Genomic DNA, 103,686 nt, shown 5'->3' with positions numbered 1-103,686 from the left:
ATTGCATGAATGTCATAATCAGATCAATATTCAATAGTAGACTTGAGATTTTAACAGCGATACTAAACGTTTGCAATATTATCGACAAAAACGTAAGCAATAACTGAATAATAAATCAGCTATCTTGAACACTTCTATGGAATGCCATATATACTTATATATAAAGCTGTATAAAGTAAAATTAAATCTGACCAGCCATTTCCAAGAACTTTAGCTTCAGACAGATATAACTACTATGCTATGTTTTAGAAAACATATGGATCCACCCCAAATGGGGGGGGGGGGGGGTGAGTAAAAAAACCCAAACTTGAAATTTGCTTCATTTAAATTTTTTTAAAACACAAATCTTTAACCTTTGTTATAAGCAGAGTTTAATAAGCAGTTAGCGAGATCTTAAGCTTTATTCTGATAGACAGACAAACATCATTCTACTTTGTATTAAAAATATATCTATATATTTATTTAAATACAAAGAGCAGGGACGACCAACGGGGGATAAAGAGATGATTACCCCTCACCCCCCCCCCCATTGAATTTGGGTGATGCATTCCCAAAATTTTAATTTTTACCCCCCCCCCCCTAAAAAAGCTTGGACGTCCTTGAATATAGCTCGTCTAATTCTAGAAAGAAAAGTACAAACAGTTTGTGAAGTGTTAAGCACACAGTTAGCCCAAGTACATTTATATAGCAAGTATAGTTATTTGATATATTTCTTATATATAATTTCAGATATAGGTTCTCAGAGATAGAGATGAGTATATTGAAATATGTCAACTTACATTTAAGCCTAATGTAGGTTTTAAAAATTTCGGGAATAGTACTAGACACTCTAAAGGGATAAGACGATGGTCGATAAATTAATGTGCATCCCAAATGATGACACACAAAATTACCCCTAATGTAGATTACTATTATTGGCTGGAACGTTTGAACACTCAACTTGACGAAACAACTAAACAAATTCAATTGAAGTCCCCAAAATAATTGACCCAACGAAGAAGAAAACGATATTTAAAATTTGTGGAATATTTTGGGAAAACAATGCTCACACTTCTAAAAATTTGTTCTTTACGTTGACTATTTTGATGTGGAATTTACACTAAAGTTTTACTGAAGCTTTTTTTCAGATGATTTGTCACTGATCACAAATAAATGTACATTTTGTACACTGGAAATATCATATATATGATATACATTAAGTAAAACATCTAGAAATGTAGGACAATAAATAAATGGAAAGTACATACAGATGTTATTTGAACAATTATTTTTTTTATAAAGTTGTAATGAAATATCTAATTGAGGAAAACAAACAATATCTTTCACTTTGAATTAAATATTGTTTTAAAATAGATATACATTATACATATATTTTTGTGGGGGGGGGGGCATTGGTTTTTTCTTTTCAAATATAAACGGTTACCGAGATCTTAAGCTTTAGACAGACATAGATAGTTTGCTTGTAAGAATAATCTTAATTAATTATAACAAGAACACCCATATCTTTTAAAGAAAATATGTTTTAAAAATATATTTTTTTGTAATTAATGTCAGTTAGACATTAGAGTAACATTTGACATTATACTTGTACACAAAGTTATATCATCATGCTTTGTTGTTGTATGGCTGTAATACCTTGGGAACTTTTATTACATCTTGTGAGGATACATTTGACATTATTCTGGTACCCAAAGTTATATTATCATGCTTTGTTATTACTTGGCTTTAATACCTTGGGTACTTTTATTAGATTTTGGAAGGATATATTGGACATTATACTGGTACCAATACTTATATCATCATGCTTTGCTATTCCATGGCTGTAATACCTTGGGAACTTTTATTAGGTCTTGGAATGAAACATCTGCTTTATACTAGTACACAGAGATATATCATCATGCTTTGCTTTTCCTTGGCTGTAATACCTTGGGTAATTTTATTAGATCTCGATTGGTTGGTTCAAACTTGCATTGTCCAAACGTGCTACCAACAATTTCAATGTACACAAGGAGTCATTTCGTTAATATCGTATCTTATGTAGATTGTCTAATCTCTTAAAATCCCTGCTCAGATATAGCCGTTAATTAAACCTTTAAATATGCTGTAAAGAAAAGTAAAGAAAGAAAAAAATCTAAAGCTGCTTTCTAAATTAAATTTGCTCATTGCTCAGGTTTGATTTGTTTCTGAAAACAAATTTATAAGATTTCAATATACATACATTTAGATTTTAGTAACATTAAAAATTTGCATCGGAATAAAATGGTCATTTATACTTTGTTAAGAAGATAATGTATTTAAAAAAGAAAACATATTGCATCCAAATGGATTGTATAATCAAACCATTTCAAAGTTTTATATCAAGGATATCACAACATCCATATACGTGAATCTTGTAAACATAATGTTAAGAAAATCCTACAAATTGTTGATATGGAACTGGATATTATACTATACCTAAAGGTAAATTAAAGATTACTTAGTCCGCTACTTAGATATTGGTTTCGAGTCTACCAAGCACCAGAGACAAGAATAATCTCTCTATAACAGAAGCAACTCTTTATTATTAACATTTTCTATAATTAAAGAATTAAAATACGTTGCGATTTGAAGTTTAAGAACAAAAACAGTCATAAAAATTTAGAAAATTACACTTGTGAACGGACCTTAATTGTATAAAAGTTACGCCTACGAGAAGAAATCAAATTTGATCTCCACACATTTCCAAACCAATTTCCTTCCCAAAGAAATTTTAAATCTCAGAGTTTTTTGACTGACTAAACTGTCCGCATCAAAGATTTGGACAAATTTTATATAAAAATTGCTAAATTTGAAACATCTGATAAAAGTATCGCTTACTAATAAACAGTTTGCGTGAAATCTTTAGTTCAGAATATACTCTGAATATGCCCTTTGTCTGTCTGTCTGACCGTACGTCAGTCAGTTTGTCAATTATTGAGAAAAAAAAATTTTCTCTGGTCTATTTAAGATAGAAAGCTGAAATTTTTGGTGATAATTCCTATAACTTTTGCGCATTTATAATGTTTTGTTCGTCTGTCTGTCGTTTATGCTCCAAAAGATAAAATTACTTATTGTACTTTTGTCAGTTTCTCCATCCACAGCTTTTTTTATGATTCGCTACTTATGTATGCTGTCTTACTTGTTTTTATTATGGTAACCGAGAGGTGGTATCCCAGACCTTTAGTAAATAGCTTAAAACCATCTTAAGACCTGTAGGAACATATTTCCTGAATAGCACAACGTAATAGGTTCAACCGTTAGGAAGATATTAAGGGACAAACGAACGAACATGTGGACTAAACATCTTTGAACATTGTACTATGTGGTTTATATAAAACTTTGTTAAATATTCTGAGATATGATGTTATGAAACCCAAGATCTATATTATTCTGGGAAACGGAAATTATTAGCTGGATCAAACTCAGCTGAGCTCAACTATTCACTGGAATCTTGAAACCACTTCCTTGCATAATATAAAGGGTTCCTAAAGCCATTTTCTAAAACCTCTATCACATAACAGTATGTGGCTTATTTAAACCGTATTAAAACAATATTATAAATATTTTCTTTAATCTCAAAAGTACGAGTACAAAACATTTATTATGAGTTTAAGAATTTGATTTTTAAAAACTTTTTAAAGATTAAATTTAGGGATATTTCTTAGATAATAACTATTTTCAAATTCGTCCAATCGTACCTAATTGTTACAGGAATCATCACCCAAAGTTTGAAAGGAAAATTCTAAATTAACGATAATAGCCAACAGTTACGTACTGAAAGACCGACGAGGTTTTTAAAAACGTGGTGAGGGCATTGGAAATTAGCCTAAATCCACAATATTAATTTGATAAATAGATTAAGGTGTTGATTGCAATATTTGAGTTTAGTAAATTTTAATATTAAAACATAAGCTTGCAGAAGAGGGGTATCACCCCCCCCCCCCCCTTAAAAATAATACTGGGAACTATACCTTCCCTTTTTCTTCCCCTAAAGGCTTCGAAGTTGTCACCTCCCTGTGCCCTCCACTGAATTTGGAACCTTTAACTCATGACGTCAGTTAAATCGCTTTAATAATAATTGTTTTTATATAAAATTTATTTAAAATAATTTTAAAAATTTTCACACTGAAGGTTTTTTTTTAGTTTGATGAATTCTTCTTTAATTTCCCCAACCTTGAATTTGTTTATCTTGCATAAAAGCGAAGCTTCTAATTTTTTGGGTTGGGCTTAAAAGATCTTAATGATTTAAGATGTCTGAATTAACAAACAATGTTCATTCACATTTTTTATTAAAAAATTATTGGCTTTTTTAGTTTTAATTTTTGTAAGTAGAAAACAAGAAATTTACAGATTAGCGAAGTATAGAATTACAGAGAGCATTTACATTGATTCTTTAAAGCCTTCAATCATTGGTAAACTTAAAATCAAACGCCTGATGGTGAAATTAAAACATTATAAAATATAATTATAGTGCAGCCTTCATTAAGAAAAAACACTCACAATAATTGTAGCTATTTAATATTATTTCTATGCATTTTTAAAAAACTTAAAATTCGCATCTTGTTTTTGCTACATCATTTTAAGTTTATATTCTTCTTCATGCTAGATTTATATGAATAGTTTATATTTGTACTTTCACGATGTCTGAGAGGTTATTGGTTCAAACCCAGGCTACAATTTATTTTGAAATACAGGAGATGTTCTAAATTTTCATACCAGCTTTCCGTAACAGCCGCCTAACTTAGTTCGCATTGAAGATAAAATCCAATTAAAATTTTGCTGTCAAATTTTGCATAACCTACAAAATATTGGTTCAATTTTACAAAAAAAAAGTTGAGTTAAAAGTCATTACATACTTTCTTACATTTCCTATTTAAAAATGAAAAAAAAAACCATTTTTCGAGGTCTCAGTTTTCCTTGACTTTTATCTTGAAGTGCATCCGGTCGTTGGGTTGGAATTTCGGTCTACATCCTCATCACCGAAGGCATTAAAGATGGTCCATACTGCTGTTACTTAATCGACTTACTTCCTAGCGTTTAGTACATCTAATCAAAGGTGATGCTATCCTATCTACGGGGTTGGTTATTAGTCGGAAGTTTAATGATGCACTTCATATAGCAAGATTTGGTTCATATATAAGCCAACAAAAGATCTTGTGATATGTTTTATATATATTTATTTAATAATAGGATGAAAACAGTACACAAAAAGAAACACAGACACTCACACACACACACAGACTGACACAAAAGAGAAGACACTTTGTGTATAATACAAGGATCAGTGCACCAATTCAAACTTTGGGCACAAAATAGCTTTTATAATTTCCCACTTTTCAAGAAAGAACCACCTGTCCTTGCTCTTTATACTTAAAGAAAACATGAATATAAGAACTATTATTTATGATATAACTTAATGGCTTTGCGGTTAGCATAACCATAATAGCGTCAAACATAGGTCATTATATTTTATAATAATAAAGATTAAGTCTGCTAAAATGTATCCAAAAAATATTTTTCTATTATTTATAATTTTTTCACCCTCATAACATGCGAAAAAAATAACCTGATCCCAAAATACAAATTTAATTTCTTTTACACTTTCATGGCCTGTGTGAAAGATATTAGATTTGTTCCTGACAGTATAATTACAAATTTGCAGCTCATAATTTGAAACTTATCATTACAGGAATATAATCGATATGACGATTATAAATATCTTAATTTTAGGATAAATTCTCTATGTCATTAACATAGAACCAAAGTAGCTTATAGTGTCTAATAAAAAATTCGTCATACAATACAAATGACCATTGATAGGACAGTATAGATTTTAACATTGGTCAATTACAATGTATACTTGCATATCATTGGTCATTTGTATTGTATGACGTCATTTTTTATTAGGCAATGTAAGCTGCTTCCATAGAAACGGCATATCTTGAAAAAAAGATATGATGAAATTGGTTGGTACAAGTTGGGGTCAATATTGAACTTATAGAATATTTAAAGGTATGATCAAGTTTGGAAAAGTAAAACTTTTTTTCTTCCTCTGGGAAGCAATAACATTGATCCAAGCCAGGGCTCGGCAACAGCACCTCAGCTGTGCATAAGCCTCAAATTTAAACCCTCTCGAAAACTGGATTGTCCGTTAAAGAACAGATTTAGACATTCAGCTGAATTTAAAACTTTTAATATTAACAATTTCACTGAGGCTTAAACGCAGTTGACGCATAACTGCCGAGCCCTGATAAAAACTTTGTAACAAAATAAGACTACGGCAAAGTATAAGAAGTAAGGGTAGAGTCTATGCATTGGTCAGTGGAATCACAACAATAAATTCTAGATGGACATACGACAGACATTAGAAATTAAAAATAAATATCGATGCTACTAAACAAAAAAATCCTTCGTAGCGGATTTGGGTTTTAGACCAACCAAAAACTGTTTTTTTAAAGCTTATTTAAGGGTTAGAAGAGTTTCGCCAATATGGCACTCAGGAATAAAGCTCTTCATAATTAGTAACCTCCCCCCCCCCCCTTGTGGATAAGAAGCTTCTTACTTCTTCAGAGTTTAATGTCATATAAGTATAAGTGAAAATTGTCAAATTATCTACTAACTAGGAGTAACTTCAAATTATGTTTAGGGGACGAAAGTCTTTTTTAAATTATGAAATACACTTAATGTATTTAAATATATGCAGAAAGAACCTAAAAAGAAAACAGGTCATCTAGAAATTATCTCTCTACATAAATATATTGTTTTATAACCTCATTTCAGAATTTTCAAACCGGGTTATGCAGCTGTAAACTTTACTCTTTTTTCTAAAGGAAGTTCACTAAAACAAATCAGAGAGTTAGACAATCAATAACATACATAGAGTGATATGTGATCTATAAATCTGAACAAAATTCAAGTAGGTATCAGTTACAGACGGTCAAACGTATAAGCAACCACAAATGAGTAACCACATACAATAAAAATAAGTTTTCATTATTAATTGAAAGGAAAGTGAATTTAATTTAAGTTAAACTGTAAAGTCTATGATTACACCTCCCTTCAGCGTGGATTTAAATTGAAAAGACTAGAATACCACTACCAGTACAATTCTACATAAATTTCGTGTATTTTAAATATTGCAATCTCTATTATATTGCAGATATATAGGGAAGGGCAAGTAAAGATTTTTTTAAAAATATTAAATAATAAATTACCCTGGCTTATAATTCTGTCAATAATCTAAAATTGATTAAGTAAGATGACCTAAATACTTAAAACAACACCAAAATGAGTTTGGTTAGAGCTAGAACAAAGGACTAATTAGAATATTTGGGTATAGTCCCTTTAATTGCAAGGCCTCTTAAGGTGCGTTTCGTCGTATTTTCACAGTAGCCTTTCCCCCATTTCTAGCCCTGCGGGGCAATCACCTAACCCAGCTTAACCTAACCTAACTTAAAATAACCCATAAAAAGCTTCTGTGAAAATACGACGAGACGCTCATTAAGAGGCGTTGCCACGAAAGGGACTATACCCGAATATTTAACTAGCGAAGTATCACATTAGAGTTGCTGGTTTATTCCACACATACTAAAAAAGTAAGATTTTTTAGAAACGAACAAATTTAACATGTCCAGGTTCTGAATTTTGTTCACAATTTATTGCCTTCTAGCATTTGTGTTGGTAATGTGGTAATGTTCAGTGAGCATCGTCTACATGGAGAATCACTTTTTAGTGGCATTCTAGTCTTTAAAGTATCCAAAATTTGAAAAAAAATACATCGGTTTTAGCTCCCATTTGTCCCATCTATATATCCCTCATTTTATTGGCTTAATGTATTAAGGGTGTTGGATTATCAAATTTATTTAGTCCTTTTTAAAGTTAAATAATGATTATGTTTAAAATAAAATGAAATAATAAAAAAATAATTTTTATTTGCAGCTAAATTTGATTTAAAATGTTTTTAATATACTGCAATACTGATTGCAGTCATCATCGATTAGGATATTTAGCGACGCATGTATTTATCTTTGATACGCAACTATCCCGTCATTCTAAAAATTTGACACATTGTGCCTTTGTTTAGCATTTGTTTCAAATTCCATACAAAATTGTACAACGTTCAACATTTCATTTGAAAATTTCATTAAAATTTCAAATTGAAATAAGTATGCTGTAATTCTATTTACTAAAGTAGGTGGATGTTCGTGTGACTGATTTTCTAAGATTTCTGGATTAAGTTGGAAAATAAAAATTTTAAAAAAAGGACACATTGATTTTGATATTTTAATGCTTGTCTGTAATTTTAATATATAAAATTAAAAATGTAATTACAAATACAATCAGCTAGCCTCTTCACTTTTTGGAGGTGTGTGTTGTCAGGCCAGAGGAGGACGCAGTTTGTAGGAAATATATACTATTACTATCATCTCTTCTGTCCATATGTTAATTCTGTCCCACAGAGCAGTGTAACTAGAAATACTAAATTGGTATACCTATCATTCACATAAAATAAACTACATTATCTAACGAAATAACACTGAATATATTATTATATATCAGACTTTATATAATTTTGTTTTAGATTTGACACATTTTTCTTTATAATAACACATTTTCTGATATGTTATAGAAATATAATATGAATCATATAATATACTGTAATGTATATTATTTTTATATAACTATAATACACAATATTTTTGTGAAAAATAATATTTTCATAAAATTTTTGTTATAGTATCTTGTTAGAATATCAAAAAATTTTAACTGAACCAAAAAAATATATGAAAAAGAGTTCTAAATGGGTCAACTTTATGTATTGAAATAAATTTAAAAATTGAAATCCCCGGGATAAACCTGACATTTATTCAATTTATGACCTTCACACTCAGGGATTAAGGGCTATGTATTGTATTATTAAATTGAATACCTGAATTCTAAACTGAATATTAACTTTTCTTTGAGAACTAGCGGTTGCGCCTCTAGCTGACTTAAAATTAAAATAAAAAGCATCAAATCATCCCAGGACCAAGGATTTCTATAAAGAGTCCGAAGAAAATAGCCGCGTGACGTCATAAAAGGGAGATATGAGAGGAGAAGTGGAAAAGGAAACCTCTTACAAAGAAATTGATCTATTGACATCACACCGCTCATTTTTTCGGACACTTTGTAAAGTCTCACGTCTAAGCTGGTTTTTATATTTCAGAGTGGAAGGGATACTGGTGAAATTGCTAGCGAGAACAGTTTGTTAACACACTCGAAAAGTTTTGCCCTTAAAGTAAATTTTGAATGGGGGAGGTGTTTATATTAAAGTCTTCCTGATTTTTTTTTGTTATTTTATAACTAGCCACAAAGAAAAAGAAAAGCAAAAGTATTTTTTTATTTAACAAGTTGGAAAATACAAGAAAAAAATCCTTGGTGTGGCATTACTTCTGCATATTGTCAGAAAAACAAATTTTTTTAAATCACAAATTAAGGCCTCAATATCATAATTTGAATAATGGCAAGTCGATATTTTGTTAGTCACTTAAAAAAAAACAAAACAATATGGTCGATACAACCATTGAAATTGCATATAGGCAAAATGTGGATGGTTTGGATAGTGCAATATGCTGTATTTTACGTAATTGATGGCATTCTAGTCCAAACTGGGTTAAAGTTTATTGTTTTCTGGGTTTTCAAAGACATAAAACTATTTTTGTGTTTTGTAATTTATTTTGTTGGTAGCAATTTCATTTCTAGAAATTATCGGTCTACCTTAAAAATGTTCTTTATAACTTTACTTTTGAAAAAAAATTCTTCTAACTCATGTAATATACATATATTTTATTTCATTTAATAAATTCCTCTGACAAATAACTCAACCTAACCGTGTATTTGTTCGATCCACTTAAGGGGAAATGTGATTGTCTTCGATTTATAAAATTTTCACATGTACATAATTTCTCCCAATTGATTTATAACTCATTTTGTAATCATACTCTTCAATTCTGCTGTATTAAATAGAGCTTAAGGATAAAATTGATCTACTTGGCTGCTAGATGAGGTATATGCTTCACAGAAATTGCAATTATTTTCCTGGCTATAAAGAATCTTACTATAATTTTATATTCATATAATATTTTTATGAGGTTGATTTTCTGTGCTACGCACGCTACTTAAAAATTTTCTTGTTAAATATTTCTAAATATTATTTTACTAAAAAGGGAATGTTAAGAAAAGTCCTCCAAAATATTTTATACATGCTTAAAGTCTGTAAGTTTTTTATTTGTTCGATCATGTATTTGGCCATAGCTCTGTCAAAATTGCTTTCCAAACAGACCTTTTTCGACATATGATATTGAAACAGTTCCTGTATAAGCCCAAGTAATCAGTTTTGTAGTATCTTTCTATTTCATGGAAAATTAATGAAAATACTAAAAGTATACAAATTTGGGTGTAAATTTTTATCTGTAAAAACAATAGAAAATTTTTTTCCCTAGACTTTTATCTAATTTTTTAAGTTTGATTCTGTTCAATTAACATTTTTAAAAGGGATTTGTGCATTATTTATAACATAACATCATTTTAGGTAGATATTAATGCCTTTTCACTTCACTTCAGAGAACAGCTGCCAACCTCTAGTTTTCAGGATGTAGTTAAATACTTGTGAGAGATAATAATAAGCCCAAAAAGTAAAACCAAAAAGTGGTAAAAAAATGATTGCATAAATCTTAATTCAATTTTGACAGAGCTATGGCCAAATACATGATCGACCATATAAAAAACTTACAGAAAAAAATGTAACAGCTTTATAAATCTCAAGTATATGTCCACGTAAGGTTGAAATGGCTTTTATAGCCATTACCACTAGATTTACAAGGATAAGAGTACATGCAAACAAATATTCGTTCTATATTTTTGGATCTACTGCATTTCAAGGCAAAATATTGCTGGAAACGAACTTTTTTCTAACGCCAAACCATTAATGACTGCTGTCAGCTAAAAGGTAGTATGTACCAGGTTATATTCGGCCAACGCTAGGCCTAAAAATAATCAAAAAGCATAGGTTGCGCATGCTAAAAGAAAAACGCTGCCATATAACTATGAATTATTGAATATAAAGCCTGACAAAGGCCCTGCTTATTGTTCCTTTAACATAAGAATCTTGAGTAACCCTCTTAAATCTAACATTTAATGGTTAATATGTCCAATCTAATCCCGTATGAAGAACAAACAAATTTATAAAGCGTGCTTGTAACAAATCAAGAAAGAGAGAGAGAGAGAGAGAGAGAGAGAGAGAGAAAGAGAGAGAAAATGGAAAAGAAGGATTGTGAGGAATAAAAAATGAGCAAGTATGGTCAAGGATTTTTTTCGAAAAGCACAAAAAAAGATTATATTTACAAACAATATTCGTATAAAATGTTTATTTGCTTACATATCATCAGCTATCTACTGTTAAAAGTACTAATTAGACTGCTATTTACGTTAAAATCATGTCAAACACGAGTGGTACACTGCATCCATACGATTATTTGACCATAGCTCAAACAAGTATCAAAATAGCGGTGTAGCTGTCCCAAATTATATACAATTATACAGTCAAACTTAAAGAAAAATAAGAAATACAGACATATAGAGAAACACAAACAAATATAAAGTAGCTTCGCTTCTAATGCATTTTTAAAATAAAGATATTTTCTAACCTTTTAATATATTTGTTGTATTCCTTGAACTGTAGTTGGTATATAAAGGTGTGTATGATTGATATCCGCCTATAGCCTAAAAGGATATGTGCTCAATCAAATACACACACCCATTCGCACACACACACACATTCACACACACTCAAAATTAGGGCAGACTGCAGTTCTACAAACTATTCTAAATTAAAGTTGGTATATAAATATTTATCAACGAAATGATTAAGTTTAGAGTAGTTTTGCGAATAAAATAAATTTTAAAAGGATAATCATAAATAAATCAAACCCGTCAAACCAATTTTTATACAAAATGCTCACATCTCGATTCTCCCAACGGGCGTGTCTACCTCCAAACTTTGATACATTGGAGATTTTATTCTTGTCTTCAAAAGATTATTTATCCAACAGTTTACAAGGTTGGCGGCAGTTTCCCTCACATTGCTTAGTCGAGCACAAAACCCCCTCCTTTAAAAATATAGGAGTGGGGGGGGGGGGGGGGGGGTTCTTTTGTTTGTATATTACTCTAGGTCAGCTTTGGATAGTTTATATTGGATACTGGGAAGCCCCGATGGGTTATGGTACCGCAGGTTTAGGACTCATAGGAAAAAAACTAACCATCTCCCCCCCCCCCCCCATCTTACTAATATCTCTTTTATTATAATACACATGGTGACATGATTAACCTTCAAAGTTTATTCAGCCTTTAACCTTGTAAATATATCAAATTAATTCCTAAAATACTTTTAGCAAACTATAGTGTTTTTTTTAATGAAACAAAAGTATTGCCTTCTTTTACTCACTTACCATTGCCAGAAAATAAAAACCAATATCTTATTTTCTTTTTTAGAATTTTGTATAAGAATTTTTTAGCAGTCTTCAACAAATTATGACTCAAACCCTGTTTTTCCACAGCATATGATTTTTTGAGATATGATTAAATCGACACCAACTTCCAAGGTGATTATTGTGACTAAATAACTATAGATGCAGCTAGCTCACAAACGGCTGACAGCACTGTCTATTTACACATATCCTTAAAACCCGACCTAAAAATTCACAGGAATACAATAATCCTATTCACTTGTTTAGTGAAATTTTAATTCCTAGGATGATTAGATGATAAGACGTTACTTAAGTCTTAAAATGTAAGTTTGTCCATTTTAAACATCTTGTCTCTATGTAATGAGATATACACGGAATTTTCAATTTACTTAAAAATGATTTTGAGCATAAAAAGAGATGTTACTCTATGGTTGTTAATGACGGTTTGTCTGGTCATCTAATCATTTAATCTTTCCTTTCATGGATGTTATCATCCTAATTCTTATGTAAATATATGTGTTCTTGTAAAATACATAAAAAGCATATGTAGCACAAATGCACATCTCTAGTGTAAAGAGAAGAAAATTGTCAACAATTTAAGATCTTATTCTTTAGCCAGAATAAAATATTTTCAAGGATTTTGCATTTAAATTGCAGATTTTACAAGTTCAGGCATAGGTAAACATGCTTAAAAATACGTTCAACAAAATTTCATTTTAAAACCATCAACTTAATGCATAATGAAATGCATTAATTTATTTTTTTTGTGAATAATTGTTACTGTCCCCTTAGTCTTGCAGGTCTTTTCAAAAATAGTTTTAAAAAATTTTCAGAGGAAAAAATAAGAGTTCAGTACTGTTTCAGAAGATCTTTTAAGTGGTTCTCTGAGTAGGAGTCCACTGTGATGATTTGGGCTGTTTATTTTACTAGCAACAAAAATTTATAATAACGATTTCTTATTTTGCGAACTTTTATCAAATTTTGATTGGTTTGTTCATTATTAAGTTGAGTGTCCAAACGTTTCGACTACTTAATGTAATCTAGAGAAGTAATTTTGAGTATCTTTATTTTAGATGTTTATCAAACTATCGTACATTGCAATTAAATTATTTGGGGAAGATCAAAATTTTTACGCTAAATAAACTCATTTAGATTAATTTACCTAATCTATTTCTCCATGAAATAATTTGACTGCATAATATTTGTGTCCATAACACACACAAGTGTAAAAATTCATGCATATGCGTATAAAGGCTTGAAACAAATGCAGGGATTAGACAATGGACCATTAATCAATGTGCATCCGCAGACCAATGATGATAACCTTTATAATGTAAGGTTACTGCTAGTTTGAACCAGCCAATTAAGATGTAACAAAGGTTAGTTGTAACCAAGATCTAAATTAATTTTATTTACAAAGTTCTTAATTTCAGCTTAATTTGTGATTGTTCTAGTAAATGTGGAAGTAACTTATTTCATGTATATTAGCTAAGATTGTCACTAATTACGTCTATTTTCATTTTTTTTATGAGATTTCGCCCATTATTTTAATGCTTCCTCTCGTTAAATTGTCCAATAAAAAGACTAATTTTTCCAGTAGTCAAATTTTTCTTTCCTAATTAGCCTGTTTTATTCTTGAGAATTAGACCGTAGAATCATTGGCTTTTTAACAATTGTAGTGTGTCAGTAAGTTTCTAACGTATAGCTCTGATCGCAAATTTTGGAATCATCAACTGAATCAAAAATATTTCCTGGTTTGAGCCGTTTTTGGTCTACCTTAGTTAGGCATTCATTGCTTAATAAAAAGTTAGATTAGTTAGGCAAAAACAGGCGCAACTCATTACCATGCACAGCTTTAAGACTTCCAGACAAAGGTCGTGCAATGACAAAGTTAGTTGCCGTTGGGTGTTACTTACACCATTACCCCAGTTTAATAGACAGAAAAGTAGACTTACCCGTATGAAGTCTTTGACGAGGTAAAGTATTGTACTAAATGAATGGATGTTTTACAAAGTAAATCTTATAGTTTTCACTATTTGGTCTAGGAATTTCCACACAAAAATCATTTATTTACTTAACAATACGTGAATGGTACCTTGTCCAAATTATACCTATTTTAACAGACGAACAAAACATAATATTGTAGAGCAGTTTTGCTAATAAATATTACAAGTTTTCTGTATCACATTTATTATAATAAAATATTAACAATACATTAATAGTCATAAATTATGTTTTAGAACATTCTTTTTTTTATTTACATACGTTTTTAATTTAATGACATTACAGTAAACTCCTAAAGAGCTTAAAGTGCCTTTAAAAATTTCATTTAACATATTTTAGAAAAATATTCACTATTTAAACAATATATAGGTTTTTTTTGACAATGATTATAAGCTCTATAATTTCTATAATATATGAGTTTATTTATAAATATACAAATTTATGACAAATAAGTTGATTAATTTCAGATTATTATAAGCGTTATAGGTTGTGTATTTTAAATTTCAACAAATTAGATTATTTTAATTGCGTATATAGATCAACCTTATTTTTGATGGATGTACAAAGGGGGGGGGGGGGCGCGGAAGTGACACTTTTTGAAACCAATCACAAACACAAAGGAACTCGGCCAAAAAATGAGTTACAGCCTTATTTTTTTCGCACAACAATTTCTTTTAGTTTGCTTGTTTTGGAACTAAGAAAAAAAAACGTTGGAATCGCCGTTAAACGCCGTTAAATTTTTTAATATGCTATCAAATGCTACTATACACATTGCTAAAGTCAAAGTTACATTAATTAAGATATTTCTCGCCTAACAAAAAAACCTGTTTCGTAACAAATAACGTTTTTTTTTTATGTTCCATTAATAAAGTATGAAATTACTTTATATGTTTCTGAAGGGTAAATATGAGGGGAAATTTTTATGAAAAAAAGTTTATCTCAGATGATTGAAAATTGTCTAATTTGGCGAGAAAAGGCAAAAAAAAATTTAGGCGGGAAACGGCGGTTTTCGGCGGTTGCGCCGCCGTTTCTTCACAGTTCCATATTGTACACCTATAAAGCAAATGCCATGCAAAATCTCAGACATGTAAATCTTTTTTTAGTTGAGTTCCTTTATTTTGGTTTCAAAAAGTGTCACTTTGCCCCCCCCCCCTTTAGACATGATTATCATAAAATTGAACACTAACATTTTACATTTCTTAAAACTGTAAAATTAGTGATTAATGCCTCTTTATTTTAGATATTGTAAGCTTGATATCATAGCACTGTTTATGGGCAAATCTAGCCTTGCTAATCAGTATCTGCATGCCAACTTTAAATATACAATAATCCATACATTTGTTTAATAATAATAAACTTAACTACACAAAACATTAAGAAACAAGGATGAAAACATACATAAAAGGTAGGCTCCAAAATCAGAAGGAAGGACAAACGAACAATAACTTTTCTAGGGTGTCAAAAATTAATAAGCATAACATTAATTTCAAAGTTATCGCGCTTATATTACTTTCATATCTTAGAAATTATTATTCCAAAAATCAGCATGTTTAATTTTGTCTGCTAATAATTTAAAAAAGAAATATAATATAAATGTATGAAAATATTTCAAACATCTGCTGTACACAGTACAAAAATAATAAATAAATATACACAATGACGCACAAAATATATCATTTTTCCAATTTTGAATTACCTCCTTATAGTAAAAAACTCCAACTGTTTCATCCACAGTTTATCTATCGCTTTATCTAAATAATATTTTTATACTTAAACCCCTGTAAAATTGATTAGGCCCACTTTTAAGAGTGTTTTTTTAATGATTTACAAATAATTAAACTTTATAATGTACACAAATCTTTGCACTCTTAATTCTTCTATATCTTAAGTGCTACTTAATTCTCTAGAAGTAAAAATAAAAGGGTACATTATGTTTAAGCTCTTTAATATATACTCTTAAAATCTAAAAAAAACCTAATAAATTATTTTTAAAAATTTTAACTTAAAATAAAATTGGTCATTTATACTAAAACATTAAACAACATTATACAACATAAAGATACACTTATTTATAACACATTTAATTTTTCTCTAATTGTATGATATTAGCATATTGCTTTTGATTAAATGAGATTATTTGGTTGTACAAAATGAAAGTTTCCAAACTTTTTCACCAAAAACTTTAATCTAAGTTTAGGATAAATTAAGGGGGGGGGGGGATAATATATCGTCCAGAAGACCTTTTAAGGTTTGATTAATTTATTAATTGATTGTTCAAACAATAGGATTATTTGTATTATCATATTGACCGCTGTACCTAACATCCTTATCTGTTTCCTCAGCCTCTGTTGTTGAGGTTGTTGTTGTGCTGGTTGTATTGATGGTTGTAGTTGTTACATCACCATTACCTAAATAATATATATATAAATATATATATTAACTAGAATATTAGAAACCATGTCTCTAGCGGAGGTCAGGGAAATTGCATAGAACCACCCTTATTACTTTATATTATAAGTTAGGAGCGCATGTCTTGTTTTTTACATTTTAAAAAAATTAAGACTAGGACAGTTGTGTTCATATGAAATTTAATTTCAGCAGGAAACTTTTAGTCATTTTAGGTTTAAAATAGTAAGAATTGCAGATTTGTTTTGTGAGGAAGAGACTGTTGAACTGATTCATATACCCTGTAACTATTTACAATTATGGAGAGTTGGGACATTGATAAGGATCTTGAGGGGCAAGCGATTTTAATGTGCAAGACATTGGACAATAGGTTAATGAATATCCAAAATAATAATGCAAATAAATCTTGATTGGGTAGTACAAACTAAAAATATCTAAACTTTTCCTTCAATAATTTTAATCTACAGTAGGGTAAGGGGGGTTTTTTAATGCAACCATCTCGTAATCAATGTATAAATGGCACTTAGACTTCGAATTTTGATCTGAAATTTTGCATGAGTAATCCTTGGTAGGTCTATTTTCCCTAAATCGAACAAAAAGTTGGAAAAGTAGCGGCTAACGGCTGGCGGCTCATCCGTTTAGCCATTTGTTGGGTATTTTCAAGCGAAATCCATCACGAAACCTCTCTCCACATAATGCTCTTTTCAGATCCAAAACGTTTTCAAACGGTTCTAGCCGGTAGTTGCTGGTACTAGAAATCTAAAAAATGTTTTTTTTGTATCATTTCACATGATTTAAAGCAAAAATATGTTTCAAAAAGTTGATTTCTACGTAATTTATGACAGATTTACCCTAAAAATAGCCAAAAAACGGCTAAACGGCTGAGCCGTTAGCCGTTACTTTTTCAACTTTTTTTCGATTTAGGGAAAATAGACCTACCAAGGATTACTCATCCAAACTTTCAGATCAAAATTCGAATTCTAAGTGCCATTTATACATTGATTACGAGATGGTTGCATTAACCCCCCCCCCCCCCTTTGTTTTAAAATATTTTGGTTGTTTATCTTTTTGTCCATTAGATTTTCCCTTAAAACTACTGGTTCTATTTGAACATAACATAGGTTGTTGTTTTTGTAGCCCTGATTCTCTGAAATTAGGACTCAGATGCACACGGAGACTGAAAGTGAGAATCCTTTGGCCAATCTTAGATAGGTAAGCTTCGCGCGCAGCTGATTGTATTCTATGTTACATTACAAGCTGACCCGCATTTCTCGTGAAAGCTACTCAAGCCACCCTAATTAATGGCACTCTCTTACGAGGAGCATGAACGAGGGAATGCATGATTTAAGCTGCTTGATTGGTAGAATCCTAACTTCCTACAAATCTCCCTCCCTACAACCCAAGGGGATCTCAGGGAAGGTTGCGTGATCATAACCTGACAAATTGCGACAGCATTTGTCAACCAAGTGCAAAGTCTTTGTGGGGACTTGAACTCGGTTTCTCCCAACCACAGCGTAGTGCGCTAACCACTACGCTATGGGACACCCTCATAATATAGGTCTACCTTGTGTTTGAAGATTATTAGCGGCTGTAACAGTAAGTACAGCATCGATATACGTAGGAAATATCTCCGCCTCTATCCCATCACCAAGGCGTGACTTTTGAAGCGGCGTTGCAACAAGGACAAGGTTCAATCCAGGAAGCTTGGCCTCCAGCCAGCTGATCAGACTTCCGCCCTTGGTGTCCAGGTAGCTGACTGAGCTGATGTCGAGAATAAGAGTGTTGTACTTGTATTTTGCTGCTTGACTGGGGTCAGGTAGTTTGTTCGGGTGCACTCCTAGTTCATCAAGTATGCGCAGTCTAAAAACAAATTAAGTTAACAGTTACTATTTCAGTTTTGAAATAAATCATTAAAATATTATAGACTTAAGTTTCCCTAAAAGTACCTAGTTGAACACAAAATATTTCATCCCATAATTTGAAATAAGTTGAAAATAAAGAGGGGATAGTTTTTCGAGGGTTAGTGTTTTAACCTATGTTAGGTTAGGTTATATTGGGTACATGATAACTAAACAGGGTTGTGGCCCCCAAGGGGTTAGGCTTAAAGAAAAAATCCCTCTCCCCCGTTTTTTCATGGCGTTCCCGACGTTTATCACTTGAGAGAAAGAACACTTGGGAGAACGTTTTTGCTAAAACAGTCATAAATGAAATCTTGAGACAATAACTGGCAGGTATAGTCAATAAATAACGGAATATATTAAATAACAACTCTACTGTTGAAATATTTTGTTTACTATTTTTGTTCTTCATAATCAATGAGCCTTAAATTGAAATAAAATATTTTAAATAACTTCATTTAAATTCTTTTATCTTTTTAATATCAGAAACTTAGAAGTAAGAAACAAACAACAACGTAATAATAGTTGTAATGGAAAACTTTTTTTAAATATCAAAAAACATGAAAAAAACAAAGAGAAAAAATGAATATAATTTTTCCATTTCCTTCAATAACAATTCTGTTTAGTTCTTCCAGGGAAAAATATAAAAAGAAAATGAAAGATTTAATGAACAGAAAGATAAAAAAGAAACATTATGATTGTATCGATCACCCATACAGAAATAAAGTTCTTAGAATGAGAAACTATCTTGTTATAGAATGACTAGAATGCGAAGAAAATAGCTTGAAATCACAGTAGAGCCAATATTTTTATTCTCTGACAATCACAGTCTTGATGGTTTAGTGGTTACCGAGATCTTATGCTTAGGAGTCTGGACGGACAAACATGTTTCAACATTTTATAATAGATTACATCACCCTAGGCAGGGAAGGACAGGTGTCCTATATAAGTCCATTCTAATGAATGGAGTTTGACATTTAAACGTAAGAGAAAATTTAAATTAGCACTTTTTATACGTAATTAGACTTCAAGTTTTATCCTAAAAATCTTCTTACATAAATTATTCTATGATTCTATTATTTTTATTATTATAAAAATCTCGGTGTCAAATAAATAAAAATCAGAAAAAAAACAAGTATGGTCTGGATAATAAAAAAAAGGTGTTTTTTGACTTTAGCATTATACATCACTTGTAATATTTATTACATATACAGAAGCATAATCCCAATGTATTAGAATAGTTGGATGTATTTTTGTCCGTCTATTTTTTTTTGAGAAGTAACAACTTGAGGCTTGAAGAATGCCACTAGTTTTTAAACAAACAAAAAAGTTGCATGAAGTGAATTTAAAAGGTTTGACTGCAAGCATAAGTTACAAGAATACTATCTAACTATATGTATAATTTTTTTGTATTACACCACCAAAATAGTTATTATGTTGTTTATGTTGCATATAGCCAAAAAATATGATTTTCAAGTCTTGATATTTTTAAAACTACTTGGTGGAAAATTTAAATTCTTTCAAATATATGTCCTATAGATATAGTTTAAACTAATGAACAGAAAAATATGCAGTTAACTAAATTCCAGTTTAAATGCACTTCGTGCGACTACCCCTTTGAATTTACCTGACAGATTCATAAACCATGAAGTACAGAGGTCCTGAAACCTGGATAACCCTTACTCCAGTGTCTTCAGTGCTATACGTAGATACGTCCAACCAAACATTCTCTTTTGTACGGCCCAGCACTCTAAAATAATGATATTCTATTTGAAAAGCGTTTTTAATTGTGTACCTGGATTAATACTACTAATATAACTAGAAAGCACGCCTTCCATTGGCCACGAAATTCAATTTAAAAGTTTTCACGTATTGGCAGATTTTTTAAAGATTTACAATTTATTTGAACACACTGAAAATTCATATTTAGCACGCTAGAAACAGATGGTAATACGAACTGTTTACATAAAAATCGTAAATGTTATACAGTGTCGGTTTATTACTTTGACAAAGCATTTGACGTTGAAAAACAAAAAAAAAGAAATGGCGACCATTTATAGTATTCTATAAGGGTCAAAAATAAGATGTTTATTCTAATTTTGCCTCCTAACACCTCTTACTAGGAAGTTATATATGAATTTTTAGCTTTATATTATTGTAGCTTTAGAATATCTGCAAATCAAAATTATATTAAAAAATACAATACATCTATAGATATTTATAAGAATGTGAACAACAAAATGTGCAACGACAAACTTGAGAGAAAATGTTCCAAAATTAGAAAGATTATATTGAAAATAGTTTTCACAAACTTGATAAATTAACTTTTTCAATGAAAAGCTTTTTTACGTTTGGGGATTGGCCGTACATTCCATGCAGATAGTTTAAAAGCAAATTAATACATGTTAGGATCGTAATTTCGACTTCCAGTAGTAGCACTAGCCTTGATTGATTGATATAACATAATTCTCCACTAAATCTATAAAGTAAATGGCGATTCCCTTGACAATTATGAATAATGTCATGGACGTCTGTTTCAAGATGAAATAATACCCATATTAAGCATCCTACATTTAACCGATTTTGGAAGACTATGTATAGCATCGAGTTTTTATTCAAACTTTTAATTAATGTTCTATTTCGTAGATTTGAAAATCGATGTAACCCCAGATTTGTAGATGTTATAGGTTTGCTTAGGTTCGCTTTTATGGATTTTGTCACCCCTTAATGGATTATGTATATACTTTCTGCAATAACATAATGCTAAAATCTTTTGAAAAAAGTACACATCTTTACAATTTAATAATTGAAAAGTAACTAAAAATATTTTATTGCAGAAATCTATTTCTAGCTATTAATGCAACCGCAATGAAAAAAAAATGAATGAAAACCCGTAGAAAATACGATCTAAGTCATATTTTTGGCAAACGTAAGAACTATAATCATATGTATATTATTATATTTTACCTGATTTGAGGAGCCGCAGCTTTGTATAAAGTCGCCAAAACGCTGCTCATTATTCCAACAACTAAACCTAAAGTAATTTTATCCTGTTATATAAAGTATTAACGATTTTTTGCCTTATAAGATCTATTAATTATATGGAAGCTTCAAATAGGCCCCGGTTGAGGTAAAGAATATGATACTGCAATTTAATCTCTGTGTGCTGGTGGCGCAGCCGCTTATTATAAGAAAAACAAAGTAATAAGAACAAAAGTAACGGCAAATCTATTTTAGGATTGTTTTTGAAAAAGAAATGACACATAGGAGACAGTCCGCATCACAACATCACAAATAAACCGACAGACCTGTGGAGTAGCTTAGCAACTTCAAATATTCAAAAGTTTTGATACTTAGAACGTGATTATCCAGGAACACATCCCTCTATCTTTGAATACATTTACCTGTATTAACCAGGGATAGACGAGACAATGGGCTCTTTATTATACTAGTCCCATGCAAAGTCTTAAATCAACGTTTTCTTATTCGTTAGCTCAACTTTGGGGACATTAAGTCAAATTAGATTTGTTGGGTAATTAGGTTATAACTTTTCAATGACTAATTGTAATTTACAGATGTTATAATTTTGTGTAGAACCAATGGGGATATACATCAATTTATCGGCCATAGTCCTACCCCTTTAGATCCCTGTGTATTAACAGATTTGTTCATTTATATGATATTATTAGTATTTACCTATATCAACAGACAGAAGAACTATGGACAAGAACGTGAGTATCCAAACACATCCCTCTATACGAGATTGTTCCCAATATTTGCTCACATCTGCAACCTAAAAAAGATAAAATAAAATAGTAATTTAAAAAATAGATAAGGGGGTAATCTTTTTCGCGTATTTGCCGTAAAATTAGATGTTGGTATGTCGCCAAATGCTCTTCTTAAGTCAAACTGTTCTTAAATTGTAATTGCCAAATGTAATTATATATGAAATGGTCATAAATGTAGAACAGTTTGACATAATAACAGCATTTGACCAAACCCCAACACCAAAAAAGGTCTTTAACATTTTCTACATTTTCCTTTATGTTAGACTATAGTAGACTTTTTGTTTTAAAAAAAGAAAATTATCTTTCATTTTTTAGGAGGGGAGGGGTTGTAATCAATTAATACACACATACACATCACGCTACTATACTCATTAGGATTGTTGATTGTATTTCTCTTATCTATTACCTTTTTTAAAATATTGACAAGTGAAGCCAGAATGATAGCTGCCAGGACACAGACAGGCAAGGGTTGGAACAAGGGTCCCAGGGCCAGCATAACAACAAGCAGACACAGTGCTGATACCAGGCTTGTAAACATACTCCTAAAGGTAATAATTTAAAAAACCAGCTCATTGATTAATTTCTTTTCAATAAGATATTAAAATAGATATATTTTTTATTCTAAAGCCACGCATAAAGGAGATGCCATAACCGTTCGTTTTTAGATTTCCAGGGAGAAAAAAGACATTGGACAGTAAATCACATTCTATTATTTGTTGGATTAAAAGGTTTGGGTACATTTAATGAATGGTATTTAATTGGTTTAAATTATCCGTGGCAAGACTTTCCCATCAATAATTTTAATGTATACTCTATAAACTATAATGTGATTGGAATGTTCCAATTGGTCCAATTATGGGATTGTTCATCTATAAATATATTTGTAAAACTAATAATTTGTACCTGCAGCCGCTAGCCTCCTGTACAACGGATCTGGAAAGGGATCCAGCCATGGGAAGACAATTGAAAAAGCTGCCGAAAAGATTAGAAAAGCCCTGCGCCAACAACTCCTGGTTGCTGCTCACCTAAAATCAAAGTTTTAAAAGCTATTGATCCATCTCAACTCAGGGCTATTTAATCAAACTAACATCTTTGGGCAGTTCAAATATGTATCTGAAAAACTAAGGTTTCAATTCTTAATCGTCCTATAAACTTTTTAGACATTTACACATTTACACTCGCGTAATATATCTATAGAAAATCAAAGTTTATTGAAAGATAGCTTTAGTATAGGGAAATCATTAATACATTTATGCAATCAATGGATTGCTTAATTGATTTAATGTAATCATTAATAACTAAATGTTCATTGAGAGGTGGAAGTTGGTGGAATGTAACTACAATAGGGTAACGTGGGGGTATTAACGGTCATGGGGGCAAAAGCGGTCAACACCCTACAAACTTTAAAAAAAACTTTTAAAAAAACGTTGAGCTAAACGTTAACAACTTTGCTTTCCGTGGCTTGTTTCTCACACGTTAAGAACATCGTTAAAATTCGGTTTTTAAAAAGTTTGTAATGCAGGGTGCTGACTGGTTTTGCCCCCATGACCGTTAATACCTACGATACTCTAATGAAAATCATTTTAATACTTGTTTAAAAGAGAACTTCATTGCTCAGACCAAGGCCAAACTGATAAAACCTGCACTTATAACCAAATCTCTTACCTCGTAACCATGTTTAGCAGCAAACATTTTGCCAAGACCTAATCCAATACTGTAGGAGACTACAGCGGGAGCCAGGGCAGACAAGAATACCTAAATGGGGGAATTGTTCTAGATTATTTTCCCAATAATTAAATATTTTTGAATATTAAATTATTTCAGTTTTTGAGATTTGTTAACATGTTTTTATTAATTATCATACCAATCTAAGTATCCAGAAATATTTCTCTACGAATCCAATAACACCCCAAATGGCTGTCTTCCAAATGTACAAAAATGGACAGCTACACATTTTCGCCTTCTAGTTCAAGTTTTGATAGACTGTGGCTTAACTTTAGTTTTCGAATTTGGTCTGATAACCGAAGGCTTACAAAAAAAAGCTTACAACGGCTACAGCGGCAGAAACCTTTAAATAATGTGTTTACCTTTGGAAATAGTTCTGGAGGTGGTAGAACAGGTTCTGGCACTCCAACTGGAATCTGCCCAATATCATCAATTGTTCTAGAATTATTGATTGATAGTATTGAAATACAAAAATATCAAGTTTAATCAAATTTAAAGATGATAATGTATTCCAACTACTGAGCTTAAGTGATAATGACTATAAAGTGAAGTCAACTAATTCACAAACGGTAAGAAAGAGTAGCTGCACTATTTGAAAATGGTGATTTCCTTTCTAATGCCTAGTCGATCACAGAACAACACCCCCCCCCCCCCTAACCCGAAGAGGGTGGGGGGTAAAATACTACATACCCAGTAGGTATGTTGGAAGCTAACTTCAGACTTAAGATTAAAGTCGTGACAGTCAAACCTTGGTGAATTCCGAATTCCAAAACTGCCAAAAACCATCGAAATTAACGAAATGTACATCAGCCTTTAGTCAAGAGTGAAAGTAATTAACTGCATTTGGATTTATTTCAAGAAAGAATTTTTATTACACAAAAATAGTATATTTAGGTATGATAAACAAATAATGTAAAATCAGTTATTTTCCATCCCAAATCATATAATCCTTTATATATTTTGTATAATTTATGGAGAGCAAATAAGAATAATATGTTATCACATACTACACACTAATATTAACTAGCCCGTCCCATTTGTAAGCATTTATAGCACCTTGACTTTAACAACGCATTTGACTATTGTTTTTAGGTATAGTCTTTTCGTTTTTTTCACAGTAACTTTTCTCCTATTTCTAACCCCTGCGGGGTCAATTGCCTAACCCAATATAACCTAACCTAACCTAAAATAACCTATCAAAAGACATTTTAAAAATACGACGAATCATACTTAATCATACTTTAAAGAATACTTCCTAGTTTTTTAGGAAACTGCCATTTGGGTAGAAAATTTTTTTTATAAATTAACCATATCAATAAAATTTGACTGTATATATAAATGTATATAATATTCATTTAATTCATTTGTTATTTTTTTTTTTTTATTCTATGTATGTACATTCAAGAATAATAAATCTAATCTAATCTAATCTAAGGGTCGTTGCTACAAAAGGGACTATTTCCTGTTTTGTAAATTAAATTATAACAGGTAATAAGCAAGAATAACTATGCTTTATCCGCCATAAGCTGATTAATTAACAGATTATTGTAAATTGGCAAAACTCTTTGGCCTTCAAACAAATAACCATTTAGTTGCACGACTATCATCCGAAAGTCATGAGTATTTCTAACGTATCTTAGATGTTTGAGAAAACACAAAACTGATACCGGCCCTGAGTCATAATTTAAATTTTATTAAAAAAAAGAATTTCTGCAAAAAGGTACCAGTCTAAATCAGGTGGACAATAATAAAAATAATATTAATTTATTTTCTATCTTTATCTCAAGATGTCAATAAAAAGTATAATATTAAACACAATAAATAATACGGTCTATTTCTTGATTTTTCTGAGTATTATTCTATCTTTTTATGTACATTCTTCAGTGATAAAGTTTACAAAGGTCAAGAGGTGTAAAAATATATATTTAAAATACAGAGCACATACAAAGAACTACAAAGGGAGTTAGGAAGGTAGAAGGACGTCCGAGCTTTATTATTTTTTTTTTTGGAGGGGGGAGGGTTAATCTTTATATTATAGAGGAAGGACGTCCGAGTTTATTAATTGGTGGGGGGGGGGGGGTGGAAGGGGTAAAGTTTAAAGCAATTTAAAACATTAACTAAGAAATAGACTATTATAAAGTCTGATTTTTAAAAAATATGTAAAATTGTGGCATTATTGCCTAAATACAGGATGGTCTTCATTACTTAGATTGTGCCTCATAGCCCTAGGAATCTATTCATTCATTGTTTCTACACTTTTCAGATTTAAATTAAAACCTTTCTCATTATAAAATGCATTTAGTAAACACTAACACACACAAACACACACACAGCATAAACAAACACATAACTTTTAACAAAAGTTAAATCCTAAGTTTGAGATTAGATGAGGTATTATATTTTTTTGGTAAAAGTTTGAGGCGTAAATTACATCTTTTTGACACCTTATTTGTTTTGTTTATGTATGCTGTGGAAATCAAGAATAGAGGTGTAGGTCATTGGAAGACAAATTAATTAGTAAAAGAAAGTATTTATTTTAGAGTTTGGGCGAAAAAAATATAAATAAATAAGTTTTAGACTGCCTAATCAAATCAGCTTATTGTCTTAAGGGTTAATATAAATTAGAAGCGACGTGTATAAAACTTTTAATTGTGAAATAGAATTAAATGATTCTTGAGTTTTTCTCTTAATTAAGTTATTAATTAAACGTTGTGAAAGTTCCAATACATAAAAGCGTATCTTCAAAAATGGGCAAGCTAATATTTTAATTAAATGAATGTGATCATATTTTTCCGAATTGACATGCTCATTCGGATTAGAAACTTGTAGAGTAACTTTGCTTTCTAAAATCTTACTTCCTCAATAAATTTAATCTAAAATCTAACAAATTGAAGTAAATGTAATAATTATATTAAACAATGGCAAGCTTAAATTTCTATTTAAACTCCTCAGCTCGAGATTGAGTGAATTTAATTAACAAATATTTAAAAGTTCTTTATAAAAATACAAAATTAATTAAATACTAAAGTTAAGAGAGAGTATAAAGAGAACTTCATTGTTGAATATTCAAAGAGTACATTTGTATTTTTTATGTTTTTCCTTTAATAGATTTTCAATTAAATTTATATGTTTCAAAAATTGTCAATTGAGTACAAAAAGTTAAAGAGTGAGTTGTAAAGGAGATGTTCAATGATCATAAATCAAAAGATTTATCTTTTGAATCTCGAAACCTTTTATATGTTTTAATATTCATATTTTTGGATTATTACTAATAAACCAACGGACCAAGTCAATTATAAACTTGATCAAAACTGGTTTAGGGATTGTTGACAAAATATTTAACCGTCTATTTGTAATAGAATAAAGGTACTAAGAAAGAGAGGGAATGTCTGATTGAGCCAATAGGAGAATCGCATCGGTACATACATTTAATCTCATTGGTTGAAATTTTGTACACATCTTGTTACGAATGCATGTTTTTTTTCATTTCATACATATATAAAAGTCAGCTGTAAACAGTATATTTTCTTAGTAGAAAGCTTTGCGGAATCAGAATTAATTGCCCAAAAATTTCGTTTAAATTTGAAAGCTTCGAAACGAGGTGGATTCTTAAAAAAAAAGTTAGGCTTGCTACTCGCTGGTGAGGCAAAATTATTTTTGTGAAAAATCCTCCAAAATCGAATAAAAAAATTACAAAAATTAAATAAAATCTTAAAAGGGTTATTAACATATGATTTTGTTTAATTTTTGTAGATTTTTAATGTGCTTTTGGATGATTTTTCACAAAAGTAATTTTGCCTCACTATCGAGTAGCGAGTCTATATTTTTTTTAAGAATCCACATCAGCTTGAGTCGAAAGTAAACAATACTTTTGTCTGCTAGAAATGTTCCTTCCTAGATTTGACAAAAAAAGGGTTCAGAATATGCTTCTATTCTTCTATTTCTATTTGTAATAGCAGCCGAAAAAATCACATACCTTTACAGACTGAAGTACAGAAGAAGTAAATCTTTGTTTGTCCCCATCCCAAGGACCTTGTGCCGACTCTCAATTGGGTCTTTGAAAATCAACCAATAGGGTTGGAAATTTTACCACAGCCAAGTAGCAGAAAACAATTTGCTTTGTTTCTAAACAAAGTGAATTCCAGAGGATAAAGGTAAAGCCTACCTTACTCCATAATCTTCTCTCAGGTTGATAAGTTTAGAAATTGTAGTTGTTATAATAATCATTAATAGCTGAGTTGGAAATGGAAATCTGAAATATGAAAAATATTATCAAATGGAAATTGTTTCCTGTTATTTTTTAAGAACAGTCTTTGCTAACGGGATTTCATATGACAAAATTATAGCGATTTAAATTCATTTCAATAATATCACGTTTGTTTTTGTGTAAATCGATAACAATCGTTCAACATATTTCATCAAAATCAGAATTATATATATAGGATATCTTATTATTTTTAACTATAAAAGCTTATTGCATTAAACCTTGGAATAATTTTACAGTCTACACTTAACACTAACCATGCAGCATAAACTTATCTTTATATTATTCATAGTTTCAATTATTGTTGCTTTGTTCAGAGGAAAAAATACAATTTTGACAATATTCAAAAAAAAGTTGTAATACAAGAAATCATAAATATTTTTATACTGTAATTTTAACTGAATAATTACCTGCATTTTTGTTTGAGCTTTGGCCCAATGATTCTGTCCATGGTGAGACAAAATGCGAGGGTACACAGGGACAACAAGATTGTTATATAATTTGCACTCAAGATATTCGTTACTGAAATAAAAAAGATTATTCTTAATGATTTTCATGGTTTTCCATAAAATTTGGTGACGCAAAATTTTCGCTCAGAAGGAATATTCAAAAAAAATTGTTAAAGCTCTTACTAAATATGTTAATAAAAAATGGTAGGTTGCGTGATTATTTGAAACAATTTGGTTAAATGTAATATAAGCTTGATTTTGATTAAGTATGTTAGGCAGTCTTTATTAGTAGTTCAATTGTACTTATTTCTTATATTCAAAGAAAAAAATAATTTAAATATAATTAAAATTTCAAAATAATTGCAATGTGCACCTAACATAAAATTATAACAAACGAACGACAAACTTCCACCTACCACATTTTATAAAAAAAAATATGGAGGGTTTCTGTGCTCAAAAAGGTACTTTGGCGGGAAAACACTTGACTGATTTAAATTATACCTATTTCAATGTAAATTCTGACAATGCTTCCAGGTCCAGATTTACCAGCTACCCTAAAATTTTTGACATATTAGTTTAATGGTACACAGAAAAACTTACTAGAGGAACAAACATAAAGTTTTAACTTATAGCACAGAATACTTTTTTGTGTGTAATTTAATGTTGACTTAAAACTCTGCTATCAATTATATCTTAGGACTACAAAATCACTTATCAGCATTGCAATTTTAAAAGCATTTTTAACATGATTTATCTATAATATAATACAATTATAAATTATCAAAATTTGTTTATTTCAGCGATAAATGCTTCATTGATTCCAAAAATAAAATCTTGCAATTTTATGGACATTTATGCATTGGCTCGCCTTTCCAGAAATATTCCAAGGCATACCAATTAAAAAGAACTAACCTGACGCCAAGAATATGTTTAATCTGGCTGGTGAGAACATGGATGCCGGCTCCAACTGTGAACGCGCTAATCAGGGTGTCCGTCAACAGCACAGACAGAAACCCCATCCGACAAAATCCAGCAGAAACTTGGATTATTCCTGCACAAAAAAAAATTATCAATATCAAGGATCTTAAGGATAAGACAATGAACGATAATCGCCAGATGCAATATAAAAGTATCCTTTCTTTAGATTAAAATTATCCGAACGTTTGAACAATGCAGGTTTAATTTTGAGTCCTAAATCAACATACAATAAGACATACATAAAGGGGACAAGTAATTCAAACGATAAAAAGATGAAAAAATTATCAATATTCTTCTATAATTGTTTATTGCATGTTAGTTCTTTTCTGATGAGCGGATTTAAGCTTTTAAACTGGTATATCTTGATTGTATGTAAGATATTTTCTGATGAGCGGATTTAAGCTTTTAAACTGGTATATCTTGATTGTATGTAAGATATTTTCTGATGATCTGATTTTAGCTTTTAAACTGAAAGATTTCTCGTTTTAGATCAAAATCTTGTAAGGATAATTGTACGGAGAGTGGTTAAGGGTAAAGCTACCAGTTTACAAAGACGACTCATGTATGTAAACAATACTGTAAACTTCTATTCTAAGAAGTTTATTACTGTAAAATTATTTTGTTATCAAAAAATGCTGAAAAGCAATATTTTATATATGTGTATAAATCATAAGAATAATATTTTTAGATAAAAACAGATTTTATCTATTCAACTGTTTGATACAATAAAATGTAATTTTAACACTTGTTGGGATTATAATGTGTAAAAATGTGAATGTTTTAATATTATAACCCTTCATTTTCTAAGCTGTTATAAATCCAAATTATTTCAATGTGTGTGTGTGTGTGTGTGTGTGTGTGTGTGTGTGTGTGTGTGTGTGTGTGTGTGTGTGTGTGTGTGTGTGTGTGTGTGTGGCCATAGTTTCTTAGTGTTTGGACCTAATTATTTCAACAATAGGACAAATTAAACATTTTCAAGCCTTTGAAGGATTTACTCATTTTGTCCTGTTGTCTGTATATTTGCTTCGCTACTTATGGAGGATGTTGACATTAATATTTTAAACCAACCTTACATAAAATGGTGTGGTTGGTTTACTTATTGCATATACAAGAATATAGTTGCATTTCTTGCTAAAATTATGGTAAATACGCACTGCGCTATGCAATATATACATTTAATAGCGTAGCAACTTTTGTAAATTAGGCTCTTACCCCCTTATGAACAGTAATCCTGATAAAAGGAACAGGATGTTTGGCTGTTTGTTTGTAACGAAGAATCTAGATAACCGATATATATCTCCTTTACAGTGAAGATTTTCAAAGGTTCTCGGGTGATTTACAACTTTTTTAAGGGAGGGTATTATCGCCGTCTTTAGAAAAATCCCCCCTAGAAAAAATGATATCCTACAAAACATTTTGGTACTTTTTCTTTGAAAACTATATTGAAATTGGAGGGTCAACACCCCCTACCTTTCCTCAAGCCCTTTGGGGGTTTATCCGCTAGTCTATATCAAGGATACTACTAGAAAGCTTGTTTAATGAATATATCATTTATTTTTCCAAATCATAATAAATTACATATTTCTTTTTCTCTTTAATTTCAAATGTTGTTTATTTTTGTTGTTGTGCTACTACGAGATGTTTTTATCCTTGTTTTCTGAGTACATAATACCACACACTTTTTTTTATAATAAAAGGCATATACATACATATATACTTCTGTACTTTACAAGGATAATTACTTACATTAATAGAAAAACAAATATTATTAATATACCTCGATGAAAGGGGTTAATCAATGCACTAATTTTAACGGGTTTAGCTATTTAGTTCAGTTTGCATAAAGCAAGAAGTTTAATAATAATTCAAAAATATTTGAAAGCCATTTAAAAAAAAATACTCAGTTGAAGTAACTTTTTGTTTGTAAAATGTCATTTTTGAAATGTTCAATTATAAATTAAACTTGGGTTTATTGTCACAGCATGTAAGTATAATCAACATATTGAATAGAAGCTTTGCTATATGTAAAACACAGAAACACACACAAACACACACACACACACACATATCCACAATGAAAAATAGTTGACCATATTATGAGAGCATGGATGGAATTTTTGCAAAGACATTACTTATATAAGAAAATGTTGTTGAAACATTTCATATACATGTATGTGAAACCCCTCAAAAAAACTTTCAAACTATGTTTAAAACTAATATTTTGTACTAACTATCAAACATTTAATTAAAAGAAAAACAATAATGCATTTAATCGAATTTTTAATCTTCCTTATCTAAGGTAGCTTAAAAACATTTTAAAGAAATTAATTACCTTTATTCCTTAAAAATTACTTGACAAAAATAAAATTAGAGTACGTTTTTGTTTAGATATAATTGCTATGAAAATAGATGTAATGATTTAGGCAGACACAAAAACAAATATAGTATACTTATAAGTTATAAATAAGACGATGTTATATCAAAACCTACATAGAAAGATACATGTGTACTAGTGTAGCCACCTGAATAATAGTATACAATACTTGAGCTTACCTACACAGAAAGTTACAGGTGTAGCCACCTGAATAATAGTATACAATACTTGAGCTTACCTACACAGAAAGTTACAGGTGTAGCCACCTGAATAATAGTATAGAATACTTGAGCTTACCTTCACAGAAAGTTACAGGTGTAGCCACCTGAATATTAGTATAGAATACTTGAGCTTACCTACACAGAAATGTACAGGTGTAGCCACCTGAATAATAGTATAGAATACTTGAGCTTACCTACACAGAAAGTTACAGCTGTGGCCACCTGAATATTAGTATACAATACTTGAGCTTACCTACACAGAAAGTTACAGGTGTAGTCACCTGAATAATAGTATAGAATACTTGAGCTTACCTACACAGAAAGTTACAGGTGTAGCCACCTGAATATTAGTATAGAATACTTGAGCTTACCTACACAGAAATGTACAGGTGTAGCCACCTGAATAATAGTATAGAATACTTGAGCTTACCTACACAGAAATGTACAGGTGTAGCCACCTGAATAATAGTATAGAATACTTGAGCTTACCTACACAGAAAGTTACAGGTGTAGCCACCTTAATATTAGTATAGAATACTTGAGCTTACCTACACAGAAAGTTACAGGTGTACCCAGCTGAATATTAGTATAGAATACTTGAACAGCTTACCTACACAGAAAGTTACAGCTGTGGCCACCTGGATTGGTATAGAATACTTGAGCTTACCTACACAGAAAGTTACAGCTGTGGCCACCTGGATTGGTGTATAGAATTCTTGAGCTGCCACGATTGTTGGGCTATCATCCTAATTTATAGATTTATATTCAATTCATCAATCTTAATTTGTTTCGCAAAACGAGGGACAGTGAGCTAGTGTTTTTTTTATAATTTAGATGAATTTAGGACAATTCATGCACCAAAATTAAAGATTAACCCTTTTAATAAAAAATAGACGTGGTATTAATTCTCCCCCCTCCCCGGCTCCCCCCCCCCCCTATTATTGTAAATTTTACCCTTGGTGACAAAATTTTAGCACCATTTTATCCCTTCAATAACGAGATCATTCTACCAAAATAAAAATGAATCTGCGGCCATGTTATAAGGGATGTACATTTAAAAGGCGTAATTACAACGATACTGCAAAATAATCCATTATAGATTATAATTTAACTTGTATAACAATTTTACCTGATAATCCTCGGCGCTATCAGCTAGGAAGCCTGACAAGGATATGTTCAACACTGGAGAGGGGAGCGATGCTTGCAGTGGTACAGGAGACGACTAAAAAAACCAAGTCAAGAAAAATATAATCTACTCCTTTAAAAGGCGAATATAGGTTTGATATGATATGGGCTTATTTTAAGCGTGCAATTATATAGATTATAAGTAACTTAAAGACATTGACATATTTAACTGTATAAGTCCGTTTCTAGCCTAAAACCGAACTGATTCGTTGATATAATTACGCCATTTCGCGTAACTTGTGTGGTTCCCTAAGAAATCCAAACATCCCTGCATCACACAAGGCTGCGTCGGAAGGTTGTATTAGAAAGCTTTTGTTCAATCATAGTCATAATGAAGACGAAAGGAATGGGAAAAAAAAGGATGCTGCAACTTTTACTTTTGATCAAATAAATTTTTCATAACATAATTTTGTAAAAGTACATTGAAAAAGGGAGGGCTGAAAACTAATTTTAAAAAAATATTTCAAAATTAAAATATTATGTTTGTTTGCTAAAAGTTGCATCATGTTTGTGTCTTTACCCAGGCTACAAAGGGTAAATATGTTTTACATATTATATATTTTTATATAAATAAATTGTATTCATCATGAATAAATCTAAAATCTTAGTAGAGAAAATAAATTTAAAAACTTAATATTTATCTTTATGATAGACTATAAAGCAAAATTTTTGACGCAATTTAAAATTTGAATAAAATACTATATAATTAAATAAAATAAACATTTTAATTATCATTTAAGATGCATGCCAATGAAATAATCAATTAAACTTAAGAAAACTAGTCAAAAAAAGTCTTGTAAAGGGCTAAAATAAACGATTTTGTAGGCCATCTCATTTATTATATGTTGAAGAAAACACGAAAACTGTAAAATTTACTATAGGATTTTTTTGAATTTTTAAATTTAACATAGATATTATAAAACTATGCAATGGCACCTTTGATATAAGCTCATATCATATCGAACCTATATTCGCCCTTTAATAACCTCTCTACTATTCAGTAAAAAATGCATTACGAATATTTGAGGTACCTTTATATTTTGTGGCCGTTAGAATGGATGGATAAAATAATTCACTAACAGTTGCATTTCTATGCTATCTTAAGTCAAAAATGAGAGATAAAAAATCTTAGGGGGCAAGGGGTTTAAATAATCACATCCTAACATAAGGAATTAAATGTCATATATGTAAATTTTAAGTCTCGTTTTTATTAAGCTATTAAGAGTCATTTTTTTCTGCGTTTTGTTATTTATTTTTTTATCACAGTATTATTAAAAATTATTACACTAAACAATGATTTGCTACCTAATTTTAATATTTACTTTTATGGATGTACTTTTAGAGGACAGGAAAAGATTTATTTGCGATCACCCTTAAGAAGACCAAAAAACTTGTACAACATTGATAGGGCCCGTCAGGGATAAGATATTTTTTTCTGTTGATAAGAAATTATGAGTGGCATTACCTCTGGATCTGTGGAAAATTGGCTGACTGGTGCAAACACCATGATTGAGATGACCGCAAAGGTTCCCATGGACACGTGTGCCATTGTCCCCAATATGCTGTACAGCAACACTAGATACATAAGTCTATTTAATTTCATCTAATTCAATTTTTTACGAGTTCTTTTTTAGTAGCTCTGTAAATCGATATGTCCGTCGTACCGTCAGTAAAAATCGTTTAAGAGAAAACGGTGAATTTTATTGCTGCTATTCCAGATAAACGGCGGAATTTTTTTTCCGAAGATTCCCTGAACCAATGCGTATCTAGTACATATAGTTTTTATAATTTCTAAACATTTTTCATTTAGAATCATTGAATATCTGTTCTAAAACTCACTTTGTTCGCTCATTAAAAATGTTGTCATTCTCTTTCATTCTTATCTATACAATATAGCTATACAATTATATTTACCTGGGAAGAAAGCTGTATAGATCCCCACTACTAGATCTACTCCTGCTAACAGACCATAGTTACACATAGCTATACAATTAAATTTACCTGGGAAGAAAGCTGTATAGATCCCCACTACTGGATCTACTCCTGCTAGCAGACCGTAGGCCATTCCCTAAATACAAAAATTATTTTTAAAAGTAGATATAATAAGATTGAGGACTAATTCTTTTATTTATATAAAGCATAAGTACAAATGTGAATCCTTAGTCAAATTTAACTAATGACGATGAACACAGTTTGAAATGCAAAGGACAACTCCATTTACCTGAGGTATATGCATGATGGCAACAGTGAACCCTGCTACGATATCGTTCACCAAGTCGGCCTTCACGTTGTACTTTGGCAGCCAACCCAAGATAGGTACTAAAATAGTATAAAATGTTTACGAAAAGCCATGCATTATCTTTATGGGTGATTTAATTTCATTTCCACTTCTATTCCCAAGTTTGTTTTATTGACTTTTACTTATTTCAATTCTGCTTTATAGATAAAGTAAATTGTTTTTTTTTATAGTTCCTAACCCACCCTACACATTTCAAAAAAGAAGAAGATTTATTTCAAAGAAGATAAAGTACATTTGCTCAATTATATTCAACAAACAGGCTAGTGTAACTTAAACAGTAGCTAAGTTATCGAAGATCTATTCATTATTGTCCTACCTTACCTCCCCCAAATAGTTCATAATTTAAATTTGTCCATTGTTCTATCCCTGCATGCCCATCAAATGTATTACCTAATGATGTTATCCATTCTAACAATGAGAAATGTGAAAGAGTATTCTTGTAATATTCTTTTAATCTAAAAACAAACATAAGGCAAGATTAGTTTCTAATAAAAACTGTCACAATTTAACCAAAAAAGGTAATGCATATGGTCTCTCATTTACAGATATATCAAAGAAGTACTTGAACTTTCATTTTATAACGTTTAGTCACAAAAAGTTCTAAGATAAAAATAAGATATTTCATTTATTAATTTAAACGGTGAGACATCTTACTTTTTTCAAGATAAAAAAAACATGAATGACTAAAAATTATATTACATATACATTACTTTTAGACCAAACCAATTTAAAATTCGTATTAAAAGCGACTAAAATAAGAAAATTTTAGTATTACAGACACACAAAATTTTTGGAGGCGATACAACCATAAAGCAGTAAAGAAGAATTGAATTTGTGTTAATTGCTGCCAAAAAACTTGATTTGTAATCACAGAAATAACATAGCTATTAAACTTATATAAATCATTTTAAGGTTTAAAAAGAAAACGTTGCATAAGAATAAAAAAAGTATTGTATAATGTACTTAAAAAATAACAGAGAAATTAATTCTGAAAAAATGACTATAACATACGACATACAGACAAGAAATGTGTTATTGAGTAGCACTGTAACACAAAATCTATATTCATATTTAAAAGTTTTTTTTGAGATGATGTATCTCTGCATCCCTGTGACTTTATTGTTATAGTACGTATAGTTTAATTACGTAACTTCAATTGTTAAGAAAATAACACTTTTATTAGCATATTTTTCTTCATTTTCCAATGAAATTTTTTTAACAACAAGGATGACAACATCCATAAGTAGCGAAGCATAAAAATAAAATCATGGATGGTAATATGTACAAGTAGATTTGAAGTGTATTTATTAATTGATTTATTGGAGAAAATAAACACGAAACCCTGTTTTATTTGTATAATGATGACGGTCAAAGTAAATTACATAAAAGATGCTCATAACAATGGGAAAAATTATTTTGATAATGATATCCCAAAAAAGTTTTAAAACTGGACCAAAAACACCAAAGATATGGGGGAAACTGTAAAAAAATATAAAAATAGCCAAAAACCTACAAAAAGGAAGTCTGACCGTCATGGTTGTTTTCTTTAAACAACAGGAAATTTAATTTTGATATGTATAACTGAAAAAAATTTGGAAATCGTACCATAAACACCAAAGATATGGAGAAAAATGTGAAAAATACAAAAATAGCCTAAAACCTGTTGAAAGGCAGTCGGACCGTCATAGTTGTTTTCTTTAAAGGACAGGAAATTTAATTTTGATATGTATAACTAAAAAAATTTTGAAAATCGGACCATAAACACCAAAGATATGTAGAAAAATGTGAAAATTACAAAAATAGCCTAAAACCTGCTTAAAGGCAGTCTGACCGTCATAGTTGTTTTCTTTAAACGACTGGAAATTTAATTTAGATATATATAAATGAAAAAATTTTGAAAATCGCACCATAAACACTGAAGATATGGAGAAAAATGCGAAAAATACAAAAATAGCATAAAACCTGCTAAAAAGCGGTCCTACTGCCAAAGATGTTTTATACTTAATTGTGCTCCTTAATGATGGGAATGATGTCAAAAAATTTCAGCTTTCTATCTTTTATAGGAGCTGAGTAAATCCCATTTCCCCCATAGCGTTACGGACTGACGGACGGACTGACGGACGGACTGACGGACTGACGGACGGACGGACAAAGTGAATTATAGAGTAGCTTCGCTACTAAAAAGTATACAGGCAAACGTGCTAGGGGGACAAACGTCGTTTAAAAACTGATCCTTATAAAAGGGCATTATCAGTAGTCCGACCAAAAAACCATGTCATTTTACTGTATCTTGTATTTACTTCATTTGGCCAAAAAGTGGGTGATTTTGTCTGCTTATTTTTCGTAGAGGTTTGTGTTTAAAACAGAATTATGACGCAAAATTTGAGACAAACTTTTAAAACATTTATTTGAAACTTTTTTGGAAAAGGTTTGTACATGTTTTAAATATTAAGAACACAAAAAATTATCAAGCGATAGGATGATCTTTACCTATTAGAATATAAAAGCGATAAAAAGCAATAAAATCGGCGGGATATAGCGGGTTTTTGGAGACAGCAGCGGTTTCGCCTTTTTTTACAGTTCCATGTTGTCAAAGAACACATACATTTACGGAAAATAAGCAGAAAAATTTCTCCCTTTATGTACAATTTTGTTTAAACTTACAAATTAATGTTTTGTTTATAAAGTCCCAACACTCTTTAAGAGTTATTGTCCGTTTATCTTCCTTCTGATTGTAGAGCTTCGCTTTTATGGATGTTGTCATCCTTATTTATAACATAAACTTGGAAGATTTATTTTGGTCTAGTGAATGAGAACACATTACGAGAAGCTATTCAAACAAATAAAAAAGTACGGAAATTATTAATCTTACCTGTGTTTACATGAATTTGAGGGTCTTCGCTGGAAATGAAATTTTTTACTAAAGAAATCAAACAATTTAAAATATTTGTTCTTTCATTATAAATGCGTAAAAAGTAAAGCTTAGTTAAATCTTTTTCTTATGAGGAAATTACTATAAAATAGAACACAATCAAAATTATTTGTGATCAGGAAAAAAGGAATGAAAAAGCTAAGCTTCTTCCTTTAAACTTGGTAATCCCTGCAAAATATTGAAACTATATGAGAAACTGCAAAGATAGGAATTTAGAGAGGGATAAGACTTTGTACTGTAAATTGCACTGGTACCTCAGATTTATAACCACGTTATTTTTGGGCATTTTTATTTAAATTTGCTGTACAAACAATTGGGTTTAAATTTTCAAAACAAAAGTTTAAATCTAAAGAAGGGACAAATCTAAATATCATCATTGGGGATGAATATATCTATCGTCCAGTGACATATTTTAAGATACCTGGGCATAGTCTTAATAAAATAAAGCCTTATATATCCAAAAATTAAGATTGAAAATTAAATTCTAATAGTCTTAGCCACTAATATTTACATTTAGAGAAAAACAAGGGTGGTGTTTTCATGCATTTTTGGGGGATTAGATATCAACACAAACTCAACGCCCTCCCTCTCTTCTAGCTACTAAATTCATCTAAAAAAGCAAAGGGGGGGGGGGCGAAAGTGACACTTTTTGAAACCAAAACTAAAAGCCAAAGGAACTCAACTAAAAAAAGAGTTACAGGTCTGAGATTTTGCATGGCAGTTGCTTTATATGGGTACAATATGGAACTGTGAAGAAACGGCGGCTCAACCGCCGAAAACCGCCAAGAAAAGGCAAAAAAAAATCGGCGGGAAACGGCGGTTTTCGGCGGTTGCGCCGCCGTTTCTTCACAGTTCCATATTGTACCCCTATAAAGCAACTGCCATGCAAAATCTCAGACCTGTAACTCTTTTTTTAGTTGAGTTCCTTTGTTGACTTAGTTTTGGTTTCAAAAAGTGTCACTTTCGCCCCCCCCCCCTTTTATTTAAAATTTTATTTATAATTGTTTCCTGAAATCATCTAAATTGAGCACATCTCTGCCAAGCTCTGCTTTACGTCGCGGCTTCTAAACAAAACAAAAAGATGCTTATAAAACAAGAACCAAATTATTAATGGATGATTATACAACATATTATAAATAAATATGAAATTACGCCTTTAATTAATTAAACAATAAAAATTAAGCATACTAATATAAATATAAGATGATATTTTATTTAAAGTACAGAAACCCTCCTGCTTTTTAAAAATCAAAATTTTATTTCATTTTTAATCAAAAATAAAAGATATGGAGGGTTTCGTTGTTCGATCGACACTAAAAAACTATTATTAACGGATTTTTTTTCATGCTTCTTTTTCATTATTAATAATTATCATTAAATTTTTTTCCAAACATTTGCCATGCATACTAAAAATACAGGGTTAAGTCATATGAAGCTTCCTTGAATAATTAGTTTAAATAACTCGCTCACCCAAAACAATTTTCTCATGTTAACATCTAAATGAAATCTCCCTATGAATCAAATGCGAGGAGTATTTTTAATATAAACTGATATTAAACTTGTATATATGGAGTAGTGTTCTCTTGTATGCTGTCTGAGAGACAATGAGAAAATACACCTGTAGTCGCCAATATTTCTACACTAGAAAGGATGTAGAGTTGTCATGAATATTCGAACAATAAACATTGTTTGATCTAGAGCAGTTCACGGTAAAATGTTTCTGGTAACGATTATCTCCAAAATCTATCAACTTTAAAGGCTGCTAACGGCCAAACGGTAAAATTACAGATTATGCACGCAAACAATTTTAACCGACAAAAGAAGGCCTACTGCTACAAATAATCTGGAATAGTCTTACTCAATAATATTAGTAAATATTGAGATAGGATGAGGAAACACCGAGGAAACTATGTACACAATCGGCAACTCAAATTCAGTTGATCGTAATATAACTTCAACAATTATAAATCTAAGCATACAAAGATCATATTGTTTACAACTTGTAAAGTAAAGGTATAAAAGGTTCTATTAATTCTATACTTCTTTTCTTAAGGGTTTACCAAAAGATGTCACTTAGGGCACATTATAAGAGAAAGGGGGATAATATTCTTGTGGTAGTGTTTGTTTCCTTCCCCATTGAAAATTATTTATGGGTTGTATATGAATATCTCCTATAAAGGAGAACCTTATAAACAAGATATTTAGGCACAGACAGACAGAATATCTTATTCGAAAATCTTGAAACAATCATAATAAAATAAGATGTTCCACGAAGTAGACAAATGCTTTAGTTTACAAACAGATAAACAATAATGCGTTGGGTATATTGAAGTGCAATTTATATTTCCTCTAAATAAAAATCAACAAATACAAAATATTCGGCACGACATTTTAATTATGATGTAAAAAGAGTGTGAATGAGTAAAATTCTGTCACACATTTCTCCTTGAAAGAAAAATACAGACTTTGTATTTTCATAAACAGTAATTTTTTAATTATTAAATCTTCAATTGATTAGTATATTATATTATATTGTCTAAAGATAATTAAATGAAAAAGCACAGATTTAATTCTTAGTTCGTTGGCTAAAATAATAGACGGTAAAAACTAGTTCATAGTTTTTTTTTTATTTTTCTCATTTAGTCTTTTTTCAGACCATTGTACAAACTAAGTTTTGAAATTGAATACAATGCTCGCACAAAAATATATAAAACAAGGATGATTATATCATAAAGTTCTTTTAATTGAAGTTCAGTTGATAATAAGTTGTATATCTCACATAGGCTTACCTTACCTCATAAGGGCGGGATCATCATTCGATTTTTAAGTGAGCATCTAGAGAATCCAAAGCATGCATCCGCTTTGTAATGGGATGTGATACTCTAACACCCAATATTAGGTTAAGTAACATCCAAACAGACAACCAACCCTTTGATTGCACGACCTTTGTCTGAGAAGTCCTAACTCTGCTTGGTGATGAGTTGTACCCCTCATGGATGCAAGTACCGAACTGCCTAACCTAACTGTAGAGGAGCTTCGCTTCAAATAAATATATTACCAACATCGTAAAATTCACACGTAAAACATACATGTTACTATTCAAAAAAGGTAAAATTTAAAATTATGGAAATTTTATTAAATGGGCTTCTATTTTTGGTCGAAATTTCATTCCTTACTCATCATGGGGTAATGGTGCAATGAGTAGGGTGTTGGCCTGGTAATCTAAGGGTTCCCGGTTCAAGCTCCGCCACGTGCAAAATCAACTCTGATGAATTGAGCCATACTGATGAGCCCTAAAAGGGCGAAACACTGTGTCTATGGATAAATGTTGAAAATAGGTGTTTTATCTCAAAATGCATCTGGACCACAAACAAAAATTGTGGTGCATTAGTTTAGGTAAAATTAGAAAAGCCCTCTAGAGCTATTATCTTGTAGATATGGTATCCTGTAGGATAAGAGCCCCCTATGGGTCTAGAAAGAAGGTCTTTAAAAACTAAAACAAAGAGGGGGGGGGGGGTCAGGCGGTGGTCAGGGGATAGCTTTGAGTGAAAGCGCGCAAAATTATTTAATTTTGCTTTTTAACTCTTTACCAAAGTACAAAAATGTTATTGACATGCAATGCTATGTATATATAATTATTCTTAAAATATTTTTTTACCCATAGGTGTGTTTAGGAATAATTTGATTTTAATTTTTTGGACAAAATAGAAAAGCTTTCGAGGCAAAATTTCTACTCTTCAATATATTTTGAATTTACATGAATAAAAGATTGCTGGCAGCTGAATCCGCCAATTATCTGCAGCAGCTGTGACTAAACAGTCCTGACTTTAACTAAATGCAATTATACTACATGCATATGTACATTAAGAAAATATAATTTTATAAATCTTGAATTATATGCGAATTGTCAGCTATTTAATGTTCACTTTATTTCTTAATTTACGCGAGTAGGAATCTTTTAAGTGTACGCAATTTATTAAACCTTTTGTTTTGCAACATGTTATTTTATATGTTTGAATATAAAGGATTTATTTAAATAGATCCTAAAAAAAACAACAACTTTTGATCTCGCGCATCAGATATAGCAGCAGCAGGTATTTAAGAAGATGCTTAGAAAAATTGGAGCTGGATCTTTAAATCATTTAGTGGTGAGCCGAGCCAGATCTGCCTCGATGTGAGCCACAGCTACTGCTAAAAAACAATGATCTTTAAAAGATTTACGGCTGTGAGCCAGATCACTTCCCGGCTCGTTGGCATTACAATACGAGTGTTGCGACCCGCTTAGTGAGCCGGATCACCAATGCCATTGATATGTAGTGAGCCACTTTCAAAATCGGCTCGCTTGTGGCTCAGCTCGGGCAGATCCGTGATTTAAAGATCCAGCTCAGTTTACACGAATTCCTGACACAGCTGTCAAATGATATTTTTCTACTTGATTAATAATCCTTTATATTCTTTTTTTTAAAACTTTTTATATAAAAATAAAATTGTGTAAATGTAGTGCGCCACGTCACTTTTATCAAAATAGGCCTAACAAAAATGGATAAATGTAGCGCAAACCCTTTTTAAAAATCCCTTTATATACGGACTTAAATAGTTGTAATGACGGACGGACGTATGTACAGTAACAATGATATGCTATCGAACTTTTAGTAACAAGGATGACAACATCCATAAAAGCGAAGCACTGAAACGGTAGGACAAACGGACATTAACACTTGTATAGTGTCTAAACTAAATTATTAAAATATAAAAGTATAAGAGTCGAAGAAAATTGTAAGTAAATTTGTTGAAAAACTTTTTGATACAGGATAATGTTTATTGAGTTTATGGACATACTTACATTTTTAGGATTTGATTATAGAGTTGCTTCGCTTAAAATATTGTTCTTTGTTGTCCCAGGAATCAATATACCAAAAATCAGATCAAACGGATAATTAGATCACATAAAAATTTGCTGTTAAAAAATTAGAAAAATCAACATGTTTAAAATGGACGTACGGACATTCTGGTAATGATTATAGAGTTGCTACGCTTTCTAAATCGTACCTAACTACTACAGGAATCATCATGCAAAGTTTGAAATCGATAGGACAATTTTAACATGCCTAAATTAACGAATAAAAGCTATCTATCTCGGACGGACGGACGGACGGACGGACCGACCCTAATAAGCATGCAAATTTATATTTTAGTAACTTTAGTTGTTAGTAAGGGGTGTGTAATGTATCAAGAAAAAGATGTTACTAGCCTCCCCTTTTCCTTGTTTAAGTACGCACGCCTTTAAAGCAGTGTTGCGGAGCCGGAGCCGAAAGCCGTGGAGCCGCCATATTTGGCTGGAGCCGGAGCCGTTATTTTCGTTAAAAAACGGCTCCGGCTCCAGGCTAGATAAATAAAGAGGTTTTTTATAAATTATAATTTGGTAACTCTGTTTTGTCATGTGCAAATGCACTTTTTAAGATTTTAAAGTCCATTTTTATTAAAAGTAAACTTTTAAAACCTTCAAAAGTCAAAAATAGACGTGGGGAAAAAATATGTCGAGTTTTTCTTGATTTTAGGTCGGAGCCGGAGCCGCACCAAAATCAAACGGCTCCGCAAAGCTGCTTTAAAGTATCTGTGCACGAGCCTAATCTAATTTACATAAGAGTTTTTTATAAAAAGAAGCGTACAAAAGAGAGGTGTATACACCCCCATGAAAATGAAATAACACCACTCTTAATATCTCTATTACATCCCCCTCGTCGGTTTGAATTAAAGGGGTGGTGAACATTGTACAATGATGATCGACATTAGTTAAGTATTAGTATTTTAATCTATATAATATAACCAAAGATTAATTGTCTACAAATATGATTTTCTATATATAATAGAACAGGATAGTTTCTCAAGGAGATAACTAAGTGTGTCAAAATTGAGTTTGTGTGACTCCGATAACAGAGAAAATTAGAAACCACCAGCTCTTCTACTAAATGTAGGACAATAAAGATATTAACCTAGAAACTCAATTTTGGCATACTTAAGAAAAAATGCCCCTTATCATTATTTTAATAATTTTCTAAGCGAAGCTTTTCTATATTTAGAGTCTTTAACGGATTGCTATTGTCGTTAATTTAGGTACGTTATTGTCCTATTTATTTTAATCTTTGTACGATGATTTCTGTAACAGTTAGGAATCAAAAAGTATGTATGTAAATTTAAAGCATAATAATATTTGGCTTCTAAAATCAATTTTTAAACAACAAAAAAATATTTATTTACTTACTTTTTTGGATTGGGCCATAAAGGTAAAATGTTTTAAGCGAAGCCTCTCTAGATATTTCTTTGTCTGACTTTCTGCTCTGCTAAGCTTTGCTTTTATGCACGTTTTCATTCTTGTTTTCAAAATAAACATTATCATTATAAAACTAAGAGTTTTTAAAACAAGTTAGTCTAAATGTAATTCATATTTTTATCATTCCTGTTCTACTTTACTATTTCTACAATAGACCTTTCCTATTAACCATCCCATATGCAATATGCAATGCTAAAAATATAATTAATATTTACCATTCTGTATTACTTTGTAGGTTTAATTATTATCACTTTAAATCACAGAAAGAATATTATCAGCAATCTTTAATTTCACTGACACAGTAAATTCAATATCTAAAATTGATCACCTTAAAAGATATTTATAAAATATTATTATGGGTATAATGTGACACAAATGTTAATGAGAAACTAACTAATTTAGAAATGTCAATACACAGATGGGATGACGGGTAATAAAAATCTGAAAATTGAAATGACGCAAATTCTGACGCAAATTCTGAACGCAATTCTCACGTTTATCTAAAAATGCAACATATAATAATAGCTATTAAAACAATTTTCAAGCATAACTTTTATCTTATTAGGATAACAATTAAATAAGAAAAATATTTTTAACATATGAAATTCGTGATCAAACACCTAATTGAAAAAAATGCAAGACATAGCTTTTATTTTAAGAAAGACTAGGGGCAACGGACGCCCCCCAAGAAGCCTCTAGGTGTTCTTAAGGTGGGAGGGGGATAAGTCAACCGCCCTTCTTCTTTTTAACTGAGTTTTAATAAGAAATATTCAGAAAAAAATTTGGGGGTGTGATTTTAAATTGGGAGGGTAGAGATACGCTCTCCCAAAATAGTTAAAAACCTTCCCTGTACCTAAAAAAAAAGCTTAATTGCAAAGGAAAACCAAACAGATGTCATTTTTTAACAATTTTATAAAAAAAAACATTGGCGCACTTGTATAAACACCTTATCGCTATCAAGTTTTGGAAGAGATAATCCAGAAAAATCCAGTTCAAAGGGGAAAGCATAAAGAGATGGGGCGAATCGAACCGAAAATAGTTATGATGGACATCTTCCTTCATCCACAGATGGATACAAATATTGGGGGAGGGAAATTCTGAATTCAGAAGGGATTAACCCTGTATTTACTAGTAGCAAAGAAAATTATTTTTGTGGTAGGTGGGTGAAAGGGCGGATAGCGAGTAATGGATATCTGAAAATACGCATTGACGCCAAAGAGTACAAATGTTACGCCAATTGTGATCACAACTCTCACGTTTATATAAAAATGCAACATATAATAATAGCTATTAAAACAATTTTCAAGCATAACTTTTATCTTTTTAGGATAACAATTAAATAAGAAAAATATTTTTACCATATGAAATTCGTGATCAAACACCTAATTGAAAAAAAATGCAAGACATAGCTCTTATTTTAAGAAAGACTAGGGGCAACGAACGCCCCCAAGAAGCCTCTAAGTGTTCTTAAGGTGGGAGGGGGATAAGTCAACCGCCCTTCTACTTTTTAATTTGAGTTTTAATAAGAAATATTCAAAAAAAAATTTTGTGGGGGATTTTAAATTGGGAGGGTGGAGATACGCTCTCCCAAAATAGTTAAAAACCTTCCCTGTACCTAAAAAAAAGCTTAATTGCAAAGGAAAACCAAACAGATGTTATTTTCAAAAAAATTTTATAAAACAAAAATTGGCGCATTTGTATGAACACCAGAATTATAGGTTTGAAAGGGGAAGGAAAAAAAGAGAGGGGGAAGAGAGGGGGTAAACTAGTTTGAAGATATCTGAGAATAGTTATGATCGCCATCTTCCACTATCGAAAGGGCGGTAGGGGAGTTGGGGAAGGGTTGGAGGCTAAAAAGGAAGATGGGGAATTTTTAACCAGATTTTAACTGGATTTGCGTCATTCAAAGTTTAGCTAGAATTTTACAAATAGGGTTAAATATTGAAAATTTCAATTGACCTATCCCTCAAATTTTTAAAGCTTCTACTTAAAGAATCTTGCTTTTAATTGATAGGGCATTTTCGGCTTTGTCAAAAACAAAGTTTTGTTCTTGTTGGGCAAATAGTTGACATTGAAATTTTACATTCAAATGTCGAGTAAATACTCTAAAATAGCCCATTTTACTAAGGAAATATACAGTGATGTACTATTTGTAATGACTCTAAAAACAGCCATATTGCGTCCCTATTAAAATGAGCGATTAATAAATTATCCTTGGTAATATGAGATATTTTTAAATGGGAGGAGTAGCATTGTTAGATACTTTCCCACCAAAATAAACATATCATAATGCAGGCATCTTTTATATATTAACACTTAATAGTGACTCCGTCTGTAGCTTTATCTTTTTAACTAATGGTCTTTTTAGTAGTGAAGCTGCCATATAATTCGAAATGTCTGCTCTTTTCTCTGAAAGAAACCGTTAGGGGGAATAGGGAATTTATTTCCGCTATTCAAGATATATGACTGACAATTTTCCTGACCTATGCACGTCTACTTTATAATCATATTTTCCGTTGGTCTATCGGAGCTGCTTTTTTCTTTGGTGGTTTCCCTCTAGATGCCTATTGAGTACTGAACCCTTCCACATCCTTTTTAAAGTAAATAAAAAGGAGGCGGGGTTAGTAGCAAAAAGATGCAAGAAAAAATAAAACTATAGCACTACAGATGAACAGGCACAAACACTTATAAAAAGCTTGCCTAGTAAAAAAACTTTCTAAAAATTAGTATTAAAGAGGGGGGGGGGACGGATGTGCCACTTTTTAAAACCAAAAGTAAAACGAGCATATTCTCAGCCCATAAATGAGTTACAGCTCTAAAATTTGGCACAGCAGTGGCTTTTGTGGAGAACAATGTGGAACTGTGAAGAAACAGCGGCGTATTTTTTTTGCCTTTTCTCGCCATAATAGAAAATTTTCAATCATCTGAGTTAAACTTATTTTTCTTGAAAATGTCCCTTATATTTTCACTTTACACTTGTAAGATTTTACACTTGCAATTTTTTTAATATGGACAATATTACAAGTGTAACGTGAAAATATAAGGGAAATTTTTGTGTGAGGATTGAGAACTGTCTAATTTGGCGAAAAAAGGCAAAAAAATCGGCGGGAAACGGAGGTTTTCGGCGGAAGCGGCGGTTCCAACAAAAGAAACTGCTGTACTGAATTTTGGAGCTGTAACTCTTTTATGTGCTGAAATCATGCGCGTTTTACTTTTTGTCTTTTAATTGAGAGTTAACCAAAAGAAACTTCAGAATTTTGTAGAATCTCACACAAGATGATTACAAGGATCTGGAAATGGATGTGGGAAAAATTATCGTCAATTTAGGTCATCCAGGAGGTGCGAAGAGAATGGGATAAGGGGTGGATGGGAGCATCGTTTTTTAGCCCGCTGCGAGTTTCACTTTACTAGAGAACATGAAAATCTGGTGTAATATCCAAGTAATAGTATATCCATAGAATAGAAGGAGGAAAAAGTTATCGACTAAGAAAAAACTTTTTAAACTTTAAGGTATTTATAGCTTTTTTGTTAACCTATTATTGCATCATAATAAGTTTTAAAAAGAACAACAAGTAAATAAAAAGATGAACGCATACAAAGAAAATAAAAACATTCAACAAAACAATTACTAATAAAAATCTAGACTACATTATTTTATGAAAAAACAATTACGGTATTAATTCAAAGTAAAAAATTAGAACCATTTATGTATTTTTAAATACGACATCAAATAGGAAGATTTTTTCCATAACTTACTAGAAAACGTTAATAGTCCTATGTATTACGGACATGCTTTAATTATGAAGTTACTACGCTTCTTTAAACTACCTTTTAATTTGAAATTAGGAGTAAAGGGATAGTTGCATGAAGTGCATTTAAAGAAATACCCCCCCCCAAAAAATAAAAAATCTCTAACAAAAAAAAAATTTTAATACTAAATACAAGTACACAAAATTTACCCCTGCCAACAGATTTCAGGGGGGTAATTATCCCCCCCCCCCAAGCAAATTTTACCCCCGGGGATAAAAATTTTGGGGGGAGTAAAAAAATTGCGCCATTTTACCCCCCCCAAAAAAACGAATTACCCCCCCCCCCTTAAAATTTTTTTACCCCCCCCCAAAAAAAAAAGCTTGGACGACCCTGCATAAGTTACAAGAATACTAACTAGCCTATTTAATTTTGTCTTACAATAAATAGCACCACTAAATTATTCACCACTAAAATAGTCACTATGCTGTTTATGTGAAAACAGGACAGCCATTTAAATTGCATACATCCAAAAAATATGATTTTCAAGTCTTGATACTTTTATAACTAACTGGTAAAAGATTTAAATTCTATCAAATATATGTCCTATAGATGCACTTCACTAAATTCTAGTTTAAATGCATTTCGTACAACTACCCCTTTAAAAAAGGTTTTTGTTGTTATAGAAAAATTCTTACCTCATATAAACAAATTTGATCAACTGTTAGGGGGTCATTTTCCATTTCACCTGAAAACATACAAAGTCAAGTAGTCTTCTACATATCTGTCTATATTGTCTATATTATAAAGTAGAACAATTTCTGTCTGTCCGTATGAAGCTTAAAATCTCGGTAACCACTAAACCAATTGGGCTATATTTTTTCGGAAATATACCTACTACTGGTCATTATCCTTTTTACTTTAGGGTGGAACACAAAACAAATCAATGTGGAGGGGGAATCTTCCATTGCCCCTATGGGCGGAGCCTCTGCAAAAAAAAGGATAGTTCTCCATTTTCGGGAAGCTTCTCATAAGTCCCAAGGTGCTTTCAGGCTTCCTTATTTTTCGATTAAAGTCTTCTAAAACTAATCCTCGAGAAGCTAGGTCCGCAACCGCTAGTAGAAAGTACTGTTTTTAGCTTTATGTTGTACAATCTAAATTATACAAAGGCAGCACAGCTAAAATATGGAAAATTCCCATGAAAATTTGAGAGTACACAAACACTGACAGAATATATTAAAATTAAAACATTGTATTGTTTATTGGTTAAACAACAAAGTACATGTTAGATCAAGTCGACAATGTGAAGGATCTAAACAAGGCTCATGCCGTTTTGTAATAAATTTAAAGGCTTCTGCTGCCGCGGTCATCCTATATTAGAAACTTTATTACATCAATATAAACAAACCCTTTAAAAACTAGAAATATAAGAGTGCGCAGCTTGAAAAATAGATCTTTAATATGAGCTTAGATCTCAAGTATTGCAACGTTACAAGCACTAAAAATTATTGATGGGTTTGGACCTAACATACTTGACAATTTTATTTGTTATTGTAATATTTTACATTTTCCTTGTGCAATAAATATTTCATAAATACTACTTAAATGCTCTCCAAAAAGGACATACAAATGATGAGAAAGCACTAAATATTTTTTAATAAGTAATGGAAATGAAAACTACACGCTTTTTAGAACTCTATAATTCACTTTGTCCGTCCGTCCGTCAGTCCGTAACGCTATGGGGGAAATAAGATTTACTCAGCTCCTATAAAAGATAGAATGCTGAAATTTTTTGACAACATTCCCATCATTAAGAAGCACAATTAAGTATAAAACATCGATGGCGGAAGGACCGCTTTTAAGCAGGTTTTAGGCTATTTTTGTATTTTTCTCCATATCTTCAGTGTTTATGGTGCGATTTTCAAAATTTTTTCCGTTATAGATATCTAAATTAAATTTCCAGTCGTTTAAAGAAAACAACTTTGACGGTCAGACTGCCTTTAAGCAGGTTTTAGGCTATTTTTGTATTTTTCACATTTTTGTCCATATCTTTGGTGTTTATGGTCCGATTTCCAAAATAATTTTTGTTATAGATATCAAAATTAAATTTCCCGTGTTTTAAAGAAAACAACTATGACGGTCAGTCAGACTGCCTTTCAGCAGGTTTTAGGCTATTTTTGTATGTTTCACATTTTTCTCCGTATCTTTGGTGTTTATGGTACAATTTCCAAAAAAAATTTCAGTTATACATATCAAAATTAAATTTCCTGTTGTTTAAAGAAAACAAACATGACGGTCAGACTTCTTTTTGCAGGTTTTTGGCTATTTTTAATTTTTTCCATATCTTTGATGTATATAGTCCAATTTTCCAAATTTTTTTAAGTTGAGGATTTAAAAATTAAATTTCCTGTCGTTTTAAGAAAACAAGCATGGCGGTCAGACTGCCTTTTAACAGGTTTTTGCTATTTTTATATGTTTTACATATTTCCCCATATTTTTGGCGTTTTTGGTCCAATTTTAAAACTTTTTTGGGATATCATTATCAAAATATTTTTTCCCATTGTTATGAGCATCTTTTATGTAATTTACTTTGAGCGTCATCATTATACAAAATAAAACAGGGTTTCGTGTTTATTTTCTCCAATAAATCAATTAATAAATACACTTTAAATCTACTTGTACGTATTACCATCTATGATTTTTTTTGTGCTTCGCTACTTATGGATGTTGTCATCCTTGTTTAATTTCAAAAAAGCATACAAATATTTGGCGAAATTTAATTTTCAACAAGATAACGAGAAGAATTACCGGGCATAGTCCCTTTCGTGGCAACGCTCCTTAAGGGGCGATTCTTCGTTTTTTTCACAGTAGCTTTTCTCCAATTTCTAGCCCCTGCATTGGGCTCTAACCCTGCGGGGCCAATTGCCTAACACTGTGGGGCAATCACCTAACCCAATATAACCTAACCTAAAATAACCTACCAAAAGCCATTTTAAAAATAAAACGAATCGCCCCTTAAGGGGCGTTGTCACGATAGGGACTATTCCTGAATTACCAGATAACGACATTAATGAATTTTAATCTTTTAACATTAAGTAACTAAGAAAATTTGTAGCAGTCCTATAGTATTCAAAGTCAAAGAAAACCAAATTGATAAATTTTAGTCCTATTGTTTCACCCCTAAACATTGATATATTCTTACAGAATACCAAGATCACCAAAAAGAAAACCTATTACTGTAAAAAAAAACCACTTAGGTTTTATATGCGTGTTAGATGAAGTATTAGAAGTGCTAAGATAAATCATGCACTTAAAACAATAATAAACATTATTCAAAGAAGGAAACTATCTAATTTTATCAGGAACTTCAAATAAAGAACCAACACCAATTCACATAAACCCAATTTTCACCGTAAAAGTGTCTTTTGTAGATATAAAATTCAATTTAAGACTAAAAAATATTTATAAGAACAACTATTAAAAGATTCAGGAACAAGTTTACTTGGTTGGAAATATCTTCTAGTTATTTTGCTTACTATAATTTTTTTACACACATAAAAGCCCTTTAACAGTTTTTAATTAAGCCTCCCAATGTTTTTAAGCAGAGAAAATAGCCTCTAGAGAAGCAAACATATATATAAGCAAGCCAAATAGCCTAGAGAGGAGCTACACGATGACCATAAGTATGCCATATGACCTAAAAAATGTATTCTCGAATGTGTGTTGTACTGGAAAATATGTTGGGGACAAATTATTTGAGATTTACCTACCAATCAAAGGTTTGACCTACATACGAGATGCTGAAGCCCAATTCTTAAGAAATTCCATTAATTCGTCAAAGATAAAAGAATAAGGTATTGCTTGCTTTATAACAAACTATCAAAGTTACATCCAGCTATTCTTTTATTCTAAACATTCACAAAAAAAAAGCTGCAAGCCAGTCGCATTATCTTAGACATTCTGCAAATTTGGCAGCTGCATAAGCTAATTATTAGAAATTCACATCAATTAATAAGTAACAGCATCATGTGCTTGTACCCAAAGTTAAGATTCTATGATACCCTAAATCTAATAGGACTGAAATAAATAATTTCCAGGGAGGGACAGGATATTGGACTATAAATTACGCTGGTACCCAAGGTTTTATAATCACATTAACTTATTCCTTTGCTGAAAAAAATGGAAACTTATGCTTGATTTTGATTGTTTGGTTCCAGACATGAAGTGTTTATACTTTTCAACCAATACGTATTATCTACAGAAGGATTAATTTTGTCTAAACATATTACTCCATTTAAGTTTTTAAGTATTGACCGTCTAAAGAGATACATTGAGTTTCTGATGGTAAGTAAAGAGGGAATGGATTACTTTACAAGAACAGAAGTGCTACAAAATAATAATCGAATGGATGATTGTAAACTTATTGAGTATGTGATTGTATTACAAAGGGAAGGCATAGCTTTTCAGTAACAAGAACACTCAAATTAGTACTACTTTTTAAAAAATATTTTCAAATTTTGCGTTTTTGAAACTTCTGTCTAAATCAAGTTTCTTATATAAAAAAAAATTGTCAATTGAAGCAGTAGAATGATAGCTTGAGAAAAAATAAAAACAAGATGATGCAAGATTTGATGGGGGTAATCTAATGTTTTTTTTTAAATTCAGAGGTTGATTTAATAAGGGGTTGCAAAGCTTGTCTTAGACTCCCCCCCCCCCCCCTTGGATGTCTATGACCCTACCCTACTTATTTTCAAATTATTTTTATGAATAAGGGTTGTGGGTGGGGAAGGGTTAGTTTTCAGAGCTCAACAGGTACTTTGTATAAAAGCACTAATACCCCAAATATAAAAATGTCAACAAATTTAATTTAAGTAAAAAAGTTAGTCCAATTGTAGCACACTAACATATAGAAAAATGTGCTCACTTCTAAACTATCTTGGCCCTAATGATAACCAGTAAAAGGAACAGCATTATTTATATGGGCAAAATTATTTGGATACATTAATTTGGGAAATAGAAGCTTTACTACATTTAGGATTTCGTAAGACAGTAACAGTTGGCCACTATCGTAAATTAAGGCATGCTTGCCAGGGGGGACGACCAATGGGGTAAAAATGTGATTTCCCCTCCCCACACAAACAAATTTCGATTTTTAATTATTACCCCCCTCCCCAAATAAAAAAAACTTGGACTTGCCTCTATGAAAAGATTATTCCCCCTAATTTTTAGTTTTCAATTTTTCACCCATTCCAAATAAAAAATCTAAGACGTCCTTGAATGCTTGCTAGGCCCGTATCATGGATGTCTTACCTTGAATCTTAATTCATGTATCAAAGATATATAAAGTTAGAAGCATAGCAGCTCTTTAGTAGTTTCCAGAAAATAAATAATTTATAAAATTTATAAAATAATTTATTTTTCATTTTTATTTTATAATCCTTATATGAAATATAAGGATATACTACTAGAGGATATTTTAATATTTTGGTAAGATAAAATGCTTTGTTTAGGTCAAAAACATATTTTTGATCTTTACCTGGATGACCCTACTATGTTTGCTGGCATCCTGTGTCCGCCAGAATGGAGATATTAAAAAAAAATCAACTCTTAGTTATGAGTCATACCCATATTTAAAAAGTCACGCAGTTATAGCCCTCTATCTTTCAAATGTCAAGCTTTCTGCATTTAATTTATGGTGGACAAGTATTCGATTTTCTGAGTTTTATGCTTGCTTTTATGTTTGTTATTATCTTAGTATCCTTATATAAAAGAAACAGGATGAACAGGATGTCTATCTGAGTATCTATGTGTGTGTGTGTGTGTGTGTGTGTGTATAGCAAAAGATTTCGGTAACCATATATAAAACCAATTTAATTTTCTGAACAAAAAAACTTTTGAAGGAATTCCACATTAGCATCAAATTAAAGCCCTTGTTGTATATTTTTCCAACAGATAAAGAGTTTTGTTACAAACAAATAGACATACTCACATTCTACCTTTTTTTTATATTAGAACAAGGATGACAACGGTAGGACAAACGGACACTAACACTTGTACAGTGTTAGAACTTAATTATCATAAAATAAATTTATAAGAGTCAAAGCAAAATTGTAAGTAAATTTGTTGAAAAATTGCTTGATACAGGATAATTTTTATGGACATACTTACATTTTTAGGACTTGATTATAGAGTTGCTTTGCTTATTACATTATACTTTGTTGTCCCAGGAATCAATATACCAAAAATCAGATCAATCCGATGATTAGATCACATAAAAATTTGTTGTTAAAAAAGTAAAAAATCAACATGTTTTAAATGGACGTACGGACATTTTGGTAATGATTATAGAGTTGCTACGCTTTCTAAATCGTACCTAACTACTAAAGGGATCACCATACAAAATTTTAAATCGATAGGACAATTTTAACATGCCTAAATTAACGGAAAAAGCTATCCTTTACGGACGTACGGACAGACCGACTCTAATTATAGAAAAGCTTCGCTTTTAAAAATATTTATCAAAGATTAAGCTTGAAAAAGACGACCAATCATAGGAATACGACATTCTTTATTTTCTCTTTTTGTAAAAGGACACAAGAATAATAAGAACTGCAACAAGATAATAGTTATTTCTCGTATCGTATTATAAACGGCTTTCCGCGGATATAGAATGTACAATTATAAGATTAAAACTAGTCTTTTTAGCCACGTGGTGCCGAAGTCAATTCAGCAAGTCGGGGACCGACCCCAGGGGGCTAGGTGGGTGGCCCGCAGGGGTTAAGTGTTTTATTCCCAATATATATATTGTGATACATCAAATTATAGGTTTTTTAGGTCAAGGAACTCAAATTCAGAGCTAAAATAAGCATTAGACTAATCTGAGGCTAGCCCCAGCGGGCTAGGTTGGTGGCCCGCATGGGTTAAGTGCAATTTTTTCAATATATATATTGTTATATATCAAAATATAGGTTTTTTAGGTCAAGAAACTCAAATTCTGAGCGAAAATTAGCATTAGACTAACCTGAAGCTAACCCCCCCCGGGCTAGGTTAGTTTTTTTGCAGTGATTAAGAGTATTTACCTAACCTAACCTAGAAACTTACTTATATTTTTACAGGTTTTTTTCTTGAATAAACTGTGTCTATTAATGAGGACTTTATTTAAGATGATCCAGCAAGTCGGGAACCGACCCCAGCGGGCTAGGTGGGTGGCCCGCAGGGATTAAGTGCATTTATTCCAATATATATCTTGTTATATATCAAAATATAGGTTTTTTAGGTCAAGAAACTCAAATTCTGGGCGAAAATTAACATTAGACTAACCTGAAGCTAACCCCCCGGGCTAGGTTGGTTTTCTGCAGGGCTTAAGAGTATTTACCTCACCTAACCAAGAAACTTATGTATATTTTTACAGGTTTTTTTCTTAAATAAACTGTGTCTATTAATGAGGACTTTATTTAAGATGATCCAGAAAGTCGGGGACCGACCCCAGCGGGCTACGTGGGTGGCCCGCAGGGGTTAAGTACATAAATATTTTTCCAATATATATCTTGTTATATATCAAAATATAGGTTTTTAAGGTCAAATTCAGAGCTTAAATTGGCATAAGACTTACCTGAAGCTAACCCCTGCGGGCTAGATAGATTTTCCGTTTGGCTTAAGTGCATTTTACCTAACCTAACCTAGAAACTTACTTATTCTTTTTGTTTTTTTCCTTGAATAAAATGTGTCTATTAATGAGGACATTATTTTAGATAATCCAGCAAGTTGGGGACCGACCTCAGCGGACTAGGTGAGTGGCCCACAGGGGTGTAGTGCATTTTTTCTAAAGTATGTTTTGTCATACAATAAATTTTAAATGTGCTCATAAAAGTTTATTCCGAAAAAAACCCTAAAAAACAAGTGAGGTTCTAGGTTAGGTTAGGTAAAATGCACTTAAGACTTGGAGGCAACCCGCTGGGGCTAGCTTCAGATTAGTCTGATGCTTTTCTTAGCTGTAAATTTGAGTTTCTTGACCTACAAAACCTATAATTTCATGTATGACAACACATACTTTAAAAAAAATGCATTTAACCCCTGGGGGACACCCACCTAGCCAGCTGGGGTCGGTCTTCGACTTGCTGGATCATCTGAAAAAGGTTCTCATGAATGGACAGTTTATTTGAGAAAAAACCTTTAAAAAAATATTAAATGTAAGTTTCTAGGTTAGGTAAAATGCAATTAAGCCCTGTGGACAACCCACCTAGCCCGCTGCGGTTAGCTTCAGATTAGTCTAATGCTTATTTTAGCTCTGAATTTGAGTTCCGTGACCTAAAAAACCTGTCATTTGAAGTATCACAACATATATGTATATTGGGTAAAATTCACTTAACCCCTACGGGCCACCCACCTAGCCCCCTGGGGTCGGTCTTCGACTTGCTGGATCATCTGAAATAAGGTCCTCATGAATGGACAGTATATTTGAGAAAAAAACCCTAAAAAAAAATGTTAGATGTAAGTTTCTAGGTTAGGTTAGGTAAAATGCACTTAAGCCCTGTGGGCAACCCACCTAGCCCGCTGGGGTTAGCTTCAGATTTGTCTAATGCTTATTTCAGCTCTGAATTTGAGTTTCTTGACCTAAAAAACCTATCATATGAAGTATCACAACATATATATTGGAGAAAATGCACTTAACCCCTACGGGCCATCCACCTAGTAGCCCCCTGGGGTCGGTCTTCAACTTGCTGGATCATCTGAAATAAGGTCCTCATGAATAGACAGTATATTTGAGAAAAAAACCTAAAAAAAGATATTAAATGTAAGTTTCTAGGTTAGGTTAGGTAAAATGCACTTAAGCCCTGTGGGCAACCCACCTAGCCCGCTGGGGTTAGCTTCAGATTAGTCTAATGCTTATTTTAGCTCTGAATTTGAGTTCCTTGACCTAAAAAACCTATCATTTGAAGTATCACAACATATATATTGGGGAAAATGCACTTAACCCCTACGGGCCACCCACCTAGCCCCCTGGGGTCGGTCCTAAACTTACTGCATCATCTTAAACAATGTCCTTATGAATAGACACAGTGTATTTAAGTTAAAACCCTAAGAAAAAAAAACAATTTAAGGTAAGTTTCCACATCAAAATAGACCAAAAAAAGCCTAAAAACCCCTTTTCCGCAGGGTTTTTCTTACCTAACCTAACCTAAAAATAAAAATTTTTGGATTTTTTTGCCATTTAAATGTAATACCTATAGGACTAGGCTTATATACCAAGTTTGAAGGGTCTAGCTCAATATTTAGACCATTTTGCTCACGGTTTAAGAATAGATGTCATTACGCCCCCCCCCCCCCCCTTATTTAATTCAAATTGGCTATCAATTTAGGGATTTAAACGGATAAGACAATGGACAATAAATTGATGTACATACTACATCCTAAATGATACACAAAATTACTCCTACTGAAAATTACACTTAGTGGCTAAAACGTTTGGACATTCAACTTAGTGAATGAAACAATCAAAATTTGATAAGTCACCAAATTTTTTATACTAACGAATAAGAAAACGTTATTATAATACTTTGGGGACTAGTGTAATAAACAGCCCAATGCCTTGATATAAATCTGGTCGGTCAAATAATTTAAAATTTTGCTTACCAAACATAAAAGCTGTCATGTAAGAAACTATAGAGATTAAGCTCCTGCATCTGGTAGCTATTTAGGAGTAAGAAAAGTAGAAATATAGCCTAAAACCAAACTTAGATACAAGAATTAAATACTCTAAAACCATCCAGGGATCTACATGAAACTCCCTTGAGAACTCAATCGGTTCTCTAGGTATATATCGAAATCTTAAGCTACAAAAAAATAAGACACTATAAAATAGAATAAATATTGAGGACACTATGTAAAAATATCTTATACAAACCAAAGCAATATGTCAGGTTATTTCCTGATTAATATCAAGATAATTAACTAGATCTCACTTACAAATTAATATTCGCAAACAAAATTATTTTGTTAGTTGTTTGTTTACATTATGTATGAATCTATAGAAAATCAGCTGACGTTTACAAAACTTATCTAGATTATAATAGGCATTAGCTTGAAGTCATTAAGTATTAAATTACGCTGATCAATAATTAATTAATTAATCTTAGATTATAATCTTCAATAATTGGTACTTAAATTTAACAGTTTCACCTATTTTCTTTCTTTATGAAAGAGCCAAAGAGTTTAAAACTAAAAGATACAAAGAGCGTAATTCTAAAAATTGAATAATGTAAGAGGCAATTAAATAGAAACAAGATTAACCACCTCTATTAAAGTTAAACGTTAAAAAAAAAAAACGTAATAAAACCTAATATATTCAAGTAAATTAAAAAAAAAATACAATTTAGTATCATAAGTGGGTGTTTGGGGAAAGGGGAGTGAGGTAGGGGACATACTACACTAAAAAACTTTAAAAATTATAATATTTTACTCTTCCCTCCCAGGAAAAATATCAATAAATAACACTCACCAATATTTTTTCAAATTAGTTTAAACGTAATTTTAACTCCCATTGTTAGTTCCCTCCCTCATCCTCAATTATTTGGGAATTTATACACACCTTCATTAAGCTTGGACTTTCTTGAATCAAATTATGTAAAATAAACATTTTGATTTGACTAGAAAACGGCATTACCTGCGAATAAATGGCGTCAATGGCAATAAAAATAAGATAAAATTTAAAGTACACAAATCTTTGAAGCCAGGGACAATGAAAGAGAAAAAATGTAAAAAATAATTGTGGGGCCTGGGGGTCATTTTTTTCTAGAGCGATTTCTCTTGGGAGATTGGTGGTTCCCTCCCCCAAAATAGTTATAAACCTTACCATGACCTATGAGAAGCTAAACTGTAAAGGAGACCAATATCGGTTCAGGGGTTAGCGATATCCTTCGGTAAACACAAACAGGCAGACTTTTACTTTATTATAAGGATAATCTATTCTTAAAATCTATTCTATAACTAAAATCATTCGCCAATTTAATTTTTTAAAGCAAATGTTTTCTACAACTAGGATAGGTCTGTACATCAGTCTGTCCATAAGAATTACAGTTATCCAATTTAGGCATGTTATAATTATACTATCGATTTCAAAAATAGCATGATGATTCATGTAACAGTTAAGTATAATTGAGAAGCAAGACTCTATAATCATTTTTTAAAAAGTCATTCATAGAGTACAAATATTGTTTTGTTTATAATTGGAACTTTATATGTTATAGAATAAGATAAAGAAGTTGTATCAACTTTTTTGTTTTTTATTTAAGATAGCTAGCCGGTTCTTTTAGTAAGTAGTAGATGTAAAATTTTTCATAGAATTCAGATATGCAATCGGTTTTTTTTGTAGACCTCTTATTTTTTAAGTAATATAAGTTTTTAAAAAAAATAATTAAGTCGGTTTTAAGGTACTAAAACGCAACAAAATAAAAGAAGAAAATGGCCAGTATGAACAAAAATAGTAAGATCTTTAATTTGACACCTTACTTTTAAAATTCTGTTGAGTAATTATTGAAAAAATCTATTTTTTTAACCTCGGTTTAATAAAAACTTTAGACCTAAATATTTTCTCAAACAGACATAAAAAACATGGGTTCATATATACCTTTAGAATCAGAAAAATATTACAAATCCATTCTAAGGGAAATTGAAAAAGTTTTAAAAAATTGTAATAAAAAATAAAAAAAATAAAAAGTTTATTTAAAGAATTGTAACTACTAAACTAGCCAATCACAAATTGCGAAAATTGGCGAATCGCGAAGCTTAACATATAAAGTTAACCAATAGAATTGCCATAAAAAAAGTAGAACATTCATACAATATATACAATAGATACTACAATAAATATAGTGATATTACAGAACATGTAAAGAATGAAAATTATGAACAAATATGCATCAGTCTGTTTATAAACTTCAAAACAATGCAGTTAAAAATACATTATTGTTTCTTGTGTTTAAAAAATATCTGCTACATTGCATTGTCTTTTGTTTAGGTTTAGTTCAGGTTTTATTCAAGCTAACCCTTTAAAGCCGAAAATTATGATTCTTAAAATAAACTTATATTTTTTATTTTAGTTTTATAAAAGTTTTTCAATTTTGCTTAGAATGAATTCGTATTATTTTTCTCATTCTAAAAGTATATATGAACACATACTTTTTATGCCTGTGAGAGGATATTTTTGATTTAAAAGTTTTGATTAATCCGAGGTTAACAAAATAGATTTTTTCAATAATTATAAACAGAATTTTAAAAGTAAGGTGTCAAATTAAAGATCTTACTATTTTTGTTCATACTGGCCATTTTCTTCTTTTATTTTGTTGCGTTTTAGTACCTTAAAACCGACTTAATTATTTTTTTTAAAAACTTAAATTACTTTAAAAATATGAGGTCTACAAAAAAACCGATTGCATATCTGAATTCTATGAAAAATTTTACATCTACTACTTACTGAAAGAACCGGCTAGCTATCTTAAATAAAAAGCAAAAAAGTTGATACACCTTCTTTGAAAGGAACTAATATGCTAAATTGTTGGCAATATCTTGAAGAAAATTGAAACTAATTTTAGAACTTTAATAGTTATTTCTCGCATCGTATTATAAACGGCTTTCCGCGGATATAGAATGTACAATTATAAGATTAAAACTAGTTTTTTTAGCCCCGAGGTGCCGAAGGCGCGGGCTAAAAAAAACTAGTTTTAATCTTATGATTGTACATTTTTATATTCGTAGAAATCTGGATATAATACGATGCTAGACATAGTTTTTTTCGTATGGATGAGAACCGGTTCCTATCCACCGGATTCGAATGAATACGAGAAATATTATTATAAAACTTATCACTGTTTTTAGTTATACAACCCGCTTGGTAAAAAAGTAAAATCTTGAGTTAAAAGCCTAATTGCTCATTATACCTCATTTCAATGCTAAAGAGATCATAAAATAAAGAAAATTAGTAGATAAAAAAGTGTACAGATAATACAATCATACCCAAAAATGAAATTTTTATCATATATTTTTTACATTTAAAAATAATGTTGTTTATATGATATTTCCTATTTGTTATTTGTATATGACATGCAATTATAACTAAATGTTGGAAAAAATATACAACAAAAAAACATGATAACTAGATCTATTCTTGGAAATATAAAAATACAACAAAAAGTATCGATATATGTATTATTCTTCTATATATTTTTTACCTACCGTATATACTACGGTATTTACTGTTTTAAGTGAAGCTATTCTTAATGTTTAGTTGGTCCGCTCATCAATAAAATATAGCGCTAAATGTTAGAATTGTCTTATTCATTTAAAAATTGCCGTGTTGATAACCGTAACTGATTTAAAAACATAGCAACTCTACATATAATCATTATCATCATTCGAATAATTAAATGTTATTGTTACCATACCAAGCATTCTGATTTATGTAATTTTTGGGGTTGCTATGGACTTATCGATTCTTGTTAGGCATCTTATTTGATGTAGGTTGCCTTTGACATATGTAATTATACTTTAAAATGAGGTAATAATTATATATTTATATATAGCATATAGAAAAATATTTATCTTAAAGAAGGAGATTCATTATTTTTGTCAACTTAAAACTTTAAACGAGAAAAAATTGTAAATTTAATATTTGTTGAAAATGACAGTAATATGATGCTATACATGATTTTTCAGTATGGCTAGGAACCGGTTCTAATCCAGCAGATATTGATCGGTTTCGAAGCAATACTGGACAATATATATACTAAAATCTTATTTTGAATTCCTATCTAAAGAACACAACCAAGATATGTGATACATTTAATAGTTGATACATTATGGTTACATAAACCTCCTTACAATATATTAATCTTGCCTAATATCATTACCAATTTTAACTTAACATAACCAAAACTTTTGATTTTAACAATAAATAAAGTGTTGTACACTTGCTTTTTATAAATTGTGTGAGATAAGAACAGTTGACAAGAAAATTTCCAATTAAACGATATTTTGTTAATAATTAATGAGACAATGACAAATGTAAAAAAGATTTATTGATAATATAACAAGGATGACAACATCCATATAAGCGAAGCACTGAAACGGTAGGACAAACGGACACTAACACTTGTATAGTGTCAGAACTGAATAATCAATATAAATGTATAAATGTCGAAGCAAAATTGTAAGTGAAATTGTTAAAAAAACTGCTTGATACAGAATAATGTTTATGGACATACTTACATTTTTAGGACTCGATTATAGAGTTGCTTCGCTTATAATATTGTACTTTGTTGTCCAAGGAATCAGTATACCAAAATTCAGATCAATGGGATTATTAGATCACATAAAAATTTGTTGCTAAAAAAGTAAAAAAAATTAACATGTTTAAAATGGACGTACGGACATTCTGGTAATGATTATAGAGTTGCTACGCTTTTTAAATCGTACCTAACTACTACAGAAATCACCATGCAAAGTTTGAAATCAATAGGACAATTCTAACATGCCTAAATTAGCGAAAAAAGCTATCCGTTACGGACGGACGTACGGACAAACCGACCCTAATTATAGAAAAGCTTCGCTTTTAAAAAAGGATGACAACAACAAGAAAGCATAAAAAAATCATGGAATGGACATGCAGACAAAGAGATTTATAGGGCAGGTGTTCTAAAATAAAATTATCCTCATTCCAAAACCAAATGCTTTGTGAAAGTCAAATAAGGTAAAACTAGATAAATTTACAAAGAAACAAAAATCCAATCACCAATTGCCGGAAATCTATACATTTCAATTTGTTGGATGATAATATATCTTTGATTGTCCTCTCTCTAGCTATTAACAGAAGGACTTTTTCTTTTCCCGCAATTTCTCTCCAAAGGAAAATGAACCAAAATCATATTTTTGAAAATACTGTTGTCATTCTTATTTTAAAATTATTTCAGTGAAAGTTAGGTCAATTAAAGTTTATGCAAGACCCACAGGGCTTAATCTTCTAACAGGAGCTAAAAATATGTTAAAAATATAAAAAAAATTGTGGGGCAGGTGGGTTTATTGTCTATTTAAAGGTTTGTTATTTTCCAATATATTTGAGATAATGAACTTTAAATGTCTAAAGACAATAATAAACAATGAAAAGATAAACTTAATATCAAATCATACTTAAAACGAAGAAATTAAATCAATTATAATACAAATCATTAAATTTTATTAGACAAAAAGTCTTTAATTGTATTGACATCAGTCTCAAATTAAAATTGTTTGGTTTTTTTATATCTACACCAAAGAACAATGAATTAATAGTAATTAAATAATTATCTCATCAATGAAGGACTTTTCTAATGATTATCAATATTCCTAAAAAAAATGGTATGCCCTTGAAAACTTAATACACACACCTTTAAACTTCAAAACAAGAAAACTAACATTAAAAGGTATATAATGTAATGTCCTGCTAGTTGTATATTTCTAACTTCATCAAAAATGCTTAGGCTGAATATTTTTAAATTTGATTACCTCTTAAAATTGTAGCAATTTGATTTTCCGTGCTTTTATTCATACCAATAAATAAACTACCAAAAACCAACTTTTTCATTTAAAAAAAGCTTATAGGAGGGCTTTAACCCTGTGGGGCCCTATTTCTTCAAGGTAATATCCCTCTGACCCTTCAATGACACAACCCTCAAAGTGCGTATCGAGCACACAATTACCCCCCTCCCCTCCCCTTATAAATTTTTAAATTTGAAAATAAGAGAGGGTGGTAGTAGTTTTTATTCCTTACCCCTGCGGGAAGCTCTAACCCTGTGTGACTTATGCCAGCAGTGCTCTAACCCTTCGGGTCTGCTCTGTTTAGCATCATAGTATTATCATGCATTCTATTATTCATTAAATTTGAAACTGTACATTAAACGAATTTCAATCATGCCCTAACTAGTATGCATTGAATTTCAATATAAAAAACATTTATAACAAAAAATATATTTACAAACCTATCTAAAAGTCACCATTCACTGAAAATAATTTCTAATTGTTATTATTGTGATTATTTTGAACAATATATTATTCAAGAATAAAGTTTATATTGACCTTGTCACTTGACAAAACAAATCTTTCTGTTCAACTTTCCATAGATAGTTTCTGTCTGCTACGTTTTTTCTCTCTCCATTTTACTCCCTCTCCCACCCTCCTTTCTCCTTTCCTCCGTCTCTCTTTAGAGTAAGGCCAACCGCGGCTCTGAATTTTCGAGGCTTTCTTTACCTTAAACTTTGCGTAAGATATCATCGTGATATGGGAAAAGGATGTGTCTTCTTAAAAAATAATTTAGTTGAATAGATAAGAATATAATTTAATTAATACAGGGTAGGGTAAGTCCCACAGGGATAAATCTTCCCGAAGAGGCTTTTTTAATTAAAAAAAGAGGGTGGGGGAGGGGGATTTAACCTTATATTTTCAGGACCTTATCGTGTAAATAGCATAGTGTATATTGCATCCTTACATTAGGACCGCAATAAGTCGATATCCATATAGAATAGATGGCCATAGAATAATTACTTATCGCATCGTATTATAGACATCTTTCCTTGGATATAGAAATGAAAATTTATAACATTAAAACCAGTTTTGTTTGGCCCCTAATACGATGATATACATTATTTTTTAGTATGGTTGGGAACCGGTTCTAATCCAGCGGATATCACTCGGTATCGACGCCATACTAGAAAAGTTTGTTTTTTTTGGCCTGTTTTTTTTATAATTTTTCCAGACCTACAATTTATCATTTGTATTTACTTCTCTGTAAGTTACTAGCAGAGAGAAGTTCAATGTTTTTACTAAAAAGTTGTAAAAAAAAGTCTAGCACTATATTGATTGAATAAAGAGGTTGGATAAGATCTTGCTAACCACTGAACCTATTGAGTTCTCCTTGTCAAGGGTGCTATATGTAAGTCCTGGAATTAATTTAATTTTTACTTTGCTTATTTTTCAACCTTATTGTAATGAATGTTCTGTACAAAAATATAACGTAGTATAGTATTGAAATAGTCCTAATAGTACGTGATACCTGTATTAGGGAAAAGAGTACGTTTACAATAAATCAGACATTTCCTCGGAACAATTATATATCTTACTAAGCCTTAAATTAATTGTTAAGCAAGGATGACAAAATTTGTAGAACATAAAATACTAGAAACAGTTTGACATATAAAGTAAAAAATATTTATCATTATTCATACTATATCACATAGTAGCTGAGTAAATACCATTAAATCCATGCAAGTATTATGCCTCTTTTATTGTTATGAAAGCACTGAAAGAAGTACAAAGTTAGTTATGGCGGACATTCTGATCAGCCATGGAAATCTAAAAGGAATATTAGAAGCCTATATCATTAAACAGCTACCTAAATCACATTTCTGGCAGATACTTGTTAATATACATATGTAAGGTAGCTACGCTTAGGAGAAGAAAGTTAGATTATACATTTTCATTAGAAGACATTTATAAGGTAACCTATATAAATAATGTAAAAAGAAGGATAAAAGGAGATTAGGTTATAGACGGTAGAATGAAACAATAAAAAAACAGAAAAAAAGATTGTTATCATTGGAAATAGCTTAAAGGATAAAATGCTAATTGCTTTTGTTAGGAAATCATAAAAACATTGTTTCTACAACAGTTTATATAAATCCTTTCAGATGTCTTTTTTTTGTTGTTAAATGTTATATTTAAGTTACTTGAAATGATTAAAGTTATAGCTATCTTAATTTATCTCCTATAATAAAACATTGCTAATATCAAACCTCAGAGTCAAAATCGCAGGCATGTTATAATTTTAACTAGATGATGCGCCCCTAGCCTCTAGGTGAAAGCAAGAGGTTAATTAGAATAGCGTTAAAAAACCCTGATATACTTGAGGCTTACCTGAAAAGTACAAGTTCGACCAACATCTTCAGAGTTCTTTAGCTTCAGACAAAAAAAAAACCTTACTACTTTACTAAAATGGGATACATTTCATCAATTATTTTTCTGCTATTTTTTTACTTATTTTTTCTTTCTGTTTACCTACCTTTACATAACAATGTTCTTGCTTTTTCTTCTTATTTTCTGTAAATATCACAAGAACTAAGCACTGTATTTGATTATAATACTGTCGGATGCTAAACCTTTACTGTTTAACCTTTTGATCAATTGTCCGACTTTTTGACTAATTACAAATCTTGTATTTTTTCCTTATCTTGTTTATCGTTTTTGTTTCTTCCACTGTGCCGCCAATAAACACGGATAAATTTACACACAAAAAAAGACATTTATATGTAAATGGTGCCAAGCAATTGGTTGATAGTTGCGGATTAAAAAGAATAGTGGCTGTCAAACATGGCAATAGATTTTTTTCAATTCCGATTTTTGAAGGAAAGGTTACCAATTCATTTAATTAGGGATTGTGATTGGTTATTTTAACTTTTACCCCACCCCTTCTCCCATCCTTATTTTGAAATTAATTGAAATTCAGATATAGTTTTTTTCTGTTAAAATGTAACCTTAGGCTAGGTAATGTTATATTGTGTGCAGGGTAGCACTGAAAGGTTAGGGCACCGCACGTATAGGCCCCGCTGGGTTTTAGGGCCTCCACTGTTATAGGCACCACAGCGTTTAAAGCCCACATAGATTAGACATTGAAGAACAAAATACCCCCCCCCCCCGCTTTCATTTCAATTTATTTAAAACAGATGGTTTGGTGGGGTGGTTTTCGCTACTCATTTTGAGTGAAAGAACCACCATTGTAGATTTTTAAAAATAACAGGCTGCACTTTTATTTCAACTTGGATAAATCAAGTTAAAACTTTTAGTAAGTAAAATTTATCTTCAGAATAACTATTACTATCCCTAATGCACATTTGGAAATTTTTTATTACTGGAATCAATACATAAGGTTTGAAATTAATAGGACCTTAAGCGGGCTGAACGATTGATAGCACCCCCTTAAAATTGAAATTGGGAGGCCTTGCCATCTCCTTTTTTAACCCCTCATGATATACAGCTCCTGTCAAGACTATGTGCACGCCACTTAATAGGAAAATTGAAACTGCTAAAATCATTTTAAAACCTATCCTTAATTGGTCCTCTCTTTTGTATGACGTCATTTTTTATTAGGCACTATTTGCTGCTTCTAATCAGAGGTTCTTATTTTCCTGATTTTTGTTTGTAGCACCATCCATAATTAGAATTTTAATCTCATTTATTGAGCTATCATCATAATTACTCTGTAGAAATCAGAAATCTTTGATATCATGAATATAAGGATATAAAAGAAATTTTAGTTGCACAGAAGATGCGAAAAATTAAAACTTACAAACTTGAATTTTAAAAACTTTCTATTAACATATTTGGAATTTTTATTATTGCCTGATATGTCTAACAATATAAAGTTCAACATATAGTATTAATACTAGAAATCTATATCGACCATATGAAGTTGGTTCATGATGTCATTATGAGAAAAAATCCAGCCGTATGATCCCAAATACTAGGACGGATATTTAGAATTAATGAACAGTTTCACTTGTAAAATATTGTATCAATATATTTTATTATTATTGTTGTTATGTTTTTGAGTACATACTTTAAATCTAAAACTTGAAATCTTAAAATCAAACTTCTTGATATAAAAATGGTGTTAATATTGATTAATATAAAACCACTTCTACGCAATGTTTAAAACATAAACAAAATTGGCCTTGAGTTTGTATTTTTGAGTGAAATAAAATAAAGCACCTACTTAAACTTATAAAAACAAGGATGACAACATCCATAAAAGCGAAGCTCTAATACGGTAGGACCAATGAACATTAACACTTGAGTAGAGTGCCAGAACTGAATAATCAGAATGTACATAAATGTATAAAAGTCAATCAAAATTAAAAGTAAATTTGTTAAAAACTGCTAAAATACAAGTTATTGTTTAAGGCCATTTTTAGGACTTGATGACAGAGATGCTTCGCTTATAACATTGTACTTTGTTGTCCCAGGAATCAGTACTCCAAAAATAAGATCAATCGGACACAACATAAAAGTTTGTTGTGAAAAAAGTTAAAAATCAACAAGTTTAAAATGGACGGACGGCCATTCTAGAAACTATTGATACGCTTTTTAAATCGTACCTAAATTCTATTGGAATAACCATGCAAAGTTTGGAATCGATAGGACCATTCTAACCTGTTTAAATTAACGAAAAGATCTAACTGTCCGTGACGGACAAGCGGACGGACCGATCCTAATTAATAGAAAAGAATACATTTTATTGATTTGCTATTATGTTAATGAAGTATAAATTTTCTCAAGTGTTAGGTTCATTTGTTCAACCTTCTGGTTTTGGTGCTTCACTTTTATGGCTGTTGTCATCCTTGTTAAATTTATTTTCAATGTTTCCTCTGTAAAATTTTGTTATATTTTTGTTCTGTTGTGCCATAACTACATATTATGACTATACTGTTAATTGTTTAAAAGTTGATTTTTCCTGTATTTATAATTTAGATAAAAATACATCTAATGATTGCCTTAAAAGTACATTATGAACCAAGCTAAACTCCTTAACACTATTAAAAACACAAATTAAAGTGTATTTTTAAAATTACTACAGCATTCATTATCATAACTACATCTTGAAATCAGTTGCGTGCACAGGGCTTTTTTTGTGTAAAATTTCGACACCCTTCTAAAACCAGAATTGAGGAAATGTCAGCTTTAGTGGTGTGTTATACATACATCAAAAGAGGTGTAATTTTATTGTCATGAGTATGAATACACCCACTTCCCCATACATAATCAACATACTTAAAAGTCAAACAAGCGTCCTTGGATTGGTAAATTTGATTTAAGTGGTGTTTAAGAGGGATTTATCATGGGTACATAGACCCTTGCACATGGTGTTTTAGAGGGTTGTATCAGGTGGTATAGACCCTTGCACATGGTGTTTTAGAGGGTTGTATCAGGGGGTATAGACCCTTGCACAGAGTAGAGGGTTGTAAGGGGCTGTATTCACTCTGTACAACCCTCTGTACGCATCTGCTTTATTTGCAATTCGTATAAAAAAGTTACAATTACCTTTTGTTTCATTTTAATCATTAAACACCCTTTTATCTTATTTTTCGTCTAGCAAATATTTTTAAAGCTACTCTAAAAACTGTTTTGTCTGTCCGTCCGATAGTCCATGTCACTATTGGTGAAAAAATTTTTTTTCGGCTAGTAATTAAGATAGGCTTTAATTTATATATCCCTTACCAAAGAGCATTCAGTCTACAACTTACTTGGTCTTTCGTTCTGCAGTCATTCTACAAAAGATTTTTTATCATGTACCTTATCCTTTTCTTCTTTTGTCTATCAATGATAGTTTGTCGATCGCTTCTTATGGATGTTATCCTGGCCTTGTTTGTTTTTATACGCATAAGCAAACCATTCTTTAGAAATATCTTTTTCTATCTCTATTCTGTTCGAAAGGTTGGAAAGTTCAAGCTTACAAGTATTTATTTAAAGCCTTTAATCGAAGTTGACTGATTTACTATTAAAAATTTACTCTAGGTGTAACCAACTACAGAATTAATTTGAAAGAAATATTTGTCAACATATTTGGGGTCTGTCTTAGTAGTCATAACGACTTTTTTATCTGACCCCCTAATATTTATTAAGTTAGGTTAGGTTGAATTTGGTAACATAACAAATCAAGTTTTCAAATTGGAAGTACTTGCCTCTATGATATAAAGTTTATCCCCCCCCGCAAAAAATTAAAACCCCCCACCCTGCATTTTTTTGGAAAAATTCTTTAATTTTTTGTTTACAGAATAGAAAAAATGATGTCAGGGAAATAAAATGTTACCGACGCTTCAAATAGACTTAAAAGTATTACTTATTTGTAAAGAAGTTGTATCAACTTTTTTGCTTTTTATTTAAGATAGCTAGCCGGTCCTTTCAGTAAGTAGTAGATGTAAAATTTTTCATAGAATTCAGATATGCAATCGGTTTTTTTGTAGACCTCTTATTTTTTAAGTAATTTAAGTTTTTAAAAAAAATAATTAAGTCGGTTTTAAGGTACTAAAACGCAACAAAATAAAAGAAGAAAATAGCCAGTATAAACAAAAATAGTAAGATCTTTAATTTGACACCTTACTTTTAAAATTCTGTTGAGTAATTGTTGAAAAAATCTATTTTTTTAACCTCGGTTTAATAAAAACTTTAGACCTAAATATTTTCTCAAACAGACATAAAAAACATGGGTTCATATATACCTTTAGAATCAGAAAAATATTACGAATCTATTCTAAGCAAAATTGAAAAAGTTTTATAAAACTATAATAAAAAAAATAAGTTTATTTTAAGAATCATAATTTTCGGCTTTAAAGGGTTAGCTTGAACCAAACCTGAACAAAACCTAAACAAAAGACAATGCAATGTAGCAGATATTTTTTAAACACAAGAAACAATAATGTATTTTTAACTGCATTGTTTTGAAGTTTATAAACAGACTGATGCATATTTGTTCATAATTTTTCATTCTTTACATGTTCTTTAATATCACTATATTTATTGTAGTATCTATTGTATATATTGTATGAACATTCTCCTTTTTTTCTGGCAATTCTATAGGTTAATTTTATAGATTAAGCTTCCCGATTCGTCAATTTTTGCGATTTGTGATTGGCTAGTTTAGTAGTTACAATTCTTAAAATAACTTTTTTATTTTTTCTATCTTTTATTACAATTTTTTTAAACTTTTTCAATTTTGCTTACAATGGATTCATATTATTTTTCTCATTCTAATGGTATATATGAACCCATATTTTTTATGTCTGTATGAGAAAATATTTAGGTTTAATGTTTTGATTAAACCGAGGTTAAAAAATAGATTTTTTCAACAATTACTCAACAGAATTTTAAAAGTAAGGTGTCAAATTAAAGATCTTACTATTTTTGTTTATACTGGCTATTTTCTTCTTTTATTTTGTTGCGTTTTAGTACCTTAAAACCGACTTAATTATTTTTTTAAAAAACTTAAATTACTTAAAAAAAAGAGGTCTACAAAAAAACCGATTGCATATCTGAATTCTATGAAAAATTTTACATCTACTACTTACTGAAAGGACCGGCTAGCTATCTTAAATAAAAAGCAAAAAAGTTGATACAACTTCTTTGCAAAAAGAAAAGAATAACACATAGTACAAAATACACATAGTATATTATATCCAGAAAGAAAAAAAACATATATTATAAATACAATAACAAAAATAACGACACACATAGAAAAAATAAGAAACTAAAAACAATACTTCGCCTTGGATGCCTCTAGAAACTTTTAAGAATACGAGAGGACAAGTCGACACTTTATTTTAATTTTTTTTTCTGGGGGGGGGGGAGAGGGCAGGGGGTTGCTTTGTCCTAAATATTAATAAACCTGCCATGGACTTATAGAAAGTGTCACTATAAAGAAAAACAATAACATAGCGAGATATTGAGCACAGGAAGACACAAAGTCAAGCAGATAGACATCCTGTTACTTTTATGAAAGGACGAAATAAATGTTAGGAAAATTTGTGGAAATATTTTGTGATTAAAAATATTTATTACTCCGTGGTAAAAAAAAAGTAAGAATATTATACAAGGAATGAAGTTAAGCTCATAAAATAATTAACATTAATATTTTTTTTCAAAGCTATTTTTGTTCTGTCTAAAATTAAAGGAATGTAGTTGACTAACAAAAAATCCTTTTTAATTCTTTCTATTTATAGAAAAGCCTCGCTTCAAAAATACTGACAGTTTTTTTCCGCAGAGAAAGAGACTAAAAAGCTGATTCTCTTTTAGATAAGTAAAAGTATAGAAATGTCTCAATGACTAATTGCTTTTACAGATAAAATTCGTATAAATTATGCACTTTTTCAATTAGGGAAAAAGCCAAGTATTCTGCAAAACTTTCTTTTTATGGAAAACATAAATGTTTAGTATTTTTAGAAGTGCAACTTAAATCTAATTTCCATAAGTCTGACATTTGTAAAACAAAAGCCAGAGATGGGGGGTGGGGGGTGTAGTTTTCACCGAACAGTGTGCTCTGAAGCACCTATACAGGGCTTACAGACTGTGGGTCAGGATAGTAATATTACAACTACAAAAATTTACTTCTTATACTTGTCTACAGATGAGAAGTTAAGAGACGGATTAAATGTCGTTTTCAATAACAGATTTTCGGACATATCGTCTTCTATTAAAAAATTATTTCAATTTTTTTAAAAAGAACACTTCCTTTTGTAATTTTATTTTGATAGGATGACAAGCAAAACTATACTATCAGAAGGAATGACAAACGAACAATACTTCTTGTAGGGTGTCAGAACTTAATAAGCAGAATATAAATTTCAAAGTCTAAATAAACTGTACATAAATTTGTTGCAAAATTGCCAAAATACTGGATATAGTGAACGGACATACTTTCATTTTTATAATTTTGATTATAGAGATGCCATGGATGTTTTATAGTTGATTATGCTCCTTAATAATGAGAATGTTGATAATAAGTATCTATCATTTATTGAAGCCGAGAAAATCACGTTTCCCAAAACGTTTCAGACGGACATATGAACAGATGAAAATTTCAAATTATAGAGTAGCTTTGCTACTAATAATTTAAAAGTTATAGACATTTTTAAATGACAAGTTACAGAGTTTCTTAAAACCCTAATAAAAGAAATTTCAATAATAAATTTCACTAGCTAGAAGCAAAATAAATAGCTTAATTTGGGCACAAAGTTGGAATGCCAGTAACCTAACATATTTTGTTTTGTACTTTCATTGATTTATTCATATATTACAAGGGGAAAAAATCATGATTTTCTTCGTCAATTTGATAAAATTTAATGTTTCGTGATTTTTTTAGGAAGGTTTTGCGATTTTTTATCATTATTAATATCTTCTATTAGACACAACCCAATCTTTCCAGATTTTGTATAATTTTTTGAGGAACACGACTCCAGTGATGTCTTATTTTTCTTTCCCGAAAAAGGGAAGGGGGGAAGAAAAAAAAGAGATGGGAGAAAAGGGGGTTTTCCCCATCTCTTTTGAAGAGATTTTCTTCCCCCTTCCCTTTTTCGGGAAAGAAAAATATGACGTCACTGGAGTCGTGTTCCTCAAAAAATTATACAAAATCTGGAAAGATTGGGTTGTTAATTTCCTTCTTTCTCTTTCTTTTTTACGACCACTAAACATTTCCTTGATTTACTTTGTGCGTTTGTCAATCCATGTTCTTTTTTTTAGTTAAATTTAGGGGCACTTAAAGTTTGGGAGTCGACCCCAAACTTTCAAAATTAGTTTGAATTAAAAAAGTAAAATAATTGAGAGGGGGCAGTCATTTTATCCTTAAAAAGCTACAATGAAAAAGTAGAACCATATTGGTTCAACGATAAGCAAGATCCTGTGCTAAAAAAACTATCTACTTTATAAAATAGGATGCTTTGTTTTGCTTCGCTAGTATGGATGTTTTCAGTATTTTTTTGTGTTTAGTGGCTAGATGTTAACCTTTTTATTCTCACGTAACTAACATCTTATAATGGATATAGAATACGTGGATATATGGACAAGGAAATTATTGCTAATATAGACCTCATTTATTGAACAGACCGTTCATAAGTAGGATTGGAGGGAATGGGGGAAAAGGGGTTAATTGTAGTGTATTGTTATTTTAGCTAGCTGCGAGTATCACTTTATCAGGGTATATGAAAATTTGGTGCAACATCCAAGTAGTATTAATCGATTAATCTTTTCAATGCGTTTTACTACTGCGCTGTCAACATGAAAGGGTTGCACTCGTTGTACTTTTTACATACAACAGCGAGTTTACCTTTAAATGCCTCTAGGGGCACATAAGATAATGGGGTGTTCACCATTCACGTTACCTTTAAACTTTAAGTTTTTCCCCTTCCCAAAATAGTTACAAGCTTTCCCTGGACCTATAAGATGCATCATTTGGTACACAGAGACATCCTGTTACTTTTATCTTAGGATATAGAAATGTAATAGTCCCTAATTCCTCACCTTTTCCCACAAACTCCCACCCACCCCATAAAAAGTATAAAAAATTCATTTTTCACATTAAAAAATATCAAAATAGGGGTAAACCTACATTATTGTCACCAAAGTACAATACCCCTGTCATCATCAGACGCATCTCTCTTTTTGACTGTGAAGGCCAGAGAATACGGACACCTTGCTCCTCCATGAATTACTGCTGTCTTTGGCAAGTTTCTCAGCTTCTCCCCATGTTAATTCCAAATTAAAGAGGTCCTTTTCAGTGCTCCGCCTCCAGGTCATTTTTGGTTGTCCCCGATTACGTTTACCAGTGGTGGGGTTCCATTTTAAGCACTTTTTTGGAAACCTATTTTGTTCCATTCTGAGCACATGTCCTAGCCACCTTAGTCTTTTATATTTCACTTCTGCTTCAATACTATTGCACTTGGTCTTAGCATACAGCTCAAGGTTTGATATTTTGTTTGGCCAGAATATTTTGCAAATTCTTCTTAGGCAGCTATTGTGAAATGCATTAAGTTGATTTGTTTCAGTTTTCACAGTTCTCCAGCATTCCGCTCCATAGAGAAGAACTGATTTCACATTACTGTTGTAAAGTCTGATTTTTGTTTTCAGAGCAAGTTTCTTTGAATTCCAAACGTTGTGTAGACTGTTGAAAGCAACCCTAGCCTTATCAATCCTGGTTTTAATATCAGCTTTTGAGCCATTTTCACTGCTGATAACACTCCCAAGATAGGTGAATTTGTTGCTTTGTTTCAATTGTTCACCATTTATTGTTATAGTTTGATCAGGGTTTGTAGGTATATTCATAATTTCAGTCTTCTTGACATTAACAAAGAGCCCTACTTGTCCTGCATATTTGACTAGTCTATCTGTCTTAGCTTGTAGATGTTTAATTGTTTCTGAAATCAGTGCCAGGTCATCAGCAAAGTCCAGATCTTCTAGGTGTCCTAGTATGCCCAGCTGGAGACCACGTTTTTTGTCCTCTGTGGTTTTCTTCATCACCCAGTCAATGACCAATATAAATAGAATAGGTGATAAAATGCATCCCTGTCTAACTCCAGTGCTTATTTTAAAGAAATCAGATGTCTTATTGTTTCCAACTGAAACACAGGCTTGGAAGTTGTCATAAAATTTAGTTATCATAATTATCATCTTTTCTGGTATACCATAACTTCTTAGTATTTTCCAGAGTGTTTGTCTGTGTATGGAGTCAAAGGCCTTAGAGAAAACAACAAAATTTACGTGAAGTGGCTTGTTAAATTCAACACATTGTTCAATAACTGTCCTAAGGGTGAAAATTTGGTCAACACAGCCCCTTCCAGCACGGAATCCAGCTTGTTCTTCTCTCAGTTTATTGTCAATTTTCTCATCAATTCTGTTTAAAATAACTTTACATAGGACCTTGCTTGGGATAGAAAGCAGCATAATTCCTCTCCAATTATCACAATTGTTCAAATCTCCCTTCTTAGGTAGTTTTATGATTATACCTTTAGAGTTTAGACCAGTCCGTTGGTATCTTTTCTTGCCTCCAAATTTTATCAAAAAGATCAGTTAGAGTCCTAGCAGAAAGATCTATGTCTGCCTTAAGCATTTCGGCAGTTATCAAGTCAGGTCCTGGTGCTTTGTCATTCTTTAGGCTATGTATAGCAGCTTTAACTTCTTGAATAGTTGGTGGTCTTATATCTATGTCTATTTCATGTCCTGGTTCTGGTTCAGCAGTAATTTCTGGTTCAGGTCTGTTCAACACTTCTTCAAAATGTGATTTCCACCTTTCAGCAATTTCGTTTTCTGTAGTGAGTAATTTACCATCTTTAGCCTTGATAGTTTCACCACTCTTTTTGCTATATTTGCCACTTAATTGCTTGGTTATGTTGTATACTGTTTTCATGTTACCAAAGTCAGCTGCTCTCTGGGCCTTTTCAGCCAGATTGTCAATGTAATCTTTTTTGTCTTTCCTTGTGCACTTTTTGACTTCTTTGTCTTTAGCAGTATATTCAGCTTTTAAATTGCTCATGTCAGCCAAATGTTGAGCATTATGGATTTTGTTTTTGAGCTTCTTTCTCTCTTCTATTTTGATCCATGTTTCTTCAGAGATCCAGTCCTTTTTCTCTGGTTTCTTGTGTCCTAGGATTTCCTTAGCAGTAGATTGAAAGTTTTCTTTAATTGAAGTCCATGTGATCTCAGTCTCGTCATTTAGGTCCTCTAAGACTTGACATCTATTTCTGAGTTTTAAGACAAATTCATTCTTTATCACAGGGTCCTTTAATCTTGAAGAATCATATTGTCTACCAATCTCACTCTTTTTATCATGGCCAGTACGCTTCAGCTTTAATTTAATCTTACTGACAACTAGTTCATGGTCACTAAATATGTCAGCTCCTCTATAGCTCCTACAGTCTTGCATTGAATTGACCCATTTTCTATTGATCATAATGTGGTCAATCATGTTTCTTGTTTGTCCATCAGGTGTTGTCCAGGTATATTTGTGAATGTTTTTGTGTTGGAATAATGTACCTCCTACAACCATATCATTATTTAAACAGAATTCAAGTAAAAGTTCTCCATTTTCATTTCTTGTACCTATGCCAAAGTGTCCCATTGCATTCTCCACTCCAGTCCTGTCAGTTCCTACTTTAGCATTCATATCTCCAAGAACTAGGCACATGTCATGTTTGGGTACTGAGTTTCTGATTGATTGCAGTTGATCATAAAACTCTTGTTTTACTTCTCCATCTTTGTCATTTGTTGGGGCATAGCATTGGATAATGGTCAACTTGCAGTGCCTTGATTGGAATCTAGCCTTAATTATTCTGTCTGATATAGGTTTCCAGTCTATTAGTGAATTGACATGTCGTTTTTGAATAATTATAGCAACACCATACATATGTTGGCTTTCATGACCAGAATAAAGTATTAGGTGGCCATCTTTGGTTGTAGTTTGTCCTTGTCCTGTCCATCTACATTCTGCAATCCCAAGTATTCCAATATTGTAACTTGTCATTTCTTTAAAGGGACTGTGAACGTAAATTTTTCTCATCTTAATATCAAATCTTAACATTATCTCATTCATAATATCTCACAGATAGAGCAAAACGCGCTTTTGTTTGCTTAAAAAACGGCTTTTTCCGACGATTTTTATAAGGTACGGGGAAAGGAAGAAATTTTCCGTATTATATAAAATGTGCATTAAATTGCTTTTTTCTCCAATTATAGCTAAAATTAAACTTTTTCACATAGTTCTAGATTTTTCCTAACAGTTAAGCTGACTTTTAACATAATCCTTGCTTTAATCCAATGTATAGTTACATAGAAATTGATAAAATAAGCAATATTTTTTTATTGAAAACCAAATACAATAACAAAGCCTGAAACAGGTTTTTTATTAGTATCCAATTAACTTTAAATGGCCCATCTCTCGCCCACCTTTAATTACAAATTTGTAAATAATAAAGACGCAATATTTCTTTATAAACAGTCTGATAAAAGTGTAAACTAATTCTCCAAAGTGGGTTATTTATTGTTCAACACAATAAAAAAGGATATTATTATTTTATATAACCTATGAGATTCAACCTTTTTGTAGACAGTGAGGTATTTTTTTGTCAATAATACGAATTTAAAATATGTCTTTATTACCTAATTACTACGTTATAAAAAAACGAATTGGCAATTTTATAGCATAAAATAAATCCTTAACAGTAAGTAAATTGTTTCAACTATATATGACAAGTTAAATATCCCTACAAACATTATAAGAAACAAAAACGTTTAGATTTTCCCTGTTTTTTCCTTTTTCCCTCTCAAAATACCATAAAATCAAGGCATTATTTCTGGATATTTTTGTGAATAGGACATTTTTGGTTGATCAGTGTAGTGAAATGTGCTTAGTAAATGTTAAGATTTGATAATCAGATGAGAAATTTTTACATTCACACTCCCTTTAACTACTTGGGCTGTTTTAGTTGACTCATACATTGTTCTAACATTCCAGGTTCCTATCTTACAGCTTTGCTTAGAACTTTTTGGTCCTGTCATCAAGTTGATAGCTTCCTTTCGGATTTCACCATCATCTTTCATATTCTCAGTAAACTGAGCATCAGTTCCAACGGTTCTTGTTTCATGCACACCTCTGGCTGTGTGAAAGCCATTGGTGTTTGAGGTTCTGTGGGTGTTTTCTTGAACTTTTTGGTTTTATAGGTAGGATAGTTAGTCCTACGCAAACCTTCCATATCCCTGGAAGGATGGGTGACTGGTAAGGGGAGTGACGTCAATATCCCCCAGTACTTCAAAAAGTACCTCCTGCCCTTCAATATTTACCTAACTACCCCTGTAGGCTTGTGGAAAAGCTACTCATAAGCTCAATTATCAAATGCGATTTCCATTGCATTAATGCATCATATACAAATTATTATGCGTTTAACTGCACTTCAAACATACTTGCACACCAATCCACTTAAACACACACCTACACACTCACACAAACTTACACTCACAAACATACACTCACAAACATACACACAATATGTAAAAACGTAGAAATGAATCAAAGAACCAACAAGTGTGTATGTACAGTCAGGAGGTTGAACACATTTACTTTTCTTTAAAAGTTGGTATAAAATTAAAATTATCTTCTTTAAAAAGTTGTACAGTAAATAAGATTCTCTATAAGTTATGTGGGAAATGTATTTTATTTGGCTAAGATTATAAGTATACAACTTATACCTTTCTTTATTATAATATAAATATATTTCTTAACTGTTTTTATTAGAAATATGGCTTAATTTTGCTGTAAAATAATAGTGGGGGCATGAGCTTTATGTAACTCTGCTTTCAGTGGAAGGACCCTATACAAATTTTGTATTAAGTCTTCGAATCAATTAATATCATTGGAAATATTAACACAGACAGACAATAAGGGTCTCTACCACTTGGGGCAGGTAATTGTCTGGAATACAACGAGAGAGAGAGAGTGAGAGAGAGAAAGAAAGAGAAAGAGAGAGAGAGAGCCACAATTACATAAATAAAGTAAGAGGAGAAAATTTAAGTAGAGGTGAGATATATCTATCCTCCCAGTATATACCAAAGTGTATAAAAAATGTATCATCATATGCTTATCCTAGGGTGAACGAACCTTCTCCCTCAAAAATGTTGTTATCACTTGGATCAAATATTGATGACAAATAATAATGAACAATAATAATATTATTCATGAAAGCAAAGCCAACCAAACGTTTTGATTTTACAGAAAATTGTTATTGTTTAGGTTCTACATGGAAAAGGTGGTTCTCCTCAAAGTGCCTAGCGAGCACATAACCTAGCCTAACCTATGTATGTAAAAAAAACACATTGAAAAACTACCCCTACCTCTAATTTACAATTTATTTGAAAAAAAGTATGGGGGTCAGTGCTCTCGCCCCTAGAGAAACTTTTTTACTCTTTCTCTTTTAAATTGAATTGGGGCGCAGGTTCTACCAGTTCCACCTCAAGTGCCTTTAGGGGGAGTAGCCGATAGTATATAATAGTGCAAGGACTATTTGTAGATAAGTTTCACTTATGATAAAAATGTATTCTTTTACATTGTCTCATATTCATTACAATACAAAATATAATATATATAACATAGGAGGAGATAATTGAATTTGGTCAAAGAATATTATACAAATAAAAAAGGGTTAAAGTTATCTATTGAGAAAATTTTATCATGTTCTTTAAAGTCTTTGTAAGTTTGTTTCCTAATATGTCTATAATTATCTATCTATGTAATATGCAAACAAACAAATTATTTGTGAATTTCAAGATCTATAGCATCCTTTATATTTTACCTGATAGATCATACCAATTTAATAACAAATTAAATAACTTTTACTTAATGTTTTTAGTTTTTTATTCTTTATTCCCTTCATTTTTGTGTTTGGTATTCGGTCGTGATTAGATCATAAATTAAGTTGTTTTTTATCCTATTTAGATATTTACCTCGTCAATTAGTTTGCAAAGGCGAGGCTGATGTCCATGACACTCTAACGTCAAGTCCAACAGCTAAGAATGAATAAGAGAAGGTAATATCTCATTTTCTATCCAAACACCCGGGGTATTTGGTTAGGTAACACCCAACAGATGACTAACTCTTTGATTGCACGATCTTTGTATGGAAGTCGTAATCGTGCATGTAATGAGTTGGGTCTGTTTTGAGCCAAGGCATTCCTCCTACTCCAACTATTAATGTCGTGCATCTGATATAGCATGAGAGAAATTAGTTAAAAGTCTTGACGCGGTGCTAAGCCTTTACTATGAGAGGAAGCTTGTCGGGAGTGGTGTGAAAATAGCCTAAAAACATCCTATGTGAAGATCGGAATTTGTTTAGTATGAACAAACAAACTAAAAAACATTACTACTTTTAATAATACTTGCATCTTGGAGCTCTGTAATATTTAAAGGATTGAGAAGGGAAAGAAAATTATTCTGAATTATACTCAAATTTTAAAATAAATAAAAGCCAAAAACCATGCGAAGTCTACATAAATCTTCCCTAAAATAGAGAACCTTCCCGTTTAAGATTTATTTAATTATTAAATTACGTATTTATTATCTATAGAGAAGTTAAACTATTGAATTTGTTAAAAACGCATTAAAAAATATAATACACAATAAATAGGTCAGCATTTCTATGATTTTCTTTTCTATATTTCACGTAATGTTAAAAGGCCGTCGATTGGGGACAGGGTTAAAGCGTCAAAAAAATGCGTAGAAATCATTCCAAAGGCTCGTGTAACTTGAAAAAAGTCATGTACACGTTTTCACCTCTCTAGTATGGCGCGCCGTGTTTTAATACGGACAGATGCGCTACTCAACGACGCAAAAATTTGTGTGCAATTTTATTTTGGTGTGATGAGGGATATTTCTATGTACAAAGGATTGCCAAATTTTTAAAGGCTCTAAATTTTGGACGTCGAATTCAAAGTACATCATAGAAATAAAAGAGTAAAATATGAGAAAAATTGTTCATTTTTTAATATCCTGAAAAATCTCTTAGGGTGGTAACATATTCAAAATGCAAAGACATATTTTTAACATTATAATCCAATCTGATGATCTGCTTAATTATTGAATCAATTGTATTCCATGAATAAAATTAGAAAAATATAAGTTGTGTTTCTATCTATAGTAAAATATACTGCAATAACTATTGCACGGATTGAGTTCTCCATTTCAGGGAAGCTTTGCATAGGTAAAGAGGTGGTTTTAGGCTATTTCATTTTTAGATTTAAGTATTCAAGTAGTTTCAGCCTATTTTTTGCTGAGTCCCTAGAAGCTAGGGACGCTCTCTAGTTAAATATGTATACAGGGTAGGTTTAAAAGGGTTAATTTTAAAATTAAAGGTGTTAAAAAAATTAGGTCAGGTTTTTTCCCACAACGTAGTGATCTTCCATTGAGTTTATAGTTTCAGATTGAAAGTTCAATCAACATATAGTGAAATTTGAAAGCAATTTTTGTCTATATAATATATTTGTATAAGTATATAGATGCATAATCAAGACAACTACCTGATTCAATTGGTGGAGACCCTTTTTGTCTTCAAGCAAATTGCTTTGTGTTTTTTTTGTAGGGATTTCTGACGCTATAAGCTAATTTCAAAGACCCAAAACAAAATCAGAGCAGCATAAAAAACACCAGAAAATAAAACTATCCCAAGACTTAAAATGAAAAAGAAAATTTCTGAAAACAAAAATTCTCTAAAATGGAGAACCAAATGGGTTCAGTGGTTTGTGAGATCATAAACCGTACTTCATTATATAATGGGATATAATTTTAAGGATAAAAACATCAAAAGTGAAAATAAAAAATATCTAGAGAACATCAAAAATTTCATGTTTGTTGTAAATAATTGAGGAATCTTTAAAAATTTGTGCTTCCAGATCTTTGTTACATCCCTTTTATACTAATGGATATAGGATATACGTGGATATATTGACATGATATTTTTTCGTCAATTTAGCTTGCTAATATGGGAGGTGATTGGGTAAAGGGGGTGGATGGGGCTATACGTTATTTTAGCCAGCTGCGAACATCACTTTATCAGAGTACATGAAAATCTGGTGCAAGATCCAAGTAATAATATATCGATTGTTATACTTATGGAGTAAGCGCATCTTTTTAATGCTCATTCCCCTTACAATGCCCTCAGTTGTTACCCCCACATCTCTTCATATGCCTAGGCCATATGAGAGAGAAAACCAAGAGAAATAGAGAAAGGGAGGAAAAATTGTATGCGGGCGAAGAAAAAATTTCTCTATCAATAATTTCTATTTATTATTAAGCGCCTTTCTCCCACTCTCTTTTTTTAGGGAAATCTAAGTAAATATCACGTAAACATTGTAACTATGCCGCATACAAGTTATTGTTATAGTAAAAATGATGCGTACAGTCCTGGGTATAAAAACCCGGTAACAACATATTCTAAATCAGAATCTGAGTGAAGCTCAAACAAGCAACACAACAACAATCGACAAATCATCACAAAAAAATCTTCTAAATTTACCATCAAGTAAGCAATCATATAGCATCTTTAATCCATATATTTTATATATGTATTACTACAAGAACCTCCCTATTTACTAGCTGCATATGCCCATTGCTTTATTCTACCCCTCATTGACGGCTTTGAAAAATACGTGACTTTTTATATTATTTACTGCATAATATATACATATGTCTAAACCATATATGATGATTAAGTGCACTAAAATACCATATTTTTAAATTACGCAACATATAACTTATATATTCTTTTTTTACGTGTTATAACGTTTAGTAGAACTTTGATTTTAAATGAGGTAGGTTAAAAGTGTGATCAGATTTTTTTATGTGAACAAATTATAAAAATTTATTTTCTTTTATTGCAAAATATTTCTATAATTATGTAATTCAGGATGGCCTCCCATAACGCAGCTATGTATTTTGCTACCTGGGCCGCACCCCTGGCAATGGTTACTTTCATGGGTAAGTCTTTTTTTTCTAGTTAAAATAGTGTCAAACATAACTACTTTATATCATTCTAATAATAAAGTAACAGTATCTATGTGTGTCTGTCTATATGATTCTCCTTTACAATTTAGCTTCTCATAGATAATGGAAAGGTTTAAAACTCTTTTGGGAGAGGTACCTCCGCCCTCCCAAGACAAAAATAACCCCCACCCCCACAATTTTTTCCCTTTTAAAACTAAAATAAGTTACGAGTCTACTTCCCCCACCACCATTCCCCAAATGTCCTTAGAAGCCTCTAGGGGTAAAGTCGCTAGAAGGATGTATTGGGATACAATAGGATAAAAAGTTTGTAAATTTATATTATTTTCAGGAACCGCAACAGCCCACGAAATTCTGGAAAGAAACGACGAGCGCATCCGAGACGGACGTCCAGGTATTGTTGGACCTATCAAGTACAGGCTGGAGCCCAAGGATAACGGACACATGTGCAACCCCTTCTCTGGGTACCACGATACTCATCACGAGCACGGCTGGAACAATAAGAGCCACAACAAGTAAAGTCGCCACCTATTTGTGATATTTTTTTTCAAAGAAAAACTAATAGAGAAACTAATGCATTATCATTTCTAATGTTTTATTTACATATCTTTTAATGTATTATATTATTAAAAAATCTGAATTATTTATATAATTGTATATATAATTATTATTATTTATATTGTGATCACACTATAATGTCAAATGTGCCAGTAAAATTAATAAAGTATATAAATATCTATTTCATTTATTTTGTTTATCGAAAGAAAATTTCTAAAATGATAATTTTAAGACCAATGCACTGCACAGGGCCGGATCTAAAAAGTTAAGACAATGCCGATAAATTGATGACATCCCCAATTATGATTCACAAAATTACACCATCTGTAAGTTTCAATAAGTGGTTGAAACGTTTGGACACTCAACTTACTGAACTATCCCATAAAAATCAATAAAAGTCTCTAAAGTTGTTAAGGCAAACGAATAAGAAAAAGTTATTACAAAAGTTTGGGGACTTGTTTAACAAAAATCCCATGCCCCCCCCCCCCCTTCCTCCATGCCAAATGCAGCATTAAAACGTAGAAAATACATTTAAAGTAAAAAAAACAATGTACACCAAGATTAAAAGCAGGCCAAATTAAAGTGTTCATATTTGTATGTTCTGTGGTTAGTTGTTTTCAGAACAGGAATGGCAACATCCATTTCAGTGAAGCTCTATAATCAGACGGTGGGAATAACGAGTGTCATTAAGAATATAGTAGAGAAATTTAATCTATAAGTCTAAACAAATGTCATTAAACTTGTTGCAAAACTGAATAAAAATATGTTACTGATTATGGACATACTACATATTTAGAACTTCATATTATAGAGGCCTGCGCTCAAAGTATTATTCCTTATTGTCTTAGGTATCATTATCAAAAAATCATATGGAAAGGATAACTATATGTCACCCAAAAATTTTAAAGTCAGCATCTATTAAATGAATGTAAGGACGTTCTGGTAGTAATTATAGAGTTGTTATGCTTTCATACTGTAACAGAAATGATTAAGAACTTTTAAAAGTATATTCAAACAAAAATAAAAATACGAAGTAAAGGAAGCATAACCTTATAGAACATCCTTGGTGTCTAAACAGATTTAATTGGGCAAAGATAAGTACCAAACTTTCATAGGAATGGAGTGGACATTGTGTTATTACACTAGTCGTCCCAAAAGTTTTATAATAACGTTTTCTTATTCGTTGGCTTAACAAATTTGAGGACTTGTGTTGAATTTTAATTAGGTAATTCATAAAATTGAGTGTCCAAACGTTTCAACAACTAATTGTATTTTCAGAAGGATTAACTTTTTGTATAACCATTAAGGATTATCGGCCATTGTTTTATCTCTTTAGATCCGTAGAATTTTGTCTGCGTGTAACGAAGGATCTCGCTAATTGCTGAAGCGATAAGTTCTCCTTATCGCCCCAAAAAATCGCCCCAAGAAAAAGTTATCTTCCTACCAAAAACATTTATGTTTACTATTTTACATTAATATCCATAAATATGATGTAATTTTATGTCTATTATATGTTTAAAGTTTAGCTGTGCTTTTAAATATTGTTAAAAGTAACATAAATATCTCATCCTTGTTATCTCTGGTGTACTTAGAATTAGTGCTCGGCAGCCGCCTGTAAGCCTCAGGGAAATAAACCTATTGCAATCTTAAAAATAAGTTGGAAATCTAAACCTGACCCAAATATGGATATCATAAATAATTTTCAAGCATGATGATCCTTGCTTTGAATGACAAACAAAAAATACTTTTGATTAATTAAGAATGTGTCATTAAACATTAAAACCTCAAAAACAACAAAAAGATAAAACCAGATAATTAGTTCAATTTAATTTCTTCTCGGTGTAACACATTTTCAAATAAAAATGTCTTATTTCATATTTTACATTATTTTTAGGTATAAAGCTAAAAAATTATTAAAATATGTATATGTAGATTTTTTAATCTCTTTATCTTAACCCTAAATGATTCTATTTAACTTCTATTCAAGCTAGTAGGCTAAACTTTTTTATGGGTTCCTTTTTATTGTAAAATATTTGCCATCATAAAATATGCCAAAGCTTTTTCTGCTTTGTTATCTAATATAATTATAAACAAATATTTAAAACTTTAAACAGCTAATAAATATTGAACTATTTTTGTTCTTTACTTCTCCTCTAAATCTTTTCTGACGCCATGTGGCCGCTTTTAAAGCCCCTATCCTTATTTAATAAACGTTATTGCTTACTTTGATGAATACTAAGTGATAAGGAAATACAAAAAAATGATAATTCTATCTTTAATAGAAATAGTTACTTATTGCATCGTATTATAGACAGGTTTCGTCGGATATTAAAATAAAAAGTTATAATATTAAAATCAGTTTTGTTACCCATTAGTAACAACTCTGATATTGATATTATGATTTTAATATTCGTAGAAAACTGGCTATAGTTTGATACGATACATGCTTTTTTAGTATGCCTTAAAACTGGCTCTAATCCAGCGGATATAAATCAGTTTGGTCGGAAGCCACACTGGAATATTTATTTTAGCATTTTCTCTCTGACTGTGAATTGTGGATCAACCAGAATAAATTCTAAAATCTTACAAGGTAAAATATTTTTATCAAAGAAAATGTCTCGGGGGGGGGGGGGTGAGGGGTTTAAGACCCTAATAATGATAAACAAAATTACTCGTTTATTATGATTATTAATAGAAGCTATAGATAATGTTACTTAGTCATATATTCAATACCCAGTGTCATATCAGGCTTTAAAAGTTTTTTTTTTTGGGGGGGGGGGGGAGAAGAATTATAGTTCACAAACTCTCTGGATCTGATTATATTTATACTGTTCCTTGAGTTTTTTTTAAATTTCAAGTATATAAATAAATGTATATATTTATATGGTTAGTACCGTACACGAGGATATATTTTATATTCCATGTAAGATATAGGCTCACAAATGAAGTGAAAAATAATTTTACATTGATAGTGACAAAAGTAGCAAAGTTTGCAAAATTCTAGTTTTATTATCAAAATTTCTCAATTCTTATTTTAAAAATTACCCAAAGAATGAATTGTTCAAAATTCATATACCTTACTTCTTCATATTTTTATACTTCTAATTATAGAACAAATGATGAATTTTTAATTTTGACCAATATAATTGGCTATAAATAATTGAATTTCTTAGGAGAAAGCCTTGCCAAGGAAAATTCAATCGTCTAAATTCCATTTTTCTTTGTGTGATATTGATTTAATTGAACCATATAGAACCTAAAATAAACAAAAAGTCTCGTCTGCTAAAAATTCCTTCTTATCTAGAATGATATATATCTAATTTGATACTATTTTAAGTACCTGCTTAACTTCTATTGATTTCAATGAATTGATATAACCTAAAGACACAATCTCTAAATCAGCCAATAGGAAAGCAGTGGTCATACAACCATTAAAAAGTGTTAATATTTTAAAGATTTTAGTGAGAAAGGGCGGTCGAATGGTTGAATATCTTAGGATATAGCTAGCTTTTGGCAAATTATGTCCTCTAAAAATTTTGTCGCTTGTATTTTAAGAAAGAATTAAATTGTATTTAACAGACATAAATAAAAGTGTTTGTCTGCTAGAATTTGCTTTTAAAGTTTAGGGTCAGAAGGACAATCTAGATATATTATATCTATTCGTCAATGTTTCCCTTTTTATTTCTTAGTAACATTATGTTATTATTTTTTCAAAATTTACCTGTCCCTTAAATCCTGGAAGGGACAGAGCAGCAGCTAGAATATTAAAAAAGTTTTCTTCCAACTATTTTTAGATGCAAACTTTGTTAGAGACATGCGTACAGTACCAGGGATGTATGGATGGACAATATAACCTTTGTTAGAGACATGCGTACAGTTCCAGGGACGTAGGGATAGGCAATATAACCTTTGTAAGAGACATGCGTACAGTGCCAGGGACGTAGGGATGGACAATATAACCTTTGTTAGAGACATGCTTACAGTTCCAGGGACGTAGAGATGGACAATATAACCTTTGTTAGAGACATGCTTACAGCTCCAGGGATGTAGGGATGGACAATATAACCTTTGTTAGAGACATGCTTACAGCTCCAGGGACGCAGAGGGTGGATAAGATAACCTTTGATAAACATTTAATTATTAGCAACTTTCTAAAACACTAGCGGTTACGCACCTTGAGGCCATTATGGGTTCCCAAGGTGATGGGGGTTAAAAAGTTTTGATTTTAGTTTTAAAAACCAAGAAGCAAAGAATCAACTAATAATCATATTTTTGTTTAGATAATGAAGAAAAGGACTTTCCAATTATACCAGAACTACCAAGGTTAATTACATTTTAAAGTAAAATATTTTTTTTTATAAATGTGAAAGAGTATATATTAGTAAAATTATTAATCAATAAAGTTATTATGTACTTAAAAATAGATTAAAATTTTGGAATTAATTTTGAATTTTTTCAATTTACTATGCGGGGAAAGCTGTCGATAGTACGATACGATATAAACTATTCTTTTATGTAAAGAGATGAATTATTACGAGTAGTAACAGCAGATACAGATTGGATGATTAATATCACCAAAAATGATCAAATAGGTAAAATCATTTATCTCTTTATTTATGAACATTTTTTGTATTGGTACTATAAATATCCCTTTTATCTGATTCCTAGTTAAACAAGGTACAATATTTTAAGGGAAACATTTCTATGATTAAGTACTAAAAATTGAAGTTTCTACTGAAACAGTATTTGCGCAATTTTGTAAAAGAAGTTGTATCAACTTTTTTTTTTATAGCTAGCCGGTCCTTTTAGTAAGTAGTAGATGTAAAATTTTTCATAGAATTCAGATATGCAATCGGTTTTTTTGTAGACCTCTTATTTTTTAAGTAATTTAAGTTTAAAAAAAAAAATTAAGTCGATTTTAAGGTACTAAAATGCAACAAAAAAAAGAAAGAAATGGCCATTATGAACAAAAATAGTAAGATCTTTAATTTGACACCTTACTTTTTCAATTCTGTCAGGTAATTATTGAAAAAATCGATTTTTTTAAACCCACGAGAATAAAAACTTTGAACTCAATTTTATCATTTCACAAGTAAAAAAATATGGGTTCATATATACCTTTAGAATCAGAAAAATATTACAAATCCATTGTAAGCAAAATTGAAAAAAAAAGTTTACAATATAGTATATAAACTACAATAAAAGGAATTATATGAAAATATCATATTATATTGTACAGGCAACGTCTTAACTCTTCAATTGAGTATAAAAATGGGAAGGGGGTATAGAGGGGGTAAAGAGAGGGTAAAAAAGGGAAGACGATAGTGTTGCCAGAACAAAAAAATACAATTGGCCATTTTTTTATTTTTTTATTTTTTTACTTTTTTTCAATTTTGCTTACAATGGATTCGTAATATTTTTCTGATTCTAAAGGTATATATGAACCCATGTTTTTTATGTCAGTTTGAGAAAATATTTAGGTCTAAAGTTTTTATTAAACCGAGGTTAAAAAAATAGATTTTTTCAATAATTACTCAACAGAATTTTAAAAGTAAGGTGTCAAATTAAAGATCTTACTATTTTTGTTCTTACTGGCCATTTTCTTCTTTTATTTTGTTGCGTTTTAGTACCTTAAAACCGACTTAATTATTTTTTTAAAAAACTTAAATTACTTAAAAAATAAGAGGTCTACAAAAAAACCGATTGCATATCTGAATTCTATGAAAAATTTTACATCTACTACTTACTAAAAGAACCGGCTAGCTATAAAAAAAAAAGTTGATACACCTTCTTTGTATGTATCTTATAACTTTAAATTCTCTTTATTAATCTATCTATCTAGCTCAGGGGCGTCCAAGCTTTTTATTTTGGGGGGGGGTAAAAAAATTTTAAGTGGGGGTAATTCGTTTTTGGGGGGGGTAAAATGGCGCGCGAAGCGCGCCGCAAATTTTTTTACCCCCCCCCAAAATTTTTACCCCGGAGGTAAAATTTGCTTGGGGGGGGGTAATTACCCCTCCTAAAATCTGTTGGCAGGGGTAAATTTAGTTTCCCCACCCCAAAATTTCCCCCCGGGATAAAATTTTTTGGGGGGGTAATTAAAATTTTATTAAATATATAGTATTAAATATGCGCGCGAAGCGTGCAAAAATTTTTTTATTAGAGATTTTTTATTTGGGGGGAGGGGGTGCCTACGGCACCCCCCGGGTAGGGGTAAATTTTAAATGGGGGGGGTAAAATGAAAAAAGTTTTGGGGGGGGCCTACGGCACCCCCAAAATCGTTGGGGGGGGGGGGGGGGTTAATCGCCCCATTACCCCCCCCCCTTGGACGTCTATGATCTAGCTTTCTACCTATCTATATATCTGTCTACCTATCTAGGTCCACCTTTAACAGAAAATGAGAAAGAAAATTGGCCTGGACTGCTATGGGAGATTTATCAATATTTCTTTACTCAGTCCACATCCGATACATGTAAATTATCTAACTTATTATGTTAATTTTTGACAAAGTCTATGACATATTTAAAATATTTCGTTGTATTATGTTATCAATTACTATGGTACACTCAGAGATAGAGTAAACCAAAGATGACAAACAGACAATGTGAGTTATAGAGCAGAGCTGGATCTTTAAATCGTTTAGAGGTGCGCTGAACCAGGGCGATTCATTTCAGCGCACCATCAGATTATTAATACCAATCTTTAAATTGAATTGGCATGGGCGATTTAGGGCGGCCAGTGGCGCGGTACCAGCGCGCCAATGGTACTCAACTAGTGGCATTGCCGCGCCAAATCGGGGTAAATCATATTTAATAAATAATTTTTTTAAAAAAATTAGTTTAATATATTATTGCAAAACTATAGTGAAAACATTTTTATAGTTATTTTTAAAATAAATTATATATTGTTTTATATAAAACACCATACTGGCCCGGCTTAAGTTATAAAATTGTACCAGCACGTATGGATATGTTATTGAGTGTCGCCAGCGATCTAACATCATCGCCGAAAATCTTTTTAAAGATCCAAATAAATTAGCAGTAGCTGTGGCGTACCATCAGTGCACCTCCGGTTCACCTCTGAATCGCCCCGATTCAGCGCACCATCAAAACGATTTAAAGATCCAGCTCAGATGTTCAGCTGTCACAAAAAAGGAGATGAAAATATTTAATATATCATAGAAAATCACAAACCTAAAAAAAAAAGTATTTATGTCTTTTAAAGCTTGGCCGATAGTTCGATGGACCAATTTCTATAATTTGAAAATCATATTTACTCCACAACGTTACTTACGCACTGACAGACGGACAGATAGACAAAGTAAATTATAGAGTAGCTTCACTAGTAAAAAATTTTTTTTTATTATCTAGGGAAAACCAAGGATAGCTTATCAGAAGATGTGAAACCTTTACTAGAGGTATGACTGAATTTATGTTTAAATCGCTTTAAAATAATAAAACTTAACCCTTAACAGTCGGGCCCCTTGCCGCACCTTAATCAGTCGGGGTCAACCTTTGTTTTTAGGTCCTTTTTTACTTAAAAATTTCAAACGGCTGTAATTTTTTTTTTTTGAAGCTAGAAGAAATTTTTTTCAGAAAATGTTTATTTTTATGTAAATTTTATATTTGAAATATCAAAACACAAGTTTCAGCGGCCGCAGCTGTACTTGGCAGCTTCCAGCTGCCGCAGTCGGCGGTCGGCATGAAAACGGCGGCGGATCTTTATGAAATTTTAATACATTATGTAGACATGTCAGAAAAGCTTAAGTTTAAAATTTGAAGTCTCTAAGTCAAAAATTGCGGCCACAGGAGCATTTTAAAGACTTCTGGAGACCTGGAGGATCAGGACCTGGAGGATCATACCTGGAACATGAAATTGACTTGAACACCTGTATTTAATATGAGGATGTACTACTAGAGGATATTTTAGTATTTTGGTAAGATAAAATGCTTTGTTTAGGTCAAAAAAAAATATTTTTGTTCTTTACCTGGATGACCCTGCCAGGTTTGCGAGCATCCTGTGCCCGCCAGGATGGAGATATTCAAAAAATTCCAACTCTCAGTTATGTGTCATACCCATACTTAAAAAGTCAAGCAGTTTGGGCTCTTTATCTTTCACACACAGAAAATGAGATAGAAAAAACCGGATGGGGGGGCGTTCAACGCCCCCCCCCCCCCCCGACCGTTAAGGGTTAATAACTTTGATTGTCTGTTAGCCTGTTCTGGATTAAATTCATGATCTTAATTATAATTTGTAAAAGATAAATTCAAGGATGACAACCTCAATTAGGAGCGAAGCACAAAAAATCATGGATGAATGAAAATAAGGCAAAGTAAATTGTAGTGCAGATTTTCAGTGATCAAAAAAAAGAAAATATTAATAAAATTGGAGATAATTTTCCTTTCCGCGGAAAGCTATCTATAATACCATGCAATACATAACTATTCTAGGGTGACATAGCCGGAGTAAAATTGGAGCTCACAGACCAAGGAAGAAATGCGCTTTTAGGAATTCATCACATATTAATTATATTGAAATTAAGGAAATAAAATTTCATAACTAGAGGCACTAGAAACGGGGGATGGGAAAGTGTACCCCCAACCCCCTAATTTTAAGAAACAGTTTTAAAAGTTTTTAAAGGTTTTTTTTGGGGCGATTTTTTTCGGTAGGCTGGTGGTGATACCCTTCCACAAAATAGTTATAAACCTTTCTAGAACCTAAAAGAAGCTAAAGAGTGGTTAGCGAGATCCTTTAGTACAAACAGACTGACATCCTGTTACTTTTAAATAAGGATAGCTAGGAATATTGAAACCAAATAAGGTTGGATAGTACATTGCGACTTCAACTTTAGGACTTCAAGACAAATGATAAATAAATAAAAAGTGTCCCTTAATTGAATATACACATTGAATAAACAAATATGCTTCCAAAATTAATTTTTATCACGTTTTAAAATCTAAATCATAAATGTCATTTTCCAGCCGTTTCAAAACATTAGATTCAATTCAATTATGCGTTTCAGCCTGACTTCCCTATTATATAATATGTAATACTTGTATGTATTTATGATTATATAATTGTATTTGTGTACATTACTATTTGCACATTTCTCACAGTTTTTATGCAATTTTACATCTTTTCTATAGAGATTGTCGTTTTAAATCAATGTCTCGTGATATAAAACCAAGGATGACAACAGCCATTAAAGCAAAGCTCTATAATCAGAAGTTGTCAAATAATAATAATAAAGTTGTCAAAAACGTTAAAACCAGCATTTAAAAATTATAGAGTTAGAAATCTGATATAAAACATCTTGCACAAAATCTTAACCGACAAAGAGAGGCCTATAATTAATCTGAAATAGTCACAATAATGCATTCACATCTATCTGGTTTGCCATTTGGTAGCTAGCAGAATTTAAAGTTCTTAGATTTTTGGGGATTTGATATTACGAATCATTTGGAATAGTTACAATTCTGTACATTTATGCTGCTAGGAAGTAAATTTATTTTATTTTAAAAACCCTTACGTGATTATTTACCAAAAAATATTTATTTTTTTATTTTTAACTGCGTTCAAATTTTTATAGAATTTAAAATATAATAATATAAAAATAGTACGTGAATATTTACACATATTCAGCTTTTTTATTTTATAAAAAAAATATTATGAAAAGTATTTAATTACAAAGTAGGGTAATAATAAATAATAACATTAATATGTAATAATAAGAATAAATTATTATTAATTGCTCAATAATAATATTATTCACTATACAATGTCAATATAAGTACTTGGCCCCTCATGGAAAACATAGTAAAAACAAGGATGACAACATCCATAAATAGCGCAGCGCAAAAAATCATGGTGGTAGAGAATAAAGTCAAAATGTAAAGAACGTTGGTAAGAACAAGAATAGATTTGTGGGAAAAAATCACAAAAAATTTTCCACTTATTTCCTTATTTTTTTTATATTTATACTTCTCTAGAAATATATTTTATCCAGAATCAGAAAAAAATAAATCCATTGCTTTAAATATAGTTTTACGGACAGAAGAACATCCGGACCAAGTGAGATATATAGTAGCTTTGGTACTAATTATTAAGCATATATGATGGAAATTATAACACAGATAAACTTTGGGAGAATGGGACTGTTCCATATGTTATCTCTTCAAGGTATAGTTAATGGCCATTTAAAAGTTTAAAAAATGTTATATTCCTGGCTCAGCAGCCACACATGAGCCTAAAATTTAGACCCACTCGTGTAAAAAACAAAAAAAGGAAAAGATGGATTTTTTGTTTAGAAACATCCTTTTTAATTTCAAAGTTGCCGAGCCCAGGTATAAGTGCTCCATTCAGTATATATCAGAAATAAGTTTTAACCAACAAGCGAAATAAATCTAAAATAATATTTAGAGGCCAGATTTATTAGAAGTCGTCAATTCTACGATGTGTTGACCCCCAACGACAGCTAAAATTACGTATAGATTTCGTGATTTTTTTAAAATGAACTTCGTTGTTGGCATAAGCTTAGTATATATCATTTTCATGTTATTTAACAGCGTAGGTTGCGTGATTTTATTTCCAAGTAAGAAGAATCTTCTATGTGAAATATGATTTTCATTGATTTCAATTTTTTTTAGATTTTCTTGGACAGAAAGACACATTATTGGAAGGTAATGAAAAATTTCTTAGTTTAGATAAAAATAAAAATATATTCTTTAAGATTGATTTATTTTACTCATTTACTTTTAGTGCTATGAGAGATATTGAAGCAAGGTATAAAAATCCTTTTATATTTCATTAATGCAGATTATAAAGTAAATTAACTAATTTCTTAAATGAGAATCATATTTTTTTCATATTTAAATTTTTAAAAGCATTTCTATAATTTATACGTGATATTATTGTAATATCGATTTCAACCATTATAATCGTTACCAGAAAGTCCATACGTCTATTTAAAACATGCTAATTTCTAACTTTGTTGGCAACAACTTTTTGTATGATAAGGTTCTGATTATCTTTCTTGTATTTTTAATTATGTAGTACGTGTGTACAATTTGTCCCATATTCATCTGAGAAATTTCAAAGCTACATTCATATCATCCCAGACACAGGTAAAGTATATTTTTACTTTTACTTTAACAATGACTAGCAGTGACCCCTGAGGTCACTTAGAGTGGCGAGGAGTTGTATTTTCGACCCCCCCCCCCTTTTTTATTTCAATTTTTAAAAAAATTAAAAAAATGGGGTGATTATGATATCCTACCAGCCCAAAACAGCTATAAATTTTCCAAGACCTATGAGAAGCTACACTATATCATAATAGAACATAATTAGAACGTCAAAAAAAAACTTGAACAAAACTATGAATAAGGCTTACACCAATGGATATTGAATACATGGATATATTGATAGGAGATAATTTGTCGTCAATTTAGGTTTCTAATATGGACCCCATTTATAGGTCAGTTCATTTATCCAATATTAGGGAAAGAGAGGGGATAAAGGGGCTGAGTGGGGGTATATGTGGAGCATAGTTATTTTAGCCAGCTGCGAGTATTACTTCATCATCATCAGAGTACATGAAAGTTTGGTGCAACATCCAAGTAATAAAAGATCGATTTCTTTGATACATGTATTTGTATTTAGGTTGTTACAGTTTGGTTGGCGAACAAGGAGGTGTCCAGGTATAACATTAGCTTATTTGACTAAAATATTTAAGACTTTTTTGTATTTTGTTTAGACAATTTCTTGGCAAGGGATGTTTATTCAAAGAATATTTATATTTATTTGTCTATTGTATAGGTTATATCTCTAGGCCAGGGATGTTTATTCAAAGAATATTTATATTTACTTGTCTATTGTATAGGTTATATCTCTAGGCCAGGGATGTTTATTCAAAGAATTATTATATTTATTTGTCTATTGTATAGGTTGTATCTCTAGGCCAGGGATGTTTATTCAAAGAATATTTATATTTATTTGTCTATTGTATATGTTGTATCTCTAGGCCAGGGATGTTTATTCAAAGAATATTTATATTTATTTGTCTATTGTATAGGTTATATCTCTAGGCCAGGGATGTTTATTCAAAGAATATTTATATTTATTTGTCTAATGTATAGGTTGTATTTCTAGGCCAGGAATATTTATTCAAAGAATATTTATATTTATTTGTTTATTGTATACTAGGTTTTATCTCTAGGCCAGGGATGTTTATTCAAAGAATATTTATATTTATTTGTCTATTGTATAGGTTGTATCTCTAGGCCAGGGATGTTTATTCAAAGAATATTTATATTTATTTGTCTATTGTATACTAGGTTGTATCTCTAGGCCAGGGATGTTTATTCAAAGAATATTTATATTTATTGTCTATTGTATAATAGGTTGTATCTCTAGGCCAGGGATGTTTATTCAAAGAATATTTATATTTATTTGTCTATTGTATACTAGGTTGTATCTCTTGGCCAGGGATGTTTATTCAAAGAATATTTATATTTATTGTCTATTGTATAATAGGTTGTATCTCTAGGCCAGGGATGTTTATTCAAAGAATATTTATATTTATTGTCTATTGTATACTAGGTTGTATCTCTAGGCCAGGGATGTTTATTCAAAGAATATTTATATTTATTGTCTATTGTATACTAGGTTGTATCTCTAGGCCAGGGATGTTTATTCAAAGAATATTTATATTTATTTGTCTATTGTATAGGTTATATCTCTAGGCCAGGGATGTTTATTCAAAGAATATTTATATTTATTTGTCTAATGTATAGGTTGTATTTCTAGGCCAGGAATATTTATTCAAAGAATATTTATATTTATTTGTCTATTGTATACTAGGTTTTATCTCTAGGCCAGGGATGTTTATTCAAAGAATATTTATATTTATTTGTCTATTGTATAGGTTGTATCTCTAGGCCAGGGATGTTTATTCAAAGAATATTTATATTTATTTGTCTATTGTATACTAGGTTGTATCTCTAGGCCAGGGATGTTTATTCAAAGAATATTTATATTTATTGTCTATTGTATAATAGGTTGTATCTCTAGGCCAGGGATGTTTATTCAAAGAATATTTATATTTATTTGTCTATTGTATACTAGGTTGTATCTCTTGGCCAGGGATGTTTATTCAAAGAATATTTATATTTATTGTCTATTGTATAATAGGTTGTATCTCTAGGCCAGGGATGTTTATTCAAAGAATATTTATATTTATTTGTCTATTGTATAGGTTATATCTCTAGGCCAGGGATGTTTATTCAAAGAATATTTATATTTATTTGTCTATTGTATACTAGGTTGTATCTCTAGGCCAGGGATGTTTATTCAAAGAATATTTATATTTATTGTCTATTGTATAATAGGTTGTATCTCTAGGCCAGGGATGTTTATTCAAAGAATATTTATATTTATTTGTCTATTGTATACTAGGTTGTATCTCTAGGCCAGGGATGTTTATTCAAAGAATATTTATATTTACTTGTCTATTGTATAATAGGTTGTATCTCTAGGCCAGGGATGTTTATTCAAAGAATATTTATATTTATTGTCTATTGTATAATAGGTTGTATCTCTAGGCCAGGGATGTTTATTCAAAGAATATTTATATTTATTTGTCTATTGTATACTAGGTTTTATCTCTAGGCCAGGGATGTTTATTCAAAGAATATTTATATTTTTTGTCTATTGTATACTAGGTTGTATCTCTTGGCCAGGGATGTTTATTCAAAGGGATAGTTGAACATGAATTTCTGCACACTCTTGGCCTCTGGCATGAACAATCAAGGTACATTTATTTCAAACATTGACTTTTTCTTGGAAAAACTTCACTTGAAATTTAAGTCATACAGTAGCTGAGTAAATCATAATTTTATTGACTAATGAAGACTCGAGTTTGGTCTTAGGAATTTCAGAAGTCTATCTAATCAGAAAATAAGTTAAAAATTGACGGACAAAGCGAGTCATAGAAGTGATCTAGGATAAGGGATAAGCCAAAGGCTGATTAATTGATGTACATTCCCAATTATGATACACAAAATTACCCCGTTTGTAGATTACAATTAATTGATGAAACGTTTGGACACCCAACTTTATGGACAAACTAATCAAAATTCAATGTTAAGCCAACAAATAAAAAACTTTATTAATATACAATAAACATCCCAATGTCCCCTCCCTCCCTGAAGCCATAAAGACAATTTACATTTCAGGGAAGACAGGGACAAGTATGTGCAAATCCTTTGGCATAACATACAACTAGGAATGGAGGATCAATTTGCACGGTAACTTGTTTTGTAGAGTACCTCCGAGCAAAATGATATGCTAACCATGTAGGGCAAGAACCTCCAGAAAATTTAGAAAATCATATACTTCAGCCATACTCTTTTTTATTGTACAAAGATATTGTTGCTATATTCTCAATAATTAAATGTTTGATTAAGTTATAGAGGAGACACACTGAATGAAACATATGATTATGAGAGTGTTATGCACTACAGCAATACAGCTTTCTCCAGGTATATTTTTTAAATACCTGAGGTGGATTCTTATAAAAAATTAGGGTCGCTGTAGATTTTTTAATGTGATTTTGGAGGATTTTTCACAAAAACAATTTTGCCTCACCAGCGATGCAGCGACCTTAATTTTTTCTTGGCTTTCTAGGCTTCTAGGGGGCCGGGTGGATGTCTCCCAAAAAGTGATAAAATGGGGGGAGGTATTTTTTCTACGTGCTATTTGTCATTGGGAAATTACTCTATAGCCCAAAAGAATTATTTTAAAAATCATTAAAGTAGGTGTAGGACCATATTGGTCCAGTGATTAGCTCGAACTTTCGACACAATCAGACTTATAGACACACTTATTCATATTTTGTATAAAACTTAAAACAATGGAGCTATAAACAGATAACCAAAAAGTAGCATATACTAAAATATGTCGAATTTATTTCGGCGCGCCCTTATCAATCAAGGTGTGATTTTTAGTTTTTAACTAAGATTTTGTCCATTTCACCTGCCAGAATTGTCATTATTTAAGAAACATTAAATATTTTAGAAATGGAAAGCCTACTATTGTACCAAAGGAAAGAGGTAAAATCATTTGTTGAACCAGAGTAACTAAAATGAACATTTACTAGTTTATTGCTCTACTTTCTTAAGATGTTCTTTTGCCATGGGATGGAAATAGTTATTCTTGTTTGATGGTAGTAGAGAAAATGTAGGATCTCGTGGCATTACAAGAGTAGTGACGCAATTTTGAGATCTCATTTTTTGCGTTTTTTACTTTTGTCCAACCTCCAAATAAAATTCAAAGAAGGCTCCTAAATCTGCCTTGTAAAATGTGAAAATTGATATCTGAAAATTGCTTCACATCTCACGTTTTGCATATTCCGCGAGACCCTGCTTTTTTCTGCTATCACCGTTCTGGTTTACTTTAGGAAAAGGCATGTCAATGGGACAAAGATACCGACTATCAAACCAAGACAAAACAAAAATAAGAAAGATGTATGGTTGTCAAGGATTGAACTCGTCTTCTAAACATGCATCATATAATTTTATTATACTATTTATTATGTGTATTATATGCTTCTATTGTTATTGAGGTTTTTTATTGTAAGGTTTCGTGAATTTTTATATAATGATTTAATATGCAAAAATATTACAAAATAATAAAAGCTGTAAACCTTTACAATTCTTAACGCCTTGAGGGAAATTTGATTTCCTCAGCTCAGATGCTATTTAAGATATATAGACTGTTAAATTTGTTTGTTGAAGATACTCTCTTAAGGAAAACATTCTTAAGGAAAACATTCTTGAATCGATATGCTTAAAACTAACTTACAATGGTCTAAAATTTTGTATATAATACTGTTATCGCCCTCCCAATCAAAGTAACGAGGAAATCGAAGAGTTTTTCAGACTTTTTCTTGACTTAATTGAAAAAATTTCTGCTCTTAACCTACCATATTTTATTATGGGTGATTTTAACTTTGACTTATTCAAACTCAATTACCTAAATAGCAACTCTATGAGAATAATTGAAGCCCTCTCATTTAATGGTATCATCAACACCATTACCAGAGCAACTAGAATTACAAAATCATCTGCAACACTTCTAGATCTATTTGGGGTAGGGAATTTTATTCAAAATCTAATGTCATCCTTTGTATTAAACTCTAAAATATCAGATCACTTGCCTATTATAAACTCATTTCGTATAGATAAAATAAAAAAACAAAAATTACCCGATTTTTATGAAAAAAGAGAAGTAAATGATGAAAACTTTGACGCCCTAAATTATGCCCTATACCATACTGATTGGCGTAGTGTTTTAAATTAACAAGATGTAAATTTAGCATATGATAGTTCCATATAATAGGCAAGTTAGGAAAGCAAAAGTTGAGTATTATCGCAAACAAATTATTATTGTATTAAAAATAGTTTTGTTAGGCCCAAGAGGCTGAAGGCCCGGGTTAAAAAGACATGACTTTTTATGATCATTTTCAATACTAAACTTTTCGACCAATATGAATGCTACGATTGATTGTTATATCTTCCAAGGTATTTTTCAAATTTTAAATTATGATAAAATCACATAAACTTCTAAAAGGTCTTTTTTCTTCATGTCTTATTAGCAACACATGTCTTGAATTAGTAAAAAGGATGACCACATCAAACATCCAAAACTTTAAAATCAGAAGAAAGGACAAACAAACTATTAAGTTAAGTGTTAGAGCTTAATAATCAGAACATGAATTTGTTGGTCTAAATAAAATTGTTCAATATTTTTGCAAAGGTTACAGTATCTTTTAATATTGTAACTTGTTGTCCTTGGAATCAGTACTCCAAAAATCAGATTAATAGGATAGTTATATAATTTAAAAGTTGTTATCAAATTATCAAACGCTTCCAAATTGTACCAAACTGTTAAATCAAAAGGACAATACTAACATGTCAAAACTAACGAAAAGAGCTAATCGTTACTGACGGACGGGCCGATCATAAATATAGAAAAGCTTTGCTTTGAAAATGCAGTCTAAAATAATTAATTTTAACTTTATCGACTTAATAGAAAAAGAAAGATAAATATTTGACATAAGGAGGATATTAAATCAGGGAAATAGATAATGGTGGTGGATTTTCCAGTATGGCTCCGAAACCGATTAATATCCGCTGGATTGGAACCAGTACTTAGCTAAAATAAAAATCATGTATCGTATCGTATTATAGACAGTTTTCATAAATTCAAATATTAAAGTAAAATATAAATCATAACATTGATATCAGGGCCTTCAGTCCCTCATGGCTAACAAAGTGATTTTATTCTTATAATGCTTCATTTTAATATCCGCGAAAAGCTGCGATTAATACTTTTGTCGCATTTAACTTAACAATATTTATCTTATATTACCTTTATATTGATTTTGTCTGTCTTTTTGACCAATTTGAAAGGAGTAATTCAACACTTTGGAGGAAGAGGTAAGATTTTCAAAAAATTCTGTTTTATCCTCTCGAAATTCTAAAGGGGGGGGGGATACTTAAATTACCACCCGCCCCACCTCCAATTAGACTGTTTTCCTGAAGTTTACGAGAAGTGAAAACATAATTTCTAATTGAATTAAGAAAGAAATAGTTAAAGTATAAAATTTTGGGTAAGTTCTAATTTTCTTTTTTTTTAAAAGGGATTGCCATATTTTGGTCAAGTTTAGACTGCAAGCTGATTTTTAAAACTTTAAAAAGTTGATTTTCCTGAGATTTACAGGTGGCTGACGCGCGGCTGCCGAGAACTGAACTATAAAGGATGAGATGGGTAAATGTGATTAGATATAAAAGTTCCGTCACAAAAAAAAGGTTGTGGCCATGCAATACAGATTATTTAGAGTGTTGGGTTATTGAAGTAGTAGACGGTATTTAAGGTATTTATTAAAGGTTATTTAAGGTTTGGTTAAGAAACATTTGTACAAAAGTAACATGATGTCTATGTGTGAATTTGTTACAAAGGATCTCGATGACCGCTGAACCGATATGGTTCTCCTTTACTGTGTTCTTCTCATGTGTCCAGGGAAGATTTTTAACTATTTTGGGGGGGTCCTCAAACTCCCAATACTTTAACAGCTTTAGCCGGATATTAAATCCAAACCAGTTTTGTCAGGCCCGAGGGACCGGAGGCCCAGGCTAACAAAACCTTTTTAAATTTAATTATTTTTAATTTAATATTCGTTAAAAATTGTCTGTAATATGATGCTGTACATGATTTTTCAGTATGGCTGAGAACCGGTGCTAATTAAGCGGATATTAATCGGTTTTGAAGCCATGCTGGAATATAAAAGTTGGAGACTCTATAAAACTCTGATACACACATGATTCAGCCTGCTTCACCTCATTGTGCCTAATTTATTTTCTATCGTGTCAAAACTCAATTTCCGTCAACACAAGATTAAATTGATTAAGGGGAGTCAGATATTTCAACGGAGTTTTATATATTTGAAATATAATATTAAAATAGATATAAGATATACAGGGATATGCATTTATTGGACAGTTCACCCTGTATGAGGGGAGGGGATGTGGGTATGGTTATTTTAGCCAGCTGCAAGCACCACTTTATTACAGAACTTTTAGATCTAGTGCAGTGTCTAAGTAATAATATATTGATTGAAATTAGATATGTTTAATTGTGAAAGCTAAGCAATTCTTTAACCTGTTAAGAATATGACTAAACCACAACAAAGATTTATGAGGTATCGTTAATGCCTCAAACAGGTGGCTCCTAACTGTTGAAAATTGTAGCTGGCGGTGTCTTGCTATAATAGAGCGGCCAAATGCGACAGCTGCAATGTTCATTAGGAATTATAGAATTTAAAAAAAGGGTTAAAATACATTTTTAAATATT

At 31.1% G+C, this 103,686-nt stretch overlaps 3 protein-coding genes and 1 long non-coding RNA gene across 11 annotated transcripts; 3 read left to right on the top strand and 1 right to left on the bottom strand.

The window, feature by feature from the left end:
* Positions 1–14,694: 14,694 nt before the first annotated feature.
* On the bottom strand, positions 14,695–65,253 carry Prestin (solute carrier family 26 member prestin). Of its 8 annotated transcripts, none has more exons than XR_013876540.1 (23): positions 49,821–49,870; positions 40,055–40,108; positions 38,985–39,034; positions 36,503–36,567; positions 36,035–36,132; positions 35,815–35,881; positions 35,279–35,388; positions 33,758–33,850; positions 33,296–33,374; positions 29,968–30,106; positions 29,557–29,609; positions 29,017–29,128; positions 28,508–28,594; positions 24,705–24,780; positions 24,283–24,372; positions 23,521–23,642; positions 23,024–23,159; positions 22,526–22,622; positions 21,797–21,863; positions 20,457–20,579; positions 18,496–18,791; positions 15,713–16,933; positions 14,695–15,068 (listed from the first exon to the last, which is right to left on the bottom strand). XR_013876540.1 is itself a non-coding variant. In XM_080150361.1 (23 exons), exons 2-23 carry the CDS (start codon positions 49,863–49,865, stop codon positions 16,800–16,802), a joined length of 2,193 nt encoding a protein of 730 aa, XP_080006487.1. In that variant the 5' UTR covers positions 49,866–49,870; positions 65,227–65,253; the 3' UTR covers positions 14,695–16,799. The 8 variants fall into 8 exon arrangements, 6 of the variants coding, with proteins under 6 accessions (XP_080006487.1, XP_080006492.1, XP_080006490.1 ...); XR_013876541.1 differs by having other exon boundaries at positions 14,695–15,837; positions 16,140–16,933; XM_080150361.1 differs by adding an exon at positions 65,227–65,253 and having other exon boundaries at positions 14,695–16,933; positions 38,985–39,037; positions 40,058–40,108.
* Positions 65,254–83,511: 18,258 nt separating this feature from the next.
* On the top strand, positions 83,512–84,961 carry LOC145309800 (uncharacterized). Its single transcript, XR_013876539.1, has 3 exons — positions 83,512–83,743; positions 84,128–84,198; positions 84,554–84,961. It is a non-coding gene; the product is annotated as an uncharacterized LOC145309800 (long non-coding RNA).
* A 3,633-nt stretch (positions 84,962–88,594) lies between these two features.
* Positions 88,595–93,326, top strand: LOC145312493 (uncharacterized). The gene is made up of 6 exons (XM_080151752.1): positions 88,595–88,598; positions 89,061–89,103; positions 89,302–89,372; positions 91,157–91,249; positions 92,148–92,194; positions 93,228–93,326. The coding sequence occupies exons 1-6, from the start codon at positions 88,595–88,597 to the stop codon at positions 93,324–93,326; spliced, it is 357 nt and encodes a 118-aa protein (XP_080007878.1).
* Positions 93,327–94,464: 1,138 nt separating this feature from the next.
* On the top strand, positions 94,465–100,480 carry LOC145312776 (zinc metalloproteinase nas-4-like). Its single transcript, XM_080152021.1, has 10 exons — positions 94,465–94,956; positions 95,424–95,456; positions 95,536–95,559; positions 95,830–95,900; positions 96,436–96,473; positions 98,496–98,584; positions 99,009–99,080; positions 99,240–99,314; positions 99,850–99,884; positions 100,232–100,480. The coding sequence occupies exons 3-10, from the start codon at positions 95,540–95,542 to the stop codon at positions 100,393–100,395; spliced, it is 564 nt and encodes a 187-aa protein (XP_080008147.1). The 5' UTR covers positions 94,465–94,956; positions 95,424–95,456; positions 95,536–95,539; the 3' UTR covers positions 100,396–100,480.
* The last annotated feature ends 3,206 nt before the right edge of the window (positions 100,481–103,686 follow it).

Source organism: Acartia tonsa, chromosome 2 (assembly GCF_053477335.1).
Source record: "Acartia tonsa isolate MP-2025a chromosome 2, ASM5347733v1, whole genome shotgun sequence".
Lineage (NCBI taxonomy): Eukaryota > Metazoa > Arthropoda > Copepoda > Calanoida > Acartiidae > Acartia > Acartia tonsa.
The sequence above is the reverse complement of the archived record's forward strand: the minus strand, read 5'-3'. Positions and strand labels throughout refer to the sequence as shown.

Bases quoted from the DNA above. Each gene is read 5' to 3' on its own strand.
- Prestin (XM_080150361.1), bottom strand. From the start codon at position 49,865: ATGGAAAATGACCCCCTAACAGTTGATCAAATTTGTTTATATGAG. The intron at 40,109-49,820 runs GTAAGAATTTTT...TGTTTTGTTTAG, and splicing joins ATCAAATTTGTTTATATGAG to AAGCCGCGACGTAAAGCAGA. The intron at 29,129-29,556 runs GTATAATTTAAA...TTTTTATTTCAG, and splicing joins CAGAATTTACATTGAAATAG to TAACGAATATCTTGAGTGCA.
- LOC145312493 (XM_080151752.1), top strand. The intron at 89,104-89,301 runs GTTAATTACATT...TTTTATGTAAAG, and splicing joins ATTATACCAGAACTACCAAG to AGATGAATTATTACGAGTAG. The intron at 89,373-91,156 runs GTAAAATCATTT...CTACCTATCTAG, and splicing joins CACCAAAAATGATCAAATAG to GTCCACCTTTAACAGAAAAT.
- LOC145312776 (XM_080152021.1), top strand. From the start codon at position 95,540: ATGAGAGATATTGAAGCAAG. The intron at 95,560-95,829 runs GTATAAAAATCC...TTAATTATGTAG, and splicing joins ATGAGAGATATTGAAGCAAG to TACGTGTGTACAATTTGTCC. The intron at 95,901-96,435 runs GTAAAGTATATT...ATTTGTATTTAG, and splicing joins TCATATCATCCCAGACACAG to GTTGTTACAGTTTGGTTGGC.